The 139,457-nt window shown below is 44.5% G+C and overlaps 1 protein-coding gene across 1 annotated transcript; it reads right to left on the bottom strand.

The window, feature by feature from the left end:
• Positions 1–31,055: 31,055 nt before the first annotated feature.
• On the bottom strand, positions 31,056–120,476 carry RD3 (RD3 regulator of GUCY2D). Its single transcript, XM_082251509.1, has 3 exons — positions 120,099–120,476; positions 63,564–63,862; positions 31,056–31,740 (listed from the first exon to the last, which is right to left on the bottom strand). Exons 2-3 carry the CDS (start codon positions 63,857–63,859, stop codon positions 31,443–31,445), a joined length of 594 nt encoding a protein of 197 aa, XP_082107635.1. The 5' UTR covers positions 63,860–63,862; positions 120,099–120,476; the 3' UTR covers positions 31,056–31,442.
• Between the last annotated feature and the right edge of the window lie 18,981 nt (positions 120,477–139,457).

The raw sequence follows: 139,457 nt of genomic DNA, 5'->3' as shown, positions 1-139,457 counted from the left end.
TATACATACACTTTTAAAGTAAAAGTTCAGCCTAAAACTAACTCCAAATCTACTGGCAGCCACATTCTAAGACTAATCTACCTAACCCTGTAAAGCACATGTCATGTGCCCTCACACCTAGGGCCTCTTTTAAGCTGGAACGTGGCAGGGCACCACTACTTCTGTTAACCCTGGCTCTCGCCCTCCGCTCCTCACTCACCACTGTCACTTGTAAACAGATGAGCCTTCTGTGTTTTCAAGTACAGCTTTCCTCCCGGAGGCTCTCTCAGATCCCTTCCTGCCCTGCACTTATGGCGGGGACAAGAGAAATGCAAGTGCATTGTGGGATGGGGCATTACGTGGTAAGCTGCACGGTGATCCCCATCTGTGCCTGGGTGCTCAGCTGGTGACCAATGATTGCTTACTCTGCTGGAAGGTGCTAGAGCTGGGCAGGGTAGGGGGGAGATGAGGACTTTGGAGTAAGATGTGTGCAGGGTTTGTGGATGGGAGAGAGTGATGCGGGTCAGAGCTGAGCAAGGGGTGAAAGTGAAATATGGACAGCCTGTAAAAGTGATCTGAACCATGCATTCTGTACGTAGTGCACTCCTAAACCCTTCACTCTGTATGTAGTGCGCTCCTAAACCCTGCACTCTGTATGTAGTGCACTCATAAACCCTGCACTCTGTATGTAGTGCTCTCCTAAACCCTGCACTCTATATGTAGTGCACTCCTAAACCCTGCACTCTGTATGTAGTGCACTCCTAAGCCCTGCACTCTGTATGTAGGGCACTCCTAAACCCTGCACTCTGTATGTAGTGCGTTCCTAAACCCTGCACTCTGTATGTAGTGCGCTCCTTAACCCTGCACTCTGTATGTAGTGCGCGCCTAAACTCTGCAGTCTGTACACAATGCACCTCTGAACTCTGTGCGTAGTGCACTCCTGGTATTTATTGCCCCTTTAACACCCTCCAATGTGCAATTTGGCTACACCCATCATTTGATGCAGTTAGGTGGGGGGACGTGGTTGGATTCCTGCACCTATTCTATATTCTATAGTCTTACAGATACAACTAGCTTTTTGAGGCCAACCCTAATGCTGATGCAGCACGTGATGACATTTAGTCTGACACCCTTGCTGTAAAGCAAAAATCGCTATACTTGCCTTTTCTGCTGCTGATCTGGTTCGGTCTCCAGCGTCGGATGCTGTGTGGAAGAGACAGCCAACAATCGCTGGGAAGTGACGTCACTCTGCTGCCTCTTCTGCACACGCCTACACAGAGAAGCCGTCGCTGACTGCTCCATGTGGGACTGACCTGGATCGACTGCAGAAAAGTTAAGTATAGTGATTTTTGCTTTACAGGGTTAGATAGGTTAGTCTTAGAATGTGGCGGCCAGTAGATTTAGAGTTAGTTTTAGGCTGAACTTCTACTTTAACTGCTTCCTTTTCTCAATTTGCATTCTAGTCTGAATACCTTTTTTTGTTTTGTTTTTTTGTTTTTTTTCAAAGTGGAGATATCCAATTTAATATTTTTATACACATTGATGGGTATTATAAAGTAACCTGTTTAACGAACCCTGGTCTAATAAAAAAAAAAGTTTATGGTGAAGCTGTTTAGATGTGGCATTAAACCCAAAAGCAAACATTTTATTATATTGCAGCTTATTAATTCATAGATGTGATGGCTTGCATTCGTTTTTTTAGGCTTCTTTTCTTCTGTTTTCATCTGGTGATCCAGTCAGTAAGAACAGGTTCTCTTGAAAATGTATCAGAGTGCTTTGACAAATTATTTGTCACTGACAGGGGCGCTTACAGTGGTCAGCTTTTTATTCATGTAAAACTATTATCCCAAAAGAACAAAACTGTTAATGTAACTGCAGTGTGAGCTGGAGAGCTGGAGCTTGGCTTCCATTTGCTGGTATATCTAAACCTTCTAGTACATCCAAAGCCTGGTACACACTAATAGTTTTTTTTTCTCGTTCAACCCAGCAACGGAACAAAAAAAATGACCACTCAGGAGGAGCCTTTGTACTAACTATCGGAGGCTAGTACAGCGATCTCCCCTGCTGTGCTATTGTGTTCTGACAGGGGGACGGCCACCACCAGAACACTCCGGTCCTCACTCTCAGCCATTGGCAGGCTATTTTCGGTCATTCCTCTTTAACAGAAACTGGCCGGTTTCTATTGAACAGGCCGATGCCGTCTGTAGTGCATTTCAAAACCTTGGAGTCTGTAGTGCGCTCCTAAACCCTGCAGTCTGTATGTAGTGCGCTCCTAAACCCTGCAGTCTGTATGTAGTGCGCTCCTAAACCCTGCAGTCTGTATGTAGTGCGCTCCTAAACCCTGCAGTCTGTATGTAGTGCGCTCCTAAACCCTGCAGTCTGTATGTAGTGCGCTCCTAAACCCTGCAGTCTGTATGTAGTGCGCTCCTAAACCCTGCAGTCTGTATGCAGTGCGCTCCTAAACCCTGCAGTCTGTATGCAGTGCATTCCTAAACCGCTCTCAGCCATTGGCAGGCTATTTTCGGTCATTCCTCTACGACAGAAGCTGGCTTCGGCCAGACCGCTCCAGTACACACGGGCCGCATGTTGGCCGGTTTCTATTGAACAGGCCGATGCCGTCTGTAGTGCATTTCAAAACCTTGGAGTCTGTAGTGCGCTCCTAAACCCTGCAGTCTGTATGTAGTGCGCTCCTAAACCCTGCAGTCTGTATGTAGTGCGCTCCTAAACCCTGCAGTCTGTATGTAGTGCGCTCCTAAACCCTGCAGTCTGTATGCAGTGCGCTCCTAAACCCTGCAGTCTGTATGCAGTGCGCTCCTAAACCCTGCAGTCTGTATGCAGTGCGCTCCTAAACCCTGCAGTCTGTATGCAGTGCATTCCTAAACCGCTCTCAGCCATTGGCAGGCTATTTTCGGTCATTCCTCTTCGACAGAAGCTGGCTTCTGCCAGACCGGCTCCAGTACACACGGGCCGAATGTTGGCCGGTTTCTATTGAACAGGCCGATGCCGTCTGACACTTGGCCTGTGTATACTAGGCTTAACACTCCCCTCCTCCCAGATTACCAATGCTGCTGCCCGAAGGGGTCTCATTTCTCCTCCATCCACAGTGGGGGCACTCTAATACAGGAGGTGTGTTACTGGCCAGATCACCAGGAGAAGACCAAGGAGAGAAAAGCCAAAGAAAATAAATAAAACGAATGCAGCCACCACATCCAATAAATGGTAAGATGCAGTATATTACATTTTTTAATACTGCTTTAAATATGGAGGAGAAAAATTGACCAAAGTGGTCCTGTTTTAATTTATCAACATAAGGCTGACTGTTGATGCCATGGGGACAAAAGAAAACTGTAAAGTGTTTATTTTATTTTTTTTTTTACAAAAGGGTTAGTTGTTTTTTGACCTTTTTTATTTGGCGTATGTGGTCCGTTTAGGTGGAAATCTTAGTGGAGATCTTTCCATTTAGGACGTTGTACTGAAATAAAATAAGTGTTGGATTACAGATGCATTTCTATTTGACATTTTTTTAACTATCAGTCCCTGTCCTCGCAGCTAGTTTGTAAATGCTCAGTCAGTGGATTTAACCATGTGTATACCCATCTGCTTGTCTTTAGTGGGAACACCACTCAGAATTAATATTCCAGTTTGGAAGGCCATCAGCAAGTCATCGGCTGCTTTGTGTTTCTTGGAAAGCATGGTGGGGAGATCTTCCCCCAAGGAATCCGATCCGTCCCTGGTATGGCCATAGCTATCTGCCTTTAGCTTTAGACACCGGGTGTCTGTTGCCAGGCTGCAACTTGGAGCTTGGCTTCTTCTCTTCAATTCCTAAGCACCAGTGTCAGAGAAAAGGGAAGATGAGTATTTGCAGCTCAGGGAAAAGTATTGGCAAAGTACAGGTTATGCCGGCCATACACATGTCGAATTCCGAAGGATTTTTCCTTTGAAAATTGCACCATTGATTAATAGTTCAATTTCCGATCATTAGTGGGGCTGCAGCAACGGCTGTTTTTGTGCGGCCATCAAACTTGAGTTATTGGGCACGTTGGAATTTTTTTAAAAAATACAAACAAATTGCTAATCAATGATGGGAGAACTGTGCAAGATCAAAAAAGAAATGTGCATGAGCTGTGACCTGGAAAGAAAACAAGATTCCGGCCCGCAATGTTTCTTTCACATAACATGAGGTGACCTTAAAGGCTTGGATGATCGAATTTTGAAATCAATGGTGGCACCATCGGATTACAAAACTCACAAATTTTCGATTGCCAAATCGTTTAGCATTTGACCCATGTATGGCCGCATAAGGGATAACACCAATGGGTATTTTAGTGCTTACCAAATTCACCTCTTCCAATGAACCGTTTTGTTTTGTGGATAAACACAGAGCCAACTTGTGATTCTAAAACCCAGTACACATTACTACCTGCTGGGTTGAACAAAAAAGAAAAAACCTGTCCGCTCAGAGCCGCTGAACTAACTATTCAATGTTAGTACGGTGATCTCCCTGGCTGTGCTATTGTTTTCTGACAGGGGGAACTGCCGCCCCCCCACCACACCAGAACACTCCGGGAGGTAATCGGCAGAGCTTTTTCGGTTATGCCTCTTCGACAGAAGCTGGCTGCAGTAAACACTGGTCGAATGCCCTCTGGTTTCTATTAACCACTTAAGCCCCGGAAGATTTTACCCCCATTCCGACCAGGGGGTATTTTGCGATTCGGCACTGCGTGACTTTAACGGACAATTGCGCGGTCGTGCGACGCTGTACCTAAACAAATTTGGCGTCCTTTTTTTCCCACAAACAGAGATTTCTTTTGGTGGTATTTGATCACCTGTGCAATTTTTTGATCACGCGCTATAAACAAAAAAAGAGCGTCAATTTTGCAAAAATAACAATATTTTTCACATTTTTTTATATGAAATTCCCCCCCAAAAAAATGTAAAAATCAAAATTTTTTAACATTTTTGGCCAATTTGTTTTATGCTACCTATGTTTGGTAAAAAAAATCACAAAAAGCGTATTTTGATTGGTTTGCGCAAAAGTTATCGCGTTTACTAACAAAGGGAAAGATTTTTGTCATTTTTGTTGTTTTTTTTTTTAACGAGTAATGGCGGCGATCTGCGATTTTTTTTTTTGCGGTACTGCGACATTGCGGCGGACAGATCGGACCCTTGACTGACATTTTTGACACTTTTGGGGTTACCAGTGACATTTCTACAGTAATCAGTGCTATATATATGCACTGTTACTGTAAAAATACACTGGTAGTGAAGGGGTTAACTTTATTTGGGAGGGAGGGGCTGTGTGTGTCCCTAGGGGCGTGCTTTCTACTGTGATTGGCTGTGGCTTCAGCTGTAAGGACACTGATCAACGGATCTACATAGTAGATCCATGTGATCAGTGTCTTTGCAGCGAGGAGAATGACAGGCAGCTTGTTTACACAAGCTGCCTGACATTCTCCCTCTCCCCCGCCGATCGCTGAGTGGCCGGCGGACATCGGGTCCGCTGGTCACACGCGCGGGGGGGTCTGTGACCACGCGGGAGCGGGAGCGCGCGCTCGCTCCCTAGACCCTCACAAGCAAGCAACGTAGCCCTACGTTAGTTTGCCTGTGAGGGGCTGACCGCCGACGTAGATAGTCGTGCGGCGGTCGGCAAGTGGTTAAACAGGCCAATGCCGCCCGTCATGCATCCCGTGTGTACTAGGCTTAAGACACAATTTACCTCACCTGTTTATACAGAGGTGTGGGCCCCTCTCTAATATTGTGTTCAGGTGCACAAAGCCAGCTCCATAAAGACGTGTCTTGACAAGTTTGGTGTGGAGGAACTTTAACGGGCTGCACTTAGCCCAGATCTCAACTTTACAGAACACCCTTGGGTTGAGTTGCCAGTGCAGGTCTTTTCATTCTTTATCAATACCTGATCAAACCGAAGTGGAGGCTGGTATAGATGCAAAGTGGTGGGGGGGGGGTGGCAGTGGAGTGGAGGCTGTTATAGATGCAAAGTGGGGGACTCCATATTACTGCCAATATTTAGAATCCAGATGTCCAAAAAGCTCATATAGATGTGATGGTCAGGTGTCCACAGACTTTTCACTATGCAGTGTGCATGGGGTTAACACCAAGATCAGCACTGGTTGTGGGATTTAGACAGTTTTTCAAACCGCTTACAAAACCGAGCCCACATAATTCGGGATAATTCACAAAGTTTTATATTAGTTATTTTCAATGTGTTCAATATTTAATCTCTCAACAATTTCCTCATCAAAATATTCTGTACACAAACGTAAATACTGTATATTGTGCACTAGCCATTTTTTTTTTTTTTTTTTTTTTTTTAGAATAAAAAATAAAGTGCACCTTCGCATATGTATTCTTTAACCCTTTGGTGCCGGTGCCTTCCCCTTTAGGGGTTATGGCTGCTGAGAAGCAGGGTTTATGATCATGTGACCACCGTAATTGGCAGGGCGCACGCTCTCGGCACAGCTGTTTTTTTAACATTGCATGAAAATATGTGGCCACCCGACGCCAAGGCCTGCTCGCTGGGAGGCCACATATTTGCATGGTATTGGCACCAAGAGGTTAAAGGAGTTGTAAAGTCAGGGAGGTTTTTCTTATGCATTAAGATAAAATGCCTTCTGTGTGTAGCAGCCCCCAACACCCGCAATACTTACCTGTGCCCCCTCTCTGTCCAGCGATGTCCATGAGTCCCTCGGCCATCCTGGGACTCTCCCTCTTGATTGACTGAGATACAGCCGCAGCACCATTGGCTCCCGCAGCACCATTGGCTCCCCTGGCTGTCAATCAAAGTCAGTGAGCCAATCAGGAGAGGGGGCGGGGCCAGATGGCAGCTCCATGTCTGAATGGACACACGGAGCCGCAGCTCGGCTTGGATGCCCCCATAGCAAGCTGCTTGCTGTGGGGGCATTTGATAGGAGGGAGGCTGCAATCCAGTAAGGCTGGAGTGGGTAGGATATGCCACATGAGGAGGTGCTTTCTCTACATGAGAATTATAAGCTAAAAGTACATCATTTTCTGACTATTTTGTCACATTACATTGTGCTAATGACTCCCTTTTGGACAACCAAACTTTACACTTTAACATGGTTGTAAAGGTAAAGTTTTTTTATTTTGGTGCATTCTATGCAATAAGGTAAAAATAACCTTTTATGTGCAGCTTCCTCTGCAGTCCCCCCTAAATACTTGCCTGAGCCTGGTAATCGATCCAGTGTTGTGCACATCTGCAGCAGCTCTTCTCTCCTCTCCTCTCCCTGCTCTCATAGGCTTGGATCAGAGCAGCAGCTATTGGCTCCTGCTGCTGTCAGTCAAAACTTGTGAGTGGGGGCAGGGCTGAGCCAGGCTGTGTGTCTGAATAAGAGTGAATGTGCATGTGTGCCCCCATAAAAATCAGCTTCCTATGGGGCACTTGGCGAAGGGGAGGAGTGCCAGTGGGGTACCCGAGAAGAGAAGGATCGGGGCTGCTCTGTGCAAAGCAATTACACAGAGCAGGTAAGTAGGATATATATATTATTTTAAAGGGCAAAAAAAGGAAGCTTTACAAAACACTTTAGGCAAAGGTCTGATTTAAAGCCTAGGTAGAGTCACAGATATATATATATATATATATATATATATATATATATATATATATATATATATATATACAGGTCCCTCTCCAAAAATTAGCATATTGTGATAAAGTTCATTATTTTCTGTAATGTACTGATAAACATTAGACTTTCATATATTTTAGATTCATTACACACAACTGAAGTAGTGCAAGCCTTTTATTGTTTTAATATTGATGATTTTGGCATACAGCTCACGAAAAACCAAAATTCCTATCTCAAAAAATTAGCATATCATGAAAAGGTTCTCTAAACGAGCTATTAGCCTAATCATCTGAATCCACTAATTAACTCTAAACACCTGCAAAACATTCCTGAGGCTTTTAAAAACTCCCAGCCTGGTTCATTACTCAAAACCGCAATCATGGGTAAGACTGCCGACCTGACTGCTGTCCAGAAGGCCATCATTGACACCCTCAAGCAAGAGGGTAAGACACAGAAAGAAATTTTCTGAATGAATAGGCTGTTCCCAGAGTGCTGTATCAAGGCACCTCAGTGGGAAGTCTGTGGGAAGGAAAAAGTGTGGCAGAAAACGCTGCACAACGAGAAGAGGTGACCAGACCCTGAGGAAGATTGTGGAGAAGGACCGATTCCAGACCTTGGGGGACCTGCGGAAGCAGTGGACTGAGTCTGGAGTAGAAACATCTAGAGCCACGGTGTACAGGCGTGTGCAGGAAATGGGCTACAGGTGCCGCATTCCCCAGGTCAAGCCACTTTTGAACCAGAAACAGCGGCAGAAGCGCCTGACCTGGGCTACAGAGAAGCAGCACTGGACTGTTGCTCAGTGGTCCAAAGTACTTTTTTCGGATGAAAGCAAATTTTGCATGTCATTCGGAAATCAAGGTGCCAGAGTCTGGAGGAAGACTGGGGAGAGGGAAATGCCAAAATGCCAAGTGTCAAGTACCCACAGTCAGTGATGGTCTGGGGTGCCATGTCAGCTGCTGGTGTTGGTCCACTGTGTTTTATCAAGGGCAGGGTCAATGCAGCTAGCTATCAGGAGATTTTGGAGCACTTCATGCTTCCATCTGCTGAAAAGCCTTATGGAGATGAAGATTTAATTTTTCAGCACGACTTGGCACCTGCTCACAGTGCCAAAACCACTGGTAAATGGTTTACTGACCATGGTATTACTGTGCTCAATTGGCCTGCCAACTCTCCTGACCTGAACCCCATAGAGAATCTGTGGGATGTTGTGAAGAGAAAGTTGAGAGACGCAAGACCCAACACTCTGGATGAGATCAAGGCCGCTATCGAAGCATCCTGGGCTTCCATAACACCTCAGCAGTGCCACAGGCTGATTGCCTCCATGCCACACCGCATTGAAGCAGTCATTTCTGCAAAAGGATTCCCGACCAAGTATTGAGTGCATAACTGAACATAATTATTTGAAGTTTGACTTTTTTTGTATTAAAAACACTTTTTTTTTTATTGGTCGGATGAAATATGCTAATTTTTGAGATAAGAATTTTGGTTTTTCATGAGCTGTATGCCAAAATCATCAATATTAAAACAATAAAAGGCTTGCACTACTTCAGTTGTGTGTAATGAATCTAAAATATATGAAAGTCTAATGTTTATCAGTACATTACAGAAAATAATGAACTTTATCACAATATGCTAATTTTTTGAGAGGGACCTGTATGTATGTATGTATGTATGTATGTATGTGTGTGTGTGTGTGTGTGTGTATATATATATATATATATATATATATATATATATATATATATATATATATATATATATATATATATATATATATATATAATATAATGTGTATATTTAGATAGGCCTGTGATTTCTTGGTACACTGCGTGTGTAGAGAGTGTCTGAATGTGACTGCACAGTCCAATAGGCTTATGCCTCGTACACACGATCAGATAATCATACGAAAAAAAAAATCGCTTTTTAATTGATCGCATGATAATCTGATCGTTAGTACATAGCTTTCGACAGCCGATCACAACATTTCATCCAACAAAATCCGAGGGGACAAACATAAAATTGTTTGTCATACGATAGCCTAGTGAACAACAATCGTTTAATCAGTATAGTATGCGTCCGCTAAAAATTGATAGACAAAGATCACGCATGATCAGAAACACGAATATAACCTGGAAAAAGCCTGGCCGCCATTGTTTTGCACTATCCGATACGTAGCTACGCAACCAGGAAGCTTTTCCAGAATCGTACAGAAAAAAAAAAATCATACTTTTAGTACGCATTGTTGAATTCAATACTAGTATCATGCAACAAAATGCCAACGATAAGTCGTCCGATTATCTGATTGTATGTACGAGGCATTAGACCCAGAGCACTCCGTAATATAACAGACCTGGTCAGTCATGATGGGGTTTGGCTGTTACTCAGACAGCACAAAGCACTGGAGTTGAAGTGCTGGCAAAAAGCCTTTTTACTGAGAAAAAAATTATTATAAGAAATTTCGGAGCAGGAATCAGTTACAATTCCAAAACAGGCGGGGTTATAGGGCTGTCCAGAAATAAAGAGGTGTGCGGATCTAGTTAGGCTTTAACTATTGCAAGGATTTATTTGCCATTGGTTGTCATCTTTAAGGTCTTCTTTTATATTTACTGCTCCCTTCTTTTCTGTTCTTCTTAACCACTTTACCGCTGAGTACCATAGTACTACTGCGGCAAAGTGGCTCTTGTAGGTCTGACGATGTAGACCTACGTCGCCAGACTCCTCCCCTGTAGGCGGCGCTCGCGCGCCGCCGGAGGCGCGCTCCCGCTGTTTTCATTCACAGTGGGAGTCGGGCCAGGGGAGGAGTGGCGGCGATCGCCGCTGCTCTGCCCCGATCGTTGGGGAATCCAGTTTGGAGATCCGCCCGCCTGTGTAAACAGAGCGGGCGGATCTCCTCAGTCACAGGGAGTGACAGATCGGAATGTTCAGCATAGCTGGACATCCGATCTGTCCCTGTCTCACACAGTCACCTCCCCCCCCACACGTCAGTAAGCACCAGGCATACATTAACCCCTCCCTCTCCAATAAAATTAACCCCTTCCCTGCCAGTGTCATTTTTACAGTAACAGTGCATATTTATAGCACTGATTACTGCAGTAATGTCACTGGTACCCCCAAAAGTGTCAAAAATGTCAGTCAAGGGTCCGATCTGTCCGCCGCAATGTCGCAGTCCCGCAATAAAAATCGCAGATCGCCGCCATTACTCGTTAAAAAAAAAAAAACACCAAAAATGACATAAATCTTTCCCTTTGTTAGTAAACGCAATAACTTTTGCGCAAACCAATCAAAATATGCTTATTGCGATTTTTTTTTTTACCAAACATGGGTAGCAGAAAACAAATTGACCAAAAATTTAAAAAAAAAATTGGTTTTTGCATCTTTTGTGGGGAGAATTTCATATAAAAAAATGTTAAAAATATTGTTATTTTTTCAAAATAAACGCTTTTTTTTGTTTATAGCGCAAAAAGTAAAAATCGCACAGGTGATCAAATACCACCAAAAGAAAGCTCTGTGGGAAAAAAAGGACCTAAATTTCGTTGGGGTACGGCGTCGCATGACCGCGCAATTGTCAGTTAAAGTCGCACAGCGCCGAATCGCAAAAAGTGCCCCAGACGTAAGACAGCAAAATGCTCTAGTGGTAAAGTGGTTAAAGGACAAAACAAAGAACTGTTCAAATATTGCAATCAGAAACTGGCTAGGAGGAGCAAAACCTGTGCAGTAAATTTTGGAAACTGACTTTTTACTTACATTTTTAAATACCACAAAAAAAAACGTGAAAGGTTAATGCATAACATAAATTTGGTAAATCAACCCAATAAAATTGTCTAGTGAAATGAAAACCTATTTCTGATTGCAAAAATGAGCAGATAACGAATAGTAATGAAAGTAAGCCACAACTTTAGCTTTTGACACTCTGGGGTCAATTCACTAAAGATTAAGAGCAAAAGATCCATCGCACAGGCCTGCACTCTGAACTGAAATGTCCGCTCTTGGTGGAGATCTAATTATACAAAATGTTGGGGCAATTATTGGTTTAATTTTTTTTTCTTTTCTTTTTAAGTAGAACGCCGGGCTTAAACTATTTAACCACTTGCCGACCAAATATAGGGTGGCAGGTCGGCAGGTTCCCGCAAATTTCCGTACCTGTATGGCAGTTCACGAGAGCGTTCCCTGGGATGCGCGCACGCCTATTCTCCAGTGCATCCGCGATCGCTCCCTGTGGAGAGAGAACGGCGGTCTGCTGTTGTAAAGACAGTTGTTCTCTCAGCAATCAACATAGAGCTCCTGTGATCCTCCTATTTAGGAACACAGGTCTCTGTGTTGTTTCCATAAGCCCCCCCCCCCCCCCCCCACAGTTAGAAAACACTCCCCTAGGCTCACATTTAACCCTTTGATCGCCTCTCGATTAACCCCCTTCCCTGCCAGTGTCATTATTACAGTAACAGTGCATATTTTTTAGCACTGATTACTGTAGTAATGTCACTGGTCCCCCCAAAAGTGTCAAAAATGTCAGGCGTCCAATCTGTCCACCGCAATGTTGCTGTCCCGCTAAAAATCGCTGATCGCGCCGCCATTACTAGTAAAAATAAATAAATAAAAATGACATAAATCTTTCCCCTAGTTTGTAGACGTGATAACTATTGCACAAACCAATCAAAATATGTGTATTGGGATTTTTTTTTTTCCCAAAAATATGTAGCAGAATACAAATTGGCCTAAAATGATGAAAACATTTTTTTTTTTTTTTTTGGGAATGTTATGTAGCAGAAAGTGAAAAAAAAAAACAAAAAAAAAAAAAAAAAATATATATATATATATATATATATATATATATATATATATATATATATATATATATATATATATATATATATATATATATATATATATATATATATATAATCTTTTTTTGTTTTATAGCGCAAAAAAATAAAAATCGCAGAGCTGATCAAATACCACCAAAAAAAGCTCTGTTTGTGGGGAAAAAAAAGGACATCAGTTTTATTTTGGTACAGCGGTACAGGACCGCGCAATTGTCAGTTAAAGTAACGGAGTGCCGAATCACAAAAAATGGCCTGGTCTTTAAGGGGAAAATCTTCTGGTCCAGAAGTGGTTAATCCTAAAAGTGCTCCCTCCCCTTCTAATTCCTATACTAACTACCCTGTAAGGGAAAGCTACATGTACTTACCTATAATCCTAGTTCTCCAGTCTGGTCACATACTCGTCTCTTCTCTCTCAGGTAGCAGCGGCTTCAGGGGAGAGGAGGGAGGGCCAATAACAGATGGCCCATAGTAAGTCTATGGGTGATGTCACCTCCCAGGCATTCCAGCCATCGTTGGAGTTCTCTCTCTCCTCTGCTGTAGTCAGTGTTGGATGATGGGGGGGATCATAGAGAGCCCGGAGAATAGGTAAGTATATGTATCTTTTTTTTTTTTTTTTTTTCTGCAGGTTAGTATAGATCAGGGTCTTCAAACTATGGCCCTCCAGTTGTTCAGGAACTACAATTCCCATCATGCCTAGTCATGTCTGTGAATGTCAGAGTTTTACAATGCCTCATGGGATGTGTAGTTCTGCAACAGCTGGAGGGCTGTAGTTTGAGGATCTCTTGTATAGATGTTAGAAGGGGGGTGGGAGCAGTTTTAAATAAGTTCACTTTTGTAAAAAAAAAAAAAATGCACGTCTTTTTGCAGGTAGAAAAATGTGCATTTATTTTTCTTAATTTTTTTTACTAGGAGCCTGCTAAGCTTTGCACCCATGATCAGAAGATCTCAGGTGCAATGCAGGACTCCTGCAGACTGTCAGTGTAAGGCCCCTTTCACACTTATGTGATATGTCCTGCAACTTGGGACTGCAAAGTCACATGACAAGTCGTACTCCATGATTTCCAATGAGTACCGTTAATATCTGTACGACTTCAAAGTAGTCCCTGCACTGCTTTGGTCCGACTTTGATGCGTTTTGAGGTCCAAAGACCTCAAGATTACACAGGCATTGCTTCAAGTCCATGCAAAATCACGCGACTTTTAGGTCGCACACTTGTGAAAGGGGCCTAAGCTGTCTGTAGGGGCAAGCAGTTACATGATAAAGAAACTACCAGATCACTCAACAGCGCCCTGCTAGCTCATTGAGAACTACAAGCCGACAGCCGCAAGGCCCAAGGCTGTACTTGTAGTTCTCCCATTCACAGAGCTCTGTGAATGAATGACATGGCCAGGTGGGCGGAGCCCAGCACAGCTGCAGTTTTTATTAAATTGTGAATTAGATCCCCAACTCGCTGTCACTAGAAGCAGCAGGTCGGGGAGAGGCGGCAGCAGTGAGAACATGTCACATGTTCCACTATAAAAATGGGTGAAACGTAACATGTTCCCAAAGGTGAACGAATCCTTTATGATTGGATAGTTTTAGTCCGGAGTTCTACTTTTAACTGTGCCCAAAACCTCTCACAAAGTGCATTGATAAGGATGGTAAATCTAGCACTGTACTAGGTATGTCTGTATGTTGTATGGTTTCAGATCACCAAAATGTTTAACATATCAGAGAATTAGGTTGTGTGATCCTTTCCTGCTGTTCTTTGTGTGTCTCTTTCTGTGAGTTGATTGTGACACCATGTGTAAATATTTTATACTTTTCATTAAAAAAAAAAAAAATACTTTTTCTGAAGTCTAATAAATTTTCATTCTTACACTTTTGGGGTTTCAAGGAAATCCGTGTTGAAATAAAACCAGTTTTGGTTCCTCAGTGTATAGGTTTTACCCTATAATAACTAAAAACATGAAAACGCTATTACCAGCAATAAGAACCAGACAAATATCGGAGTCGTCCAAATAAATGCCTTTAAAAATGGAAATAAAAAAGTGTGAATACTGTATATATTTGTGTGTGTGTACACTTTTTAATCAGAGTATAGCATCAAGTCAAGTAAACTCCTGTGATATTGATCTGGTCAGTTAAGTAGTGGAGGGGGTTATTAATCAGTTTTAGCTGCTTTGGTGTTAATTAAATGAACAGGTGCACTAGATGGGCAACAATGAGACAACCCCCAAAACAGGAACGGTTTTACAGGTGGAGGCCACTGACATTTTTTTTCCTACTCCTCTTTTCGGACTGTTTTTTTACTAGTTTTGCATTTTGGCAAGGGTCAGAGTCACTACTGGTAGCACGAGGCGATACCTGGACCCTATAGAGGTTGCACAGGCAGTCCAACTCCTCCAGGATGGCACATCAATACATGCCATTGCTAGGTTTGCTGTGTCTCCCAGCACAGTCTCAAAAGCATTAAGGAGATTCCAGGAGACAGGCAGTTTCTCTAGGAGAGCTGCACAGAGCCATAGAAGGTCCTTAACCCATCAGCAGGACCGGTATCTGCTCCTTTGTGTAAGGAGGAACAGGATGAGCCCTGCCAGAGCCCTACAAAATGACCTCCAGCAGGCCACTGGTGTGAATGTCTCTGACCAAACAATCAGAAACAGACTTCATGAAGGTGGCCTGAGGGCCTGACATCCTCTAGGGTCCCTGTGCTCACTGCCCGGCACCATGGAGCTTGATTGGCATTTGCCATTGAACACCAGAATTGGCAGGTCCCCCACTGGCGCTCTGTGCTCTTCACAGATGAGAGCAGCTTCACCCTGAGCACGTGACAGACGTGAAAGGGTCTGGAGAAGCCATGGAGAACGTTATGCTGCCTGTAACATCATTCAGCATGACTAGTTTGGTGGTGAGTCAGGGATGGTCTGGGGAGGCATATCTATGGAGGGATGCACAGACTTCTACAGGCTAGACAATGACACCCTGACTGCAGGGCCGGACTGGCCTATCGGGATACCGGGATATTTCCCGGTGGGCCGCAGACCCTGGGGCCACTTTAATAGGGCCGCCCGCAGAGCGCCGCTTTAAGTATTGCCAGCCGCCCGCCCGCCCGCAGTGGCGCTTTAAGGATTGCATTGCCGCTTTAAGGATTGCATTGATTGGGGCTGCTCGCCGCTGATTGGCCGCTCGCGCTCGCCGCTGATTGGTCGCTGACGCTGTGCAGGCTGTGTGCACTGCCCCGGCCCCCTCTGCGCTCCCGCTGTGAGCGGCATGATGTCACGGCAGGGCGGCTGGCGGCGGTGCTGGCTCTGGGCTGGCTGCGTGGCTGGTGCATCATTTCAACTGGCGCCGACGACCCCTCCCCCTCCCAGTCTCCCACACTGCACAGACGACGAGACGTCACGCACGCCAGCAGCATGTGATCGCAGGTCAGCCTGAGGTCAGTGAGTGAGCAGTCCGGTCCCATGCGTGCTTTGTAAGTATCATCATGCTGCCAATGATTGGGGGCAATGCTGTGGCGCTCTGCAATGAATGGGGGCACGCTGGTCTCTCTGCATTGAAAGGGGGCACGCAATGCATAATTTTACTTTTCATGAACAAGAAATCAAAGTTGTGCTGGTTTGACGACGCAATGCTATGGGGCTGGTATGTAATTTTTTCCAGGGCTGGTTTTCATACCCAGTCCGGCCCTGCCTGACTGCCATTAGGTATTGGGATGAAATCTTTGGGCAAATTGTCAGACTCTACACCAGTGCAGTGGGTCCTCCATTCCTCCTCTTGCACGACAATGCCCAGCCTCATGTGGCGATAGTATGCAGCCAGTTCCTGGAGGTTTAAGGAATTGATACTGTTGAATGAGCCCCACGCTCTGGCAGCTGCAAGCCCGGAACTGAGATGGGGCTTGCTGGCGCGGGCACCAGCAGAGCTTTTTTTTTTGCAGCCGGCACTGCTCACTTCTTCCTGCCAGAGGCGGCTTTTTAATTAGGCAAATTAGGCGGTCACCTCGCGGCCACCTAATTTGCCTATGATTTATCGCGAACGTCGGCGCCTGCCGCTCCGCCTCACCTCGCAGGGACTCTGGCCCCAGGGGCAGACTGACCAATCGGTCAATAGGGGCTTTGTCATGGAGAGTCTGATGACAGCAGGGAGCAGGACAGCGAAGGTGCGGGCAGGATGACCGTACCCATCTCCAGGAGGCCATGGGGAAGGTGAGCAGCGAGGGCAACAAGAACCGATAGCCTTGGAGGGAGAACAGCTATGAAGACCTCCCAGGACCGGAGGACAGGCGGGAGGTGCAGGCAGGAAGCCGACTGCCTTAATGAATACTTCTGTTCAGTTTTTACAGAAGAAAAAGGAGAAGGACCTCCACTCGAAAGGATGACTAATGAATCATTTGATGCATGTGTCTTTACAGAGGAAGAGGTTCTAAGATTGCTGTCTAAAGTGAAGACAAATAAGTCACAGGGTCCTGATGAGATACACCCAAAATTATTAAAAGAGCTTAGGGGTGAGCTGGCAAAACCATTAACAGATTTATTTAACCAATCATTAGTAACAGGAGTCGTGCCGGAAGATTGGAAATTGGCAAATGTCGTGCCCATTCACAAGAAAGGTAGTAGGGAGGAATCGAGCAACTATAGACCAGTGAGTCTGACATCAATAGTAGGCAAATTAATGGAAACCCTATTAAAGGATAGGATTGTGGAACATCTTAAATCCCATGGATTGCAAGATGAAAAACAACATGGGTTTACTTCAGGGAGATCATGTCAAACAAATCTTATAGATTTTTTTGACTGGGTGACTAAAATAATAGACGGTGGAGGTGCAGTAGACATTGCATATCTAGATTTTAGTAAGGCTTTTGACACTGTCCCACATAGAAGACTTATCAATAAACTGCAGTCATTGAGCATGGACTCCCATATTGTTGAGTGGATTAGGCAGTGGCTGAGTGACAGACAACAGAGGGTTGTAGTCAATGGAGAACATTTAAAACAAGGTCATGTTACCAGTGGGGTACCTCAGGGATCTGTACTGGGACCAATTTTGTTTAATATCTTCATAAGTGATATTGCAAAAGGCCTCGATGGTAAGGTTTGTCTTTTTGCTGATGACACAAAGATATGTAACAGGGTTGATGTTCCTGGAGGGAAACGCCAAATGGAAAAGGATTTAGGAAAACTAGAAGAATGGTCAGAACTCTGGCAACTGAAATTTAATGTGGATAAGTGCAAGATAATGCACCTGGGGCGTAAAAACCCAAAGGCAGAATATAGAATATTTGACACAGTCCTGACCTCAGTATCTGAGGAAAGGGACTTAGGAGTAATTATTTCAGAAGACTTAAAGGTGGGAAGACAATGTAATAGAGCAGCACGAAATGCCAGCAGAATGCTTGGATGTATAGGGAGAGGTATAAGCAGTAGAAAGAGAGAAGTGCTTATGCCGCTGTACAGAACACTGGTGAGACCTCACTTGGAGTATTGTGCGCAGTACTGGAGGCCATATCTCCAGAAGGATATAGATACTCTAGAGAGAGTTCAGAGAAGAGCTACTAAACTAGTACATGGATTGCAGGAAAAAAATTACCAGGAAAGGTTAAAGGACCTTAACATGTATAGCTTGGAAGAAAGAAGAGACAGAGGGGATATGATAGAAACTTTTAAATACATAAAGGGAATCAACTCGGTAAAGGAGGAGAGCATATTTAAAAGAAGAAAAACTACCACAAGAGGACACTGTTTTAAATTAGAGGGGCAAAGGTTTAAAAGTAATATGAGGAAGTATTACTTTACTGAGAGAGTAGTGGATGCATGGAATAACCTTCCTGCAGAAGTGGTAGCTGCAAATACAGTGAAGGAGTTTAAGCATGCATGGGATAGGCATAAGGCTATCCTTCATACAAGATAGGGCCAGGGACTATTCATAGGATTCAGATATATTGGGCAGACTAGATGGGCCAAATGGTTCTTATCTGCCGACACATTCTATGTTTCTATGTTTCTAAGAACCAGAGAAGCTCCATAACCTCCTGTCCTCACCCAGCTACGAGAAAGGGTCCTGCCCAATGCTGGCATCCTGCTGGAATGGAAGGTAGTGTACAAAGCATCACACACACCTTCCCACTGACAGGGACATGGCTAGGGGTCTTTCTCACCCCCTCTATCTCATCTCCCACCCCCTCTATATCATCTCTCACCCCGTCTTTTTCTCACCCTCCCCTCTTTCTCACCCCTCCTCTATCTAACCCCCTCTCTCTCTCCCCCCCCCTCCCACCTCTCACCCTTTTCTTTCTTCCCCCTCCCCCTTGCTCTCACGCTCTCCCTACATTATACAGGTCCTTCTAAAAAAAATTAGCATATTGTGATAAATTTCATTATTTTCTGTAATGTACTGATAAACATTAGACTTTCATATATTTTAGATTCATTACACACAACTGAAGTAGTGCAAGCCTTTTATTGTTTTAATATTGATGATTTTGGCATACAGCTCATGAAAAACCAAAATTCCTATCTCAAAAAATTTGCATATTTCACCAGACCAATAAAAGAAAAGTGTTTTTAATACAAAAAAAGTCAACCTTCAAATAATTATGTTCAGTTATGCACTCAATACTTGGTCGGGAATCCTTTTGCAGAAATGACTGCTTCAATGCGGTGTGGCATGGAGGCGATCCGCCTGTGGCACTGCTGAGGTGTTATGGAGGCCCAGGATGCTTCGATAGCGGCCTTGAGCTCATCCAGAGTGTTGGGTCTTGCGTCTCTCAACTTTCTCTTCACAACATCCAACAGATTCTCTATGGGGTTCAGGTCAGGAGAGTTGGCAGGCCAATTGAGCACAGTAATACCATGGTCAGTAAACCATTTACCAGTGGTTTTGGCAATGTGAGCAGGTGCCAGGTCGTGCTGAAAAATGAAATCTTCATCTCTATAAATCTTTTCAGCAGATGGAAGCATGAAGTGCTCCAAAATCTCCTGATAGCTAGCTGCATTAACCCTGCCCTTGATAAAACACAGTGGACCAACACCAGCAGCTGACATGGCACCCCAGACCATCACTGACTGTGGGTACTTGACACTGGACTTCAGGCATTTTGGCATTTCCCTCTCCCCAGTCTTCCTCCAGACTCTGGCACCTTGATTTCCGAATGACATGCAAAATTTGCTTTCATCCGAAAAAAGTACTTTGGACCACTGAGCAACAGTCCAGTGCTGCTTCTCTGTAGCCCAGGTCAGGCGCTTCTGCCGCTGTTTTTGGTTCAAAAGTGGCTTGACCTGGAGAATGTGGCCCCTGTAGCCCATTTCCTGCACACGCCTGTACACCGTGGCTCTAGATGTTTCTACTCCAGACTCAGTCCACTGCTTCCGCAGGTCCCCCAAGGTCTGGAATCGGTCCTTCTCCACAATCTTCCTCAGGGTCCGGTCACCTCTTCTCGTTGTGCAGCGTTTTCTGCCACACTTTTTCCTTCCCACAGACTTCCCACTGAGGTGCCTTGATACAGCACTCTGGGAACAGCCTATTCGTTCAGAAATTTCTTTCTGTGTCTTACCCTCTTGCTTGAGGGTGTCAATGATGGCCTTCTGGACAGCAGTCAGGTCGGCAGTCTTACCCATGATTGCGGTTTTGAGTAATGAACCAGGCTGGGAGTTTTTAAAAGCCTCAGGAATCTTTTGCAGGTGTTTAGAGTTAATTCGTTGATTCAGATGATTAGGTTAATAGCTCGTTTAGAGAACCTTTTCATGATATGCTACTTTTTTGAGATAGGAATTTTGGTTTTTCATGAGCTGTATGCCAAAATCATCAATATTAAAACAATAAAAGGCTTGCCCTACTTCAGTTGTGTGTAATGAATCTAAAATATATGAAAGTCTAATGTTTATCAGTACATTACAGAAAATAATGAACTTTATCACAATATGCTAATATTTTGAGAAGGACCTGTATACTTCTCAAGTGTTCGATGTCTCAACAGTTGCTGGTTGCAATGCAGTCCCTGACTATTTAAAAGTTTTTCTTTAACCATTTGCCTACAGTGCCCTTTTACCCCCTTCCTGCCCAGGCCAATTTTCAGCTTTCATCGCTCTCACATTTTGAATGACAATTGCGCGGTCATGCTACACTGTACCCATAAGAAATTTTTATCATTTTTTTTCACACAAATAGAGCTTTTTTTTGGTGGTATTTAATCACCACTGGATTTTTTATTTAAAAAAAAAAGAAAAAAAAGACAGAAAATTTTGAAAAAAAAAAGTTTTTCTTATTTTCTGTGAGTAACTTTTGAAAATAAATAATTTTTCTCCACTGATGTGCACTGATGCTGCTGCACTGATGGGCACTGATGAGGTGGCACTAATATGTTGCACTGATAGGCGGCACTGATGGGTGGCACTGACGGACACTGATGGGCAGCACCATCAGTGCTCATAGTGCTGCCAGTCAGTGCCTTGATGAGCAGGCACTGACTGGCAGCACTATGGGCACTGATTGTGGGCATTGATGGCGGGCACTGATGGTGGGCAGTAATTGGCACATTATTTACATTTTGTTTAATCGGGGCACTGATGATCAGTGCCCTGATTACTTTTACTTGTCTCCCCTATGAGGAGGAGCCGCTGATCGGCTCTCCTCGCTTCACACTCTGACAGTGTGAGGCGAGGAGAGCCGAATAACGGCACTTCCTCATTTACATGTGACCAGCTGTGATTGGACACAGCCGATCACATGGGTAAAGAGTCATGTCATTGATTCTTTACCGAGATTGGGGTCGCGCCGTGTCCTAGCAACAAGGCACAGCCACGATCGCCGCTTCGCACGCACGAGAGGCTGATCTGGTGCGCCGTCATATGACGGTGTCCAAGAACAATAGCTGCACCGCTCCGCCGTCATTTGACGGCGGGCGGGTAGCAAGTGGTTAAGGTAGGCTCAGACAAAGCAATCAAATATATACAAGGAAGCCTGGGTTTTGTTTAACCACGCCCCTAATCCCCTCCCACTAGTGAGACTTTGGCCACACCCACATTTTACCGCATCATGCTAAGCGCGACATAGGTCATCCCTCGCCTCAAGTGTTCCTCATTCAGAAGTTTAAAAGTTGGGAGGTAAATCCCAACGTAAATCCAATAGAACACCTCTAGAACATTATGTTTCGGCCCAGCCAACGCCGCCAGGTTGCACCTCAGTCTGTTCTGGAGCTCAGTGATGCCCTGGTCCAGATCTGGGAGGAAATAACCCAGGACACCATCTGTCGTCTTATTAGGAGCATGCTCCAACGTTGTCAGGAATGCATACGAGCATGTGGGGGGTCATACAAAATACTGAGTGCAATTTTGAGTTGCTGCAATGAAATTTCAGCAAAATGGACTTGCCTGCTGCATCACTTTTTCACTCTGATTTTCGGGGTGTCTTTGAATTCTGCCCTCTGTAGGTTGATCATTTTTATTCCCATCAAACGATGTGGCATCCTTTCGATCCAAACACATTACCCAGTCCATATCAGTATTGATATCCAGCATGATATTATTTCCCATTGAGATCTGATGTGTTTTCAAAGCGTTCCTTTAATTTTTTTGCATGTGCATATACACACCTTAGGGCTCCACACAAAATATGTAGGCCAGAAATGAGTATAGTAGACATTTGAAAGACTTCCAAGGAAAAACAGAAAGGATAATATAAATGTTTGACCACTGACGGGTATAGTCAATAATAATAATGTTATAAACGATTATCTAATTTACCATGGCACGGGTGGGATTTATTAGGCAGCAAGTAAACATGTTGTCCCTGAAGTTAATTTGTTGAAAGCAGAAAAAATGGGCAAGCATAAGGATTTGAGGGGCTTTGATCAGGGCCAACTGGTAATGGCTAGACTACTGGGTCAGGGCAACTCCAAAACTGCAGCTATTGTGGGATATTCCCGGTCTGTAGTGGTTAGGACCAACCAAAAGTGGTCCAAGGAATGGAAAAAAGTGAACCGATAACAAGGTCATGGGTGGCCGAAGCTCATTGACGCATGTGGACAGCATTGGCTGAACCATGTCGTCCGATTCAATAGAAGAGCTACTGTAGCTCAAATCACTGAAAAATGTATTGCTGATTCCTAAAGAAATGTTCCAGAAGAACTGCCCCAAAAAACAAATTTTCTGCTTGTTGATTGGTTCCCTGCTTTAAAAGTCTACACTAAGCTACAGGTAAAGTTATAGGCTTCCCCCTTAATAGGAGGAGTTTTTATATTGTGTGGGATATCCCCCTGACTTTGAACTCCTTGTTCTAACACTGTCTACAGCTGCTGTGATAGTTGCCCTGCAATGAAAGTGGTACGTGCCCACATGTGAAGGATTGAAATCCTATGGTGGGGAGGTTTTTTTAACCACTTGCCCACACAGATTTACTGTGGCAGGGCGGCTCGACTGCGCATAATCATGTAGATCTACATTATTATGTGCACGCCGTCTCGTCGGTGCGCTCCCGCTGTGATTAGACATAGCAGGAGCCAGACCGCGGGAGGAGCAGGCTCGACCCGCCGCTGGCCTCCTGCGATCTTCTGGGAAACTGACAGGAGAGCCGCCTGCCTATGTAAACAAAGCAGGCGGCTATTCTGTCAGGCACAGTGAGATGGTGTGTTTCAGCTTAGCAAAAACACTGATCTCTGTGTGCCTTTCACAGAGTTCCCCCCCCCCCTCACAGTTGGCAAGCACTTTAGGCATAGATTTAACCCCTTGATCACCCCCAGTAATTAACCCCCTTCCCTGCCAGTGTCATTTATACAGTAACAGTGCATATAATTTATCACTCATTACTGTATTAATGTCACTGGTCCACAAAAAGTGTCAAAAACGTTAAGCCCCGTACACAGTCGAAATTCGGCCGGGAATTTTCGTCCGACGACCGATCTGCCGATTTTCGGCTTGTTAGTATGATGCTTCCGACAACCGACTCCGACTTTTCGGCCGAAAAAAATCTGGTGTGCAGGCTATAAAATTTTTGTCCTTCGTCAAAACACGTCCGATTTTCGTGCAGTTAGTACAGATTTCGATGGGGAAAAATATTATGAGCAAGACTGGGCATGCTCAGAGAAGAAAGAACACAAAGAAAGCAATCCAACACATGACATCACTTCTGAAGTAGAATTTTGTCGTGCGGGAAAATTTGTGTGCAGTCTAGGCACATTCCAACCAACAAAACACCACTCTGGACAAAAGATGGACGACCGGTCGGCGGAGATTCGTTGCGTGTGTACTAGGCTTTAATTAGGGGTCCGATCTGTGCGCCGCAATGTTGCAGAACCGCTAAAAATCGCTGATCGCCGCCATTACTAATAAAAACAAAAATAAATAAAAAGTCCAAAAATCTAATCTGTAGTTTGTAAACGCTATAACTTTTGCGCAAACCAATTAATATACACTTTTTGGGATTTTTTTTTACCAAATATGTAGCAGAATACAAATTGGCTTAAACTGATAAAAAAAAAAAATGATTTTTAACATTTTTTATTGGGAATGTTTTATAGCAGAAAGTAAAAAATGTGTTTTTTTTCAAAATTGTCACTCTTTTTTTTTTTATAGCGCAAATTAATCTAAAAACCGCAGAGGTGATCAGATACCACCCAAAGAAAGCTCTATTTGTGGGGGGGAAAGGGACATATATTATATTTGGGTACAGCATTGCACGACTGCGCAATTGTTAGTTAAAATAACGCAGTGCTGAATCGCAAAAAATGGCCTGGTCATTAAGAGTCCATTCACACTGCCGCGACTTGTGAGGCAACTTGTGTGCCCTCAAGTCGCCCCAAGTCGCTTGACATAACAAAAGCAATGTTAATCAATCAGTGCCGTCTTAATTGGCACTACTGAAGTCTCTCTGACTTCAGAAAAGGACCCTGTACTACTTTGAGGTGACTTGTATCCGCCTTGTCCCATAGACTTCAATGGGAGTCGCCTCCTTATCTTATTTGAAGCGACTTGTGATCCGACTTTCCATTAAAATGGTCCTGAACCAGGAAAAAATATCATTTTTCTTAGAATTTTTAGTAGCACAGGGATGGAGCTCCGCTCCACTTGAGCATTTTTGTTGCAGGCATTTATCGGGCATTTTTTGGGCGTCTTTGGAGGCAGGCATTTTTTTTTTCTGATTTAGTGTCTGGGGGGTCTAAAAAGTGTACATGTGAAGTCTCAGCTCTGTAGCATGTCCAGAACCAGAAAAAAAGATCATTTTTCTTATCATTTTTAGTAGCGCAGGGATGGGGCTCCGCTCCACCTGGGCGTTTTTGTTGCAGGCGTCTATTGGGCATTTTTTGGGCGTCTTTGGAAGCAGGCATGACATCTGAACTTCTTTATAGGGGTATCTATACACACACACACACACACACACACACACATTATATATATACACACATACAGGTGTGATAGGAGCAGAACCCTATCCCTGCAAATAATTTCAGGCATAGGGTTCCGCTACTTTCACACCTATATATGTGTATGTGTATAAATACATATATGTGTGTGTATATATACCCCTATACAGAAGTTCAGATGTTATGCCTGCCTCCAAAGACGCCCAAAAAATGCACACTAAACGCCTGCAACAAAAACGCCCAGGTGGAGCGGAGCCCCATCCCTGTGCTACTAAAATTCTAAGAAATAATTATCCTTTTTTCTGGTTCTGGACATGCTACAGAGTTGAAACTTCACAGGTACACTTTTTAGACGCCCCCAGACACTAAATCCAAAGAAATCTCATTTTTTTTTTTCAATAATTTTTTCAATAATTGGCACTCCATCAAAAACGAAAATTTTTAAGAACTTTTTTTTGTGTGATTGAGCATGACCCAGAACCATCATATTCTGATTGGCCAAATACAAAGTCGTACAAAGTCGTCTATCATACAAGTTTGTGCAAAGTCGCGCTGAAAGTCGCACTAACAAGTCTCCCCTTATGAGGCGACTTTCTGGTCGCGGCAGTGTGAATGGGGTCTAAGGGGGGTAAAACCTTTGCAGAGCTGAAGTAGTTAATAAGCAGGAAAGTCTGGATGTGCTATAATGAGCAAATTGCACCACCCGTAGCCCATTATATTCCTTGAGGAACAGAGTCATCCTAATTGTCACAAGCAGTGCTCAGAATCAGAAGCATTGGACCATTTAGGCTTCTCATAGAGGAACGGAATTTGCAAATAGGAAATGGTCAAGTGAAAAGACTTACATCAAAATACAGTAAAACCTTGGTTTGAGAGTAACTTGGTTTAAGAGCGCTTTGCAAGACAAGCTAAATTTTCAAATAAATTTTGACTTGATATACAAGCGATGTCTTGATATACAAGTAGCCTCAAGTCACAGCTGAGTATAAAAGAGAAGAGAGACGCTTCCACAAGGGGATTAGAAGCAAAATCCAGGGTATCAAAGAGAAGAGAGACGCCTCCAAGTGTAGCAATATGGTTAAATTTAATGAAGGTACAACATTTAGCAACTCACATGGTTGATGATTGGAACAGGCACATCTAAGTATGCAGGCATCAGGGGTAAAGCTGTCCACATAGGACCATCCTCCGCACCGTCATCTACTTCATCCTTTCCATGCTGCCCCTCGCTTTCAGATCGCTTTACTGCAGGGTGGTCTTCCCGGTCAGGATTACAGACTGGCAGCCGGCGGTGCAGAAGATAGTCTATGTGGACAGCTTTACCCCGGATGCCTGCATACTTAGATGTGCCTGTTTTATTCATCAACCATGTGAGTTGCTAAATGTTGTACCTTCATTAAATGTAACCATATTGCTACACTTAGAGGCGCCTCTCTTCTCTTTGATACCCTGGATTTTGCTTCTAATCCCCTATTTGTGGATGGACATTTTATGGTTATAATGCTATAATGCAATGCTATAATCTTTTTATATGGACTATAAACTGAAGGACTTATGAATAAATGGTTGTGGAACGATTCATCTGAGTTTCCATTATTTCTTATGGGGAAATTCGCTTTGATATAAGAGTGCTTTGGATTACAAGCATGTTTCCGGAACGAATTATGCTCGCAATCCAAGGTTTTACTGTATAACCTTTAGTCAAACTTTAAAACAATAACTCCAAACAGAACTCCAGTTATTAAAAAAGTCCCCCACCTCTCTGTTAAAAAAATAAATAAAAATTGCAGTGAATTGCCACTTCAGTGCCGTCTTCTTTGCCCTTCTGTAGCCAGCCACCTGCCTTCTTCTCGGTTGGATGACACCCAACATCATTCAAGGTGCTTCTTGTGAGCCTGGGGTGTCATGGACACCTCTCTCTCCAGTAGAATGCTCTAAATAGCTGCTCCCACATCATTACTTGAGCGCCATTCTTTAAAGAGAGGAACGCCCACCTCCACTGCTGAAAAGAACCTTTTTTGTATAGGTGGGGGGCAGTCCAGCAGAGTTGGAGGCTTTTGTAGGGTGGAGGCCCTAAACTTAGGCTTTGCGTTTTTTAAGATCACAGCAATATTTTCTGTACAATATGTTCACAGATTTATTTTGTTCAGTGTGAGAAACAAAATATACATTAATATATAAAAACATGACTGGAGATGTCCTATAGAACGTCCAGCAAAGTATAAAACAATTGGTAATCAGATAATAGGAGTACAATAGGCAGTGAGAAGACAAAATGTCTATGTGTGTATATATGTAAGGTTAACAAAGTTTCAAGAATAATCCATGCAAAACCCTTGGATTGAACAGTTTGATCTTATGCTGTGTTATTGTTACTCCTGGTGACCTCAGAGATCTGCCCCCATATGTGGGCCAGAAACTATACCTGCTGTTCTTAACACCTTTATGCCAGCTGTACATGGATCTATATCAACACTAAGGTGGGTCTTACTCATGTGCTGCCACATATAAGCATTACCATTTTGTGTTCAATCATGCATCGCCAACACTGAGACCGTGCTTTGACCAATAGCTCCCATTCACAGAGTGACAATCGGGAGCCGGTAGGACAGGATAATGATCTTGTGGTGATGGTGACACGGCACTCACAATGGTCGTGTGATCAGGAAGCCCATGAAACACTTCTCCTGGCTTCAGCTGTTAAAGGAAAATTAAACTTTCCACATCGTTTTCAACCAAGGAAGCCGCCATCTTGGCCACTGTTTGATCTTCAACTGCCATGGTGCTGCACATGTGATCAGTTATGACACCAGCCATTTGATGGATTGACAGTTTAATTGAGAGCATTAACAATGTGACAGTTATATTTCCGGCACATGCCGGAAATGTAACTGTTTTTTGAAACTGTTAAATTGATGGGTTTAGTTCTGATTTAAAGCGGAGCTCCACCCAAAAGGGGAAGCTCCGCTTGTTTGCCTCCTTCCCCCCCTCCCTCCACTGCCACATTTGGCACCTTTCGGGGGAAGGGGGGATTACGTACCTAGTTTTGATAGGAACCCACTCCCACTTCAGGCTGACTTTTCCGCGGCAAAGTCACCCGGAAGTTCAGCCCCCATCGATGGGCCATTGACAAATAAATAGCAACAGCAGGTAAGTGCCCTTATATTAAAAGCCTGCAGCTACAGTATTTGAAGCTACTGACTTTTAATTTTTTCCGAAGGCGCTTGGAGCTCCTCTTTAAAGTGGTTGTAAATTGACAAGGTTTTTTACTTTCATGCATTCTTTGCATGAAGGTAAAAAACGTTCTGTGTGTAGCAGCCCCCAATACTTACCTGAGCACTCGATCCAGCGATTTCTCTGGACTCGCACACTCCTGATTGGCGTTAGGCAGCAGCGAGAGCCATTGGCTCCCACTGCTCTCAATCACAACAAGGAGACAGAGGAGTGGGGCTGAGCCACATCTCCATGTATAAGGACGGGAGTGCACCTGCTTGGGTGCCCCCAGAGCAAGCTGCTTGCTTTGAGGGCACCTGGCAGGAGGAAGGAGTCAGAAGCGCTGGCGTGGGACCTGAGAAGAGGAGGATTGGGGCTGCTCTGTGCAAAACCACTACACAGAGCAGGTAAATATAACATATATTTTAAAGAAGAAAAAAAAGCAAGGCTTTACTATCACTTTAAGATCTCTGACAGCTGCCAGGAGGGGGTTAAATAGGATCTCATACAGGGCTATGCAGGAAACTGAATATTCAGACCTTACACCTTGTTCACACCATGTGCAGAGACGTCAGTTTTTCTGCACGTGTTCCGGAATGGAACAAAAAAAAAACTTCTCTATGTGGCCTGTTAACAACACTGGTTTGTTCACAACACTGTAGATTTTTTCTGCATAGGAATCTGCAACATGTTTGCAGTTTTCTGCATGGGAAAAAAAACTGACGTGTGAACAGAACACATAAACCCATACGTATGATGTGATTTTTGCTATCAACACTTCGTGTACTGATTTGTTATGGCGCTTTTCCACTGCATGGAACCGAACGGTTGGGCTCGCTTTTGTGCTTTTCCACTGCTGGTACCGCATGGTACGGTGTAGGAACGGTTTGGTACGGTACGGCGGCGCTTTTCCACTGCATGGAACCGAACGGTACGGCTCTCAAAAAGAGTACCACCTCGATTGTGGTTCCAAGAGGTACCATACCCGGTTCCATATCCCACAATCCTTTGCATGCAGTCACTACTAGCCACTGATTGGTCAGAGAATCCCACCCACCCTGTTGTTATCCCACCCACTTAACTTTAGTACTACTTTAGTGGAAAAGCAAACCATACCGTACCGAACCGTTCCAACACCGTACCATGCGGTACCAGCAGTGGAAAAGCAAACAGGGCCAAGCAGGGCCGAGTAGAGCTGAGCCGGTACTTGCAGTGGGAAAGTGCCATTATTCTTCTCATTGATCTGAGATACGCTCCAGCAACAACGTCACATCTTTGCTGATTGTTTTATAGTGTCTGTTGGATACCAGTTTGCCTTATTACTGATCCATGTATTTGGCTTACTTTCTCTGTACCCACAATATGGACTGTTTGATCTGTACCAAATGCTTAAAAAATAATAAATACATTGAAATCGAATAAGACACATTACTGACACGCATGAAAACTGATGTCAACGTGCATAAAGACTCACCGAAATGGTTTTCCCATCAGTTTTCATGCACCTAAGGTGTAAACAAGCCCTAAAAGTGGAAATAAACCCATCAATTTAACAGTTTCTCAAAACCATTAAATTCAAGACATCCCGTGAATGATAATTGTGAGTGGCTTTACTCTATTAACATAACTGTCAGGCAATAAAATGGTTGGTGTCATAACTGATCACATGTGCAGCACCATGGCAACTACAAATCAAACAGACTAATACAAAATCGGAAGGGAAATTTAGTCTACGAACGATCTGCCGATTTTTGGATTGTTAGTATAGTTAGTATAGTATAGTGTTAGTTAGTATAGTGCTTTCGACAGCCGATTACGAATTTTCGGATGGCAAAAACTGGATGTGCAGGCTATAAAATTTTTATTGTACGTCAACACAATGTCCTATTTTTATTTAATTAGTACAGTTTTCGTCCGAAAAAAATCGTAAGAGCAAAGAAAGCAAGAAAGAACGCATACAAAACAATTCAACCCATGACATCACTTCTGAAGTAGAATTCTGTCGTACGGGAAAATTCATAAGAAAATAGCCTCTTCACTTTCTACATGAGACTAGCATGCAACAAAAAACTAAGGACAGATTGTTCGATAATCTGATCGTGTGTACGAGGCTTAAGATGGCAGCTTTCATGGCTGTGAAGGATTGGAGGGTTTAGTTCCACTTCAATGTAAAGCCTCGTACACACGCGTCGAAATTCGGCAGGGAATTTTCGTCCGACGACTGATCTGCCAATTTTCGGCTTGTTAGTATGATGCTTTCGACAACCGACTCCGACTTTTTAGCCAAAAAAAAATCTGGTGTGCAGGCTATAAAATTTTTGTCCGCCGTCAAAACATGGCCGATTTTCGTGCAGTCAGTACAGATTTAGACAGGGAAAAACCTTATGAGCAAGTCTGGGCATGCTCAGAGAAGAAAGAACACAATGAAAGCAAACCAACACATGACATCACTTCTGAAGCAGAATTTTGTCGGGCGAGAAAATTCATGTGCAGTCTAGGCACATTCCAACCAACAAAACACCACTCTGGACAAAAGAAGGACGACCGGTCGGCCAATAATCGTTGCGTGTGTACGAGGCTTAACTGTCAAACAGGTATTTGGCCCTTTTTTATCTTCATTTACTGGGGAAGACTAGGCCCTGCAAGTTAGAGGTGAGAGGTCACCTGAAGCCTGATGTTTGCTGTTCTGCCAACAATCAGACCTCATACAAATAACATACTCCTAATGTGCATAGCAGTGTCACATAATAGAGCCCTGTAGGTAAAAACAATGTAAACAACTACGGGGCTTTGTAATTGATATTTATGTGTACGAGAAGAAAGCCTCTACCATCATCCTGATCATAGCCAGTTGATAGGACAGCAATTATCTAACCTCAGGGGGCCTCTCACTTCTATCTACAAGCTACAAGAGTCATCCTTAATATTCAATACTTTGAGTCAATGACCAGGGAAAACTATAACCGCTCCCGAGCTGGGTCTACCAGAAAGAACTGATGTCACTTGATGAGCATGGCAGCCAGGTACCTACCATCTTCCGAAAGAGAGGTCAGCCTATGTATTTCTCTTTGCACAGGTTTCTTTGCATGATGCTTCTCTAAGTAAACGTCACATACCCATTGGTGGAAGGAAGGAATATATCGACAATGCCCCTATGTATATGACACAGGAAGCTCAGCTATCAGCCAAGTGCAAGCCATCTCTGGCATTAAGAGAGTTGTGAAGACTTGGCCACACATCACACTTTGTCCATTTCCCCCAGAAAAAAATAGAACACCTTTTTTGGTTTCCACTTCCAAAGCTAAGAGGCTACACTATGACAGAACAAAGGAAAATTACTAATAGTTTTAAAAATAACACTTTAGTTCTTAAGAACATTATTTCTATTGTCTTCTTGTAACTCCTATCTCTCAGTAAGTGCTAAAAAGGCAAAAATTGTTCATTTTGGTTTTCACATTCTCTGCACACTGGTGTTCTGAAGGAGCTTTAGTCCTCTTTAGTAGTACGAAACTCAGGCATGCTCCACACGCGTCTGGTTGGCTCTAGCTCCCGTTCAACGTCCTCAGAAATGGTCTTAATGTCACTGGCGAAAGGATATATCCTGGCTCGAGACTTGAAGGTGGTGAGGGACAAGCTCATGGCTCGCTTGGTGTTCCATTGCCTGGCCAGTTTCTTTGCATCTTCCTCCTCTTTCATTTTCTCATTTGCTTCTTGTAAGACTGATCGGAAAAGACGAGGGACTTCCTGGACGTCGGGTTCATACTCTGCTATCAATTGACGAAACCTGAAAAAAAAGCACGAAGATCATGAATGGCTCAGCCCACTCAAAAGTCATATTATTATTATACAGGATTTATATAGCGCCAACAGTTTGCGCATTGCTTTACAATATGTGGGCAGACCGTACAGTTACAATACAATTCAATACAGGAGGAATCAGAGGGCCCTGCTCATTAGAGCTTACAATCTAGGAGCAAATACTTCACATATATGTATTCTATTGGTATGAATAACCTGCTGGGCTATAAAATTCCACCCAAAGCTGATATTTGATTAAATTCTCATGCCTCATGTAGTATCCGAATGCAAAATTATCTAGTTTAAAATTCATGCACTTTCCAGCACCAAGGGAGCCACCGGTAGAGTGTAGAGCCACCCTTCTATGTGAATGGCTGTAAGCGATGGCTTGTGCATCGGTGTCGACATGCGCATAAGACATGTTCGCCTTTGAGTAAATTTGCCATAAGCACATGTGCAGGTAAACCATGATGCGCTAGACATCAGTGCAGCAGGTGTTCAGCCATTGACTTGTATGAACAGCTGTATGTGACACCTGTGGCTCCCCAGGTGCGGGAAAGTGTCAGAGATTTTAAACGAAAGGACTTTGCATCCTCTATGTCCATGTTCAGGAGGCCCTACATGGGTGCTCATAAGTAGACTTCCTACTAGCTTTTGATATATCTTCCTTTAGATCCACATTGAAAACCCTCCCAATCCAACCAACACTAATCACTGGCAGGATCACCATGTATTTAAACCTTTACAGAAGTATGTTTTAAAGAGCCAAATAAGGTCATGTTTTTAGGCCAAAATGTATAGTACAAATATCCCCCAAATGACTCCTTTTTGGAAAGTAGACGGTCCAATGTTTTTTTCACAGTTTTTAAAAAAAAGGTACATTCTGTCACCAGTTCAGTACAGCGTCATCATATAACTGGTGTGATGGTGATCAGGAATACTGACTGGTGACAGTATGTAAGAAATTAAAAATTCTATTTTTTTTTCTGTTTTTACATACCGTGACCAGAGCAACACAATGTTACCATAGTAACACTGTAATACTCTGAGGAAGTGACCAGGATTTATTTATTTTTTTGTTTTTTTTACACTCTATGGCTGCTTATAACTGTGAATTTTACAGTTATAAGCAACCGTTTTTTTCTGAATTCAGACTATTCATTCAGTGTTTACTAATGTGACTAGCTGTGATTTGCCACAGCTAATCACATAGTACAGATGGACATCAATTGGCCCTGTCTGTACCATGTGAACACTGAGACCAATCACAAAGCTCATCACAATAGTACATCACGAAAGGCATAAATAAAAGCCTTTCATTGTATACAACTGTCATGCAATCTGCTGTGGCCACAGCGATCACGATACCGGCAAGGGAGCCGATACACTGATCTGTCACCTGCTGTGTCGGGTGGACATAGCAGGTGACAGATCGCGCCGAAGTGCAGGCCGTTGGTGAGGGAGGGTCATATGCAATCAGGTAACCTACCTGATATCATCCAAAGTATTTCTATTACTGGGCAGTTCTCGCCAGAAACAGGACTGCCAGTGTGACATGGCCCTAAGAATGTAAGCAGGTGTAGTGCAGCCTCCTCGCTGTAGGTGGTGTTGTTTGGCAGCGCAGCTACAGGAAGAGAATGGAGGATAAGAGGAACTTTGTCTGAAGCCTCTGTATGTGTCATCAGGGTAGCACCTATCTGATTGGGTGCTGCAACCCTAGATGACCCTAGCAGCCATCTTTAGTGCGGGCAGTGCTTATAATAAGCATTGGCTCACTGCATTTGGTGCTCATTGTGCAAGTGGTTAGATTAAGGGACAGAACCTTGCGTGTGAGGGACAGTGTGCCTATTGTAGGGAGAGGTTCCAGTGCAGGAGGGACAGAGTAGGGGCATCAAGCCTGGTCCAATCGGTGGGAACTTCTGCTGCTTCAGGTGCTATTACCGCCATGCCGCTCTACAGCCTCCTCCTTTATCAGATGCTACCAGGGACAGAAAGCCAGCCAGTGTGTCTTCTACAGGAGAGAGAGACTGTTGTATATGCCCTGCTATAATGGGTTTGGCTGCATTATTGAATCTTGTTGGCCAAGTTGTTACATTGCATACATACATTACATTACATACAAGCATAGCTCCCAACTGTCCCTGATTTTGAGGGACTGTCCCTGATTTGGAACAAAGTCCCTCTGTCCTCCTCATTTGTCCCTCAGTTTGGTCTGATGTACTGTATATAGTTGTATATAAAATGCACTTTTTATCTTTCAAAAAGATTTGCCAGTGCTAAACCTTTCATCCAATTACTAAATTGCTGCATTTGCAAATGTTCAAAGCCAGTATAAAGGAATAGTAGTGGTAAGAAAAAGCACTTGTGGGTTTAACTAATAATTGTTTTGTGTAATTCTCCTTTACCACTTGCCGACCAGCTGCGGCAGTTATACAGCGGCAGGTTCCCGCGAATCTCCATACCTGTACGGCGGTGCGCGCGAGCAATCCTGGGGGCACGCGCCCACTCACCAATGGGGAAGCCGATCCACAGGGTCGGCGATCGCGATTGCTGCTGGGCACCCACGATCGCTCCCCGTGAAGAGAGAATGGCGGTCTGCTGTTTTAAACACAGCAGACTGTTGTTCTCACAGGAATCAATACAGAGCCCCATGTGTTCCTCCTATTTAGGAAAACAGGTCTCTGTATTGATTTCACAAGCGCCCCCCCCCCCCCCCCAGTTAGAAAATACCCCCTAGCCTCACACTTAACCGTTTGATCGCCCCTGGGTAATCCCTTCCTTGCCAGTGTCATTATTACAGTAACAGTGCATATTTTTAGCACTGATTACTGTAGTAATGTCACTGGTCCCCCCAAAAGTGTAAAAAATGTCAGTTATGCCCCGTACACACGTGCAGATTATCTGAAGACTTTTGTCTGCAGACTTACCAAAACCATATAATATGAGGTCAAACCTAAACACTTTCAATTTGTATGCAATCCGGCAGGCCCTTGCACTACATAGAAAAGGTAAATCTGAAGACAAAAGTCTTCAGATAATCTGCACGTGTGTACGGGGCATTAGGCATCTGAGCTGTCCGCCGCAATGTCGCAGTCCCACTAAAAATCGCAGATCGCAGCCATTGCTAGTAAAAAATAAATAAATAAATAAAAATGACAGAAATCTTTCCCCTAGTTTGTAGACACAATAACTTTTGTGCAAACTAATCAAAATACGCTAATTGGGATTTCTTTTTACCAAAAATATGTAGCAGAATACAAATTGGCCTAAAATGATGAAAAAAATTGATTTTTACATTTTTTTTTTTTTGTGGGACTGTTATATAGCAGAAAGTGAAAATATTTTTTTTTGTTTTCAGAATTGTCGCTCTTTTTTTGTTTATAGTGCAAAAAATAAAAATCACATTAACATTTTATGTCTCTATTAGACTTCTACTTTATTGTGTCTCTCAAAGAAAAGGAGTGATTCATCCCACACTGGATTTTAATGAATCTTTTCATCCCTGTCTAAGCCTCATTAATAATGATGCCGTCTGCTACCTAATTGAAGTCAAAATAAACAGTAAAAGGTGAAGCGCACAAGCGTGGACTTTTGATTCTTTGTCACACAAATCACAAATTTAATCAAAGTACGTTATGTCTATTTTTTAATAAGCACCTGGACAGGCTGCAAAACAGGAGATCGGTCACATTGTCTCCAACTGTCCTTGATCAGAGCCTGTCCCATCTGTATCTCAGTATCTCACCCACACAATGGTCCCTCTTGTACACTGGAACTCCAGCTGGTTGGCTCCATACACACAATAAATAAATGTTTCATCAGCTAACATTTTTAAAGCGGTAATAAATCCAGAGCAAACATTTATTATATTGCAGCTTACCAATTCTTAGTTGTGATGACTGCATTTGTTTTCTTTTTAGGCTACAGTATCTTTCTTTTATTTTCATCTGGATCAGTGCCCCTCTACATCAGGTGTCACCATCACAGTGCCCCTTTACACCAGGTGTCCCCATCAGAATGCCACCTTAAATCAGGTGTTACCATCAGAGTGCCCCCTTACATCAGGTGTCCCCATCACATCAGGTGTGGCCTTTAGGGTGCTCCTTTACATCAGGCGTCCCCATCAAAGTGCCCCTTTACATCGGGTGTCCCCATCACAGTGCCCCTTTACATCAAGTGCCCCCATCACAGTGCCACCTTACATCAGGTGTGCCCATCAGAGTGCTCCTTTACATCAGGTGTCCCCATCAAAGTGCCCCTTTACATCGGGTGTCCACATCACAGTGCCCCTTTACATCAAGTGACCCCATCACAGTGCCCCTTTACATCAAGTGCCCCCATCACAGTGCCACCTTACATCAGGTGTGCCCATCAGAGTGCTCCTTTACATCAGGCGTCCCCATCAAAGTGCCCCTTTACATTCGGTGTCCCCATCACAGTGCCACCTTACATAAGGTGTTACCATCAGAGTGCCCCCTTACATCAGGTGTCCCCATCACATCAGGTGTGGCCTTTAGGGTGCTCCTTTACATCAGGCGTCCCCATCAAAGTGCCCCTTTACATCGGGTGTCCCCATCACAGTGCATCCTTTACATCAAGTGCCCCCATCACAGTGCCACCTTACATCAGGTGTGCCCATCAGAGTGCTCCTTTACATCAGGTGTCCCCATCAAAGTGCCCCTTTACATCGGGTGTCCCCATCACAGTGCCCCTTTACATCAAGTGACCCCATCACAGTGCCACCTTACATCAGGTGTGCCCATCAGAGTGCTCCTTTACATCAGGCGTCCCCATCAAAGTGCCCCTTTACATTCGGTGTCCCCATCACAGTGCCACCTTACATCAGGTGTTACCATCAGAGTACCCCCTTACATCAGGTGTCCCAATCACATCAGGTGTTCCCATCAGAGTACTCCCTTAACATAATATGTGCCTATCAGTGTGCCCCCTTAACAAAAAATGTGCCCCTTTAGCATGCCCCTTATTTTATGTTAAGGGGCTTTCTGATGGGCACATTGTGTTGCACGACACAGGGCTCTGAAGAAACGGCATGGGTGGTCGTTCCTTCAGAGCACATGCGCCAATGACGTCATCGGCGCAATATACAGTAAATATCTCCTAAACGGTGCAGGTTTAGGAGATATTTACAGTACCTATTGTACAAACACTGGAGGGGAGGTTACAACCACTTTAACCACTTGCCTTCTGCTCACGTTGAGCCTACTGCGGCAAAGTGGTTCGTTATCGTCTGGCGTCGTAGACCTACGTCGCCAGACACTCCCCTTTCTCACTCCCGCTGTATTCAGTCACAGCGGGAGTCGGGCCAGGGGAGGAGCAGCGCCGATCGCCGCTGCTCTTCCCCGATCGTCGGGGAATCGAGTGTGGAGATCCGCCTGCTTGTGTAAACACAAGCGGGCGGATCTCCTAAGTGACAGGCAGGGTCAGATTGCAGGGTTCAGCATAGTTGAACCCTCGATCTGTCCTTGTGTCACACAGTCACCTCCCCCCACACACGTTAGTAAGCACCAGGCATACATTAACCCCTCCCTCTCCAATAAAATTAACCCCTTCCCTGCCAGTGTCATTTTTACAGTAACAGTGCATATATATAGCACTGATTACTGCAGTAATGTCACTGGTACCCCCAAAAGTGTCAAAAATGTCAGTCAAGGGTCCGATCTGTCCGCCGCAATGTCACAGTCCCGCAAAAAAAATCGCAGATCGCCGCCATTACGCGTTAAAAAAAAAAAACACAAAAAATGACAGAAATCTTTCCCTTTGTTAGTAAACGCAATAACTTTTGCGCAAACCAATCAAAATACGCTTATTGTGATTTTTTTTACCAAACATAGGTAGCATAAAACAAAATTAAAAAAAATGTGATTTTTACATTTTTTTGGGGGGGAATTTCATATAAAAAAAATGTTAAAAATATTGTTATTTTTTCAAAATAAACGCTCTTTTTTTGTTTATAGCGCAAAAAGTAAAAATTGCACAGGTGATCAAATACCACCAAAAGAAAGCTCTGTTTGTGGGAAAAAAAGGACGTAAATTTTGTTTGGGTACGGCATCGCATGACCGCGCAATTGACAGTTAAATTCGCACAGCGCCGAATCGCAAAAAGTGGCCCAGACGTAAGACAGCAAAATCCTCTAGTGGTAAAGTGGTTAAGTGGTTAAAAAAAAAAAACTATCAAGCTCCCAATAAAAAGACGTAGACATAGTGTTCTGTCTGTACCCCCCCCCCCCCCAACACAGTGTTCTCTGCCGCCTTCACCCCCCCCCCCCCCCCATAGCAGTGTTCTCTCCCCCTTTCTCTACAGTAGTGCCCCCCCCCCCCAAAGTTTTGTGCCTACACTGCCTATTTGGTAATCCAGCACTGAGCTCCAGGCAAACAGCTAAATACACAGATAAAATATATGAGAACTGCTCTACCTGCCAAAGAATTTAGGTCTACTTCCTTTTTCTCTAAGCTCTGGGGCAAATTCCCTTGCAAGATGAACAGCCTATTTGCCAGTGGTGGCCAGGGCGTTGGGGGCGCAGGGGCGCCGCCCCCCCCTATCCATGCGTCCGGCCCCCTAATTTACATGCGGGGCGCCGGACGCATGGAGTTCAATGGGGCTTTTTTTTTTCTTTTTAATCACCTGATTAGAGCCAGAGGCTCTAATAGGCTTCAGCAAAGGGTGGACCCGGGGCGCAGAGCAGTGCGTCCCGAGCCCAACCATTGTGTGACGATAGCGAATGAAAATTCGCTATTGTTACACGGATCCTCCTCCTGGCCAATCAGGAAGCGGGTCCTCCCGCTTCCTGATTGGCCGAAAGGCAAACTCCATGCCATTGGCCGAGGAGGAGGCGGGAGGACTGAGGACTCGAGGAGACGCCGGGGGACTGAGGAGAAGCCACCGCTGCCTGAGGTAAGTGCACTGGTCTCGCGGGGGGCACGCTTACACTGGTCACTCTGCATTGAAAGGGGGCACGATGATCTCTCTGCAGTGAAAGGGGGCACGCTGGTCTCTGCATTGAATGAGAGCACGCTGGCATCTCTGCATTGAAAGGGGGCACGCTGGTATCTCTGCATTGAAAGGGGGCACGCTGGCATCTCTGCATTGAAAGGGGGCACGCTGGCATCTCTGCATTGAAAGGGGGCACGCTGGTCTCTCTGTATTGAAAGGGGGCTCTCTGGTATCTCTGCATTGAAAGGGGGCACGCTGGCATCTCTGCATTGAAAGGGGGCACGCTGGTATCTCTGCATTGAAAGGGGGCAGGCTGGCATCTCTGCATTTAAGGGGGCATGATGATCTCTGCATTGAAGGGGGCACGCTGGTCACTGCATTGAAAGGGGGCACGCTGATCTCTGTGCATTGAAAGGGGGCACGCTGGTCTCTGTGCATTGAAAAGGGGCACGCTGGTCTCTGTGCATTGAAAGGGGGCACGCTGGTCTCTGTGCATTGAAAGGGGGCACGGTGATCTCTGTGCATTGAAAGGGGGCACGCTGGTCTCTGTGCATTAAAGGGGGCACGCTGATCTATGTGCATTGAAAGGGGGCACGCTGGTCTCTGTGCATTGAAAGGGGGCATGCTGGTATCTCTGCATTGAAAGAGGGCACGCTGGTATATCTGCATTTAAAGGGGGCAGGCTGGCATCTCTGCATTGAAAGGGGGCACGATGATCTCTGCATTGAAGGGGAAACGCTGGTATCTCTGCATTGAAAGGGGGCACGATGATCTCTGCATTGAAGGGGGCATGCTGGTTTCTCTGCATTGAAAGGGGGCACGCTGGCATCTCTGCATCCTGTATCCCCACACCAGAGCGTGTATCCCCACACCAGAGCCTGTATCCCCACACCAGAGCGTATTCTTGCTTTTCGGCCACTCACTCCACTATGTCCAGGATAGACTCCATTTGGATCTCCCAGGCCCTCCTGCCCAAACTCCGCACTGCCCGTTTTGGACCGCGACTACTTTTGGACCACGCTCCATACATGGTTGAATTATCTCCCTTTTGTTGGAGATACAACAACTTTAAGCTTAGTCTATTGCAGTTCATAAATAGGACACTAGATGTCGCTAATGCTTAGTGATATGCTATGCATTCTCTATGATGTGTTGTCATTTCCTGTACACTGCACTGTACTTGTTGGTTATCTCTTCCTGTTCTGTTGTTCTTATTACCATGAGAAAGTGACATCTTTGATATCTGTGGTTATGTTCTAATAAAGAAGCCAGCTCCTGTTTACTCCACAATGTCTGATCTGAATGGACTCCGCTGCACCAAGTGATCACACTCTGCAACAGGTTATGGGCCCAGGATCCGGATAAAGATCGACATAAGGAAGGTTTCCAGTGACATCTCCTATAGACAAGTAAGACTGTTCATATATAAAGGAGGAAAAAATGTCTGGAAACTCAGAACTTAAACTCTCAGTGGCCAAGCTGAACAATGACAATTATCAGCTATGGAAGTTTAAAGTGGAAATGCTATTATCTAGAGATGACTTGTGGGAGGTTACCACTACAGAGAGGCCACAGGACAATAATCAGGACTGGGACAAGAAAAACAGACAGGCACAGGCCTTCATAAGCTTACTAGTGGAGGATGATCAGCTCATACATATACGCCATGAGGACACATCGAAAGGCATGTGGGACATTCTAAAAAGACTGCATGAAAGATCCAGTTTAAACAGCAAGCTGTTTCTACTGCGGAAACTTTACAAAATGAAACTTAGCAGAGAACAGGACATGCAGGAGCACATAAACGCAATGCTGGAAGTGATTGCACAACTCAGATCAATCGGGGAGAATATAACAGACAGCCACGGAGCAGCCATGTTGTTATGCAGTTTGCCCGATACATATACTGCACTGATCAATGCACTGGAGACACGGCCTGAGACAGATCTGACGCTAGCATTTGTAAAAACCAGGCTCATAGATGAGTATCAGAGAAGAAAGGAATTAGTGCACGACTCCACAGAAACCGACACCAGAACCGCTCTTAAAGCTACAGACACAAGGTTACACAGGAAAGAGACCAGAGTGTGTTTCAGATGCCACAAACAGGGACACATAAAGAAAGACTGTACTAGATGGAAAGCAGAGCAAAGAAGACAGCGTCCCTCTTATGCTAAACAAAAGGTCAAAGCCATAATCAATGATCCATGGGAAGGAAACTGGAATGCCACATTTAAAGCGACAGGCAACAATAAATGTCAAGGCTGGTGCATCGATTCGGGGGCAACCAGTCACATGACAAGTGATAGAAGTTTTTTCACAGAACTTGATCTGAACAACAAAGAAACTATTTATCTTGCAGATGGAAGCAAAATACATGCAGAAGGATATGGGCATGGAACCCTTGTATGCCCTGATGATGCGGGACACAACCTAGCCATACCAGTGAAAGATGTGCTTTATGTTCCTAATCTAGAAGGAGGACTCTTATCTGTGAAGCGTCTGACAGCCAGAGGACTCACTGTAAAATTCCAAGGTGACAAGTGTTCAATCCTAAACGGCAACCAGACAGTAGCAAGTGCCAAGCTGGATGATCATCTGTATCACCTTGACACAGTGAAGGAAAAGGTGAGACTATGTGCACACAAGCACAATGACTGTATACATATATGGCACAGACGTCTAGGTCACAGACACCCAGAATGCATACGGGAACTACAGAGGAGGAATCTGACAAGGGATCTAACAATATCCCCTTGTCCAGTTACTGTTAAATGTGAATGTTGCATTAAATCCAAAGCTACAAGAGCAACACTTCCCAAAGTCAGTCAGAAGAGAGCTTCAAGACCACTTGACTTAATTCACAGTGACGTGTGTGGTCCCCTAAACCCACCTACACCTGGAGGCAAAAGGTACATAGTGACTTTCATAGACGACTATTCAAGATACACAGTCGCCTACCTAATACAACACAAGAGTGAAGTTTTTGACAAATTACAAGACTATATAATAAAGACCAGTAACAAGTTTCAGAGGAAACCTCTCATACTTCGGAGTGACAATGGAGGTGAATTCACAGGATATAAGATACAAGAGTACTTAAAACAGAATGGAATAGAACATCAAAAGACAGTCCCATATACACCAGAACAAAATGGAGTAGCTGAAAGAAAGAACAGAACTCTGACTGAAATGATCAGATGTATGCTGACAGACTCTGGACTACCACAAAAATACTGGGGTGAAGCAGCTATGACAGCTACATATTTGCAGAACAGACTTCTTTCCAGAACAATAGAGAAAACTCCATATGAACTATGGCACAATGAGAAGCCAAATATAAAACACCTAAGAGTTTTTGGATGCAAAGCATTTATCTACATACCGGAAGAAAACGCACCAAACTCCAAAACAGAGCATTTGAAGGTATCTTCGTTGGATACAGTGACAATGTCAAAGGTTACAGAATCCTTAATCCCAAAACAGACAAGGTTACCATTAGCAACAGCATAACTTTTGTTGAAGATTTACGAGACAATGTAATGACAACAGTAGAAGCAAGAATAGAAGAGAAAACTGACATTGACCAGCCTATCTCTGTAACTTCTGAACAAACAGTTGAAGTGAGTGCAGACTCTACCAGTACTGAAGAGCAGACACAAGAAGGCTCAGACACAAAACCGAGACGTTCAACAAGAGAAAATAAAGGTAAACCACCTGTACGTCTCTCATACAAAGCAAGTACTGCCAGTATCAACGAACCTGCAACCTGGGAAGAAATATCTCAGCTTTCAGAACAAGAAGCAAGTAAATGGATAAAGGCTGCTGATGAAGAGATAAAATCCATGCATGACACCAAAACATGGACACTTACAGAACTACCACCCGGAAGGAAAGCCATAGGCTGTAAATGGACTTTTAAAGTGAAATACACAGCAGATGGCACAATTGAGCGATACAAAGCAAGACTAGTAGCCAAGGGCTATTCTCAAAAATACGGAGAGGACTACGAGGAGACATTTGCACCAGTAGTCAAGCACACTACAATAAGGACTTTACTGACAGTAGCCGTCACAAAGAAAATGCAAGTGAAACATTTTGATGTGAAAACCGCGTTTCTACATGGGGAGCTAACAGAAGAAATTTACATGGAACAGCCGCCAGGGTTCAAAGATGAACAAAGGCCAGACCTAGTATGCAAACTCCACAGGAGTATATATGGTCTAAAGCAAGCAGCCAGAGCATGGAATATAAAAATAAATGAAGTGCTTACACATCAAAACTTTCTGAGGAGTAAAGCAGACCCCTGCTTATACACAAAGAAATTGGGAGAAAGATGGGTCTATATGCTTATTTATGTGGATGATATCCTGATTTGCTTTGAGCAAGAAGGGGATGAAGCAGAAATCCTAGAAAAACTAAATCAGAACTTCAACACCAAAGATCTTGGCAACATAAAGAATTACCTCGGCATCCAGATCGAGAGAGAGGAAGATGGCAGCTTTCTTCTGAACCAAAGACACAAAATACAAGAAATAATTGAAACATTTGGAATGGAAGACGCCAAACCAGTAAAGTCTCCTATGGAAACCAACTACCTAAAGGAGATGAATTGCCAAGATAACCCATTACCTACTAATACTCAATACAGGAAGGCAATAGGGAAATTGCTGTATCTTACCACTGCTACAAGGCCGGACATTGCAGCAACTGTTGGAATCCTATGCAGAAAGGTTTCAATGCCAAGTCAAAAGGACTGGAATGCTGTAAAGCGAATCATTCGCTATCTTAAAGGGACTTCGCACTACAAGCTAAAGTTACCAGCAAGTGATGAAAGCACCTTGACAGGATATGTGGATGCTGACTGGGCAGGAGACACCAGCGACAGGAAATCTACCAGTGGCTACTTATTTTTTCTGTCAGGAGGTGCCATCAGTTGGACTAGTAAAAAGCAACTCTCTGTTTCACTGTCATTTACTGAAGCAGAATACGTTGCTGCAGCGCAGGCAAGCCAAGAAGTCATATGGCTGAGACAGCTATTAACAGACTTGGGTCAACCACAGTTGGGACCAACAGAAATCTATGAGGACAATCAAGGATGCCTCGCACTTGCGCGCATGGAAGGAGTTGATTCAAGAACCAAGCACATTGATGTGAAGTTCCACTTTCTTAGGGATCTTCAAGAGCAAGGTCTTCTTGAGTTACTTTATTGCCCAACCGAGGATATGACAACAGATATCCTTACAAAGCCTCTGACCGCTGAAAGACACTCAAGGCTTACAAAGAAGATGGGTTTAATAGACTAAGCCTTAGCTGTTGAGAAGGGGTGTTGGAGATACAACAACTTTAAGCTTAGTCTATTGCAGTTCATAAATAGGACACTAGATGTCGCTAATGCTTAGTGATATGCTATGCATTCTCTATGATGTGTTGTAATTTCCTGTACACTGCACTGTACTTGTTGGGTATCTCTTTCTGTTCTGTTGTTCTTATTACCATGAGAAACTGACATCTTTGATATCTGTGTTATGTTCTAATAAAGAAGCCAGCTCCTGTTTACTCCACAATGTCTGATCTGAATGGACTCCGCTGCACCCAGTGATCACACTCTGCAACACCTTTACTGACCCCCCACAGAGAAACTGGCGTCTGAACCCCTTTTGGCTTAAGACTGTTCCCGACATTGACTCGCTGACAGCTGAATTGGACTTCTTTTTTTAGCACTAACATCGATACTGCGCCCCCCCCCCCCCCTGGCTGTGTGGGAAACCTTCAAGGGACATGCTCGACTGCTCCTGTCCTCGCGCATAGCTAGACATAAGAAAGCATCAAAGGTCAATGTGCAGCATGCTGAACAGCAGCTAGCTGACTTGGAGGCCAGATACACCCACTCTCCATCGTCTGACTTACTTGCTCAACTTCGACTACAAACTAGGGCCCTGGACCAACTGTGCCAGGAACAGGCAAATCGCAAGCTGTTTTTCAGCAGACAAAGGGTGTTTGAGCACGGGGAGCGGGTGAGTAAACTGTTAGCATATTTGGCCCACATGGATACTAGACTGCCTGTGGTGATTACGCTTCACCCCTCAGTGTTGGGAGACTCATCGAATCCTTCGGCTGTGGCTGAGTTGTTCGCCTTGTACTTTAGTGAGGTTTACTCCTCTAAGGTTGCTTATGATCCCTCTGATCTCACCAGGCTGCTGGATACCCTAGAGTTTCCCATGCTGACCCCTGCTCAGGTCGAGGCACTTGAGGCCCCAATAACGGCTGATGAGATAGTTACTGCTGTCTCATGCTTTGCCAGGGCCAAGGCTCCTGGCTCTCACGGCCTACCAATCAAGTTCTATTCACATTTTTCTGAGGTTCTGGTTCCTCGTCTGCTCGCGGTGTAAGAAGCGGCCTTTGAGACAGGCTCCTTGCCCGCCTCGATGCGTGAGGCGCTGATTATTCTACTTCCCAAACCCGGCAAGGATTCTCAATATCCGGAATCCTACAGGACTATTTCTTTGCTACAAAGTGACATCAAAATTCTTGCTAAGGTACTTGCCTTAATGGCTCAATGTGGTGATCCTCTCCCTCATACACCCTGACCAGACAGGCTTCATGCCAGCCAAAAACACAGCCTTCAGCACTAGGCGTTTATTTATGAACCTCCAGGCCACTCATGACTATACGGGCACAAGGGTCGTAGTGACTTTAGACGCTGCGAAAGCTTTCGACTCGGTCGAGTGGCAGTACCTTTGGCAATGCCTCTGCAAAATTGGCTTCGGCCCGCAGTTTATTAAATGGCTCACCATCTTGTACAGCCAACCTCGTGCCCGAGTGGTAGCCAATGGTTGGACGTCTAGGTCCTTCCCTCTCTCCCGTGGTACGCGGCAGGGTTGTCCCATATCCCCATTATTATACGCTTTGGCAGTTGAACCCCTCGCGATGGCTATACGTTCAGACCCCAGTATTCATGGCTTCCGTCGCGGGGATCTTGAGGAACGTATCGGACTGTATGCTGACAACATGCTACTCTACCTGGCAGATCCGGGGCCCTCATTACAGCGTACCTTCCAGGTAATACAGGTAATACAGCAATTTGGTAAATTTTCGGGTCTATCGGTTAACTGGGACAAATCCCTTATCCTTTCTCTTTACAGTTTCCCCCCGGGGGCGGTCCAAGCGGCGCTTCCCTTGTCCCGGGTGGCTGAATTTAAACACTTGGGAGTTTGGGTGACCAGATCCCTCACCGACTACATTCCGTTAAATATTGAACCTCTCTTTGCCATGGTCAAGGCCAAAACACAGGTCTGGGCTCGATTACCGCTGGGTGTCATGGGCAGGGTGGGCCTGGTTAAGTTGATCCTTCTCCCTAAGATCTTATACATGCTATGGCACTCCCCCACTTACATTCCATACAAGTATTTCATGACCCTTGATAGACTGCTGAAGACGTTTATCTGGGGCTCTTCTAGACACAAGTTGTCCTGGAAGCACACTCAAAAACCCACTAAACGGGGGGTATGGCTGTCCCGGACCTGGCGAGATACTATCTTGCGGCTCAACTATCCCACTTTTTTCATTTGGACAAACAGGACTCGGGCAGGTATATGGCGTTGGTTTGTTGTGGTGAAGATCTGAAGCTGTGATCTGCTTGGCGGCTCCGTGTCGTCGGACTCCCGTGGTAGTCTTCTGTTTCACCACAGACGGATCTGGGACCTAGCGATCTCGAAAACCGGGGATGTTGTGTCCATTCCATGACTCCGCTGTGGTATAATCGCCATTTACCGGAACTTCTTCACAGGGGTGAACAGATTCACAGGAGTGTATACTTACTTTCACACGTTATATCAGCTGGTGCAATCAAGCCGTTTCCCTTGCTTCAGGAGGAATTCAGCTCCCGGCCTCTATGCGCTTTTACTATTTACAGAGGACACATGCTTTGCAGGCGCAGTTCGTTCATAAGCTCCCTGCTCTACCCTCAGTTGAGATACTTGATGTGATTAGGGGTCAGGATCACCTAAAATTAATCTCTCTTTTATATGAAGTGTTGGGTGCCAAGCAGGTGACTGATATGGTGTTCAGGGGTCCTGGGTGAGGGATGTTGGGGAGCTGGAGGAGGAGGATTGGGGTGACGCCTTGGAGGCCTGTACACTTGTCTCCCCGAAGTTATCGGATAGGCTCACGCAAATATATATAACCCACAGATCGTACCTCACCCCCGTGCGGCTGGCTAGATTTGATTCCTCCCGCTCCTCGGCATGCTCTAGGTGCTCGCACTCCCCGGGTACCTTTGGCCACATGATCTGGCATTGTCCGGATGTGCAGGGATTCTGGAAACAGGTTGTCTAGTTCCTCCACGTCCGCATGGGCTGCCCGGTCACCTTGGATGCCAAGATATGTATCCTCTGGATATTCCCTGATGATGACACGGACAAAGACACGCTACAATTCTTACGAGAAACTCTGTTCACTGCTTGGAAATTGATAGCCCTAAAGTGGATGCAGCCAGCATCACCTACTGTATCTTCCTGGATAGCAGCCGTTAATGTTACCCTCCCTTACAAAAGTCCTTTACGCTAATAGAGGTTGTCCAAGAAGGTATAATAAGATCTGGGACAGATGGCTTGAGGCCCCGCTACCTGTACCACCTAGTTGTGGGTGTATGCCCTGTTAGTGCCGGTCCCATACCGCTTCCATGGTGCTTTGCCCGCACCCACAGCTCGCATCTGGCCTGCTCTTACCTGGCTTTGGATTGATACTGGATTATTGCGATGCAGGCCCGACTTGCTGTTGTTACTCACTTCTCTCTAAGTATCATGACAATCCCTCCTAGTTCCTCGGTCATCCCGTGGGACGGGGGGATTACTTCCTCGATGCCTATTCATCTCATGTTATTTGTTGAACCCAGTATTTCAGTGATGTTTTCTGTGACGGTGACTGTACCTGTTTATTTTCTCCTTTGGGTCCTTTCACACGGCCGCTCCGTGTGTCCGCAAATCATCCAATCCGTTTGCGGATGATTTGCGGACATAATGTAAGTGAATGGCACTGCGGGTGTCAGCGGAATACCATCCGCTGACACCCGATTTTCCTCCATTCAGTTCTGTTCCATTTTTACAAATGGAACAGAACCCATTTTTTCTTCCGTGTAAAACACGGAAAGGAAGGAAAATCGGATGTCAGCGGTGTTATCCGCTGACACCCGCAGTGCCATAGACATACATTATGTCCGCATATCATCCGCAAACGGATGGGATGATATGCGGGCACACGGAGCGGATGACAGAAATGTCATCCGCTCCGTGGAAGAAAAAAAAAAAAAGTCCCGCAGCGGACCTTTCACACGGAGCGGCCGTGTGAAAGGAGCCTTTGTGATGTACTTAACTCAATAAACGTTTGTTTGGTTTAAAAAAAAAAAAAAAAAATTGCAAAAAAAGAAAAGTGACCTGAAACCATGAAAATTGCCATTATTTACAGAAAGTTCTCTTTTTTAACCTATATATATCAACAGGAAATTCATGGTTCCCATCTCACTTTATCATAAATCTTTAAGACATCATCCCGCAGACTGGTGTTCAGTACACAGAAAAATTAAAGTATTTGTTCTGAGGATGATGGAAGATTAAATTATGTGTTCATGATGAGTCTGACCAGTTCTCGGTTGCCATGACAATGTTAGCAATTTACAAATCACAGTTGTAGCCTGATGATTTGCAAAAAAAGATCTTTAATGGAAGATTGTTTTCTGGTCCTAAATATAGCTCTGTAACACTGAGAATTGATTTGATAGGATGATCGCTTTTAACTGGCCCACAAGGCCTATCATTTGAATTATTTGTTATAAAAAGTTGTAATGAAAGGAGACATTTCCAAAAGCTGGTCTATGTGTGCGTAAGCTGAAAGAGAGGTTGCAAAGGCTTACAGTAATTTGAACCCTGGGGCACCTGATTCCTTAATATACCTCTTTTTAGTGTTTAGTTTTAATTTCCTTTACAGTATTTTTAAACCAACTTGTAAATGTTGCCTTGGCAGTGCTCCCTATTGCCCTACATACATTTTCTAATATCTTTTACATTTTTTTTACCTGTTTTTAATGTTTTTTCTATGCAATCACATGACCACAACGGTACAAGTCCTTCTTGTGTGGCTGGTGGGAGTGGATTTTTCATAGCTCAGAGCAGTGGTCTCCAAACTGCAGCCCTTTGCTTATGTTTATCCGGTCCTTGGAGCACTATTCCTCCCATTGACATGAGGAACTGTTCCTCCTACCCACACCAACAATGGGGCACTATTCCTTCCACTGACATCAACAGTGCAGACAAAATTCCTTCCTCCGATATAAAAGATGGAACACTATTCCTCCCACTGACACCCAATAATGTGGCACTGTTCCTCCCACTGACACCAACTATGGGACACTATTCCTTCCATTGATACCAACAATGGGACACTATTCCTTCCATTGATACCAACTATGGGACACTATTCCTACCATTGATACCAACTATGGGACACTATTCCTTCCATTGATACCAACTATGGGACACTATTCCTTCCATTGATACCAACTATGGGACACTATTCCTTCCATTGATACCAACTATGGGACACTATTCCTTCCACTGACACCAAGAATGGGGCACTCTTCCTCCCACTGACACCAACTATGGGACACTATTCCTTCTATTGATACCAATAATGGGGCACTATTCCTACAACTGACACTAACAATAGAGAACTATTCCTAGCACTGACACCAACTATGGGGCACTGTTTCTTCCATTGACACTAACTATGGGGCACTATTCCTCCCACTGACACCAACAATGTGGCAAAATTCCTTCCTCCAATATAAATGATAGAACACTATTCCTCCCACTGATACCAATGATGGGGCACTGTTCCTCCCACTAACACCAACTATGGGACACTGTTCTTTCCATTGATACCAACTATGGGACACTATTCCTACCAGTGACATCAAGAATGGGGCACTGTTCCTCCCATTGATAGCAACTGTGGGACACTATTCCTTCTATTGATACCGACTTTGGGACACTATTACTACCATAGATATCAATGATGGTGTACTATTCCTCCACTGATATGAACAATAGGGCACTATTCCTACCAATGACACCAACAATGGGGCACTATTTCATCCATTGACAATAACTATGGGGCACTATTCTTCCCACTGACACCAACAATGTGGCAAAATTCCCCTCATGGATATAAGTGATAGAACACTATTCATCCCACTGATACCAATGATGGGATGCTATTCTTCCCACTGACACCAATGATGGGGCACATTTCATTCCACTGATACCAATGATGGAGCACTATTCCTCCCAATGATGCCAACTAAAGAAGTGCTATTCTTCCCACTGACAACAACGATGGAGAACACTTCCTCTGACTAATACCAATGATGGGGCACTATTCCTCCCACTGACACCAACAATAGACAGTGTTGCCAACCCCCCGGAGGGAAATTTACTGGCAGAATGTCCAAAATTTACGGACGGCACAAATTTTTTACTGGCACTGCAAAAATGTACATAAACAGGCTGTTTTCAGTGCTAAACTGTGCAAATATCAATACTTAAACTATAAACATGTAGATAGTGCTATTAGCAATGTGTTTAGGTTAAACAAAAGTCAAAAACCATATTTCTCCATTTACATGAAGATCAGATTATTATAACCCAGCCAGCACAGCGTTCCCCCATATATCAGAGTGTGCAGGATTTCCCTTACAGTGTAACTCTGACATAAAGAGGAATGCTGCAGATCTTGATTTAAGGGGGAACTCTGATTTAAGAGGGGGCTCTGGTGACCAGAAACCGCCTTATATCAGAGTCCACTGCATTCCCCTTTACATCAGAGTTCCCTTTTACATCAGAGTCCGCAGAGTTCCCCCTTTGCACTGTAAGGGGAGAATCCTGCAGACTCTGATTTAGAGAGGAATATCAGGAACTCTGATGGGGGGGGGGGACTCTGGTGACCAGAGACCACCTTCCACAGATTAATTACACTAAGGTAAGGGGGGGATTCCCTGCTATAAGGGGGAAACCTTTATATCAGTTCCCCCTTACATTATTGTATTCACCCAGCCCTTGCATCAGTGACCCCCCCTTAGCCTGGCCTGGCAGTGCTGTCACTTACCTGAGGGTGGTCAGAGGCTGCGGAAATGATACGGGAGGTGGTCAGATGCTGTGGACATCATACAGGAGGTGGTTAGAGGCTGCGAACATGATACCGGAGGAGGTCAGAGACTGCGAACGTTCTACAGGAGATGGTCAGAGGCTGCGCGGACATGGTACAGGAGGTATTTAGAGGCTGCAGACACCCCCCATTCCCCCCCCAACAGTAGTGTCCTAATCTGCCCCCCTTCACCCTCCACATCAGTGTCCACCTCTGCCACCTTTTACATCACCCTCCCACAGCAGAGTCCTCCTCTGCCCACCTTCATATACCCTCTACAGCACTGTCCTTCTGTGCCCCCTTCAGCCCCCATAGTACTGTCCTTCTGTGTCCCCTTCAGCCCCCATAGTACTGTCCTGTGTCCCCTTCAGCCCCCATAGTACTGTCCTTCTGTGCCCCCTTCAGACCAAATAGTACTGTCCTTCTGTGCCCCCTTCAGCCCCCATAGTACTGTCCTTCTGTGCCCCCTTCAGACCAAATAGTACTGTCCTTCTGTGTCCCCTTCAGACCCCATAGTACTGTCCTTCTGTGCCCCCTTCAGCCCCCATAGTACTGTCCTTCTGTGCCCCCTTCAGCCCCCATAGTACTGTCCTTCTGTGCCCCCTTCAGCCCCCATAGTACTGTCCTTCTGTGCCCCCTTCAGACCAAATAGTACTGTCCTTCTGTGTCCCCTTCAGACCCCATAGTACTGTCCTTCTGTGCCCCCTTCAGCCCCCATAGTACTGTCCTTCTGTGTCCCCTTCAGCCCCCATAGTACTGTCCTTCTGTGTCCCCTTCAGCCCCCATAGTACTGTCCTTCTGTGCCCCCTTCAGCCCCCATAGTACTGTCCTTCTGTGCCCCCTTCAGCCCCCATAGTACTGTCCTTCTGTGTCCCCTTCAGCCCCCATAGTACTGTCCTTCTGTGTCCCCTTCAGCCCCCATAGTACTGTCCTTCTGTGTCCCCTTCAGCCCCCATAGTACTGCCCTTCTGTGACCCCTTCAGCCCCCATAGTACTGTCCTTCTGTGCCCCCTTCAGCCCCCATAGTACTGTCCTTCTGTGCCCCCTTCAGCCCCCATAGTACTGTCCTTCTGTGCCCCCTTCAGCCCCCATAGTACTGTCCTTCTGTGCCCCCTTCAGCCCCCATAGTACTGTCCTTCTGTGTCCCCTTCAGCCCCCATAGTACTGTCCTTCTGTGTCCCCTTCAGCCCCCATAGTACTGTCCTTCTGTGTCCCCTTCAGCCCCCATAGTACTGCCCTTCTGTGACCCCTTCAGCCCCCATAGTACTGTCCTTCTGTGCCCCCTTCAGCCCCCATAGTACTGTCCTTCTGTGCCCCCTTCAGCCCCCATAGTACTGTCCTTCTGTGCCCCCTTCAGCCCCCATAGTACTGTCCTTCTGTGCCCCCTTCAGCCCCCATAGTACTGTCCTTCTGTGTCCCCTTCAGCCCCCATAGTACTGTCCTTCTGTGCCCCCTTCAGCCCCCATAGTACTGTCCTTCTGTGTCCCCTTCAGCCCCCATAGTACTGTCCTTCTGTGTCCCCTTCAGCCCCCATAGTACTGTCCTTCTGTGCCCCCTTCAGCCCCCATAGTACTGTCCTTCTGTGCCCCCTTCAGCCCCCATAGTACTGTCCTTCTGTGTCCCCTTCAGCCCCCATAGTACTGTCCTTCTGTGTCCCCTTCAGCCCCCATAGTACTGTCCTTCTGTGTCCCCTTCAGCCCCCATAGTACTGCCCTTCTGTGACCCCTTCAGCCCCCATAGTACTGTCCTTCTGTGCCCCCTTCAGCCCCCATAGTACTGTCCTTCTGTGCCCCCTTCAGCCCCCATAGTACTGTCCTTCTGTGTCCCCTTCAGCCCCCATAGTACTGTCCTTCTGTGTCCCCTTCAGCCCCCATAGTACTGTCCTTCTGTGTCCCCTTCAGCCCCCATAGTACTGTCCTTCTGTGTCCCCTTCAGCCCCCATAGTACTGTCCTTCTGTGTCCCCTTCAGCCCCCATAGTACTGTCCTTCTGTGTCCCCTTCAGCCCCCATAGTACTGTCCTTCTGTGACCCCTTCAGCCCCCATAGTACTGTCCTTCTGTGCCCCCTTCAGACCCCATAGTACTGTCCTTCTGTGTCCCCTTCAGACCCCATAGTACTGTCCTTCTGTGCCCCCTTCAGACCCCATAGTACTGTCCTTCTGTGTCCCCTTCAGACCCCATAGTACTGTCCTTCTGTGCCCCCTTCAGACCCCATAGTACTGTCCTTCTGTGTCCCCTTCAGAATCAGCCCCCACAGCACTGTCATTCCCTGTCCCCTTCAGCCCCCACAGGCACTGTCATTCCCTGTCCCCTTCAGCCCCCACAGGCACTGTCATTCCCTGTCCCCTTCAGCCCCCACAGGCACTGTAATTCCCTGTCCCCTTTAGTCCTCACAGGCACTGTAATTCCCTGTCCCCTTTAGTCCCCACAGGCACTGTAATTCCCTGTCCCCTTTAGTCCCCACAGGCACTTTCATTCCCTGTCCCCTTTAGTCCCCACAGGCACTGTCATTCCCAATCTCCCTGTTCCCTTTAGTCCCCACAGGCACTGTCATTCCCAATTTCCCTGTCCCCTTTAGTCCCCACAGGCACTGTCATTCCCAATTTCCCTGTCCCCTTTAGTCCCCACAGGCACTGTCATTCCCAATTTCCCTGTCCCCTTTAGTCCCCACAGGCACTGTCATTCCCAATTTCCCTGTCCCCTTTAGTCCCCATAGGCACTGTCATTCCCTGTCCCCTTTAGTCCCCACAGGCACTGTCATTCCCTGTCCCCTTTAGTCCCCACAGGCACTGTCATTCCTCCCTGTCCCCTTTAGTCCCCACAGGCACTGTCATTCCCAATTTCCCTGTCCCCTTTAGTCCCCACAGGCACTGTCATTCCTCCCTGTCCCCTTTAGTCCCCACAGGCACTGTCCTTCTCTGGCTCTGCCGGGTCTGCCCCCTTCTCACAAGTTCCATGAGTGTCCTTGGCTCCTGAGTCCTGACTGTGTGCTCCTCTTCTCTAGCCACAGCTACTCTCACCGTGGATCCGATAGGCTCAGGCTGGGGGAGGTAGCGGCCGCGGCGGCAGTGGCGGGAACATTCTGGGCGGGCCATGGGCAGGGCACAGGCAGAGGCGGTCAGGCGGGGGAGGAGGAGATGATGACGAGACTCACTGACTGTTAGAGTGTCCGGCGATGGGACCGAGGCGCACGCCGCGCATGCGCAGTCAGATTGTCTCGCCGAAGCCATTGTTTTAACGGGCACTTTTCTCCTGCTACGGGCATTTACGGACAGGAGAAAAGTGCCCCGAATTTACGGACTGTCCGTGAAAAAACGGACGGTTGGCAACACTGCCGCGGCGGCAGTGGCGGGAACATTCTGGGCGGGCCATGGGCAGGGCACAGGCAGAGGCGGTCAGGCGGGGGAGGAGGAGATGATGACGAGACTCACTGACTGTTAGAGTGTCCGGCGATGGGACCGAGGCGCACGCCGCGCATGCGCAGTCAGATTGTCTCGCCGAAGCCATTGTTTTAACGGGCACTTTTCTCCTGCTACGGGCATTTACGGACAGGAGAAAAGTGCCCCGAATTTACGGACTGTCCGTGAAAAAACGGACGGTTGGCAACACTGACAATAGAGCACTATTCCTCCTCCTACTGACCACAGGTTCTAATTTCATTTTTTTTTTTTTTTTACCCACTAAGCCTGAGGCATTGTTTATTTCCAATGAAGCTGAGGAGTTTTCGACTCCCACTGGCTACAGTTTGGCCACCAAAGTCTGAATGACAGTAAACTGGCCCTTTGTTTAGAAAGTTTGGAGACACCTGGCTTAAAGCAGTGGATGCTGGTGGGTGAAGTCACGGCTCTACGGAATTCAGGAGCGTTGTCAGCTGGCCCTCAGAGGTGGGGGACTTGAGTCACATGACGTGACTTAAGTCAGACTTAAGTCACCAGTTTGAGGACTTGAGACTTGCTTGACTAAAATTAATAAAAGACTTGACTTGACTTTGACTTGGTATTCATGACTTGAGACTTGACTTTGACTTGAGGCATATGACTCGAAATGACTTTACTTTTTTAAGTTATTAAATATTTGCATTTTCTCAAGATGTGTTAAAGCAAAATTAATGTGCCTGTAATGTTTCTGACACCACAGTCACTTAAAACACCTCAGTGTGTTCTGATTTTTAGGACACTGGCTGTTTAACAATGGAAATACTTAACATGTTTTTAGTGACTGCGGTGTTGAAACATGACCGGACGAAGGATTTTGAGCTGTTTGAGAATTCAAAGTGTTTCTTTAATATGCCAAGAAAAAAGCACTAAGCAGTTTTATTAATGTTGAAAATAAATCAAAACCTTTCCTGACCACTGACTTTTATCTGATTTAAAGGTGAAAATTGGGGTAGATCAGTATTTTGACTTGATTTGTGACTTGACCAAAATAAATGACTTGACTTGACTTGACTTGCTTGACTTCGAGCAGGGACTCGACTTGACTTGCTTGCTTTTCGCCACAGTAACTTGGGACTTGCTTGAGACTTGAAGGTTAAGACTTGTGACTTGCACATGTGTGACTTACTCCCATGTCTGCTGGCCCTCAAAATTTACATAAACAAGCCAGAACTTTGGGGCCACGTGACTGCATAGAAAACTTGAAAAATGTATTTACATTTATTAGGATATACAGTATCTCACAAAAGTGAGTACACCCCTCACATTTTTGTAGATATTTTATTATATATTTTCATGTGACAACACTGAAGAAATGGCACTTTGCTACAATGTAAAGTAGTGAGTGTACAGCTTGTATAACAGTGTAAATTTGCTGTCCCCTCAAAATAACTCAACACATAGCCATTAATTAATTAATTAATTAATTAAAGTGAGTACACCCCTTTGTGAAAATGTCCAAATTGGGTCCAAAGTGACAATATTTTGTGTGGCCACCATTATTTTCTAGCCCTGCCTTAACCCTCTTGGGCATGGAGTTCACCAGAGCTTCACAGGTTGCCACTGGAGTCCTCTTCCACTCCTCAAAGACGGCATCACAGAGCTGGTGGATGTTAGAGACCTTGCGCTCCTCCACCTTCCGTTTGAGGATGCCCCACAGATCCTCAATAGGGTTTAGGTCTGGAGACATGCTTGGCCAGTCCATAACCTTCGCCCTCAGCTTCTTTAGCAAGGCAGTGGTCGTCTTGGAGGTGTGTTTGGGGTTGTTATCATGGTAGAATACTGCCCTGCGGCCCAGTCTCCGAAGGGAGGGGATCATGCTCTCCTTCCAGGAAGGAGGTACAGCATGTAATACGGGTAACACGTTTCACACCATACTTGGTGCCTAATCATAGCTATGCTTAACCACTTCTCGCAAAATCACGTACCTGCACATAATTTTGCTGAAGTGGTTGTACTGGGGGTGATGCCTGCAGCTTTGTAATAACAACCAATGCTGCTAACCGATGACCGCCTGGGTCTCCTGTCCCACCGGGAGACCCGAGTCACCAGCAGGCACATCCACCCTATGGCCCGAGCATAGCTGGATTCGACATTACTTCTGGTTTACTTGGCAGCCAACCTCACCGATTTAAAAATGACAATATTCAAAAATGACGATCTTGGCATTTTGAATATTTTTAAGTGCAGAGGAGGGGTTCAGGGTCTTTTAGACCCCAGATCCCTCCATAAAGAGTTCATGTCACTGCCTATTACTGTCCTAAGAGATGTTTACATTCCTTGTGACAGCAATAAAAGGGATCAGAATTTTCTTTTTCAAAGGGACAGTGGAAAAAAAAAGAAAATAAATAAAATTAATAAGAAAAAACAATTTTTTTTAAAGCTCCCCATCCCTTCGTGCTCGTGCGCCAGAAAACGCATACGTAAGTCGCACCAGCAAATGTAAACAGTGTTCAAATCACACATGTGAGGTATCGCTGCGATCTTTAGAGCCAGAGTAATAATTCTAGCATAAGACCTCCTCTGTAACTCTAAACAGGTAACCGTTAAAAATGTTTAAAGTGTCGCCTATGGAGATTTTTATGTACCGTAGTTTGTCGCCATTCCACAAGCATGTACAATTTTAAAGTGTGACATGTTAGGTATCTATTTACTCGGGGTAACATCATCTTTCACATTCTATGAAAAACTTGGGCTAACTTTACTGTTTAGAATTTTTTTTTATTTCATTGAAGTGTATTTTTTGCCAAAAAATTGCGCTTGAAAGACCGCTACGCAAATACAGTGTGGCATAAAATATTGCAATGACCGCCATTTTATTGTCTAGGGTCTCTGCTAAAAAATATATTTAATGTTTGGGGGTTATGGGATCCAGCATCAGCTATTTGTAAAGGGGGTACCTAGGTTGAGGACCCTGAAGCGACAGAGGGGGTGCATAGTCAGTGGACCCCGAAGAGCTAAAGTGTAAAGGGGGCACCTGTAGTTTGGGCCCTGAATTGTACAGAGTACAAGTTGAGAGTTGCAGCCATACAGGAATTCACACTAAGCCAGTGCAAGGCTGGGGGGGGGGGGGGGGAGTAGTCAGTGGCTTTGCAGTGCAGCAGTGTCAGTAGTTCAATACTCCACAGTCCTGGGTCTTCTGGACTTAAAGTCAAAGATTCAGCACTTCTTTCAAGTTACAGTGTGTTCTAAGCATCAGTGAACGTTGGCTAGCGTCGGCTGGTGTCAAGGCAGTGTTAACAGACATTTTTCTGGATAAAGTCCCAAGTTGTACTTAGTTGAGCCTAAAGGAGTATCCCACTCATTCCCTTCTCCCATCCCCCTTAACTAAAATAAAACAAGAAAACAAAGATGCCGGAGTTGTTAAGGTCTCAGTTCTCACACCCAGGGTCATAGCTCACATGGGCTGGATAGGTAACCGGTAACAATGGCAGACCCACATCAGGCCCAATCAGGGCCGGACTGGCCATAGGGCAGACCGGGCATTTTCCCGGTGGGCCGCGGCCCCGTGAGTCATCACGATCAAGGTAGAAGTAAGTTCCCTCACTGCGGCCGCCGGCCGTTGCCAGCTACACCGGCTCTGCGGCCAATCAGCCTTCTGCTCAGGGGGGGTGTGAGTCACACCCCCCTGAGCAGAAGGCTGATTGGCCGCGGAGACGGAAGTCAAGTAGTCTAAGAGTCAACACCAGTGTACTTCCCGCCGGCCGCCGGTGTCCTGCCCGGCGCGGCCAGCATCGGACGGTCACGGCATCTCTCTCAAGCAGCTGCAGCTCCTTCAGTTAAGTTTGACTCCCGGCTGCTCGCGGGGGGGGGGGGGGCGGGCTCCTTCAGTGAAGTCCCGCTCGGGCTGCTCGCTGGGGGGCGGGCTTCTTCAGTGAAGTCCCGCTCGGGCTGCTCGCGGGGGGCGGGCTCCTTCAGTGAAGTCCCGCTCGGGCTGCTCGCGGGGGGGCGGGCTCCTTCAGTGAAGTCCCGCTCGGGCTGCTCGCGGGGGGGCGGGCTCCTTCAGTGAAGTCCCGCTCCGGCGGCTCGCGGGGGGGGCCGCGGGGAGAGAAGAGAAGGTAAGTGCCTGTCTGCAGACAGTGCTGCTGTGCACTGTGTACTGTGATTACACCGGCCGTGTGTGTATGACTGCTCAATAGGAGGGGGATGGATGGGGCGGCTGCAGCCTGCATATAGAGGATTTTTGATGTTTACCTATTCCTCCTGCTGCTGGATGGATGCCTGATTCTCCTCTCTGCAGTCATTCTGCAGCTGCAGGAGAAATATGGAAATATCAATTTCCCTATATGCAGCTGTGACTGTCCCATCCCCCTCCTATACAACTTCTTTTACTTCCCCCCCCCCCAGTGATCTTAGCCACCCTCCCCCAGTGATCTTAGCCACCCTCCCCCAGTGATCTTACCCCTCCCCCAGTGATCTTACCCCCCCCCAGTGATCTTACCCCCTAGTGCTCTTGACCCCCGCCTCCCCCAGTGCTCCTTAGCCCCCCCATGTTCTTCAAGTCCCCAGCCCACATTGCTTTTCATCTCCCCCTATGCTCTCTGGCTCCCCCAGTTCTCTCCACCCCACTGTGCTTCATGGCTCCCCCCTAAGTGATTTCCAGTCCCCCCCCCCATGCTCTCCATCCCCCTGGTTTTCCCTGCCCACCCCCCCGTGCTATCCACACCCTGAGCCTTCCAACCCCCCTGCAATGCTCTCCAGTCCCCCCCCCCTGCCCTTCAGCTCCTCCAGTGCTATCTGCTTTCCCTGTGCTCTCCGGCCCCCCTAGTGTCCTTCTATCATGTCTGCAGTCTCTGACCATCTCCTGTATCATGTCTGCAGTCTCTGACCATCTCCTGTATCATGTCCTCAGTCTCTGACCATCTCCTGTATCATGTCCTCAGTCTCTGACCATCTCCTGTATCATGTCTGCAGTCTCTGACCATCTCCTGTATCATGTCTGCAGTCTCTGACCATCTACTGTATCATGTCTGCAGTCACTGACCATCTCCTGTGCTATGTCTGCAGACTCTGACCATCTCCTGTATCATTTCCTCAGTCTCTGACCATCTGCTGTATCATGTCCTCAGTCTCTGACCATCTGCTGTATCATGTCCTCAGTCTCTGACTATCTTCTGTATCATGTCTGTAGCCTCTGACTATCTTCTGTATCATGTCCTCAGTCTCTGACCATCTACTGTATCATGTCCTCAGTCTCTGACCATCTCCTGTATCATGTCCGCAGTCTCTGACCATCTCCTGTATCATGTCTGCAGTCTCTGACCATCTCCTGTATCATGTCCTCAGTCTCTGACCATCTCCTGTATCATGTCTGCAGTCTCTGACCATCTCCTGTATCATGTCCGCAGTCTCTGACCATCTCCTGTATCATGTCCGCAGTCTCTGACCATCTCCTGTATCATGTCCTCAGTCTCTGACCATCTACTGTATCATGTCCTCAGTCTCTGACCATCTGCTGTATCATGTCCTCAGTCTCTGACCATCTCTTGTATCATGTCCTCAGTCTCTGACCATCTCCTGTATCACGTCCTCAGTCTCTGACCATCTCTTGTATCATGTCCTCAGTCTCTGACCATCTCTTGTATCATGTCCTCAGTCTCTGACCATCTCTTGTATCATGTCCTCAGTCTCTGACCATCTCGTGTATCATGTTTGCAGTCTCTGACCATCTCCTGTACTATGTCCAGCGGGAACACTCTGCAGCCACACCGCACAGCACAGCACACCCAAGGTAAGTGGAGGACTGGAGAGAGGAGTGACTTCTACTTAGGGATTTCTTTTGCAGATAGGCTGGGCTGGCACTGGCAGCAACAATTTTATTCAAAGAAATCAGGATTTCTTCTGCAAATAGGCTGGCACTGGCAGCAACAATTTAATTCAAATCAGGATTTATTTAGCAAATAGGCTGGCCTGGCACTGGCAGCCAGGCATAGTACTAGTCTAGTACTATGCCTGCCAGTGCCAGGTCAGCCTATTTGCAGAAGAAATCCTGATTTGAATTGGTCATGTCATGTGTCTGAGATTGTTTTTTGTTAATTTTCTGATCTGATGCCACTGCCAGCCTATTTGCAGAAGAAAATCTTATTTTTCCTAATTTTTTGATCATGTGTCTGATGACATTGGTTTTGGTAATTGTCTGACTCTGATGCCAGCCTATTTGCAGAAGAAATCCTGATTTGAATAAAATATTTGCTGCCAGTGCCAGCCTACCAGGTGATCTGAGGTGTGATAGTGCAGGAATTGGGGTGATCTGAGGTGTGAAGGTGCAGGAATTGGGGGTGATCTGAGGAGTGAAGGTGCAGGAATTGGGGTGGTCTGAGGAGTGAAGGTGCAGGAATTGGGGTGATCTGATTTGTGAAGGTGCAAATCTCACTTGATTTCTTACTATTATTTAAGTGGTTTACAGCAGTTACTTTATATGAAGTTGAGTTGTTTTTTATGTATCTGGCACTCCTAATTTCTTTGAAAACATTTTTCGGCACACTGTGCCCAAAAAGGTTGTCTACCCCTTGATTAGAGTAACCCTCATCTTGTGCTGCTTCACACTATTTTTAGGACTCAACCATCAAAACAGGATTTAAAGTAAGACAAAAAAAACAGCATCATATGGCAGCTCTGATCTAAATTGGACCCAGTCTGTCAGATTAATCTAAAAAAGGTACCGTAATCGAATCCACACATCCTGAAACATTAAATCCTGTCATCAAGCATCCCGACGAACGCCCCGCCCCAGCCACGCCCCGTCATGCCCCCCTCGCGGGCTGCTCAGTCCAAAATGCCCGGGCCTATTTTTTGTCCCAGTCCGGGCCTGGGCCCAATGCCTGGAAAACCTGCTACAAGAGAATCTACATAACTAAGTATGTAATGTGTTATTGATAAGAGTTCAAACAGTATTTAAATACAACCATTTTAAAGCTTATTCTTCAAGTCAAGAAAAAGTATTAAGCATCATGTGGTCAGATTTTCGAAAGAGCGTGTGTTTGACAATGTAGTCTGATTAGGGGGGAAAATACAGGTTTATCATTTACGCATTTCATTCAACCTGGCAGATTCATAATTTATGAAACTCAAGATAGGTTTGCAGTAAGATAAATTTAAAATATACGAATGGCTTAACATGATAGAAATGTATTCAATCGTTCTGCCTTGATGTTACAAGACAGAATATTTTTTGGCTCTGAATTCCAAATGACGCGGTGTCAGCCCTGCCTACTTAATATCTAAGGGATTATGGAGAACACAGTTCTCTCTTCATCTCCAAAACCACTCCTTGTGTTTTACATAGTATATTTAGTGGACCAAAAGGGAGCAAATAAGAAAAGATCATTGCCAAGGTTTATATACACTTTTAAGTATAACTTAAGGTAATTCTTTTTTGTGGATATAGTGGGGAGGGAGAAGAGCCACTGTTGGGTTTTTATTGCTGTCTCTGTTAAAGAGATTCACTCTCTCGAACTGTCCTCATCACTAATGTCACCAAGACTGAAAATAAAGCCTGCTACACACTATCAGTTTTTGTCCATTCAACTCAGCGGGCTGAACGCAAAAAACGTAGGAGCTCGGGAGGAGCTTTCTGTCTTAACTTTCCAATGTTAGTACAGCGATCTCCCCGCTGAGCTATTGTGCTCTGATGGGAGACTGCCCCCACCCCAGAACCCACCGGTCAGCACTCGTAGCCATTGGCTGAGAGTGCTGATCGGATGCCAATCGGCAGATGTTTTTTTGGAATGCCCCTTCGACAGAAGCTGGTTGTTCTGGCCGGCTTCTGTTGGACAGGCTGCCGTACACCAAGGCCAAATGTCAGCCTGTTTCTGTTGAACCGGCCAGCCGATATTTTGCCTGCGTGTACCAGCCTTAAAGCGGAGTTCCGCCTCCCCCTCTAAAAATTAAAAGTTAGCAGCTACACATACTGTTGCTGCTGAATTTTAATATTAGGACACTTACCTGTCCTGGAGTCCAGCGATGTCGGCACCGCCGCTGATGTTTCCATCGACTATTGGGTGCTGCTGCCACCATTGCCAGGAAGGGAACCTGGCAGTGAAGCTTTGTGGCTTCATGGCCGGGTCCTTACTGCGCATGCGCGAAGCGCGCTGCGCATTTCTATTTGGGGGAAGGAGGAGGGGGCCGAACTTCCAGGACGGATGGCCGCGGTGCCGTGTCCCGGAAGTGGGAAACCTGTCAAAAAAAGGTACCCATTCCCCCCTAAAAGGTTCCAAATGTGGCACCGGAGGGGGGGGGGAAGCACTTTTGGGTGGAACTCCGCTTTAAGGGTAAAATTCAAAATTTTGAGTTGCCACTAGGACAGGAATAGAGGGGGAAGTTTCCAGTTTCTTTGCCAATTGTGTAGGAAAAGATATCGCTCACATGAGAAAGATATCCTCTCAATAACCACTGAGTCTACAGGACAGGAGCTGAAGAAGAATCTCCCTAATAAAACACAGCTGTCAAAAAAAAAAAAAATCAACAGCAGTTTAACCCTTCACTACTTTGTTAAAAATGAAAAAAGAACATTTTGGCTTTGGATACACTTTATCAAACCGAACACCACCAAAAATGTCACTATGACCATGTTAGACAATGTCATGTAACCAGGAAACTACTCTAGCTAACAACTTGTCAAAACAAGACTTATAACCTGACGGACTAGGAAGTATGGACTATGGTCCATCTCGGGAGCAAGTGAGGATGGTATGGGACCATATCATGGAGAACGAATGTAGCCACCCTCTAACAGGAAGTTGGATCACAGAAGCTAAAACAAATGAATTTTGAGGCGGTGTGAGTAACAGAGGGTACACTTTTAATTTAAAAATACCTACTTGAATAGATTTTTTTTCTTTGCAAACCGGAGTGTAGTGCCACTTAAAGTCTAAATCGCAGTGTCAGCCTTCTAATAACTACAAGTTCTGTTTAAGAACATGCTCCAAAAAGTATTGGAAATTACTTTTAGCTGGGAAAACCTCATCTGTGTGCCCCTCTAATTTTAGGCATACTTTAAAACTAAGAGCTTGACCTCCTTGACTCAGGGGCCCAGTGTCAAGGCCAAACCATCTGCCACACAACTTTCCAATGAAAGGCTCTCAGTGGCAAAATCAGGGTGCCCTCAATGGATATTGGCACTATAGGCGGGCTACGTTTAACAATAAAAAATCAGGAGGGGTTGAGAGCCCATTTTCTTCAGATTGTAAACTTTAAAAATCACAAGCATAAAAAGAAGACTTTTTACCTGAGGATAACTGGCCCGCAGTATGATGGGTGGATCTTGTTGCAGGAATCCTCCAACTGGAGCCTCTCTCCGGGGCTGATGTCAAAGTTATGCTTTGGGTAACTAACCAGCCAGCTGTAGTCCACCCCAGTCTTGATCTTCCGATACTCATTCTCCTTCTCACGATGCTGTTTCTCGGCCTGCTTCATCTGCCAGCTGAGTTCCATCATAAGTGTATCCACCACCATGTCGGAGGGGCTCCTCTGAGATAGTCTTAAATTGGAGTCATTCCACCTGAACCAAGACGTCAGTGCCATTGCCTAAAGCAAACAAAAGCACCATAATGTAAAAAAAAAAAAAAAATCACAGTTGACATTATCAACTATCATCTGTCATGTGGTTTTATGAGTGATGTCATCTGCTAACCTTAGAAGATCAGCAGAATCAGTCAGTTTAAAAACGCCTTCAGACAATTCTTTGCAGCTTTTTCTCTTCTCCATGCTCCGTGGGGCACACAGAGACACACAACAGAAAGGTTGAGTCAATTTTTCACCATTTGAACTGGTTGCCAGTATGATTTCTATATTGTCAGCACCTGTTAATTGATACAGGTGAGTTTAATTACAAATTACAGGAGCATCGTAAACATGGAATGCAGTTATTTCTTACAATTTTGAGAAGGTGCCAATAATTTTGTCCAGTCCGTTTTTGGAGCTTTGCGTGGAATGTGTCAGATTTGGCTTTTTGATTCTCCCCTTTATTATGTCATACCAATACAATTAAAAGAAATAAACATGAAAATGCCTAAACATTTGTAATTGCCTCAATTTTCTGGGCGAAGTGGTGCATTACCTGACAGAAATGCAGGGTTACACTATAGTTTGTAGGTGCTATAACTTTCATGCAAACCAATCAATATACGCTTATTGGGATTTTTTTAATCAAAAACTTAGTGGAATACTTTTTGGCCAAAATTTATGAAGAAATTAGATTTTTTTTTTTATTGCATATGTTTTACAGCAGAAAGTAAAAATATTTTTTTTTCCAACATTTTTGGTCTTTTTTTCGTGTATATCGCAAAAAAGAAAAAAAAATCCAGTGGTAATCAAATACCACCAAAAAAAGGCTCTATTTGTGTGAAATAAATTATATAAATTTTGTTTGGGTACAACGTTGCATGACCACGCAATTACCGATTAAAACAGCACAGTGCTAAATAGCAAAAAATTGCCTGGTCATGAAGGGGGTAAAATCTCCTGAAGCTGAAGTGGGTAAAGTACAGGTTTTGTGCTACTTTAAATAGTTTGTTTGAGCCAAGTTGAACTCGTTTGGGCCTCTCCACATCACCCAATCAGAGAAAGCCTTGTATAATTAAATAATATATAATCTTAGCCTCTTCACGCCGACCGTACGCAAATATGTAGCCCCATTGTACTGGGCTTTTTTTCCGTGGGGCCGCATATTTGCGTATCTTTCTTTGTGCTGGGAGCACACCGCATGGCGTGCTTCCAGCACAGAGACCGGGGTCTTACAGAGAGCCCCGGGCCCTTACTAACGGTCGTGACTCGGATCAGCCGATTCAGGGCCACCTGATCGCTGTGATAGCCTCTGGTTGGCTATCACAATAATCAGTCTCTGTGAAGCCTGCCCCCAGTTTTTTTTTCTCTGTGAATGGAGGAGAGAGATGCATTGTATCTCTCTCTCTCCTTGCAGGAAAAAAAAAAGTGTGTAAAAAAAATAAAATAAATAATAATAAAAAAATTAAAAAATACCTAGATAAAGGTTTGATCTAGGCCAGTGATAGAGTTAGTGTTTAGTTCAAGTTGGGGGTCAAAAGTCAAGGTCAGTATTTTTTTTTTAGAGGATTTTTTTTCTTTGGGATTAGCGCCAATTAGTGTCAGTGTGTATTAGGTAGGGGGAAAAAAAAAAGCAAAATGTGCACTATTGTTTTTGGGCTGTATTACATGTACAAACAACAGCTAACATACACATATGTGGAAAAAAAATAATAATAAAAAAAAAAAAAAATTACCTATATCAAAGTTTTATCTATGCCAGTGCCAGTGCCAGGGTTAGTGTTTAGGTCAAGGTCAGGGTCAAAGGACAAGGTCAGGATCAGTATTTTTTTTTTGTTTTTTACAGGATTTTTTTTTTTTTTCAATGCCAATTAGTGTCAGTGTGTATTAGGTAGGGGAAAAAAAAGCAAAATGCGCTCTATTGTTTTTGGGCTGTATTACAGGTACAAACAACAGCTAACATACACATATGTGAGAAAAAAAAAAAGTGTGGAAAAAAAATAATAAAAAAATGTAAAAAAAAAAAATTACCTATATCAAAGTTTTATCTATGCCAGTGCCAGGGTTAGTGTTTAGGTCAAGGTCAGGGCCAAAGGACAAGGTCAGGATCAGTATTTTTTTTTATGTTTTTTACAGGATTTTTTTTTTTTTTTTTTTCAATGTCAATTAGTGTCAGTGTGTATTAGGTAGGATAAAAAAGAGCAAAATAGGCACTATTATTTTTGGGCTTTACTACAGGTACAAACAACAACTAACATACACATATGTGGATCGTCAGGAGCATAGGAATTTATTTTGGGTTGTTCTTTGGTGGAAGGTTATGGTAGTAGCAAGAAATATACAGCTAAATTAATTTTTTTTCTTTTTTTGGTCCAGTTTTTCTTATAAAATATAATAAAAAAAAAAACAGGAGATATCCATTACCATTTACCACCAAAAGAAAGCCCAATTCTGAAAAAAAAAAAAAAAACAGGTTATAATTCACCTGGATGCACAAATTATTTGTGATGATGTGAATGTACAGTTTTCCTAACACATGTTAAAGTTTCAAAATGATGCTTAGGCATTTAGATATGTTTTACTGTAAGGTGCGAAGGGGTTAAACATAATCTTGTAGTTAGGAGTCTGAGGACATGGTGCACTTAGTTGGTGAATGTCTGAATGCCGCGTGTTTGGCTGGTATAGTATACAGACGTATTAGAGGTCTATTAAACTGCGTGAACCTGAAGCTGTGAACCACTAAACAATCTAATACAGAGAGATTCTTTAAGCTTCTTTGTGGGTTAGCATACCCCGTCTGGAGAGTCTCTCCGCTCCTGGCAATTACAGTTAATCCTGGATTTCTATATATATCTCAGCTCCTCACAAGTGCTAGAGCTCTGATTTGATGAACTATTTTGTTCCCAGTCAAAGACTATCATCCATCCACACACGTGGCACCACCTACACATGACACAGAACTGAGAATTTGGGTGTTAATGACTGGGGTGATGAACTGATAGCAGACTGGATTTTATTTAACTGGTAAAAGAGTGTATTTAAATGAACATTTACTTACCCAGCGTTCCTAAATCTACTGGAAATGTTGCAGGTTTTGGAATCCAAACCTGGCCATAGATGGATGGAAATTCAAGCGGTTCAGCAGGGACTGCCCGAATTTTGATACATCTACAGGCAGGCTGGTTGTACAGACGTTGATCAGCCTTTGTACAGTCTGTCTGGGTTTTTTGATCAATCAGTGTTGCCAACTCAGGGCTGGGACAAGGGGTGGGCAGGAGAGGCAGCTGCCCCTGGCACAGTGAAGCAAGGGGCAAAGAATGGATACAGGGCGGCGCAGCCCTATACACTTGAGCAAGTCACATTGGGAGGCAGTACCACCTGCAGAATGCAACATGACCAGGGCTGGAGAAAAGGGTGGGCAGGGGGGCAGCTGCCCCTGATGCAGTGAAGCAAGGGGGCAAAGAATGGATGCAGGGTTGCGCAGCCCCATACACTTGAACAAATCACATTGGGAGGCAGTACCACCTGCAGAATGCAACATGACCAGGGCTGGAGAAAAGGGTGGGCAGGGGGGCAGCTGCCCCTGATGCAGTGAAGCAAGGGGGCAAAGAATGGATGCAGGGTTGTGCAGCCCCATACACTTGAACAAGTCACATTAGGAGGCAGTACCACCTGCAGAATGTAACATGACCAGGGCTGGGACAAGGGGTCGGTAGGAGGGGCAGCTGCTCCTGGCGCAGTGAAGCAAGGGTGCATAGAATGGATGCAGGGTGCCACGGGCCCATACACTTGAACACGTCACATTGGGAGGCAGTACCACCTGAAGAATGTGACATGACCAGGGCTGGGACAAGGTGTCGGTAGGAGGGGCATCTGCCCCTGGTGCAGTGAAGCAAGGGGGTAAAGAATGGATGCAGGGTGGTACAGCCATTCTATGGCATGTATTACAGTGGGGGAGGGGGTGCAGTTCTGGATCCTTGCTCTGAGCGCTGAACCACTCTGTCCCAGTACTGGCAACACTGATCATTGTATTCTGACAGATAGAACTCTCCCTGGCATCAGAATACAATGGGGTTGATTTACTAAAGGAAATAGACTGTGCACCTGGAAAAGAGCAGTTGCTCCAAAGCTTAGTAAATGAGCAGAAGCTCTACTAACTTTCATCATCCAATCATGTTCAAGCAAAACTACTGTTTTTTGTTTTTTTTTCCCTTGCATGTGATTAGGTATTCTTTTCAAAGTGCAGCTTTCCTCATGTTCTGGAGCAACTGCACTTTGCAAAGTGCACAGTCTATTTGCCTTTGGTAAATCAACACCAATAGCTCCATAAGAGGGATTCCCTCATCAACACCGAGTGTATTGATGAGGTTATCAAATCATTTTTTTTGTTCAACCTACTGGCTGAACGAGAAACAAAAAAAAAAAAAAAGCATCATCTGTGGCCTGCCTAAAACAGCATCAGGAATATCAAAAGGTGCAGCTGAATTTTAGACATTGACAAATTTTATTAATGTGTGGCAGAGAGTAATGAAAGAAAAAGTAGTGTAAATTTTCAGTGAGTACGTATTCTGAGTAATTATTGTGTTTACCTTAAGGCTCCATTCACACCTGAGTGTAGCGATTTACTAGGGTTTTTCGGGCATTTTTTAAAAGTATTTTTGCAGCTTTTTACAAGCATTTTTAAAGCTCCATTCACACCTGAGCGTAGCGATTTACTGGCACTTTTTGGGCATTTTTTTGCAGCATTTTACAAGCTTTTTTTATAGCGTTTTAGAAGTGTATTGCAAGCATTTTACAGCTTCAGGAATTTTTGTTTAGCCAATAGAAAGCACTAGAGGGGGGAGAAGGAGGGGAATTTAGGGGTGGAGAGCTGCTATTTTAGCTGAAAACGCTTGTAAAACGCTCTTAAAACACACAAGTCAGGCATTCAATTAAATTCTTTGAGGCCAAAAACGCTTGTAATCTGCCAAAAAGAAGCTCTTGTACTTTTCTGAACAACAAGCATTTTGCTTCAAGCGACAGGACGCTCAGATATGAACAAGGGCCATTGAAATGAATGGGATTTCGCTTGTTGAGCTTTTTTAGAGCTACAAGCTTCAAGAAGAAAATCGCTCAGGTGTGAACGGGGCCTAATGGTGAAGTTTAACCTGCTTATATTTTGCCTTTGCTGATTTCTCACTCTCCCCCTTGTTAACATGCTGATAAAATGTTCAAATAAAAATGTAGAATTTTCTTTATATACCTTGTTTTAGATTCAGTAATGTCATCACTGGGTCCCTTTCCTTCTCTATGCAATATAGACAGATCATGGCTGGTGGGAGGGGGTCGGCAGGGTGCTGTACATAGCTACCGAACACATCACAGCACCCTGCCTCAGTACTCCTCTCAAGAGCCCCCAGGACCATACTGTATATGCAACTATTCAAATCCTTTGATGGATGCATGTCTGGAGGAGCGAGACTTCCAAGGCAGGTTTATTTGCATGCAGGCTCCCCTAGGGAGTGCCCACATGTAATGCCGAACCTCCAAGGTCAAAAGGATTGAGACTCAATAAATGAAAAGGGTCGGGGACAAACAAGTTTAATATTGTTTATATGAGTTTTAATCTTCCTATATAGTAAAATGCAGAGAGGTCCCTTATGTCTCCAGTTCAGAGCAATGTGCCATTATATAAAAAAACAAAAGTTGAAAAGGATTAAAAGAGGTGCATGGAAGCCAGCCAGCCACCAGTCTAATGTACTCACCCTCCAGTCTGCCACCAACCAAGTAGACCTGTCTCATGATATAAATAAAGGGGTTTAATTGATACGCATTTGCAAACGCATGTGTAAGCTGCAGAGCCACGACACGGCACCCTGTTTTACCTGCAGTCCTAACACTTTTAATTTGAGTGTCTCCACACTGGGAGCACATGGCTGCTAATGGATTGATAGGAGGCAGGTGGGAGGGAGCAGCCCAAACTTCCCCTAACCCACCCCCATCCATGACTGGTCTAGTATCTCAAAACTCTAATAGCAATGTTATTGCGATGGTACAAACTGAAAACGACCAGCTGAGAAGCATACACCTCCAACCCCTTGGTGGATGCAGTGTAAAACACAGATTGGGACTTTATATGAGGCATTGGCCTGTAAAGCACAGCGCCTCCATCCCTAATTTCATAAAATATTTGGGACTTTACATGAGACAAGCAGGTCATGCTATTGGTCTCCATCCCTTTATATGAAAAAATTGGGGTCAAATCAGACTGCATCCACCAAAAAACGCACGAAAATCGCATGGTGGGACTTTAAATGAAGCACCAGCCTGTAGGCAAGGCGCCTCCATCCCTGGTTAAATAAACAATGTAGGCTATGTGGGACTTTAAGTGAGACACCAGCAGGTAATGCCCAGCGTCTCCATCCCTGTATCAGAAAAAACAAAAGTTGAAAAGGATTAAAAGAGGTGCATGGAAGCCAGCCAGCACCCAGTCTGATGTACTCAACTTCCAGTCTGCCACCAACCAAGTAGACCTGTCTCACGAAATAAATCTCTCACCTAAAGTCCCACATAGCCTACATTGTTTATGTGCCATTATATGACTTTTCTGATAGTAGCGTTCCATGAGTGTCATGATCGGATAGTTGTTCAGTCCCCCCAATGTGACATAATTAACAGCGCCTCAATGATTAGGTCCACTAGGGGGGGCGAAACGCATCTGAGGGTCCTCTCCTGCAGGAGGAGATCAGAGCTGAAGCCATCTTATGCTACCTGGTTCAGTTTTGATCACCGAGTTGGCGTTCTGAGTGGGATCGGTTGCCTTTTTTTTTTGTGGCACATTGTAGCCTGGTAAGCTGTTTAATACGATCTGCACCAGTTCAATACATGTCATGTCATGTAGGCGATAGGAACATTAAAGCAGTACTTTTTTATGTTTGCCTACATTAGACAGAGGAATGTTTGACTTCCATCTAAGACAAAGACAGTAGGCCCATTTCATAAACCTGTCTTTCCGTGGTCTTGATAAGCCTTATTTCCTTCAAAACTCTCAGATCGTAATTACCGAACAAACATAACAGGCTTTAGGTATACAGCTCTGTGAGTAGTTGTATTTTACTACTGCTAGTGCTATTAAGTCACTGTCCGTGTTATTTTGTTTTCAATGATTTTTATTGAAAATTTTACAAAATGCACATAGAAATCAGTGCAGAATAACAACAAGCAGTGGTACATCAGTATCAAACAACAGCCAACACGGCCCTAGGAGGCAAACACAATAACAAAGTAAAGGTCTATAGCCTAAGTAACAGAAAATCAGTAAACATAAGGTACCATAAGAGGCCGTTCCAATGGATAGATAGGTACTGCTAACCCAGATATTTGGCACCTTTCCATGCAAGCCCCAGGGCTAGTTGCAAAATATTGACCCTACAGACTTCTGCCCTAGACTGAAGCCGAGAATAGAAGTAACAAAGATGCTGCGTGATGTTACCACTGAAAACCTCATGTAAGCAGTGGTAAGAAACAGTATAGAGAGAGAAATGGAAAAGAAAGCCTAGAGAGGAAAGGAAGAAAAGATAAGAGAAGAAGGAAGAAGTGGAATTGGACCCAACCCGCACCCCGCCCCCAGACCCACCCGAATCCCTCAGGCACCCCCCGTGAGGTAGTTAATCCACGATTCCCACACCTTGTCAAACCTGCGCATTCTATCCTCCAATTGAGCCGATAAGCGCTCGTTCGCCATGATCCAGTTCAGTTTGTGCCTAAGCTGCCTGTCCGTGTTATTTTAACATCTCATTTATTAAAATCAAAGCAAATTTAAATTCACAAAGATTACTACACAGGCTATCACCCAGGCTTGAAAACAACGAAGCCAGCAGCAACTTTTTTGGCTCTGAGGAAGGGGGTTCGGGCTCGCCCCTGAAACGCGTCAACCTAACCACAGCAGCCTCATGCGGCACACTGCATACCATTCAGCATTGTGCGGTTCCTTGGCTACCTTGGAGATCTTATGTGTATTATATTGATGTGTGTTTATTCACACCTACTTTGTGAGTATAATGTATACTTTTTAATATTTTAATAAATATTTTTAGTGGTAATGCACAAGGTCGGTGCGCCCCTTTTCTTTTTCGTTGTTTCCCAGTTGGTTCCGGATACCCTTGATCCTAAAGGGGCAGCAAGACCACAAGCTTTGTCCACTCAAGTCTGAAGTATCCCTCTTCCCTCCGTCATATTTTCACTTGATCGCAGGAGAATTGTTCTACTACTTATCACCCAGGCTTCACATGAAACAACTTCTACAGAGCAGACATAGCTTGGTGCACCTCCATGATTCACTCCATGGCTATCCAAACCTGTTCCATGCTCAAGGGTCCAGACCTATCTGAAATCACTTCCCCAAACTAAGGAGTTTAGGTCATTCAAGTCCATGGAAAAAAACTCAAACCCCAGGACCAGACAGTGGCCTCTCAACCAGCCTAGCTGGAGCTCTTCACCTCCCAAACCAGGGGCGAAATATCCCACATACTGAAAGTCAACACTTTGGGCATTAACATAGTGTTCCACACCCACGCCCTAGACATGAATAACTTCCAGTGTGCCAAAGTCAGACTAGTCTTTACCACCACTGGTCTGCTCTTCACATTTTGCAAGTTCTTGCATCAGGAATGTCTGGACAAGAAGTGTTTAACATGTTTCTGTTTACCGAGAGCAAATCTAATATAAAACACAGTGGTCATATTCCTTAACAAGGTCAACACCTTGCTGCATTTCCTTTAATCACAGTAGAAACAAAAGGAAACTCTTGATGCTGCTTTTATTTACAGTCAACAGTAGGAGAGCTTTAGCAGTTACACTTGTCATAGTAAAAAATACATTTCCTGGCCTCAAAATACGTGTCCTCTTCTAAAATCCCTTCTCCCAGGGGGGAGTCCATTGCTTACACCCAAAGGGGAAAGCACTCACCATCATGTTGCCTACGTAGTGGCTTAAATATTCCTCACTCAACCAGAGACCTTCTTCCTAATACAAGATCTTTTCTACTCTGCATACCACCCAACCTCCCTATCCTCCCCACTGTCAGCAACAGTGCAACATAGTTCCTGCCACTGACACCGGCAATGGGACAATAGTCCTCTTACCGAATGACAAGTCTTCTTACTGACCCCAACTATGGTACACTTTTCTCCCATTGATACCAATGATGTGGCACTATTTCTCTGTTTGATACCAACAATAGGGCACTATACCTCCCACTGACACCAACAATGCGGCACTATTCCTCCCACTAAAAACAAATGATGGGGCACTATTCCTTCCACTGACACAAACAGTGAGGCATAATTCCTTCCACTGATACCAAAGATGGAGCACTATTCCTCCCAGTGACATCAATGATGAGGCATTATACGTCCCACTGACACCAATGATGGGGCACTATTCCTTCCACTAATACCAATGATGGGGCACTATTCCTTCCACTAATACCAATGATGGGGCACTATTCCTTCCACTAATACCAATGATGGGGCACTATTCCTTCCACTAATACCAATGATGGGGCACTATTCCTTCCACTAATACCAATGATGGGGCACTATTCGTCCCACTGACACCAATGATGGGGCACTATTCCTTCCACTAATACCAATGATGGGGCGCTATTCCTCCCACTGACACCAACAATGGAACAATATTCCTCTCAGTGATAGGGCAGGATTACTCCCCCTAAAACCAATCACCGTGCATTGTTTAATCCCAATGACACCAGGACATTTTCTTCTCCCACTGGCCACAGTTTGGCCCCCCTAAGGCTTGAAGGATAGTAAATTGGCCCTTTGTTTAGAAAGTTTGGAGACCCCTGCTCTAGGGCCTTAAATACTTCCCAGGAAACCAGAATTATGGGCATATCCGGCTCCCTAGCAACATGCTCAGGGAGCCTTCAGTAAAAGAGACTACAACTCACTACACACAGGTTCAGGGTGGTGATAACTGAGAGCTTCAATAGCGGTCTATGCAGGAAAATATGAAAAGGAGCCTTTTGAGATGGCGATAAAATAATACTTCAGGAGATAAAATAAGATTAAAGTTCACTTAACATGAAGAAATAAAGATGACATTTATGTTTGTGAATTGAACATTTTTAGGAGAAAATTGTCATGGCATTAAATAGGTACTGGTGTAAAAAATCATTCTTCTTGGTGAACTGATCCTATTGCATAGTTAATGGTTAAGCACAAGATGTGTGTGTGAAACGTGTCTACGTGACCCTATGTTGGTGTCTTTGGTGTCATCACTTTGTCAGCACTTTGGAAATTGAAGGCAATTGGAATTCCTGGATGTGCGGCCGTTTCTTTTCTTACAAGATCCTTTTGCATATGCTTTCTTCAAAAACACACACTTCTAGGAACTAACAAAACAGCTAACCAGCTTTATCTTTTCTCCCCATTCCTTACACTGCCCTCTGACCTACAAAATATCCTTTGAAACATGCAATCAACTCCAAAGTAGATTTAGTTCCAACCGTCATCATCTGTAATTAAGGAAAACCCAGATGCTTAGTTTAGTTCAGGATTTGCTTAGTTTACCGGACACTAACCATGTTCCATGATACAGAAAATCTGTTATTTAGAACACTTATCTAGACCAAACAAGACATCCTGTACTAATGCCTTGACCTGGGCATACTACCATATAATACCTATCCCCTTAAGGAGATTCAAAATCCAGATGGGTGAACCTTAAAGCGGAGTTCCACCCTAAAATAAAACTTACCTCCATCTTCATGCCCGGGGTCACCTGAAAAACAAATGGATAATCTCAATTCTTTTTTTTTTTTACTTACCTGGTTTAGAAGAAAATATACTCACCTTACTTCCTCTTCCTCCCCTCGGCGGCCACGGCGATTCATCACTTCCTGGCTTTGCAATGATTCCTGGGAGCTGAACGTCATCGCTCCCAGGAATCAATGCGCCTGCACCGGCCCCGACGTCAGTTCTGGTGCAGGCGCCGTCATACCTTGCTAAACAGCTTCTGGGCATGCCCAGAAGCTGTGCTGGGATGACACTGCGGCACCGGAAGTGACGGCGGGGCCAGTGCAGTGCATCGTGGGACCGAAGAAGACGGAAGAGGACGCAGAAGAGGATCGTGCTGGCTTCAAGCTGCCCACACCTGAGATGGCAGCGCTGGACAATACTTTTTCAAGGTAAGTATTTCTTCTAAAAGGTAAGTGCAACCCGGGACAGATCAGAGGCTAGCCATTGTGGAATCTACTAGCCCTGACTGTCCCGGGGGTATTTTTATTAAAAAAAGTATTCCCAGGGTGGAACTCCGCTTTAAGCACCACATGTTCAACCTAACTGAGCATGTCTGAAAAATCAGACATTGACAAGAATAGAGAAACCCTCCAGCGAGAGCCATGTATTAACCAAAAATAAACTAGACCCCCCTACGTAAGGTCACACAGTGCTAGTGATCTATATTCCAATCATATGTAAATAACTTGTGAACATACAATTAAAAAAAAAAGGGAAAAAAGGTTCATAAAAAGCGTTCAAATAAGTCTATGTGATAGGTCTTTTTTTCTAACGGACCCGTTATCTTCCCTGCCAAACTTTCTCCAGTCCTTTAATGTCTATGGGACCTTTTCCTATTTTCAAATTACCCTGTCAAAGTCCTCCACTCTTAACATCTCGGTGGATCGGGCCACAATCTGTTCATTGCGTCCTTCTTTTTCAGTCTGATGGGCGACTGATTTGCTACCCTCCTCTTTCCTACTTCCCTCCCCTTCTCCACCCAGTACACCTGGCCCAATTGTGGGGCATGTCACCATGCGGTTATTTGACCTTATGCTTCGCCTACCTTTTAGATTTCCTTTTATATCCCCTCTCTGCTTTACTATATTTGGTTGCACCTCCAAAGCTCATGAGTGTGTGTCAGAGGTTCCTCCTGAGGCTATCCTATTTGCCTTATAAGTTCCATTAGATAAATAATGATCAACTTGAAGTCTGCAGTGCTTTATATCTTTATATCTTTGCTCTCATTATGTTGTACCCGATTTAACCGTGAGATTTTCAGTGTCATTTTATGATTTCTTTGAACTTACGTGCATCTGTGTGATACACCTTTTCCAAAAAAAAGGAATTACAAAAAGAAAATAAGGGCTCATTCACATGGGTTCTCTGGCCCATACATTCATATGTGAATGAGTGGGTTGTATGTGCGGCTGGAGCTGCCCATTACTCTATGAGGACACAAAGGTATACCGATACAGCCGCATTTCCTAATTTGACAGTTATGCAGGTGCGGGTGAGTGACCCCAAATACATAATGTCTGTGATTGGGGCCATAAGTGTGCTAAACAAACAAAAAATGACTGATAATTTTGAAAAAAAAAAAAACAGTTTTCATAGTTTGTTAAAAATTTTTTGCAAACGGGTAATTTGTCTCCTTCAGGCGCTGATGAGACTGCACTGATGGGCACTGATAAGGTGGCACTGATGAAGCGGCACTGGTGAGCATTGATGAGACTGTACTGATAGGTGGCACTGATAGACTTGCTTATCACATAGCGCACCACCCATGCCCCCTAGGGGGTGCACAGGCAGCACATGCATGGTAGGACACACCTGGACGCCCTCCTGGCAATTTAGGCCTGTGCTCTAGCCGTTTTTTGGCTATAGCACGGGCAGGAATAGGTTAAAAAACTTAAAAACTGTGCAAAAAATGCAGGTAAAAGCAGGTAAATGCATATCCACTGTTTTTACCTGGCAGCACAGAGTGTAGCCTGCCTGCCCCCATCTTGTGTGCATATGCAGCCGGCAGCAGGAGAGAGAGGAGAGAGACAGCAAAACAGCCAACATAAGTCACAAATTATTCTTCTATAAGTAGCAGACCTTCTAGTATGTGGTATTCAAGAAAAAAAATGTCTTTCTTTCCTAAGAAGGATGGTCTCTCCAGGCCTCTGCAAACACTGGGGTTGATTTACTATAGTTAAATAAATTGTTCACTTTGCAAAGTGCAGTTGCCCTCTGCAAGTGCAGTTGCTCTAGTCTAGAGCTTAGTAAATAAGGTAAGACTTCACTTTGCAAAGACTAGCCAATCACATGCAAGGAAAAAAAACAAAAAAATAAAATTTTTGCTTGCACTTGATTGGATGATGGAAGTCAGCAGAGTTTCTGCTCATTTACTAAGCTCTGGAGCAACTGCATAGGCAGAGTGCAACTGCAATTTGCAAAGTGCACAGTCTTTTTCCCTTTAGTAGATCAATCCCACTGTGTACAGATATTCAAAAGATTTGGAGAGGTATGTCAAAATGTGGACAGGTTCTTCAAAATCTTTTGAATTACCCTCTCAAAATGGAAATAAAGATCTTAAATATCTCTTAAGCCATTTTGGAGTATCTTGGCTTGTGGTGGAAGTTGTGGGTGGTAGTGGGGGGGCCTCCAGGTCAACTTTTGCATCGGGGCCCACAACCTTCAAGCTACGCCTCTGTGTGGGGATCTTCAAAAAAGTAAGTTTACAAATTTCAAGATCGTTTTAATTAATGAGAGAAGGCTAGAAATAATTAAACACAATGTGGAAATTAAAGGGATTGTAAAATCTCAAGGTTTTTCACCTTGGTGCATTCTATGCACCAAGGTGAAAAACCTTCTTTGCTGCAGCTGCCCCCAGACCCCCCCCTTTTTTCTTACCTGGGCCAATCTGATCCAGCGATGAGCACGAGCCCAGCAGCTCCAGCCGCTGTCTCTCTCCTCATTGCACAGATTGATGGCAGCAGGAGCCATTGGCTCCTGCTGCTGTCAATCAAATCCAGTGACAGGGGAGCAGGGGGCGGGGCTGAGTCCCACTGTTTGTGTCAATGGACTCAGCAGTGGGACTCGGGAGCACCCACACAAGTGCCCCCAGGGAAAGCAGCTTTCTGTGGGGTCACCCGATGATGATGAAGAGCCAGGAGCGCCGGCGGGGCACTCCAGAAGAGGAGGAACGGGGCTGCTCTGTGCAAAACCACTGTATAAGTATAAAATGTTTGTTATTTTTCTTAGAAAAAAAAACTCTTTACAACTCCTTTAATATTTGATTTTAGATTTTGACCACAGATACACTTTAACAGCTACATTCAACTTTAGAAAAAATAAAAAATAATTGCACATATTTTTGCAGGAAAAGAAATGTGCAATTAATATTTTTTTTCCACAGGAGCCTGTAAAGCTAATGTAACATGGTGACTATAGCCTTTAACTGTTTTCCCAAGAGGGAGTTGGACTTTAAGCAGAAAGCCCGCTGTAGATTATTGTGGCTTCCCTTTTTACGATAATAACAGCACGTCTTTGGTGGAAAAGGGGGTGGGGCCTGTATGTGAATATGTCGTCATTCATATGTGTAGGGCTGCATCTTTTCTACACACAATCTGCCTCCAGAGATTGTAAAGAGCAGTACTACGTGTGGACTCTTCTCATCATCAAGATAATTTAAATGTGTCTATATAGGAGATATGATAAAGCATTTATTAGAATAAAAAAACTGTATACCTATGCAGTAGACTGTGCTTTCCTAATAAAATCATTTGCAAAGTAACATTAGATTTGATAAATCTCTTGGGCATATGGGAGGTGGTGAGACGGCTTATAGAAGAAGCTTTAAGCCTATTTTATCAGAGGCCTCAGCTGCTGGGTAAGTTGGAGTCCCCAATGGTGAGTGTACAGCATCACATAGGTGATTATTAGCACTGTCTACTGGGAACAGTAAAATGGAGAGAAACATGAGAGATTAACAAACAACAGTTCACTAAAAATAAATAGAGAAACTTCCACAAAGACTATCTTCTTCCAATACAACATGTTTTCCAGTGTCTGCTATACCTAGCGTCTTTAACTCCTTGTCTACCAAGGTACGTTTATAAATGCTGAAGGGGATTTTTTTTTTGAGTCTGTAAAGGGATAATTCCTTCCAGGGCCCTTAAGATGCTCTCCCTTCTCGTTGGTGATGCCCATGGTGGTTCCCGTGCTCTCCCATTCCTCCAGGGAGCCTGGGGCCGCAATATATGGCAGTAAATTTGAGAGGAAGAGGTGACTTGGGAACATCCATTTCCCCATCCTCCCTGGTAATAATGAACCACATGAAAGGAGATTGGCTACAGACGCTAATCGAATTAAGATGGTAAAACATTCCCTATCGACTTCTGTCGAGCAGTGTTAATTTCGTCGACTAAAACCGACTAAAGCGTTATTGTCGAGTAAATTAGCACAATTTTAGTCGACTAAAATATGACTAAAACTAAAACTAAAACAATTTAGATGACTAAAATACGACTAAAACTAAAATGGCATTTTAGTCTTAAGACTAAAATACGACTAAAACTAAAATGGCATTTTAGTCAAAAGACTATAACTAAAACTAAATCGAAATTTGTTGCCAAAATTAACACTGGTGCATGCGCAAAGCTTAATACTATAAATAATAACATATTAGATTTTTCACTCCAGGACCAGCAGTAGTATATAATGAGTTTGGAAATTGTAGAGAAATGCTTAAATAATGCATTACAAATTACAATTGAACTACACCTATTTGATTATAGATGACGAAAATGAGTTTTAGTCGACTAAAATGTAGGACGTTTTAGTCGACTAAAATGTACTGGAGTTTTAGTCGACTAAATACGACTAAAACGAAAACACTTGCAGAAGACTAAAATGGGACTAAAACTAAAATGCCATTTTAGTCCTAAGACTAAGACTAAAACTAAATTGAAATTTGCTGCCAAAACTAACACTGCTGTTGAGCAGGAACAGCCAGCTAAATTCCAATCTATCTATGTCCAGCTCAAAACCCATGCTCTGGGTGGGCTTGAATCACCCCTTTAAATTATTTAGTTACTAGTTATAACTCCTTGTCTACCAAGGTAAGTTTATAAACGCTGTGGTAGTGAAGGGGATAAAAGGTAGTATTTTCTTAGAGTCTGCAAAGGGATCATTTCTTCCAGGGCTCTAAAGATGCTCTCCCTCCTTGTTGGTGATGCCCATGGTGGTTCCCGTGCTCTCCCATTCCTCCAGGGAGCCTGGGGCTGCAGTAAATGGCAGTAACTTTAAGAGGAAGAGGTGACTTGGGGACATCCATTTCCCCATCTTCCCTGGTAATAATGAACCACAAGAAAGGAGATTGGCTATAGCCGCTAATCAAATTAAGATGGTAAAATATTATCTATCGACTTCTGTCGAGAAGGAACAGCAAGCTAAATTTCGATCTATTTATGTCCAGCTCAAAACCCAGGCTCTGGGTGGGCTTGAGTGACCCCTAAAATTATTTCGCGACACCACAACCCAAGAAATGTTTTCCTCCTTATTTCTGTGTCTTCAAACATCCCAAATAGCCTCCAGTTCTTCAGCTTTAAAGGTAATTTTGCATCTCTAGCTCCACCATCTTCCCTTCACATTCACATTTGTTTCTATCAGTTTTTTCCCCTTTGTTGTAATCAAATATTTTGTTTGTATTCATGCCTCTGACATTCTATGGATATGTACTGCCCAGTGAGACTCATTGTGCCAAATTGCCATTGTGAGTTAGAGATCTAAAAGGTCTTCTTTATTTTGAGAATGTTTTCCTGCCTGCAAATTAATAATTGAGATTTACACTTTTGTGACATTCACTAAGGTTGTGAATGATAGTGGGCCTCCAGACCTGCTTTGTGGTCTTTTGAATTTCTCTGTAAGCCTCTAAAAACAGTTGTGCACTGTCCGTAATACTTTTTTTTTGACATCCAGATTTTTAGGACAAGCTTTCAGAATGTACCCTCTTCTTCAAGGGCCAAGCAATGCAGTAAACCCCCGCTCCATCGCGGTTCAGTTTTTGCGGTCCCGGTATATTGCGTTTTTTTTTTGTAATGTTATTTTACTATATAAATCATTAAAAATGAAATATTTTTGTGTTTTCCATAGCTCTTGCTATGTCTCTCAGTATCTTGTATGTTTTTAAATGAGTTTCTATTGCCGACCGCCACAAGTACATATACTGCGGCGGTCAGCCCCTCACAGGCAAAGTGACGTACCGGTATGTCACTAGCCTTTGAGGCTCTGGGGAGCAAGCGAGCGCCGCTGGAGGCGCGCTCCCGCGCGTTCACGGACCCGCCCGCGCGTGTGAGCGGTGGACCCGATGTCCGCCGCTCACTCACGATCGTCCCTGACAGCGGGAGAAAGGCAGGCGGCTGATGTAAACAAGCCGCCTGTCATTCTCCCCTGTGTAGGAACAGTGATCATACGGTTCTACTATGTAGGACCGTTGATCACTGTTCCTACACCTCAAGCCACAGCCAATCACAGTTAGAATCACGCCCCTAGGGACACACACCACCCCTCCCTCTCAAAAAAAGATAACCCCTTCACTACCAGTGTCATTTTACAGTAACAGTGCATATGTATAGCACTGATTACTGTAGTAATGTCACTGGTAACCCCAAAAGTGTCAAAAATGTCAGTCAAGGGTCCGATCTGTCCGCCCCAATGTCATAGTCCCGCAAAAAAATTCGCAGATCGCCGCCATTACGTGTTAAAAAAAAATGACAAAAATCTTTCCCTTTGTTAGTAAACACGATAACTTTTGCGCAAACCAATCAAAATACGCTTTTTGCGATTTTTTTTACCAAACATATGTAGCATAAAACAAGTTGGCTGAAAATGTTAAAAATTTGATTATTACATTTTTGGGGGGGGGGGGGGGGGAATTTCATATGAGTTTCTTGATGAACCAATCAAGGACAAATACTGCTGTGCGAGATGTGAGCAACTTGTTGCTCTGGAAGCCCACATCGTGGATCTAGAGAACACAGTGGCAAGACTGCCTCGCATCTACGACCTGGAAAGGAGCTTGGACATTACCCATCAGGCGCTGGCAGGGGCCAGCATAGAGGAGGGAGGAATGGAGGAGACGCAAGCAGCAGAGGCACGCAGCTGGGTGACTGTTAGGAATGTTAGTGGGAGGAGAGTCAGGGAGGCCAGTCCTGAGTTGGTACACCCTAACATATTTGCCGAGTTGCAGGTTGAGGGGGATATCAACTCAGGGGTGGCAGAGCTGGAGCATGCGCCCTCCCCCAGCTGCCAGGGGAGGGACGGCTCCAGGAAGAAGGGGGGCAGTAACTCAGGAAAGGTTAGAAAGGTTGTGGTAGTTGGGGACTCAATTATCGAGAGGACAGAGAGTGCAATCTGTAAAAAAGATCTTGTGAACCGAACAGTATGTTGTTTACCGGGCGCCCGCGTTCGGCACATCGCAGATCTGGCAGACAGATTATTGTGCGGGGCTGGGGATGACCCAGCGGTCATGGTGCATGTGGGCACTAATGACAAAGTTAAAGGTAGGTGGAGGATCCTAAAGAACGATTTCAGGGACTTAGGTAATAGATTGAGGAAAAGGACCTCCAAGGTGGTTTTCTCTGAAATACTGCCTGTACCTCGAGCCACACAGGAGAGGCAGAAGGAGATTAGGGAACTTAACAAGTGGCTGAGGAATTGGTGTAGGAAGGAGGGGTTTGGGTTCCTGGAGAACTGGGCTGACTTCTCAGTCGGCTACCGGCTCTTTAGTAAGGATGGGCTGCACCTTAATGGGGGCGGTACAGCTCTTTTGGGGTGAAAGATGGCCACCAAGTTGGAGGAGCTTTTAAACTAGGTGACGGGGGGGGAGGGCTCAGAAGTAGAGTCAGTTAGGAGGGAGCAAAGGACTGAAGGCAGTTGTAGGGTCAGCAGCGACAGTAGGTCCACAACGTCAATCGGTAGGTCTGTGCGGGAGAACCGCAGACCAAACAGGAATCAACATAACCACCAATCACGTTTATCTTCCGTAAAACTAAGAGGGGTATATGCTAATGCCAGGAGCCTAGCTAATAAAATGGTTGAGTTGGAAATGTTAGTACATGAGGAGGACATAGACCTTGTGGGAATAACAGAGACTTGGTTCGACCCCTCACATGACTGGCTGGCAAATATCCAAGGGTATTCAGTGTACCGGAAGGACAGGATAGGAAAAAGAGGGGGAGGGGTATGTCTCTACGTCAAGAATAATGTAAAGGTGATAGAGAGGAGTGACATTACGGAAGGGATGAGTATAGAGTTAGAATCCGTATGGGTAGAACTCCATAGGGAAGGAGAAAAGGGGAAAGTAATTGTGGGGGTTTGCTATAGGCCACCTAAACAAGGGGAGGAGGTAGAGCAGGAATTTTTAGCACTTTTGGGTAAAGTGGCAAAGCTAGGATCAGTCATCATATTGGGGGACTTCAATTATCCCGACATTGTCTGGGAAGAGGGGACTACACACTCACAGAAGGCCCGGCTATTCACGGAAACCTTACAGGATAATTACATGTCACAGTTGGTGGACTCTCCTACTAGAGAAAACGCAATCCTGGATCTATTGATCACTAATGACCCAGACCTAATCTCGGAGGTAGGGGTCCAGGACAACCTGGGCTCTAGCGATCACAGGATTATCACATTTAGCGTAAATAACAATATAGCAAGGCAAGTGGGGAACATAAGAACCCTTAACTTCAGAAGGGCAGACTTTCCAAAATTGTACTCGTTGATGGAAAGGGTAAACTGGGACCGAACCCTGGGATCCCTGACCACAGAGGAAAAATGGGAATGCTTTAGGAATATATTAAGCAAAGGCATCTTGCAGTGTATTCCTATGGGAAATACATTTAGAAGAGACAAAGCCAAACCTGGTTGGCTAAACGCATTAAAAATCTTATTAGGGGAAAAAAATTGGCCTTCAGGAAATATAAATCAGAAGGCACAGTATTGGCTTTCGACCAATACAAGGAGGCAAATAAGAAGTGTAAACACGAAATCAAGATGGCTAAAATAGACTTTGAGAGACAAATAGCGGAGGATAGTAAAAAAAACCCAAAGAAATTCTTTAAGTATATCAACAGCAAAAAAACTAGGGCAGAGCATATTGCACACATAATTAACGATGATGGGAGGATGGTTACAGAGGACACTGAAAAAGCAACAGTGCTGAATGCTTTTTTCTCGTCAGTCTTTACACAGGAAACGGAGGGGTACACTGACCATGACTGTATGGTTAGTAGTAATACACAGGACTTGCCACTATGGCTAACAGAGGGTGAAATCAGGGAAAGGCTGGATAAACTTAACACAAACAAATCACCAGGCCCGGATGGCGTACATCCGAGAGTACTCAAGGAACTCAGTAAGGTTATATCCAGACCACTGTTCCTGATCTTTGCGGACAGTATTAGGACAGGAGATGTACCAGGGGAGTGGAGGAAAGCTAACGGGATTCCGATATTCAAAAAGGGTCAGAGGCATATCCCGGGAAATTATAGGCCTGTCAGTCTGACATCAGTAGTATGTAAACTTCTGGAGGGGATGATAAGGGACTATATAGTAGAGTTTGCTAAGGACAACAGCATCATTAGTAGTAACCAGCACGGGTTTACAAATGGGCGTTCTTGTCAAACCAATCTCTTAACATTCTACGAGGAGGTGAGGTGAGCTGTGAGCTAGATAGGGGCAGACCAGTGGATGTGGTGTACTTGGATTTCGCTAAGGCGTTCGATACAGTTCCCCATAAGCGCTTAATTTATAAAATAAGGTCTGCAGGTATCGACAGCAGGGTTTGCTCTTGGATACGGAACTGGCTAAAAGGGCGTGTCCAAAGGGTGGTAATAAACAGCGCATACTCAGACTGGTCTGAGGAAGTAAGCAGGGTCCCTCAAGGCTCAGTCCTAGGACCAACCTTGTTCAATTTATTCATAAACAGCATTGAGGACGGGATCTGTAGTTCAATATCAGTTTTTGCAGATGACACAAAATTAGGCAGGGCAATAACAGCACAGCATGAAGCAGATATCCTACAGAATGACCTGGACAAAATAACGGAGTGGGCAACGACTTGGCAAATGAGGTTTAACGTGGAGAAGTGTAAGGTTTTGCACTTGGGGACTAGCAACATAAAAGCACAATACACGTTAGGAGGGGAACCCCTGGGAGAATCAAAAATGGAGAAGGATCTGGGAGTATTGGTGGATGATAGACTAGGCAACAGCATGCAATGTCAAGCGGCAGCTGCCAAAGCCAGCAGAATATTAGCATGCATAAAGAAAGGGATGTATTCCAGAGATAAGACTATAATCCTTCCACTGTATAAAACTCTGGTCCGACCGCATCTGGAGTATGCTGTCCAGTTCTGGTCACCAGTCCTCAGAAGGGATGTGTTGGAGCTGGAGAGGGTCCAGAGAAGGGCAACTAAACTAATTAGGGGATTGGAGGACCTTGATTATGAGGAGCGTCTGCAATCGCTTGATTTATTCTCCCTGGAGAAGAGACGCCTGAGGGGGGACATGATAGCAATTTTTAAATATCTCAATGGGGATCTAGGCTCGGGGGCATACAATGCGATTAGAGGAGAAGCGTTTTAACCTCAGGCAACGTGGGGGGTTCTTTACTGTTAGGGCTACAAGATTGTGGAATTCTCTACCACAAGAGGTGGTTTCTGCAGGTAATATGGTGGCTTTCAAAAGACTTCTAGACGTACATCTCAAGGATCAGAACATTCAGGGGTATGCAAGATGATTACAGCCACACACACCTACACAGGTTGAACTGGATGGACTATTGTCTTTATTCAACCTCACCTACTATGTAACTATGTAACTATATAAAAAAATGTGAAAAATATTGTTATTTTTGCAAAATTGACGCTCTTTTTTTGTTTATAGCGCATGATCAAAAAAATCACACAGGTGATCAAATACCACCAGAAGAAAGCTCTGTTTGTGGGAAAAAAAGGACGCCAAATTCGTTTAGGTACAGCGTCGCAAGACCGCGCAATTGTCCGTTAAAGTCACGCAGTGCCGAATCGCAAAATAACCCCTGGTCAGGAGGGGGGTAAAATCTTCCGGGGCTTAAGTGGTTAAAATGCTTTTACACATACAGTGACAGTAAAAAAAACATGCCTACAATGCATTTTAATAGGGTTTTTCTATTTCGCGAATTTTCACTTTTCGCGGCTGGGTCCGGAACGTAACCCCCGCAATGGAGGGGGGTTTACTGTACTCTCCTCTAGCTTTCTGCCTGTCCATTGAGCATTAAATTGGTGCTATCCTCATTAAGGGTTGCCCTTCAACATTTGACCCGACCCATTAGTCTCTTTTACAGCTTTGTTACATATACTCGTGGAACTCTGTTATATCCCTAAATTATGCTGAATATTTCCTTATTATTATGACTTACTAATATATAAGAATGCATTCTCAGCATGGTTACCCTTAGATGACTTCATACTATGGGAATATAATTTCGAAACTGACCAAATCCCTTCAGGAATGGGCGCTACATTCCTTAAAAGAGAATACTACTTTTCCAAGGGTTACAATTAGTCACTACAATCTATTAGTCCTGTATATAGCACACCCAAAATTGGAATAATGTAGTCTCACACCAGACCTTAGACAGGCATGTGTTTGGTTTGATCATCATCTTGCCAAACCGTAAAAACTGAGTCCTTGGCAAAAGGCGTCTATAGCTAAATATCTTGCTACATTTCCCAATATTATTACATTTTTTATCTTTATTTGTCATTTCTTATTTAAACGTTATATACAGTTTTATTTTACCTGCAAGTGTTCGTGTGATCTCTCTTTGCAAATCTCTAAAAAAAAAACATTAAAAAAAAAAAAACCTCATATCACGTGACCACGATAAAAAGACTGAAAAGTTTCATCACATGCCTGTAAACTCTCTAAAAGGATTAAAATAGAGGAACGGTTCTAAAAGCTCAGAAGCACACAAGCCTTATCCGCTATAATCTATACTTTATTATAAAAAAAAAAAATCACCATGCAGATAAGGGTTTCATAGAGTCTAATTTTAGTTTCCCTCTGAACACATCTCAATTTAAAAAATATTACTACATTTTTTACCTTTATCTGTTATTTCTTATTTAAACGTTATATACAGTTTTATTTTACCTGCAAGTGTTCGTGTGATCTCTCTTTGCAAATCTCTAAAAAAAAAACAAAAAAAAAACAAAAAAACTCATATCACATGACCATGATAAAAAGACTGAAAAGTTTCATCACATGCCCGTAAAACTCTCTTTACTAAAAGGATTAAAATAGAAGAATGCTTCTAAAAGCTCAGCAGCACACAAGCCTTATCCGCTATAATCTATACTTTATTATAAAAAAAAATCACCATACCAGATAAGGTTTTCATAGAGTCTAATTTTAGTTTCCCTATGAACACATCTCAATTTAAAAATAAATAGGAGTGAGAATTAGGTGCCGAAGCAGCTGATATTCTCTTTCAACCCTCTCTATTTCCATTATTGTCATTCTCTAAGGCTTATTCCAAGTTATGCAAAATTGCTAACGGCCTCATGCTCGTCATCATTGTTACATTATTCCTGAGAGTGTTTTCACGCATTCTGCTTTGAAGCCTACTGTACATTCTACTCATGTACTTCTTTTTGCAGCCTTTCCTGAGAAGTACTATGGAATGTTTATCTTTAAAAGGGAACTACACTGCTTCTGAGCACCACAAACCAAAAATTCTGTTTAATTCATTTTTAATATTCAAAGCAAACTCGCTCATCCATCCATATCTCCATGCTTCATTTTGCTGAGAAATCACATTTTAAAACAACCCCCCTAGCATTTCTGGCCATCTTGAGTAAGGGCAAAAGATTTATCTAGCATATACTTCCTGGAATCCATCTGCCCTTAGCTCAGGCATGCAGGCAGGAGGGTGTGCTTAGTTGGGAAAACTCCTCCTCCCCTCCTGAAGACTTCTAGGATGTATGACATCATTTGCCTAGGCCTGGAAACCAGGAAGTAACTGAATAAATAAAAAAAAAAAGTTTAAAACAAGTAAATATGTTCTACTTTACTATCTATTTACTAATGCTAGCAGCATAAGGATTAAAAGTAGTCAGTTTTTACTTAGCGAATTAAGTTCTGTTTTAAAGTGGTTTTAAAGCTTTTTTTTTTTGTATTAAAATAACAAACATATCTATACTTACCTGCTCTGTGCAATGCTTTTGCATAGAGCAGCCCCGATCCTCCTCTTCTTGGTTCTCCTGCCGGCGCTCCAGACCCCTCCTCTTCATTGGGTTCCTCGCTCCAGAGCCCCGCTGCTGTGTCTATTGACACAGACAGCAGGACTCATCCTTGCCCCCCCCCCCCACCCCGCGCGTCACAGACAGGATCTGCTATTAATCACTCCAATGAGGAGAGAGAGAGTGGCGATCGAGCTGCAGCACAGAAGTTTTTTCACCCTAATGCATAGTGTGGATTAAGGTGAAAAACCTTAAGGCCCCTTTCACATATGCAGATTGTTCAGATCTGCCTGTCAGTTTTTCAGGCGGATCTGAACGGATGCCCCATGCATCCCTATGGGGCAGCGGATGTCAGCGGAGACATGTCCACTGACATCCGATCCTGTCCGTCAAACCCTATTTTCCATCCGTCTGGCAGATGGGATTGGATGAGAACGGATAGGCGACCTGTTCTCACCTGATTCCCCCATAGAGGACAGCGGGGATCTGACAGCTCTGTCTCCGCACACAGAGCAGAGACAGAGCTGTCATCCGCCTGCTCAGCGGGGATCGGTGGATCGATCCCCGCTGAGAAAAACGGAGTCCGCCGACGGAGCGGACAGTGTGAAAGGTGCCTAAGGCTTTAGAACCACTTTAGGCAAGGACAGACCTATAGCTAGAGGAGACCTTGTGATTATTAAGAGACCCATAGGTGACTAGTTTCACAGTGGATTAAGCAGTTGGAATTAGTATTGGGTTAAATATGTGGATACAATCTGCATGTACAGTACTTTTAGTGTGGGAACCTTAATAGCAGCCTTTCTCAACATTTTCTAATAAGGGGGAAAACATAATTTATAACAGCATTTAGGTCTCAGAGAAGTTTTGCTAATAATTACTGAATCTGTAGCTCACCATACGTTAGCATGAATAGTAAGTTGAGACATAGAAATACAAGCCCGATTCCAAAAAAGTTGGGACACTGTACAAATTGTGAATAAAAACAGAACGCAATGATGTGGGGGTTTCAAATTTCAATATTTTATTCAGAATACAACATAGATGACATGTCCAATGTTTAAACTGAGAAAATGTATAATTTTAAGGGAAAAATAAGTTGATTTTAAATTTCATGGCATCAACACATCTCAAAAAAGTTGGGACAAGGCCATGTTTACCACTGTGTGGCCTCCCCTCTTCTTTTTATAACAGTCTGCAAACGTCTGGGGACTGAGGAGACAAGTTGCTCAAGTTTAGGAATAGGAATATTGTCCCATTCTTGTCTAATACAGACTTCTAGTTGCTCAACTGTCTTAGGTCTTCTTTGTCGCATCTTCCTCTTTATGATGCGCCAAATTGTTCTATGGGTGAAAGATCTGGACTGCAGGCTGGCCATTTCAGTACCCAGATCCTTCTTCTACGCAGCCATGATGTTGTAATTGATGCAGTATGTGGTCTGGCATTGTCATGTTGGAAAATGCAAGGTCTTCCCTGAAAGAGACGACGTCTGGATGGGAGCATATGTTGTTCTAGAACTTGGATATACCTTTCAGCATTGATGGGGCCTTTCCAGATGTGTAAGCTGCCCATGCCACACGCACTCATGCAACCCCATACCATCAGAGACGCAGGCTTCTGAACTGAGCGCTGAGAACAACTTGGGTTGTCCTTGTCCTCTTTAGTCCGGATGACATGGGGTCCCAGTTTTCCAAAAAGAACTTCAAATTTTGATTCGTCTGACCACAGAACAGTTTCCACTTTGTCACAGTCCATTTTAAATGAGCCTGTGCTTCTGGATCATGTTTAGATATGGCTTCTTTTTTGGTCTATCGAGTTTTAGATGGCAGCGGCGAATGGCACGGTGGATTGTGTTCACCGACAATGTTTTCTGGAAGTATTCCTGAGCCCATGTTGTGATTTCCATTACAGTAGCATTCCTGTATGTGATGCAGTGCCGTCTAAGGGCCTGAAGATCACGGGCATCCAGTATGGTTTTCCGGCCTTGACCCTTACGCACAGATTTTGTTCCAGATTCTCTGAATCTTTGGATGATATTATGCACTGTAGATGATGATAACTCCATACGCTTTCAATTTTTTCTCTGAGAAACTCCTTTCTGATATTGCTCCACTATTTTTCGCCGCAGAGCATTGGGGGAATTGGTGATCCTCTGCCCATATTGACTTCTGAGAGACGCTGCCACTCTGAGAGGCTCTTTTTTTACCCAATCATGTTGCCAATTGACCTAATAAGTTGCAAATTGGTCCTCCAGCTGTTCCTTATATGTACATTTAACTTTTCCGGCCTCTTATTGCTACCTGTCCCAACTTTTTTGGAATGTGTAGCTCTCATGAAATCCAAAATGAGCCAATATTTGGCATGACATTTCAATATGTCTCACTTTCAACATTTGATATGTTATTAATATTATATTGTGAATAAAATATAAGTTTATGAGATTTGTAAATTAGTCCATTCCTTTTTTACTCACAATTTGTACAGTGTCCCAACTTTTTTGAGTTTGTATATAAAAGAATAGGAAATGTTGCATTCTTAGAGTATATGACACTTAGGGCTTCTCCACACAACAAAATAATTTCTGTAATATGTTAAAATGAAACAAATGATGATAATAATGCCCAGAAAAAGGGTAAAACATTGTCATGTTCCTTCCTATTGGTGCCTAATTGAGAATCTGCCCCTTACATTGGCGGTCATTGAAATGGTTTCTTACATTGGCGGTCAGTGAAGAAGAGCATTTTTAGATTGGTGGTCTCTGAGAGAAGGATCCCATTACATTGGTGGTCACTAGAAAAGGTCCCCATTAGTGGTGGTCAGTGAGAGAAGGTTCATTACATTGGTGCTCCTTATAGAGGTGGTCAGGGAAATAAAGACCCCCCCCCCCCCCCCCCAGATATCGAAAAAACATTTTGGTGTTAGTGATTACTAATCGGAGGCTTTAAAAATTGCTGATTCCTCAAAGAACCCCGAGCAAATTTCTGGTCAAACCCCATGGTTCCACAGACCGATTGAGAAAAGCTGCTCTACAAGATATGAAAGAAAGTAGTGTTTTGTGTCACTACAGGGCACGTTATGATTTTGCTATGGTGCTCCATCATATATAATTAAGACCTCGTTCTCAACCACGTCTCTCTAATTTTGTCAAGAAACAAATTACATTTCATGCAATTGTCATTACATGAAAACATACAATGAAATTCCCATTTGCCTTGAAAAGTACATCGGTGACGTCAGTTGGGAGGGGAGGAGGAGGGAAAGAGGAGAGGAGGAGAGAGGTGGCGGGTCATGTGAGCGGCGAGTGGCACTCTATACTTGTAAAGAATGGCTTATTTTTTTATAAAAAACAGACACAGGGGCACACAGGATTATTAAACAGACTGTAGACAGGATATTAAACTTTGAATGAAGCTACAGAAGCAGGAGAGGAGGGGGGGGGTGGGCACTGACACAAGAGCAGACAGGCAGGGAGGGAGGGGGGGGAGAGAGGACAGAGGAGGACAGGAGAGCTGCGGATGATGGGAGGCATGTGAACTGACCACGGTGTAAGGGCTCAGCAGCCATGGTATACCGTGGTCAGTTTACAGGGGGGAGGACATAGCCAGGCAGGATCAGCCAGGTATTTTAGGTGATAGAAGGGGCCAAATTACACAGCAAAGCACTGTGCTGTATAACATGCTTTAAGGGAATATACTCAAAATAAGTATAATGACTAAGCCCCTCCCCTTTGTGACATTGTTGAAAAGGGGCGGAGCATGGGTGACCTTAAAATGATCCCCCCCCCCTGAAAAAAGTTCTGCGGACGCCCATGCTCCTAGGTAGAGTACAGTTTGAGCTCTGTCTGCTTACCAGAGGAAGACTAAGAGGGAAGACACTGGAGACCCTGGGACTGCAGTATCGTGAGTACAGGGACTCATGTCAAGGGGCCTGACCTGAGGGGGGCCACCCCTGCTTGTAGGACAGTCAGTGGACGGGTGTCAGTGGAGGAAGAGAGAGATGATACTAGGGAGAGTATCCTGAAGTCAACTAGTTGTTAACCAATTCATCTTAAGGATAAGAGACTTAATCTACATTCATCCTAAATGGCAGGATGAATCAACAGCCTGGCTGTTCCACACCTATAGAGAAGCAACGAAGATAGAAATCCTCAATCATTGTGAATAGTTAAAGTCGGAGTATACCACTATTTATTTCTCCTATCCCCATTTTACAATAAACATCAAAAACAACCAAAAACACCTGGATTGATAATTGGAGTGTAAGCCAAAGGAAATTAAGGACCTGTCTTTACTTACGGCTGGGTGCTGGTAACCAGCGAGGAACCTACAGAGTGACTATCAGGCATTCCCTACGGGGGCAGTGCTACACATGGATGCCAAGATATTTAAAGAAAGAAACCCTCTCCATAGACTCTCTGTTATTTAAAGTGACTCAGTTGGGTGTCATCTATTCCTCCTAAAATCCTCAAATTATTTTGTCTTCCTTATATTAAGCTCCTAATTGTTTGAGGCAGATCACTGTACAACATTCTTAACCTCCTATTAGTTCACACATGCATGGTAATAATGTTTGCCAGACAGAGCTGATGGTTTTATCCCGTGGCACGCGAACAGCTAGACATTTGTCTCCGACCTAAAGAATTTCTAGGGGTTTTGCCAAATGCACTTGTGTCTTTCTAAACATTTAGTAATTGTCCCTTTATACAGTCAGGGCATTCTGCTGCCACATTAGGGGCCCATTGTCCTGGGATCTGGTTAAGCCTGTTTCTCTTAACTGTTCACTATACCTGTCTGCTGGCTTCCAATATGTCTCACTACCTTGACTAGACATAAAGAGTGTGCCTGTTGGGGTTAGTAGGTCTTCCCATACAACAGAAAGATTTGGAGGTCATTGTGACACCGCTAACGACAGCCTCAGCTGTCAGTAGGCACTCAGCTAGTGGGCGTCCATACAGGAACCATACTGGACCTGAGATTATGTAAAGATTTGCAGTTCTCCATCATTGTCCATATACGTATTCTCTGCAGAGTCATTTTGCTCTCATAAGGAGTTCTTGCAGTATGTGAGCAGTGAGTTGACACTTTCCTCCTTTTTCCTCCATGTGCCCACATGTAGCTATCTGTTACACAATGCGGTGTTGGAGGACAGATCCCAAAAGGAGTGCTAGTTCTTGGGGTGTCACATTGACATACAGGAGTGCAGAACTCACCGGGGAGCCCCACTGCACACAAGTACACAGCTATAAGTACCTGTCAGCAGTGGGCTGTTAACTGATTTTTTTTTTTGGTAGATTTGTATTTGTACGTCACATTTAGAAACTTATCAAGACAAAAAAAACATAAGTTGCCATAGCTGACTTGTTTTTGAAGATGAGGCTGCCATTCTCATCTTGACTTTAATAATTGTTAAATTGATGACCTTGAACAAGCATGAGCACCTTGGGTGTCAGTGACTAAGTAACAAAGCAAAAAGAAGGATCAAAGCTCTAAAGTTTTTAACGTGTTTGACCTAAAGGGTAACTCCACTTTTGTGGGGAAAATAAAATCTAAAATAATATTAATATTATTGTGTATACAATTGGGTCTAAATTCATATTGTAATTGCTTGTTATTAAAATGTCCTTTCCTTTTCAATGTGCAGCGCTGTCATTTTCTGTAAAATGCAATGCAATATGGCAGCCTGGAGGCATACTGGTCACAAATGGAATACAGAACGCCCCCTGAAAATGTAATTTCCTGCTTGTGTGATTGGCTTACTGATTTTCCCAGAAGTCTGCACTAAGATGCATGTCAGTGTTTAGGCATCCCCATGCAACAAAAATGTAATTTGTTTGGTGAGATACTCCCAAAGGGAAATCACATCTAAAGGGATGTGATCCTGCAATTTCCTCATTAGATCCCTACAGGTGCAGCAGCTTATTAATATTTATAAAACCAGTCCCATACAGATTCACTCATGGACACACACAACCAAACAGCTACTTCTTCAGAATAGGAATCTGCAACAACGTTTGGTAAAATCCTTGCAATGTTCATTGATCACACAGAAGGGAAATGCTTTTTCTCAACAAAAGCAAAGTTACCCTTTAAACTAGATGTCAGGGCAAAAAAAAAATATATATATATACATACATACATATACATACACACACACACATATATATATATATGAAATAGTGCTCTAGAGAATGCTATTCGAACCATCTCCTCTGGGATAATCTCCTCCAGAACCCCCAGGATACAATGAATTGGGTCTAAAGGGATGGCCGTCTGGTACACCTGATTAAGTGTCCCAAGTACCGCACTCCAATACCTATGGAGCTTCGGGCAGAGCCAGAGTAGATGAATGAGATCTCCCTGGTGTTACCCGCATCTTACACACATTGGGTCTGACCGCCCCCACCCATCCTATGCAGTCTAAGCGGAGTGTAGTGCACTCGAAGGACAATGTAGAGCTGCGAGACCTTTTGGGCAACGTTAAGAGAACAAGTAGTAATAGAGAACAGGATTTCCTCTCATTGGTCTCCCATGAGTGGGCCAACATCCACTTCCCATAGGGATCTTGCCCTGGTGGGGTGAGACTTCAGATGATGTGTTAGTAGCATTTGGTAACAGTGTGAGATTATCCCTTTGGTTTCAGCACTTGTCTGCAACAGATGGAAAATGGGGGTGCCGCAAAGAACCCAACCACCCGCGTCCCTCTTTGCGCACACAGCGTGCCGAAGCTGGAGGTAGGAGTAGTACATGGTGGAGGGCAAAATAAATCTGTGTTGCAACTAAGGTAAGGCTAGCAGTTTGCCATCTCAGAATATATGTGACAATAAAGTTACACCAAAGGTTCGCCACCTGGGGCCCTGCTGTTATTTTGCCAGTTCGACATAAGAGGAGTTCACAAACTGTAATTTTAATTTTTTTTCAAAAAAGTACAAACATATCACTAACAAATTGTATATTTATTTTTAAGATTTAATACCATGGGGTGCAACGTGGGTGGGGTTTGTTAAAAAATAAAAAAACAAGCTGTTATAACTAAAAAACTATAACAGCACAAAAAATTGTTTTAGCCGCACAACCAGCACAAGCGCGCCACTAACCAGCCAACCCAGTTTCATGTTTTTTGGCTATTGTAAGGGGGCTGGGTGACTTTAGGTGACCTTTATTCAATTGTTTCTAACTCAAAAACAAAAGAAGATGGAACTGATATTTAAATGATACAAACAGCACAAATATGGCACTAACCAACCAGCCCCAGTTTCATGTCTTTTGGCTGTTATGGGGGGCTGGGTAATATTTTAAAATTAAAAGCAGCATAAAATGTAAATTTTTATGGCACGAAACATTAAAAACTTAGCACTAAAGAAACACACATGTATTTTAAATTTGTGCTGATTGTAGGGGGCGAGCTTCTCCGAGCTCAGGGATGAAGCAGGGGATGGCGCAGAGGGGGTAGCTAGAGGTGGGGGAAATAGCATCACGTGAAGCGCACCAAACCAAAAGTTGGGTGTGGCCCCATTGTGCTAACAGTGATGGTGAGGGGTTGGGTTATAGGGGTAAGGTCTAATTACACCTGATTCTATTTTGCTTTGGGCCAAGAATACAGGCTCAGGTGTGCACTACAGGCCATCGTCACAAGCATGGGCAAGGTGGCAAAAACATTCTTGCCTCCTGCAGCAAAGTCTGCACAAGCCGAGAAGAGAAGAGGGGGACTGGGCAGACTGCATAATATACCATCAATAACTATGAACCCTGAGGCTCTGAGGAAGAGGCTAGGCCTCGAAACGCGTTAGCCTTCAAGAATCTAAGGGACTACTCATCCTCGGATACCTTTACTGAGGACTGCATCCTTTTGTGACATGCTTTTATCAAGAACTCGTTTGTAAATATTTTTAATCCTATTTTTTAAATAAACCATCTAAATGATAATGCACTAGGCCGGTGCGCCCTTGTGTTTGTTTGTTGTTGCAATGGACCCTGCAGCCACCTGGGCTGAGGACACTATTATTAAAGCTGGAAAAAAAAATTGGGGACATTTTCTTGTAACAGGGGACGTAATCAGGGACATTTTTTTCCTAGGGGCAGCCCACTAAATGTGGGCAACGTTCCCAGAGACTGGGGACGTCTGATCACCCTACCACAGGGGTGTCCAAACTATGACCCTCCAGCTGTTCAGGAACTACAATTCCCATGAGGCATTGTAAATCTCTGACATTTACAGACGTAACTAGGCTTGCTGGGAATTGTAGTTCCTGAACAGCTGGAGGGCCATAGTTTGGACATAGCTGCCCATTATAAACTGTCGTTCAGAAAAAAAAAAAAAAAAGTAATTTAAGAGGTGGCAGGATCTTCTCCTGACCACCGGACACTGGCTGTGTCGCCGCATTCTGAAAAGCGATCCACCACAGATCAATTTTCAGCACATTGGCTAATGTGATTGTAGGTTAAAAGTATAACTAAAGGCAAAACTTAGTTTTGGAAAGAGTGGAGATGGATTAGAAATGTATTAGATTTTTATAACTCTCTGTTCCCCCATTAGGGAGATTCACCCTCTCTATTGGTCTTGTTTACCATTATCATTGATAGTGAAAAAAAATCCTACATTTTGGGTTGACCCCAGAAAAGTAATAGAGGGGAAATCTTCCAATGGGGACACTAGGGTGTGAAGGAGTGTGGTGACAGACCAACATGGAGCAGCATTACCTTTCTATAGGGGACACTACTTCTGGTGACCTGGAGGACCCCAAGGAATTCCCATCATTTAAAGGGATTTTCTCTCACTTCCTGTTCTGACTATGGGACAGGAAGTAAAGGTAAATATCCCCAGTGGGACACAGATGGCAGGGAAAAAAAAATCTCCCACCCACCTCCCTTTCCCTCTAGTTCTACTTTAATGCTATGTATAAAATGTAAGGAAGAAGATGGGGCTTTCTCGGTGCTAGACTACCCCACTCGGTACGACACCATTAACAAGAATGTTTAAAACATTAATTTTAGTTAGAACTTATAATAAATAGGAAAATAAATGAAGAACTTTTGGATGAAAATAAGAAATTATACGAATATACTTTATAAATACATCTATTATTATTTTTCTTTTCTTTGTAGTAATCTGACATTGTGAACCCTCTTCGCCCAATACTCCTGAGGAACCTTTAAAGGCGAAATGCGTCAGTTTAGTCTTGCCCTCTGATATGCGCAAGGGCAACATGGACATATATATGGATATAGTGTGTCTGTGAGAGGTTAAGCTTGGGTTTTGAGGAAAGGGTCATTTTACTATGTATATCTTTGTATTGCTGTTTAATGACAAATGAATCAATCATATGTTGGATTGAATTATAATTATAATTTTTGATACAAATAAAATTAATGTTTTAAACATTCTTGCTAATGTCCTACTAAGTGGGGTAGTCTTGCACCGGGAAAGCCCCATCTTTTTATTTACATTTTTTATACATACCTTTACTGTGGTGATGGTGCCTGACATGATTGGTTAGGATGAGTATATTTCTACTTCGCATATGTCATTTTTAAATTTTTGCCCAGAGTTCTACTTTAATGTTTGCTATGTCCCAATATTGATTCATTCAAAGATTAAAACAGAAAGGCTGAAAGGCTTCATTCACACATGTACAACGTGCATGTGCCATTTATTCACGTTTGGACGCAACTGGCGCTGCGTGCAGGCAGCCTATGTTAGTGAATTGACAAACAGCGGCTGCATAGACTCAGGCTGACAGGGGTACAGGGATGGGTGTGCAGTCCCAAATGAAGACTGTGTGCATTCGGGGTCGCATACCCACCCCTGCACGCCTGTTAGGCTGAGTTCACACATATGCGGCTGCGGTTTGCAGTCCAGAGTCCGGTGCGCTTCTGCTCACCGGTTCAGGTGTAATGCAGGTGCAAACTTTTACCTGAATTTACACCTGAATTGGACCCAATAAACGCACAGGAGCCTTTTCAAAATGACACCGCAGTCGCCCTGCACATGTGTGAACCGGATCCATTGAAAGCCAGTCACATTACCATGTTATGCGAATTGGATGCGGTTAAAAAGCATTCAATTCGCATATGTGTGAACTCAGCTTCAAACTCAGCTGCATGACGGTGTCCATACAGCAGCTGTGTGTCCATTTACTAATGTAGTCGGCTCCAAACATGTAAACAAATGGCTCAGTCACACTGTATAGGCCAGAGCACCCGTATGAATGAAGGCCTAGATGTCAAGATGTCCTCTCTTCTATTGAACTATTAGAAGCAGCTTTTAATTATAACAAAACTTGTGTACTCGGTGTACATAAAATATCTAAAACAGAGAGGTGAAAATCAACCCCCCTATAAATTACATAAAGTGAAAGTAAAAAAAATAAAAATGTTATATGAACAGTATATAAAATTATAATATTGTTTGGCAAAAAAATCCTTTTTTAATGGTAATAATAGTGACCGTCCACTAAAATATAGTGCCAATAATCTGTGACTCTCTCCAATCACTGTGACAACAACCAATCAATGTTCTCTTCTGCCTTAAAGGGTAACTCCACTTTCTGAAAAAAACGGAATCCGTCCGACGGACGGATAGTGTGAAAGGGGCCTTAAGAAAAGGATTTTTTTTGCCAAACAATATTATAATTTTATGTACTGTTCATATAACATTAAAAATAATATTGTGATCTGCGAGCTACTATGGGTGAATTGAAGTTATTCTGCTAACACCAATCATTCCCCTTAAGGTGTGTGTGTGGGTGATATAAAATGTAAAAAAAAAAAGTGCTGCGCAAATGTAAACTATCATTTTTTTGTAAACTCAAAAAAGGGTGTAGAAAACAGGTGTGCTTGAGTATACCAATTTAGTGGATAATTAAATTCAGTGCTGTGCTCAGGTATAATGTGGATGCTGACTCCACTGTGTATGATCACATTGATTAAATTTAGCCTTATATCAATAAAAATTGCTATGCAATTGCATAATAATCAAAATGCTGTACAAATAACCAATATAAGGGCCCACCTTGTGCATACAGAAAATATATATATATATAAAAAGTGTCCTTTTTCCGCATTAATGACTCCCAAACGATACAGTGTGTAATTCAACAAATAGTATCCAAATGCAACAAATAATGACACAATGAAAATAGTCCTTCAAAAATAAACAGAGTGTTGAATCAATTGTGTCTGTGATAGAATTTAGTATGACCGTGGTTATGTGTTGTAAAGGGACAATTCCCAATCAACAGTGCTCAAATATCCCACCAAGTAGGATCCAATGTGCCACCTCCACTCTCGTGACCCTCCTTCATGTGGGTATCTCACCTTGGGGTGTGTGACCTGGCGGCCAAGCAATGTCAAATAGAGCTTGAGATAATCCTCATATGTGCTAGACGCCTCTCTCCTTCACCTTGTGAGCTCCCAGTGGGTCAGTGTCACTCTTGGGTGACTCACATATATGGAAAGAAGCGTGACATAGTGCAAGTATTGTTTTTAAAACCTCTATTTATTAAAACATATAAAATGCACTTGCCTCTTTCACACGGATCGGACCGGATTTCGATCCGGTCCGGCACTTTTTTTTTTACGGACACGGATGACACTTGTGTCATCCGGTCCGTATGTCCGCATAATATCATCCCATCCGTTTGCGGATGTCATCCGCTGACATCCGCAATCCCATGTATGTCTATGGGATTGCGGATGTCAGCGGATGACACCGCTGACATCCGACTTTGCGTCCTTTCCGTTTTTTAAACGGAAGAAAAATAGGGTTCTGTTCCGTTCCAAAAAACAGAACAGAACTGAAAGGACGCAAATCGACTGTCAGCGGATGGTCATCCGCTGACATCCGCAATCCCATTGACATGCATTATGTCGGTATATCACCCACATACGGATGGGGTGATATACGGACATACAGAGCGGCCGTGTGGGTCCTTTCACACTGGCGTTCCATGTGTCCGTTTTTCCTCCCATCTGTTTGCGGATGAAAAACAGACATAATGTATGGGATTGCAGACGTTAGCGGATGACCATCCGCTGACACCCGTTTTGCGTCCATTCCGTTCAGGTCCGTTTTTTGGAACGGAACAGAACCCTATTTTTCTTCCATTTAAAAAACGTAATGGGCGCAAAAACGGATGTCAGCGGTGTCATCCGCTAACGTCCGCAATCCCAAAGACATCCGTTTTTCATCCGCAAATGGATGGATGAAAAACGGACCCTACAAAAGTGCATCTGTGTCCGTTTAAAAAAAAAATAAAAAAAAAGTGACTGAACGGATAAAAAAACAGATCTGAAAGGACGCAAATCGGATGTCAGCGGATGGTCATCCGCTAACGTCTGCAATCCCATACATTATGTCTGTAGTCATCATAGGGCGGGTATGGCGCCGTCCGTCTGACGCGGTCCGTCTGACGCCCCCCCGGCCCATGGATCACCAGCCGCCACTGTCTTTTAGGTACACCAAGTAGGCAAGTTTTGTTATAACAGAGCCTTACTTTATGAGATAATTTATTGTTTAAAGTGTGGTTCACATTTAAAGGGGAAGCAGTTATTTTGTAGGCTTTTTCACTTATACTGGGTTGGCGCCTTCAATAGATATAGAATATAGTAGCTTTTAGTTATGTCCTCTTGGGTAGGTGTTGGGGAATTTTAGTTTACTTCTAATCAACGAACATGAACCAGAGAGGCGTCTTTGTCATTGACAATGAGTCCCTATCCTGAATCCCATCCTTGTTTCCTCTAAGTCGTATTTATGAAAAAACAATGTGTTGAACACAATACAACAAGCAGATTAAACCATCTATATCTGTCACAGATTGACCTATTTCCAAGAGCAATACAAACAAAACGTTGATTATCTTCCGCTCTTGCTGTCAAAGTACACAAAGTTCTAGGAGATCTCATAAAAATACACTTCTGACTTTTTTAGATGGAAATTTACCAACTATAGGTATACACTGGCAGAGATATTCACTCAGTAGTGGAAAGCATTGAACAGCCTATACACCAGGCCTTTGCCGAGAACGAAAATGTGTACTGGAAAAAATGTTTCTCAATACGATAGAAGGCGTCTTCAAGGACATCAATGGACTGCTGTATTTTGGCCTAGGCCGACAAGGCCCAGGCCTAGGGTGGCATTTTGTAGGGGGGCAGCAAAAAATCTGCCCCCCCCCCCCACCTGAGACTCTATTGGCTACTGGTTGCTAGAGCCGCCTCTCTCACCCCCCTCTCTCTCTCACTCACCCCCCTCTCTCTCTCTCACCCCTCTATCTCTCTCACCCCTCTCTCACCACCTCTCTCTCTCTCTCTCACCCCTTCCCTCTCTCTCTCTCACCCCTCCCCTCTCTCTCTCACCACCCCCCTCTCCCACCCCCCCCTCTCTCTCTCTCCCACCCCTCTCTCTCAACCCCCCCTCTCTTTCTCTCTCTCTAACCCCCTCTTTCTCACCCCCCCCACTCTCTCATCCCCTCTCTCTCTCATCTCCCTCACCCACCCCTCTCTCCCCCCCCCCCTCGTGAGATCTCAGGGGTTTATGCTGGGACTTGTAGGCCTTCAAGTTTGGAAGGAGTCACGTCCATTAAAAGGGAAGGAGTAGGGCAATTTTACATAGGAGGGGGGGCGCCCAATTTTAGTCGTGCCTAGGGCAGCACAAAACCAAAATACGCCACTGCCTCAATGGACTTTGGCTGCTTCTGGATTGTTATACAGAATCTGATTTTAGCAGAAGGTGTTTGCAAATATTTTGGGTCGTCCCCCGGATATTGAGATCTATAATGATTTGGCATGAGATACATGAAGTTCTAAATAATATCTTGTTTTAAGGAGTTTTAGGGCCAGTTCCCATCGCATGCAGTCCAGTGCGTTTTTTTTTTTTTTGCATGAAATGTAGGTTATATGGTTTCCAATGGCATAGTTCACACCAGTGCTTGCAGCTCCAGTGAGTTCCAGTTCCAGAAAAAAAAAAGAATACACTGCATTTTGCCTGCACTAAACTTTGCTGGAATGCAGTAAAATGCATTAAAAGCACACTGGAATGCATATAAAATGCGGTAAAAATGCACAGGGCCCCAGTACAGTGAAAAAAAAACGAAAAAAAAAAAAAAAAAGCATTTGCAATGCATCTAGAAATGCATCAAAAACGGGCATGCAGAAACACGTCCAGTAAAGATCTGGAATGCATTTTTGTGGTGTGAGGCAGCCCTCAAGAAAGCGGTAATGTTAGGGAGATGCTTCCATTAAGGTTAGAATATCTAGGATCTCTAGGCAAACAGCTAAATCCCTTTTTGAAATGAAGATAATCATCTTATCTACCAAAGATCTATAATCTGTCCAGCCACATTTGTGATTCATACACCTCTGCCAAACAGAATGTAAAGAGAAAGGGGTTTCATAACCCCTTTTTCTAGATGGGATGGCGGCAGGCCTTTTTGAAAATAAATAGGTATCCTTTTAGTCATTTCAGATAGGTTACTAGGCAGATTTAGTTGGGCTAGCCAGTGTATGGTCAGAATAAGCCCCAATCACTGTGGGGCTTATTCTGTAGCTAGGAAGAATAACACTTAAACTGGTATTTTCTTGTTTTCTCCCGCCTTTGAGCCTGCCCAGGGTCTATTTAAAGGGGGGCTCTGCTCCTGAAGCACACACTTACCTCAGGAAGAACGTCGTGTCAAGCTGAAAGTTTTGTTCCAGTTCTGCTGTCCTGATGAGTCTCATCCGCCAGCTGCTCGAGAGGGCCGGAAAGGAGGGTTCCGAAGATTGGATCCGGCGTTGCTTGGCCATGTCTTCTGCTTCATCTTCTTCGGCGGAGCCTCCGCCGGCTGCCGTTCGTCTCCCAGCTTCGGTGTCTTCTGGAGAATCCCTCGGTGAAGCGGATGTCGTCGCCGGGTCAAGTGGTGGAGCGGATGTCGTCACCGGGTCAAGTCTCCGAGAAAATGACGTCTTCGGGTCAAGCGGGCGCACGGAAGCCGTCACCGGGTCGGGAAGCGGACCGGATGTCGTCGCCGCCGAGGGTCGGAGGTCAATTTCAGCACCGGAGCCGGCGGAAGAAGATCGTCCTTCGGTCGGGAGCAGGCGCGGCGCGCCGAAGACTCGCGGAGAAGATGCCGTCCCGGCGAAGAGGAAGAGGGCGCCCCGCCGCCGCTACTCACCGCCCGCTGCCAGGAAAGAAGCATCCATCGTCGAGAAGGAGACGCCGGTTGTCCGCGGAGGGCCGCCCATCGCCCGAAGGGAGCCGTCCATCGAACGGAGGGAGTCGTCCGTCGCCCGGAGGGAGTCGTCCGTCGCCCGGAGGGAGCCGCCCATCGCTCGGAGGGGGCCGCCCGTCTCCCGGAGTGAGCCGCTCGTCGCCAGGAGGGATGGACGATCCAGCTCGGCATCGTACCCCGCCGGTGGGCTGGTCGAGGCCCCGGCCCCGTCGCAGATCCCGGTTCCGGAGCAGCAGCGTAGTGTTCGTCTCCCCGTTCCGGGGCCAGGTGAGGCGGCTAACTTTTTTCCTCCTCAGGTGCCCCCACATACTTTGGCTGGCCAACACGTCCTGGATCGGGACCGACCGTCCACCATGTTGGACCAGCGGGCTGAGTGGGGGGATGCACAAGGGGGGATGGGAGTGCCTCATTTGGCCACGGCTACTGCTTTGTCCGCAGTATTGAATGATTTCCTCAGAGAATTTAAGCAGGTCATATCTGCTGCCCCCAGAATTCAACAGATTACTAGTGGCCCGGTGCCCGCAGGGGGGGGGGAGTTGGCTGTATCTAGTGCGTCTGCTGACGCTCGGGTGCAGACCTCTTCCCCTCTGGACGTGTGGGCGCCATCTAGTGGCCTTTTAGGAATTAGCGCGGTAACTAATCCGCCATCTAGTTTGGCCTCTCCTGTAGCTGATCCTCCTGCTTCTGTCACCCTGGCTAGGACTCAAAATCTCCCTGAGGTATGCCTCAGGGAGGCGTTGACTTGTGAAATGTCCCCTCTGGGTTTTCACCTATCCGAATCTGTGAAGGAGAAAATCTGGAGTGGTTTGTATGTTGATATGCTTTCCTTGCTGCCTTCAGTTAAGGAATTTGTATCCAAGGGTGACAAGAAGGATGAGGAGGAGAGGAGGCGCCCAGTGACAAAGAATTTTTATAACTGGCTGCAGGCGTTTTTCATATATGCGGCTGTGCTTTGTGAGAAACATCCTTCCAAGTGTGTTGGTCTTTTCCAGCACTTGGATATTGTGTTGGAGGCCTATAAAAATTTTGGTGGGACGGCATGGTTCTCCTATGATGTCGCCTTCCGCCAGAAGCTGGCTGTGCAGCAGCATTTGAAATGGGGCGTCAAGGATATCAGCCTTTGGCTGGATCTCTTGTTACCTCAGAAGCCATCCTTTGGTAGGCAGCCGTCTACTATTGCCCAGCAGCCTACTCCTTCCCATTCCTTTCGCAAAGGGGTCTGTTTCAGTTATAACGACTCCCAATGCAAATGGCCTGGGAATTGTAGATATAGACACGAATGCGCATTTTGTGCGGGCTCCCACCCAGTCGCAAAATGCTTTAAAAAGATGCAGAGTTCCCAACCGGCAGGGGTTTTTTCAAAAGGCAACAACCCCGGTGAAGCTGTGCGCAATGCTTCCGTGGCTTCTGCAATACCCCGACAAGGTGAAAGCCACGTTAGTACTTGAGGGTTTTGCTTGTGGTTTCTTTTTGCCCATTTTTAAAGGCGCAGGTTGCACTCTGGTAAACAATTTAAAATCTGTTAATTATCTTGAGGATGTGGTCGCTGAGAAGATTTGTAAGGAGTTGCAGGCAGGTCGGTTTGCTGGTCCTTTTGAATCTCCTCCTTTTCCCAGTTTTCGCATTTCTCCTCTTGGCATTGTTCAGAAGCGGGAGCCTAATTCTTATCGTCTCATCCATCATTTGTCATTCCCACCGGGGGAGTCTTTGAATGATGAGATCAGCGAAGAAGACGCTTCTGTGCAATATTCTTCCTTTGAGGATGCCTTGGTGGTTTTGCGGGGTCTGGGAAGGGGGGCATTGCTGGCAAAGACGGATATTAAATCCGCTTTTCGCTTGCTGCCAGTCCACCCTGCTTCCTTCAACTCCTTGGGGTTTTTCTTTTGGAATCAATTTTTCTTTGATAGGTGTCTTCCCATGGGTTGTTCACTCTCTTGTTTTTACTTTGAGTGTTTTTCCACTTTTCTAGAATGGGTTGTGTCCAGTACGTCGGGCTCTTCTTGTCTCGTCCATTATTTGGACGATTTTTTGTTCATGGGTAAAGCGGGGTCCTCTGATTGCTTGCATTTGCTTGAGACATTTTTTGACATTTGTGAGCAGTTTGGGATCCCCTTGGCGCATGAAAAGACGGAGTGGCCGTCTACTGAGGTTCAATTTTTAGGTATACACATAGACTCGGTTTTAATGGAATTTAGGTTGCCCCAAGAAAAGGTGGAAAAACTGACATCTTGTTTGTTAGCAACGATTCGCAAGAAGAAGGTTACTTTACAGGAGATGCAGTCCCTGTTGGGGCTACTGGCTTTTGCTTCTCGGATCATCCCTCTGGGTAAGTTGTTTGCCAGGAAGCTCTATGCTGCTATCTCGGGTCTTAAATCACCTACTGCGCACGTCCGATTATCCTCAGATGTCAAGGAGGATATGCTGGTTTGGGTGCAGTTTTTGATTTATTTTAATGGCAGGGCGGTGTGGCAAGATGAGTTTGTCACCGATCAGGATTTCTGTCTCGCCACGGACTCAGCGGGCTCGGTGGGTTTTGCCGCCGTTTGGCGGACTCATTGGTGTGCTGACTCTTGGCCTGAGAGATGGAAGCAATTGGGTTACACTCGCAACAGCGTGCTGTTGGAACTTTTCCCAATTGTTGTGGCCCTGGAGGTTTGGGGTTCACATTTTCGAAATAAGCGCATTTTGTTTCGCACTGATAATAAAGGGGTGTTGTTTGCCATTAACTGCTTGTCTTCTAAATCTCCTCCTGTTGTGAATCTGTTGCGGTACCTTGTATCCCGTTGTTTGAAACTGAACATATGGATAAAGGCCGCCTATGTGCCTGGTAAGGATAACGATTTGGCAGATTCTTTGTCTCGTCTGCAGATGGAGAGATTTTTTCGACTATTTCCAGACGCGGATCAAGTGGGTTGTCATTACCCGGCACGGCTGTGGGGCATTGTATAGATCTGGTTGCGCTTAATATCACCAATTCTCTGGCCCCAGCTACCCTAGTCGGATATCAATCGGCTTGGGATCTGTGGTTGGCGCATCTCTGTTCTATGGGTGTATCTCCTGAACAATTTTCTGAACGTTTAGTTTTGTCCTTTTTGAATTTTTTGTTTTCTAGGGAATATTCATGGTCTCATGTCAATAAGCTTCTCGCTGGCGTTTCCTTTTTCGCAAAACTGCAAAATCATCCGCCCTGCTCTGCCTTTTTTGCTGTTCGACAGGCTTTAAAAGGCTATCGGAAGGCAAACTGGCGCCCTGATAGCAGGGAGGCGATCACTCCCCATATTTTGGAGCAACTTTGTTTGGCAACCGAGCGCGTTTGTTTTTCGCCTTACGAGTCTGCACTTTTTAAAGCGGCGTTTTCGGTCATGTTTTTTGGCGCTTTGCGGATTTCTGAGCTCATACACTTGTTGTTATCCGACGTCGACCTTCGCGAGGCGGATGTCGGTATTTTATTGCGTTTTTCTAAAACAGATCAATTAGGTGTGGGAAAATGGATTAATTTACACCAATATCGTCATTCTACACTGTGCCCTGTTTTGTTGCTGCGCAGTTTTTTGGCAGTGCGGTCGTCTGCTGTAGGACCCTTTTTTGTTCATCGGTCGGGTAAAGCTTTGACAAAATTCCAATTTAATGCCGTTCTGCGCAAATGCTTGTTATCTGCTGGCCTGGAGCATTTACACCTGTCTTCACATTCCTTTAGGATTGGGGCGGCCACTGAAGCCGCCAGGTTGGGGGTTAAAGCTCAGGCTTTGAAAGCAATTGGTAGATGGAAGTCGAATGCTTATGTATCATATATTCGTCCTAACAATTGTTGTTGATTTTTAGGTTCTGTCTGCCTCTCTGTATGGATCGTTGGCCACTCCTTTGTTCATTGGGCCCGTGCGAGAGCCAGGAGACGAGTTTACTCGGAGAACATTGGTTTGGATCCACGCTTCTATCATGTCCAATGGTTCAGTAAGAGGGGCATGTGTTGGGCTGAACTGTTACCCGAGCTTAGCAGGCTTCTTAAGGTCCTTTCCCCCCCTGATGTAATGGTCATTCATCTGTGGGGAAATGACATTGGAAAGTTTAGGTCACTAGATCTAGTTTTTAGGATAAGGGATGATTTAGTTTATTTACATTCTGCATACCCTGGTATGCGGATTGTATTTTCTGAGGTTGTCCCTCGGCTTGTCTGGTTCAAACATCAGCACCTTAAACCGTTGGAGAAGGTGCGGAGGAGGATCAACAAAGCCTTAGCTAGGTGGTTAGGCTCTGCAGGCATTCTATCTTTCCGGCATTTTGAGCTGGAAGGTGGTATCGCCGGGCTTTACAGGTCTGATGACATTCACCTCTCCGATATCGGACTCGATATCCTCAACAACAATTTGAGTACGTGTGTTGAGAAGGCCGCGCTGTGGGGGTTGTGACAGGAGGGCTTTAGCCTCCTGTCTGGTGGATAATTTGCTTTTTGATATGATAATTTGTTGGTAACCTGGATCTCAGTGATCGGGTTAAAGTTATTGAGTTTATGTTTAACAAAAATTTTAATACAAGTATTAAAACGGCCGCGGCCTTTATTTTTCCAAATGGTGTTGTCAGTCTCTTTTATTTTAGTTTAAGTTATTTAAATGTATAGAATAAGGTCCTGCCTGCTATCCCATGTAAAGAGAAAGGGGTTTCATAACCCCTTTTTCTAGATGGGATGGCGGCAGGCCTTTTTGAAAATAAATAGGTATCCTTTTAGTCATTTCAGATAGGTTACTAGGCAGATTTAGTTGGGCTAGCCAGTGTATGGTCAGAATAAGCCCCAATCACTGTGGGGCTTATTCTGTAGCTAGGAAGAATAACACTTAAACTGGTATTTTCTTGTTTTCTCCCGCCTTTGAGCCTGCCCAGGGTCTATTTAAAGGGGGGCTCTGCTCCTGAAGCACACACTTACCTCAGGAAGAACGTTGTGTCAAGCTGAAAGTTTTGTTCCCCTCCCTCCCCTCCCCTTGGCTGTCGCGGCCAGTTTATACTTGTTGGGTCATCTTTGTGTGGTGCAAAGAGGGACTTTTTCTTTGGTGTTTTATCCCCTGTTATTGGGATGAGTATGTGTGGATAATTTGCTTTTTGATATGATAATTTGTTGGTAACCTGGATCTCAGTGATCGGGTTAAAGTTATTGAGTTTATGTTTAACAAAAATTTTAATACAAGTATTAAAACGGCCGCGGCCTTTATTTTTCCAAATGGTGTTGTCAGTCTCTTTTATTTTAGTTTAAGTTATTTAAATGTATAGAATAAGGTCCTGCCTGCTATCCCATAGCCAGGGGTGACACCACTTTCTCTGTAAACATTCACACACACAGGCAGATTGGCCCGTACAGCATAAAAAAATGGTGTTTTGGGGCACAAGAGAGGTACAGGTGCAACATACAGCCTGCTGCTAACAGCCTGTCAAAATCAATGACCAGCTGAAATACGTGACGGCAGGAATTTCTTGTTGGAAACGTGTCCCTGAAGGCACAGGGCTCTAAGTGCCAGTAAGGCTTGTTTGCTTTCACATAATCTTACATAATCTTGCTGAGGGAAATATCAAAAGCAGTACAAGGGGGGTTGTAGGAAACATAAATGTGGAAGCATTGATATGTAAGGGGCCAGTAACAGCAGCCAGTGATCTCTAGCAGTCTCGTGTAATGTGTATCAAGGCTATGACTGCCTTCTGAAACATGTCCCTAGGCTCCAACAACAATTGTATGTTTGGTTATGTCTGATCTCTGACCATTTCCTGTAGCATGTCTGCAGTCTTTGACCACCTCTTCTAGTATGTCTGCAGTCTCTGACCATTTCCTGTAGCATGTATGCAGTCTCTGATGATCTCTTGTAGTAGGTCTGCAGTTTCTGACCATTTCCTGTTACATGTCTGCAGTCTCTGATCATCTCTTGTAGTAGGTCTGCAGTTTCTGACCATTTCCTGTTACATGTCTGCAGTCTCTGATCATCTCTTGTAGTAGGTCTGCAGTTTCTGACCATTTCCTGTAACATGTCTGCAGTCTCTGATCATCTCTTGTAGTAGGTCTGCAGTCTCTGACCATTTCCTGTAGCATATATGCAGTCTCTGACTATCCTCTGTAGCATGGCTGCAGTCTGTGATAATCTATGGTAGTATGGCTGCAGTCTCTGACCATTTCCTGTAGCATGCCTGCAGTCTTTGATCCTCTCTTGTAGTATGTTTGCAGTCTCTGACTATTCTCTGTAGATACATTAAATGTATATGACCTATAAAATCAATGTAACTAGTGTACCATTACCAAGCTCTTTGTTTTAACCCCCTCAATACCAGCATATTTCTTCATTCCCAAAGAAATTGTGGCAAAAATGAGATCATCTTGGGGTGTCTAATTTGTAAAATGGAGTCAATTTGGGGGTATTCATTCTGTTGATATGTTTTATAACAGAAAATACGGGAAAGTAATATTTTTTCAATAAATTGTGTCATAATACCTTTAGGTAAATTCCTGTAGGATATTATTATAACATAGTGTGTGGGCGGGGTCTACTGCACCCGAACAAGTGGAGCAACATTTGGCCTGAAGGCATGCTCACCAATGCCTGGGACCAGGCAGAGGCTGCAGTCATGTGAAAAATCAAATATTAAGGCAGTTCCAGACTTAGGTCCCTTTCACATGATCGGAGAAATCGGGTCCACCTGTCTGTTTTTCACATTCGCTCACAATGCATTGGCCATCCGTCCAGCGGATTGGATCCGATCTCCCCATAGAGGAGAGCGGGGCTCTGACAGGTCCATCTCTGCACAGTGGAGGAGAGACAGACCTGTCATCCGCCTGCTCAGTGGGGATCAACTGAACAATCCCCACTGAGCGAGTGGAGTCAGTCAAAACGGATCCGCTTCGTGTGAAAGGGGCCTTAGGGTTGAGCCATGTGTGTGCAGCGCTATTATACAGAGTCCCTCTGTGAGATAGAATGGGATTGGTGCAGCGCTAACACAATTGAATCCACAGTCCATACAAATGTTCAAATGGATCAAATACAAAAGTGCAGTAAACAAAAGTTCATCAGAGAGTGCTCCAATAAAGAAGGGAAACTGACCACCACTTCAAACTTGGAAAAAGCCCCGAGTGCAGGAACCGCCACCAAGATAATAAATGGCCTCTTACCAAATTGCAATGACCCCCATTACAAGGATCAAAGACAGCCTGTGTGATCAAATCAGTGCCCAGATCGACATGTATCGATTCCCAGTGTTCCCTCAGCAGCTCCGACCGGAACAAGTGAACATAAGGAAAAGAGGGACAACTCCAATAGTGAAGTACGTTCACAGGTTTATTCAGCAAAAGCAGAGTGGCAACTCACGTTTGCATGAAGAAATCACAGCATGTCTCGGAGCTATACTCTCAGAACCTTTGTTTCCAACCAATAAAATGGCCGCCGTGTCTCCTTGCTGGCCTCAGCACGACGAACCGCAGGCTCCTCCTCCATTGGAGCACTCTCTGATGAACTTTTGTTTACTGCACTTTTGTATTTGATCCATTTGAACATTTGTATGGACTGTGGATTCAATTGTGTTAGCGCTGCACCAATCCCATTCTATATTGCTATTTAGATCTGGTATTTCTGATTCTAGATCAGGTGCTGGCTGCTTTCATTTGGTCTGTTGACTTTTTATTCATGTATGTTTTTATCTTTACATTTTAGCGCAGCAATATCCCCATTTTTATATCCCTCTGTGAGATGTTTTGTCCCGTACTACACTTGTAATTGAGATAATTGCATTAGGAGGGACTTGCTGAGCCTGTGCCCACTCCACCACTCTACCTCACTCCCAGTACCAGCATCAAGTCCTGCTGTGCACATAACGCAGACCTCGTGCGTGCATTTGGAACAACTTTACTGGAAACTTGGCATTACAGTTGCAGCAGAGTAAAATGTCCTTTCCCTAACTAAACCGAATTGTGGTTGCCCCAGCATACCTGCACAGGTAGAGTTCTTAGAACTATGGGCAAAACTTTTTTTTTCATTTTGGATAGAGTAAGGGAGGGTTATAACCCCTGTCAGATTTGTTTTCACCATCTGTGTCCCATTGCGGAGATTTTGCTTCACTTCCTGTCCCTTAGCCAAACAGGAAGTGCGAGAAAATCCCTGCAAACTAAGGAAATTTCTTGGGGACCCCCAGTTCACCAGAACTAGTGTCCCCATTAGAAGATTTTCCCCTCATTATGTTTCAAAATTTGGGATTTTCTTTTACTTTCTCTTTCAATGAGAATAGTAAACAGGACAAATAGAGAGGGTAAATCTCCCTAATGGGGAAACAGGCAGAAATAAAAACCTGACAGGTGTTGTAATCCATCTCCACTCTATCCAAAACTAAAAATGTGAAGCGCAACAAACCAAAAGTTGGGTGTGGCCCCATTGTGCTAACAGTGATGGTGAGGGGTTGGGTTATAGGGGTAAGGTCTAATTATACCTGATCCTATTTTTCTTTGGGTCAAGAATGCAGGCTCAGGTGTGCACTACAGGCCATCGTCACAAACATGGGCAAGGTGGCAAAAACATTCTTGCCTTCTGCAACAAAGTCTGCACAAGCTGAGAAGGGGGGGGGGGGGGCCTGGGCACACTATTATTAGAGCTGAAAAAAAAATTGGGGACACCCCCCCCCCCCCATTCTCAGCTTGTGCAGACTTTGTTGCAGAAGGCAAGGATGTTTTTTGCCACCTTGCCCATGCATTTTTCCAGTCTCTGGGAATATTGCCCCCCCAAAAAAATGTCCCTGATTACTGTGATTGGCTCAACCCCTCCTAACACATAATAAGGGACATTTTTTTTTTTTGGGGCAATATTCCCAGAGACTGGGGACGTCTGGTCACCCTACCATTATAACTGAAGTAAATCAAGAGGTGGCAGGATCGCATCCTGACCACTGGACAGTGGCTGCGTCACCGCATTCTGAAAAGCGACCCACCACAGATCAGTTATCAGCACATTGGCTAATGTGACTGTAACGAAAGTATAACTGAAGGCAAAACTTTTTTTTTTTTTTTTGGAAAGAGTGGAGATGGATTGGAAATTTATTAGGTTTTTATTGCTGTCTTTGCCCCCATTAGGGAGATTCACCCTCTCTATTGGTCTTGTTTACCATTATCATTGAAAGTGAAAAAAAATCCCACATTTTGGGTTGACCCCAGAAAAGGAATAGAGGGGAAATTTTCCAATGGGGACACTAGGGTGTGAAGGAGTGTGGAGGCAGACCAACATGGAGCAGCATTACCTTTCTATAGGGACACTACTTCTGGTGACCTGGGGGACCCCAAGGAATTCCCATAATTTAAAGGGATTTTCTCTCACTTCCTGTTTTGGCTATGGGACAGGAAGTAAAGGTAAATCTCCCCAGTGGTACACAGATGGCAAAAAAACAAAAAACTAAATCTGACAGGGGTTATACCCGCTGCTGTTAGTCAAAGTCAGGCAGCCGATGAGGAGAGAAAGGGGGTGGTATGGGACAGCGGCTCCGTGTCAGAATTGACACACGGAGCTGTGACTTGGCTCGGGTGTCCCCCATACCAAGCTGCTTGCTGTGGGGGCACTCGACAGGAGGGGGGCGGGGCCATGAGCAGCGAAGAGGGACCCGAGAAGAGGAGGATCCGGGCTGCTCTGTGCAAAACCAACTGCACAAAGGAGGAAAGTATAACAAATGTGTTATTTTTAACTAAAAAAAAAGACTTTAGTATCACTTTAATCTTAAACTGTGTAAAGTTTTTTTTTTTACTGTTAGAGAAGTAGGGATGTGGAACTCCCTTCCACAAGCGGTGGTTTCAGTGGGAAGCATTGCTAGTTTAAAAAAAACTTTTACATGGGCATCTTATTGAACACAATATACAGGGATATGGGCAGTGATAGAGTCATAAATACACACCCACAGAGGTGAAACTGAATGGACGGCATCTTTATTATTTACTATAAAACCCTGTATGCCTAATTCAGTCTGACACTGACTTTCACTATATTGTCCATTTAACAACAAGAGACTCCATCTTGTTTGCAATTTTGAAATGTGTTCTGTAACCAGGGCTGGCCCTACCATGGCTCCCGCTGGATCCATTGGACCCAGGCAGCATTTAGAGAGGGGGGGGCAATTTGACTCCCAAGATTTTTTTGTTTTGTGTGTCATTAGTTTGGGGTGCGTTACGGGCGGCATGAGGAGTATGAGGAGGCGGAGCGTCTCCTCCGGGGAACATCCCTCAGGTGATCGTGGTGTGCGCAATGACGTCAGACATCAGCTCACTTCATCTCACGCAGGGCAGGCTGGATCTACTCGGGCGGTGGCAGACACATGAATGACAGGAGGACTGAGGACAGACAGCGGGTGTTTGGTGGACCAGTCTGGTGGTGAGTTATGGAAGAAGATAACAGTATATATAATATTTTCTCAATTTTATATTTGTTTAAAAAAATGGATGTGCGGGCATTTTGGCAGGCGTAACTTTTTTTTTGGGGGGGGGGGGGGGGCAGTATTTCATTCTTGGACCCAGGCAGCACAATGTCTTGGGCCAGCCCTGTCTGTAACCTTCACTTTACACACAGACACAACTTCTGTTAGATTCTCTCTCTATCTTTTCCTCCCCCTCCCTGGTAAGGCTTTGTTCACACCTGAGCGATCTGCAGCAACAGCTTTTTTCTGGCACCCTCCGCTCCGAAAACGCTCAGCATGAAGCTCACGTACCAAATCTTGGCACAGATCGGTCACAATTTTTGTCGCGATTGTACTGCAATTTGTCGCCCGACAATCGCGGCAAAACCGCCCCCCGTTTGGGTTGCCATTAAGAAATAATGGCTTGGTAAAAGCGTTCCGCGTTTTGCCGCGATTCTGGAATTACAGGCGAATCCGACCACAATCCGAATCACTCAGGTGTGAACGGAGCTCAAGGTTTTAGTTTTGCAACTGTTATGACATTATTTCTACTTGCTAGTTACCAATATATTTCTAATTGTTAGTTTTTAAAAACATCTCCCACCCTCCCCCCCCCTCCCCTTTTTTTTGTCTTCTGTATAAAACAAAAAATAATAATAGATTTTATCAGAACGGATACTTTAACCACTTCTGGACTGCCCCCTGCAGTTTTACGTCAGCACTTTGTCGTTAACCACTTACCGCAAAGTGATGTAGGGCTACATCGGCTGACTTTGCGGGGTTATACTGGGGTGATGCCTCTAGCTAGAGACATCACCCTGGTACAGTTTTTTAGAGCCGGCGGTCGGCTTTCCGGCGGTAATGACCGATGTGGCTCGGTCGTTACCCCCGCGAGCGCGCGAGCGGGAGGGGACACCCCCCCCCCCGGGAGGGGACGCCCCCTCCCCTCCCGCCACCTTTCGCGGCATTGCCCCGGTCTCCCGTCCCACCAGGAGACCCCCGAGCACCCAGCTGGCATGTTTTGAATACAAGGAAGTGTAGTGGAGGGGTCTTTTAGACCCTCGATGCCTCCATAAAGAGTACCTGTCACTGCTTATTGCTGTCACAAGGGATGTTTACTTTGCTTGTGACAGCAATATAAGTGATCAGATTTTTTTTTTTTTTTAAAAACCTGTGATAAAGTTATAAAAAATAATAAAATAAATAGGAAAAATAAAAAACATTTTTAGCCCCCCGTCGCCGTGAGCTCGCGCACGAAAGAAAATGCATATGGAAGTCGAGCCGCAAATGAAATCGCTGTTCAAACCACACATGTGAGGTATCGCCGCGATCGCCAGAGCGTGAGCAATAATTAAAAAAAAAAGCTACACTCTAAACTGGTAACCGTTAAAATTTTTTAAAGCGTCGCCTATTGAGATTTCTATTGACTGTAGTTTGTCGCCATCCCACGGGTGTGCGCAATTTTAAACCGTAACATGCTGGGTATCTATTTACTCAGCGTGACATCATCTTTCACAATATACAAAAAAATGGGCTAACTTTGCTGTTTCGTTTTTTTTAAATGCAGTGAAATGTGATTTTTCGTAATTTTCCCCAAAAAATTGTGTTTTAAAGACCGCTGCGCAAATACTGCGTGACAAAAAATATTGCAATGACCGCAAGACTCAAGCTAAAAAAATATATATAATGTTTGGGGGTTCTAAGTAGTTTTCTAGGAAAAAATACTGATTTTAACTTGTAAACAAAAAGTGTCCGAAATAGGGCTGGGGCTTAAGCAGTGGCGGCCCGTGCATAGGGGGCGCCAGGGCGCCGCCCCCCTACCCCTAAAAAAAAGAAAAAAAAATGACAAAGCGAACAAATAAAGTTTTACAAAAAAAAAAATTGGGTTCGCCGGCCTCTGTAATGGAAGTGGTGGCTGGGGGGGGTAGGGTTACGTCCCAGAAGAGGCGCCGATCGGCAGCCTTCTGGGGGCGTAACCGTAACCGGAGCGCAAGTCTTTGCGATTGGACACCCCCACTTTCTGATATCCTGGCTGTGATTGGTCCAGTCTCCAGCCTGGACCAATCATCATCCAGGACATCTGATCCCTGACGTCACAATGGGGGCGGTGCCGGTGCGTGAGTCAGTCACTCACCGTCACCGCCGCTCGGAGGACGAGGGAGAAGCCGCTCACCTTCCCGCCGCCGTCGCCGCCGCAGCCGCCGCAGAGAGGACGGACTGGATCGAGGAGGGAAGAACCCGCCGCTGCCGCCGCCAGGTAAGCTCATTAAATTGAAGGGAGCACGCACGCTGGTCTCTGCATTGATTGGGGTACAATGCTGTGGTCATTTTGCATTTATTGGGGTACAATGCTGTGGGCACTCTGCATTTATTGGGGTACAATGCTGTGGGCACTCTGCATTTATTGGGGTACAATTCTGTGGCACTCTGCATTTATTGGGGTACAATGCTGTGGGCACTTTGCAATCATTGGGGGACAATGCTGTGGCGCTCTGCAATCATTGGGGTACAATGCTGTGGGCACTCTGCAATCATTGGGGTACAATGCTGTGGGCACTCTGCATTTATTGGGGTACAATGCTGTGGGCACTCTGCATTTATTGGGGTACAATGCTGTGGGCACTCTGCAATCATTGGGGTACAATGCTGTGGGCACTCTGCATTTATTGGGGTACAATGCTGTGGGCACTCTGCATTTATTGGGGTACAATGCTGTGGCACTCTGCAATCATTGGGGTACAATGCTGTGGGCACTCTGCAATCATTGGGGTACAATGCTGTGGCACTCTGCAATCATTGGGGTACAATGCTGGGGGCACTCTGCAATCATTGGGGTACAATTCTGTGGCACTCTGCAATCATTGGGGTACAATTCTGTGGCACTCTGCAATCATTGGGGTACAATGCTGTGGGCACTCTGCAATCATTGGGGTACAATGCTGTGGCACTCTGCAATCATTGGGGGACAATGCTGTGGGCACTCTGCAATCATTGGGGGACAATGCTTTGGGCACTCTGCAATCATTGGGGGACAATGCTGTGGCGCTCTGCAGTGATTGGGGACAATGCTGTGGCGCTCTGCATTGAAAGGGGCATGCACGCTGAACTCTGCATTGTGGGGGCATAGCACAGTGTTCATTGCATTGAAGGGGGCACAGCACAGTGTTTATTGCATTGAAGGGGGCACAGCACAGTGTTCATTGCATTGAAGGGGGCACAGCACAGTGTTCATTGCATTGAAGGGGGCACAGCACAGTGTTTATTGCATTGAAGGGGGCACAGCACAGTGTTCATTGCATTGAAGGGGGCACAGCACAGTGTTTATTGCATTGAAGGGGGCACAGCACAGTGTTTATTGCATTGAAGGGGGCACAGCACAGTGTTCATGGGGGCACAGCACAGTGTTTATTGCATTGAAGGGGGCACAGCACAGTGTTTATTGCATTGAAGGGGGCACAGCACAGTGTTCATTGCATTGAAGGGGGCACAGCACAGTGTTCATTGCATTGAAGGGGGCACAGCACAGTGTTTATTGCCTTGAAGGGGGCACAGCACAGTGTTCATTGCATTGAAGGGGGCACAGCTTCAAAGTCACGCAATTTTTTTACTGCGTTTTTTGGCGCGAAGCAATACCTATTACATTTTTCTTTTTGCGCCCCCCCCCCCCCCCAAAAAAAAAATTTTGAGCACCAGTGGTTAAATAGGGTTTTATGGCAGCTATACCCTGGTATTTTCTTACAGGGCGGGCGGTCCTCTTTCACATAAAAGTGGTCCCAGTGGCAGATTCGCCACGGGATCACTTTTATGGGCGGTGGGAGAGGTGAGGTGCCCTCCCACCGCTTCCCGGACGTTTTCCCCACTTACCGGAGCCGTCAGTAGCAGGGAAAATAACCCGGTCTGTTGTAGTCCCAGGCAGGAAGTCGAGTGAGGGCAAGCTGCCTCCTACTCAACTCTATGGTCTTGGAGGACCGGAGCAACGTCATACGTCGCTGCCTCCCAACGGCCTTAAAGGGCCCATTTTTTTTCATGCTGAAACAAAAAAGACATTTTCTTTTATTGCTTTTAGGTGTAGATGTGAGATCTGAGGTCTTTTTGACCCCAGATCTCACTCTAAAGAAGCCCTCTCGCTCCCCGCTGAGAGAGAACGACGGTCTGCTCTTGTAAACACAGCAGACCATTGTTCTCCCTGGAATGATCCTAGGGCATCTGTGTTCCTCCTATATAGGATCACAGGTCTCTGTGTTGATTCCACAAGTCCCTCCCCCCATACAGTTAGAAAACACTCCCCTAGGCATACACTTAACCCTTTGATCACCCCTGGGTTAACCCCTTCCCTGCCAGTGTCATTATTACAGTAAAAGGGCATATTTTTAGCACTGATTACTCTAGTAATGTCACTGGTCCCCCCAAAAGTGTCAAAAATGTCAGTTAGGGGTCCGATCTGTCCGCCACAATCTTGCAGTCCCGCCAAAAATCGCAAATCGTCGCCATTACTAGGAAAAAAATAAATAAATAAATACAAATTACATAAATCTTTCCCCTAGTTTGTAGACGCGACAACTTTTGTGCAAACCAATCAGCTTATTGGGATTTTCTTTTTACCAAAATTATGTAGCAGAATACAAATTGGCCTAAGATGATAAAAAAAATTAGATTTTTAAATATTTTTTTATTGGGAATGTTATTTAGCAGAATGTGAAAAAATATTGTTGTTTTTTTTTAAGAATCGTCATTTTTTATTGTTTATAGCGCAAAAAATAAAAATCGCAGAGGTGATCAAAAGAAAGCTCTATTTGTGGGAAAAAAAGGACATAAATTTTATTTGGGTACAATGTTGCATGACCGCGCAATTGTCCGTTAAATAACGCAGTGCCGAATCGCAAAAAAAGGTCTGGTCATTAAGGGGGTAAAACCTTTCGGTCCAGAAGTGGTTAATCTGCCCAACAACAAATTGGCCAAATACAAAGAAAAAAAGAATCCGAAATGCACCAAAAAATTCTTGTTCGAAAACACGGAAAGCTCAGCAAAAAGCATTGCTGAAACGCTCAAAGCAACATGCATTGGAGTGAATGGAGCTTTAGGTATAATTTAAGATCAATGGCATGGATTGTCACAGGTAACACTGCCTCTGCTGCAGGAGATGGGGGCTATCAAAAAGTTTCTAAGGGGCCCCATGATTAGTAGTTATACCCCTGGTTGTCTTCCTTCTGAAAATGCTAGATTCCTGGCTGTTAAGTTGTCCTTTTGCTATTAATACTCCCTTGGTCACTGAACAGAAGCAAGCATACAAGATATCCAAGGGAGGTGGAAGCCTATCAATTTTTTTATGTGGGGCCCTATGTTTGGTAGTTACAGCCCTTGTTGTCTTCCTTCTCTTCTAAAAATGCTAATTTACTGGCTGTTAAGTAGACCTTTTGTTTTTAATACTCTCTCTCTTTAATACTTAATCAGGAGAAAGCATGCTAGTTATTCAGGTGAAGCCTATCAAAATGTTTCTGTGGAGCCCCATGATTAGTAATTACACCCCTGGTTGTCCTTCTTCTGAATATGCTAGTTTCCTGGCTGGTAAATTGACCTTTCGACTTGAATACTCTAACCACTGATCAGGAACCAGCAAGCAAATTAGTTGGGTGGGGGGGGGGGGGTTGTTAGCCCATCAACATTTTTCTATGGGGCCCCAATGAATGCTAGTTTCCTGGCTGTAAAGTTAACCTTTTCTACTTGAATAATCTGAGTTACTGATCAGGAACCAGCAATCAAGTTAGCCAGGCAGGTGGAGGGTTTAGCCCATCAAAATTTGTATATGGGGCACCACGATTAGTAGTTATGCCCCTGGTTGTCCTTCTGAAAATGCCAGATTCCTGGCTGTTAAATCGACCTTTTCTGCTTGAATAATCTGAGTCACTGATCAGGAACCAGCAATCGAGATAGCCAGGTGGGGAGTGGAGGGTTTAGCCCATCAAAACTTTTCTATGGGGCCCCACGATTAGTAGTTATGCCCCTGGTTGTCCTTCTGAAAATGCCAGATTTCTGGCTGTTAAATTGACCTTTTCTGCTTGAATAATCGGAGTCACTGATCAAGAACCAGCAATCAAGTTAGCCGGGTAGGGGAGGCTGGAGTATTTAGCCCATCAAAAAAATGTTTTATGGGGCCCCATAAATAGTTGTTATGCCTGGTTGTCTTCCTTCTGAAAATGCTAGTTACTTGGCTGTTAAATTGACCTTTTCTGCTTGAATAATCTGAGTCAATCAAGTTAACCGGGCGGGGGGTGGAGGGTGTAGCCCATCGAAATTTTTCTACGGGGCCCCATGATTAGTAGTTATGCCCCTGTTTGTCTTCCTTCTGAAAATGCTAGTTAGCTGGCTGTTAAGTTGACCTTTTGGTTTTCATACTCTTTAATCCACTGATCAGAAGCAAGTATGCAAGAAAGTCAGATAAAAGTCAGATGGCCATCTGGGCATCCTTGGTCTGGGGTGGCAAGCAGGTCAGCACCACCGCTGATCAGGTTTCTCTTATGGCAGATTTTATGGCCATCTTACGACACATAAACGAAATTTTAAAGTAAACATTTTCAACAATACTGAACCAATCGGCTTAATAATAAATATTAAGAATATGCTACTTACTTGTGACACAACAATCAGATCAGTGATGACGGGGAGGAACTAAAAAGATGATGTAGTGTTTTGGTTTCGTCTTCTGCTTCCAAAATGGATATTGATCTCTGAGTTGACACCGTGGCTGGCCCGGAACGACCTCCCCCGGTGCAGCGCTGGCAGCGCTCTCAGTTCCTGAGGCTCATGATGTTGCAAGAGATGAAGTGAGATCCAAGAAGAAGAAAGAAGAAAGCAGCATCTCTGCACTGTAATAAGGTGTTGTGGAGTTAAAGTCACACTCAGCAGGCAGAGAGCAGGGGACCCTGGTGGCTGCAGACAGTCTCCTATGGGCTGAGCTGTCACAGGAGCATTGGGAGAGCTTTCAGTGGTGACAACCAGATAATACAGAGTGAGTCAGTTGGAGGAGCAGTTGTGTGTAATGCAGATTAGCGGTAGGCAGGGAGCAGGCTGCGTGGGGCAGGTCAGATGCAGAGACAGACACTGAGCTGTCACTCTAATAATGGACTATCAGTGATGTCACATTACATCTGCAGGATGCTGCTGAGTTCCTATAGTGGGAGATCAAAGAGCGTCCAGTGTATTTTTAGTGACACCGTATTTGAACCTATTTCTGACACTTGTTGTTTACAAGTTAAAATCAGTATTTGTTGCTAGGAAATTACTTAGAACCCCCAAACATTTTACATATATATCACCAGTTCAGGAGTGTGCGCAATTTTAATCCATAACATGTTAGGTATTTATTTACGTAACATCATCTTTCACATTATACAAAAAATTGGGCTAACTTTATACTGTTTAGTTTTTTTTTACGATTCAGTGTTGTATTTTTTCCCAAACAATTGCGTTTGAAAGAACACTGTGCAAATACTGTGTGACATAAAATATATATATATATATATATATGTTAGCAAAGGCTCTGGAGAATAAAATAGTGGTTGTTGGAATATTTTATGTCACACAGTATTTGCACAGCGCTCTTTCAAACGCAATATTTTGGGAAAAAATACAACACTGAAAAAAAACTAAACAGTAAAGTTAGCCCAATTTTTTGTATAATGTGAAAGATGATGTCACGTAAATAGATACCTGACATGTTACAATTTAAAATTGAGCACACTCCTGGAATGGCGACAAATTACTATACTTAAAAATTTCCATAGGTGACGCTTTAAATTTTTTTAACAGTTACCAGTTTAGACCCAGTTCACACATACGCGATGAGGGAACCCCACAAATCCACCGAGGGTTCCCACATCGCATTCAACTCGCAGGCAGTTCACACTGCCATATGAGAATCGTTGGGGGTGTCAATACATAGTTAACGACACCCCCCAGAGCAGTTTGCATATTGCAGTGTGAACTGTCAGTTCGGAAATTAATTGGATCGCATGGGTGGGAACAGCCATGCGATCCGATTCTGGTGCGAACCCAAAAAAGGGTCCTGTGCGAGTTGTGTCCGAATCTGATGCAAATTCAGCCATGCAATCTGTGAGCAGTGCGCTGCAAATCACATGCAATGTCTGTCATCGCATATATGTGAACTGGCACTTAGAGTTACAGAGGAGGTCCTGTGCTAGAATTATTGCTCTCGCTCTAATGATTGGGGCAATACCTCACATGTGTGATTTTAACACCGATTACATTTGCGGGCGCGACTTACGTATGCGTTTTCTTTGATGCATGAGCTCACGGGGACGGGGGCGCTTTAACCACTTTACTACCAGTCACGTAACCTCTACGTCGGCTGACTTTGAGTGGTTATACCGGGATGATGCCTCTAGCTAGAGGCATCATCCCGGTACCGTTGTTTGAAGCCGACGGTCGGCTTTCCGTCGGTAACGATCAATGCGGCTCGGGAGCCGCTCGATCGTTACCCGGGGGGGCGGGAGGGGACGTCCCCCCCCTCCCGCCGCCTTCCGCGGCTTTGCTCGGGGCTACCGTCCCACCGGGAGCCCCGAGCACCCAGCCGGCACGTCCGCCGGCTGGATGGAGTCCCGATGAATGCCGGAAACGGCATCGATCGGGTCTCCGATGACGTAACCCGGAGGCGGCGTCCATGACGTCACTTCCGGGTTACTGTGCTGCAAAAGGCGGCAGATTTGAAAAACGGCTGTATGCAAAAATGCCGTTTTCGGCGTTTTGCATACAGGGAAGTGTAGTGGAGGGGTCTAGGGTCTTTTAGACCCTCGATCCCTCCATAAAGTGTACCTGTCACGACATATTGCTGTCACCAGGGATGTTTACATTGCTTGTGACAGCAATAAAAGTGATCAGATTTTTTTTTTTTTTAAAAACCTGTAATAAAGTTTAAAAAAAAAGAAAAAATAAATAGGAAAAAAAAAAAAAAAAAAATTTAGCCGTCCCCGTCACCGTTAGCTCGCGCACAAAAAAAAACGTATACGCAAGTCGAGCCGCAAATGAAATCGCTGTTCAAACCACACATGTGAGGTATCGCCGCGATCGCCAGAGCGTGGGCAATAATTAAAAAAAAAGAGCTACACTCTAACTCTAAACTGGTAACCGTTAAATAAATTTAAAGCGTCGCAGATTGAGATCTCTATTGACCGTAGTTTGTCGCCATCCCACGGGGGGGCGCAATTTTAAACCGTAACATGTTTGGTATCTATTTACTCGGCGTGACATCATCTTTCACAATATACAAAAAAAATGGGCTAACTTTACTGTTTAGTATTTTTTAAATGCAGTGAAATGTGATTTTTCAAATTTTTTCCAAAAAAATGGCGTTTTAAAGACCGCTGCGCAAATACCGCGTGACAAAAAATTTTGCAATGACCGACATTTTATTCTCCAGAGTCTTTGCTAAAAAAATATATATAATGTTTGGGGGTTCTAAGTAGTTTTCTAGGAAAAAATACTGGTTTTAACTTGTGAACAAAAAGTGTCCGAAATAGGGCTGGGGCTAAAGTGGTTAAAAAAAAAAAATGTTTCCTATTTAATTTATTTTATTTTTTATTTTTTTCACTGTTCCTTTAAAAAAAAAAAAAAAATATGATCACTTTTTTGCTGTCACAAGCAATGTAAACATCACTTGTGACAGTAATAGGCAGTGACAGGAACTCTGGAGGGGTCTAGGGTAAAACAAATACACTATATTGTCAAAAGTATTGGGACGCCTGCCTTCACACACACATGAACTTTAATGGCATCCCAGTCTTAAATCTCGTACACACGATCAGATTATCGGATGAATTTTCTTTCGTTTTTTGTTGCATGCTAGTCTCATGGAAAGTGAAGAGGTTATTTTCATACGAAAATTCTCGTACGACAGAATTCAACTTCAGAAGTGATGTCATGTGTTGAATTGTTTTGTATGTGTTCTTCAGTTTCCAATCATGCCTAGTCTTGCTCTTACAATTTTTTTCGGACGAAAACTGTACTAACTAAAATCGGACGTTTTGTTGACATACGATAAAAATTTTTTAGCCTGCACATCCAGTTTTTTGTCGTCTGAAAATTCGCAATCAGATGTCGAAAGCACTATACTAACAATCCGAAAATCGGCAGATCATTAGTCGGACGAAATTTTACTTCCGATTTTCATATCGTGTGTACGGGCCTTAAGTCCGTAGGGTTCAATATTGAGTTGGCCCACCCTTTGCAAATAAAACAGCTTCAACTCTTCTGGGAAGGCTGTCCACAAGGTTTAGGAGAGTGTCTATGGGAATGTTTGACCATTCTTCCAGAAGCACATTTGTGAGGTCGGGCACTGATGTGGGACGAGAAGGCCTGGCTTGCAGTTTGCGCTCTAATTCATCCCAAAGGTGTTCCATCAGGTTGAGATCAGGACTATGTGCAGGCCAGTCAAGTTCCTTCACCCCAAACTCGCTCATCCATGTCTTTATGGACCTTGCTTTGTGCAATGGTCCAAATCATTTGGTGGAGGGTGGATTATGGTGTGGGGTTGTTCTTCAGGGGTTGGGCTTGGCCCCTTAGTTCCAGTGAAGGGAACTCTTAAACTGTCAGCATACCAAGACATTTTGGACAATTTCATGCTCCAGACTTTGTAGGAACAGTTTGGGGATGGCTCCTTCCTGTTCCAACATGACTTCACACCAGTGCACAAAGCAAGTCTCCACTAAGATACAAGTCAGATTTTGAGCATCCCCTGCAACAAAAATTCAATTTTTGGTGAGATACTATCAAAGGGAAATCACGTCTAAAGGGATGCAGACCCTGTCACTCTCCTCATTGGAGCCCTGCAGGTGCAGCAGCTGATTGATAATTATAAAACCACTCCTATACAGCACATAGACACAGACAAACAAACAGGGATTTCTTCATAATAACAAAAGGTAGGAATCTGCAACAAAGTTCATTAAAATCCTTGCAATGTACAGAGATCACTCAGGGGGAATGCTTTTTTCTCAACTAAAGTGGAGTTATTCTTTAAAGCTCAACTCCATAAATGAGGAAAAAAAGGGTGGGCCAACCCCCCGGACTGCGTTATGTGTTTAGAGGAGGCAAAATAAGAAGAAATACTTACCGTATTCTACACTACAACAAGTCCCTCTAGCGGTGCAACCGGTATCCCCACAGCCTCGCTCTCGAGATGGTGTCAAAGTATCTCATGTAGCCTTTTGTGCATTGAGCTTTGCACATTGTGACGTGTTTGTTGCATGTTCTTTCGCACAGAAAAACATGTCTGTTTATTTCTGGTACCGCAAGTGTGATGTGTTTTTAACGTATTCTTGTATGTTTAATGTGTAACTCCATTTTTGTTGAGAAAAAAACATTCCCCTCCGGGTGATCTCTGTACATTGCAAGGATTTTAACAAACTTTGTTGCAGATTCCAACCTTTTGTTATTCTAAAGAAATTGTTTGTTCCTCTGTGCTAAGTGGGTCAAATGGGAGTGGTTTTATAATTATCTATCAGCTGTGGCAGCTGCAGGGCTCTAATGAGGAAAGCTGCTGGCCCTGCATCCCTTTAGGCCCTTTTCACACTTGAAAGTCATGTGATTTTACTGTGATTTTGTTTCCGCGATTTTACCGCGATATTGACGCGATTTTGATGCAATTTTGACTGAGTTGGTAGCAATGCCTATGTCTTTGGATCTCAAAACGCATTACAAACAGGTCAAAGTAGTGCAGGACTGTTTTGAAGTTGCTGCAACTTTAAGCTGCGCATATATGAATGGGTATAATTGGAAAAATGCCGAACGACATGTTGTGCAACTCAGATGTCCAAAGTTGCATGACAAGTTGCACAAGTGTGAAAGGGGCCTTAGACGTGTTCCTATTGGGAGTATCTCACCAAAAATGACATTTTTGTTGCAGGGAATGCCAGAAATCTGACTTGTATCTTAGTGCAGACTTCTGAGAAAATTGGTGAGCCAATCACACAAACAGGAAATGATGTTTCTGTGGTCAGTATATATTCTGTGTACAGAACAGCTCCAGGTAGCCATATTGCATTGCAATTTCAGAAAATACAACAGCTGCAGATTGAAAAGGAAAGGTCATTTTTAATAAAATTTAATTATTATTATTTCAGGTACTTATATAGCGCTGTCAATTTACGCAGCGCTTTACATATACATTACACATTCACATCTGTCCCTACCCTCAAGGAGCTTACAATCTAAGGTCCCTAACTCACATTCATACATACATAGTAGGGCCAATTTTATACAGGATCCAATTAACATACCAGCATGTCTTTGGAGTGTGGGAGGAAACCCACGAAGGCACAGTGAGAACATGCAAACTCCAGGCAGGTAGTGTCGTGGCTGGGATTCGAACCAGCAACCCTCTTGCTGCTAGGTGAAAGTGCTAACCACTACACCACTGTGGCGCCCCAATAACAATATGACTTGTGTCACAGTTGTATACGCTATATTGTTTTTCTTTATTTGCTATTTTTTTTCCCCCACGAAAGTGGAGTTACCCTTTAAGAAACATGTGAAAAAAACATGTCACCTTTGTGGTACCATAAATATACAGACGTGTGTTTGCACTTACCTCTGTGGGTGATACAGTCTTATCTGGGGAAATCCGCATCCAATTCGAATTTATGTGAACCCGACCTTTATCAGAATATGTATACTGAGCTGATCACAGCAAACTAGATCACATAACCATCTTATGGCCCATACACACGATGGGAAAATCAGACGACAGATATCCATTTTTCTTTGCATGCTAGTTGCATATCAAAAATGAAGAGATTACTAGAGTTACGAAAATTCTCGTACGACAGATTCAAAAATCATAAGTGATGTAATGTGTTGTAGGTTATTTGCATTGTATTTTTCGAATGACAACTGTACTGATTAACCACTTCAGCCCCAGAAGGTTTACCCCCCATTCATGACCAGGCCATTTTTGTGCGATACGGCACTGCGTTACTTTAACTGACAATTGCGCGGTCATGCGACACTGAACCCAAACAAAATTGATGCCCCTTTTTTTTCCACAAATAGAGCTTTTTTTTGGTGGTATTTGATCACCTCTGCGGTTTTTGTTTTTTGCAATATAAACAAAAAAAAGACAGACAACTTTGAAAAAAAAAAAAAATAATAATTTTTACTTTTTGCTATAAACACATCCAGTAAAAAATCTAATTTCTTCATCAATTTAGGCCAATGTGTATTTTGCTACATGTTTTTGGTAAAGAAAAATGTATTGCGTCTACAAACTATGGGATACCTTTATGGAATTTTTTTTTCCATTTTTTTTTTTTTTACTAGTAATGGCGGCGATCCGCGTTTTCTCAGGACTAAAACATTGCGGCGGACAAATCTGACACAAAATGACACTTTTTGGAGACCAGTGACACCAATACAGTGATCAGTGCAAAAAAAAATAAATTAATGAAAAGTTTTTATTTATTACATTTTTTTAAACGAGTAATGGCGGCAATCAGCGACTTATAGCGGGACTGCGATATTGAGGCGGACAAATAAGACACCTAACTGACACTATTGGACACTAATAAAGTGATCAGTGCTAAAAAAAATATGCGCTATCACTATACTAATGACACTGGCAGGGAAGGGGTTAACATCAGGGGCGATCAAAGGGTTTAATGTGTTCCCTGGGAGTGCTTTCTAACCGTGTGGGGGAGGTGCTTTGACTGAGGGAAGACAGAGATCCATATTCCTGTTTAGCAGAAACACAAGATCTCCATCTTCCCCTCTCACAGAATGGCGTTCTGCCTTGTTTACATAGTCAGAGTGCCGTTCTGCCTCTCTCACATATGATCGTGGGGTGCTGGCGAACATCGGGCTAACCGGACCCACTGATTGGCTCCCGCTGTGTCCAATCACAGCAGAAGCGGGTTGCTGGTGGCGCGCACATGCACCCAAGCCCCAGTGCACGAAATAACGTACTGGTAGGTAATCTCACACAGGAGGGCCAACCTGCCGCAGTATATCTGCTTGGGGCGGTAAAGAACTGGTTAAACGAAAATCGTATGATTTGTTATCATAGGAGAAAAATTTTCGTGCTCGTCAGATCGGATAATATCGAATAAACTGTTGTGATCGACTCTCGAAAGCTGTGTACGAACGATCAGATTATCATACGATCGCTTCGAAAGCTGTATTTTTTGTCCGATTTTTGGATCGTGTGTACGGGCCATTGACATCTACATTCACATCTAGGGGTTGCTATTTTTACAGGCGTTTTACATTACAGGCGTTTTACAGGTGTTTTTTCAGGTCTTTTACAGGCGTTTTTGCAGCGTTTTTTTGTGCAGGCATTTTTAGGTTGACAAGTGACCAATGAAAAAAAATAAAAACGCCTGTAATCTGCCAAAAAAAAGAAGCTCATGTACTTTTTTGAGTGACGGGCGTTTTGCTTAAGGCGACAGAACGCTTAGATGTGAACAGGGGCCATTGAAATAAATGGGATTTGTCTTGTTTGGCGTTTTTAGAGCTAAGGATTTGTCCCGGTTCACACTGGGGCAACTTGTCAGGCCACTTAGCCGCCTGACAAGTCGCGCTCCATTCAGTGCAATGGAACCGTTCTAATTGGAGTAACTCAAGTCACTCCGACTTAGAAAAAGGTTCCTGCCCTACTTTGGGGGTGACTTGCATTGACTTCTATTAGAGAAGTCGTTTGCAAGCCCCGCTGAAGTCGCGCTGCATGGGGCAGCTTCAGAGTTGGGCAACTTTGAAGCCGCCCCAGTGTGAACCCAGCCTTAGAGCAGAAAATCGCCCAGAAACACCTAGATGTGAATTGAGCCTAAAGCTGGATACACACTATACAACTTTTGTTGTTAGATTTCCTTTAGATTTACCTTCAACTATGTAGTGCAAGGACCTGCCTGATTGCATACAAATTTATAGTGTTTAGGTTTGACCTCATATTATATGGTTTTAGTAAATCTAAAGGAAAAAATCTAAAATTGTATAGTGTGTATCCAGCTTAACTGATTGAAAAACCCCAAAGGCCCCTTTCACATAGGGAGTCCGTCATGCGGACTCCGTTTTTCTCAGCTGGGATCGATGCGCCGATCCCCGCTGAGCAGGAGGATGACAGCTCTGTCTCCACACTGTGTGCGGAGACAGAGCTGTCAGGTCCCCATGCATCTCTATGGTGGAATCGGATGAGAACGGACCATCTGTCTGTTCTCATCTGATCCGATCCGCCAGACCAATGGAAAATAGGGTTTCCATCCGTCCAGTTTTGACGGATCGGATCGGATGTCAGTGGACATGTCTCTGCTGACATCCGATGCCCCATAGAGATGCATGGGGCATCTGTTCAGATCCTGCCCGCTAGTGTGAAAGGGGCCTAAGAGTCGGCTCACACTATGGCGACACGACTTCGGGGGCGACTAGTGAAGTCGCCGTGCACCGCGACTTCGGCGCGACTTGCACGGACTTCACATAATGGAAGTCAATGCAAGTCGCTCCGACTTCGGTCAAGAGTAGTGCAGGAACCTTTTTCTAAGTCGGAGCGAAATGAGTCGCTCTTATTAGAACGGTTCCCATAGCACAGAATGGAGCACGAAGCCTGACAAGTCACAGTAGTGTAAATCGGCAGTAAAAGCCTATATATTGATTATCAGTAAATGATCCAGCTGTGGCAGGACTCCATTCATGCCTGGGCTCTATGCTGCGGGAGCTCCCAGTACACCCTCTGCACTGGGAGGGCTGGAAGGACTGGGATAATGGCTTTAGCATCTCCCTAAAGTATAACCTATGAGACCCGGCACTCCAGTTTATCATTGCCCGCTACCATGGAGACCAATCTAAGCCTATTTATCCACTATGAGTATTATCTACAGAGAGACAGCATGTTTAACACCAAAAAAAAACAAAAAACCCTCAGATCAGATTAACTGCGCAGGAGGCGCTTAATGAGACGGCTTAACCCCTTCATGTTCAGCCATGATGTGAGCTCTGTTTCTGGTGACCCCCCCCCCCCCCTCATCTTTAGCTGTGAAATGCAAGTCGAATTTCATTAAAAAGTCTTACTAAAACCATATAATGTGCCGATCGCCGTTCCAGCATCCTCACTATAGTTTTACCAAAACGGTCTTCCTCCAAATCAAAGTGCAATCAAATCATAGGCAGCTCTTCACTAATTCCTCCACCAGCAATAAATCCATAAAGCAGGTCAGCCAGGGACTCTAATGCTGGCAAACTATAGGAAAAATGGAAAAATCGTTCAAAATACATTTAGAAAAACGAACACTCGGTCGTGAGAACAGACGATCGTGCCATCATGTAATGACCGATAAATCATTCAATGGACATAAATGAATCCGTTTTTTGTTTGTTTTTTCACATATACCTAGTGCAAACAGTTTGGACGAGATACACAATAATCTTTCAATTTATTGTTCATTTGGCAGAAAATTTCCAAACTTGTCCTTCGTTTTTTTCGGCTCAAAGACATCACAACCGACTACTGATTTGTGCCCATGAACTGGCCGAAAAACAAACAAAGGCCCCTTTCACACGAACGATCCGATCAGATCCGCCTGTCAGTTATTTTGGCGGACCTGATCCTCCATGCATCCCTATGGGGCAGTGGATGTCATTTAACCGCTGCCATCCGCATCTGATCTGAACGGATGGAAAACCCTATTTTCCATACTTCCAGCGGATCGGATCGGATCGGATAAGAGCGGACAGGCGTTCTCGTCCGATTCCCCCATAGAGAGCAGCGGGGCTCTGACATCTCACACAGTGCAGAGACGGAGCTGTCATCCGCCTGCTCAGTGGGGATCGGCGGATCGATCCCCGCTGAGCAGAGAACGGACCGCACCGCACCGGACAGCGGATCGTGTGAAAGGATCCAAACTGTTCAAATGACTGAATTTCGGCCAGCATTAGCCCCTGCTCACACCGGAGCGACTTGTCATGCGATTTTACAGGTCAAAGTCGCTCCCTATTGTCAGCAATGGCATCAGTGTGACGCCCACTTTGTTGAGCCGCATTGATGTGAAAAAGTAGTTCCTGCACTGCTTTTGGTGATTTCAGGTGCAACTTGCACAGACATCTGTACATGAAGCCGCACAGATGTCTTCCAAGTCGCACTGACATGTGGCTTTGAAATGGTGTGATTTTAGAGATGCATTAAATGTGTATGAGGGCTATACTTGGCGTGGAAGGGGGGAGGGGGGGTAAAAACAGGTGGCTGAAACACATTTTTCCATCCCCTGAGCTGCAAAGGCAGCTGTACGGATGTATATACATGCTATGGTTGCAATGCTTTGCATCATGGTAAAATCGATCCCTCCAGTTGCATTCCATGGACCCGTGGGGTTTAACAGGCAGTGAGGAGAAAACATATTGCCTCCTCACTGCCTGTCAAACACCAAGACCTTTGAACTATTGAACAAATATGGATCACTCTTTAGAGGGCAATGCTTGTGGAGGCTTGGGCTCCTCCTGTTTTGATCAGCAGGGGATCGGTCTGCTTGTGGGGGGAGCCTAAATGCCCTGCACATGGGGGTTCCTTTTCTGATGTACGGGCTCACCAATGCATGGGACCGGGTGGGGCCACATTCATGTGACAGTCAACATTAAGGTGGTACTCCGGTGTAGAGATGAGCCGTACAGCTGTGTAACATACAGAGCTCCACTGTGAAATATCACATCCCATGTCACTGCACACCTTGACTTACAAATGTAGCATTTAGGAGGGACACCATTGAGCCTATGTCCTGCTCTACCAGTTTAACATATATCTGCCCCCTCACTCCCAGTGACAGAATGGGGTCCCGCTGTGCACTAAGCGCAGACCTCATGCACGCACTTATAAACTCATAAACTTCCCGTACAGATACATGAGGTCTCCGTACTGCTGGTTTGGTCGTGATTGCTTTTGGGGAACTGGCCACTAGGGAGGGAGCCAGAGCACCGACCCCCACTCCCGGAGGACCTATCATCTACTCTATGCTGTCCAGCTGCTATTATACCATCACCAGTTTGTGGTTACCAGTAGCACCTACACTCCTTCACCAATTCTTCTGTTGAGTATACCCTTACTGGTGGCCTTCCTCTTCTAGCACAAACCAAAGAAGTTGGACCGCACTGGGAAAAATATGAAATCAAAGATGTCTTTTATTCCTCATAAACAAATCCATACAGAGAGTGCATAGAGAGACATGCCAGGTTGACGCGTTTCACGATATAGATAATCGCTTACTCATAACCACACAATGGAATATCGGTGATGGACTAGCATTTATAGGCAGAGTGTCAGCTGACAACACTGCGTTGTAATTGAACACACATGATTTAAATCAATACAAAGAAGTCTGCAAATTCGAGTCAAACACCTTTAAAACATATATTAAAAATATATATTTAATTTAAATATTTTAATATATGGTTTAAAGGTGTTTGACTCGCATTTGCAGACTTCTTTGTATTGATTTGATTCATGTGTGTTCAATTACAACGCAGTGTTGTCAGCTGACACTCTGCCTATAAATGCTAGTCCATCACCGATGTATGGATTCGTTTATGACGAATAAAAGACATCTTTGATTTCATATTTTTCCGAGTGCGGTCCAACTTCTTTGGTTTGTGCTAGTTCTGGATGGTGGATCTGACCAGCACCGGTCTACTTAGCCTAACCTGAGCGGCTTCCCTCTCCCATTCCTATGGCCTTCCTCTTCTACCCAGTGTGTGCTTTACAGGCCTTGTTCTTCTAATACGCTATGTACCTTCATACACCCCTTTAAATAACCTCAGACCAGGCTTAGAACAGTAATATGCTTCAGACCCCTTTCACACTGAGGCGCTAAAAAAAGCACCTGAAAAACTCACGAAAATGAATTTCTATTAATATCAATGAATGCTTTCAAACTGGGGCGGTGAATAAACTCCTGCAAGCAGCATCTTTGAGCATGTTTGGAGCGCTACAAAAAAGCACCCCTCTCCATTGAAATGAATGAGAAGCACCTCAAAAGCACTTCAAAAGCACCTCAAAATGGTTCTTTTGATTCACGTGACCTTCAAAAAAGTGCAGTTTTATGGGTAGTTTTCAAGTGCCTCAGTGTGAAAGCAGCCTTACTGAAGCTCTCGTAGCAATACAGACTCATAGTACAAGAATCGCAGTCTCATAGATACCGAACACGGTTTCTTCCAATCTATCCAATCTTGAGCTGCTCAAACATACCTTTGCAGATAAAAGTCCATAATTGACAGATTTTAAGTATTACCTTGGGGAGATGCAAACTTGAATACTGCAATCACTGAGCAGCAAATGATATCAAATGTATTTTGTTTAATACTTGTTTAATCTTTTCATTAACTTAAAGCGGAGTTCCACCCTTTTGCTTCTCCCCCCCCCCTCCGGTGCCACATTTGGCACCTGTTTTTGACAGGTACCCTGCCCCACTTCTGGGATACGGCAGTGCCGTCCCTCGGAGGTTTTCCTTCCCCTGCCGCAGAGCCAATAGGAATGCGCAGCGCGCTTTGCACATGCGCAGTAGGGGTCCCACCTGTGAAGCCGCAAGGCTTCACTGCGGGGATTCCCTTACCGACGATGGCGGCGGCAGCACCCAACAGCTGATGGAAACATCAGCTGCGGTGCTGACATCGCTGGACTCCAGGACAGGTAAGTGTCCTAATAATAAAAGTCAGCAGCTACAGTATGTGTAGCTGCTGACTTTTAATTTTTGGAGGTGGTGGAGGGGAAGGCGGAACTCTGCTTTAATCTCTTATCCTGTCCATGATGGGAACTATGCCCATGCCATGTCCCCTTTATTAAAGAGTTCTCTCCTATTTACATGTTTAAGGGGATATTTTGGATGTTTACTTGCATGAAATACATGACGAGGACCTCCACTCCCAATTATTTCCATAACTGGAACCAGAAAGGCCAGATAGCACCATCCTCTCTCTTGCATAGGGATCCATGGGTAACATACCTTACCACAACAGATAAACAAACTATTACCTAATGTGAAAGGGCGCAAACCCAGCACCTTTTTTTACCTGGTCAGAATAACTAGATAAAGTAAGTATTGACAAAACCCTACCAGTTTAATTATGTAGTGGGTGTGTTTCATTGATTTCGGATCAAATTGTTGCATTTAAGTCTTTGCTAGAAATATTAAACATAAAAGATAGGTTCGGGCTTAAAGATATGTTGATCTGTGACTTCTGACACATTTCCTCTCTCCTATTTGACTCATTTCCTAGTCTAAAACACCAGCTTTGGGGGTAAATTTGAGTGATTACAGGAAAGGAAATTGATTAATTTCCCTGGACTCCTGATATGTCTTGTATACTTACTGCGGGGCTGCCATTCAAAAAAGAAGTGGTGTTTACCGGCGCAGCTATTTAAGGAATCCTCATTGTACTAGGGTGTACTTTACTGCAAACCCAACATTTATCATGACCTGACTTTAGTGCATAGCTATATTTGAATCGTAATAACAACATCTTATCAGTAAGACATGTGCTATCTAATGATGTTAAGTCTCTTGCTGGTCGATAGTGAGTCCCGTTGTGCTGCTCAATTCTTGGACCGAAAAGTATGTCCTGTGGATGATAGTAACAGGAACTAATCACCCATACCGGCAAGAAAACTGTCAGTGAGAGAAAGCCTATGAATTGGAAGAACCTCCAAGATGTCTGGGGACTGAGATTTGACATCTTGCCCTGTGTCTTCTGATTCACCTGTTTCAGAGACTTGTGCACCTGCTTTACTCTCTTGTTTGTCTACTTCAGGGATTTCTACACCTACTTCACCCTCTTTGTCTGTGCCTTGTATCCTAGGATCCTCTGAGACCTTTTTCACCCTTGAAGCATGAATCCAGCCTTGAGAATCAGCCGTTAGGATTGCAGTTCTTGTTACAGCAGTCATTGTTACAGCAGTCACCACAGTTGGCTTCCCATACGGTGGATCTGTAACCTTGTGCTTGTGGAGTGCCTTACCCAGTAATCGGTCACCTGGTTTAAACAGATTTGTCAGTTCCTGTGAAGGAATAGGAAAAGAGAGAGACAAATCACTGTAGATGCCATTCAAAAGCCACATAAGTTTCACAACATATTCTTCCTAAATCAGCTCCAAATCACCTGGCATTAATTCCATTGGACCTCTTCTCCAAGGTGTGGGAAAGGGTCTTCCCATCAAAATTTCAAAAGGAGACATTTTAGTAGTTTTGTTAGGAGTCATCCTTATTTCTGCCAGTACTGCTGGCAAGTATGCCTCCCACCTAATATAAGTGCCTCCTGTAGCTTTTCGCAATTTTTCTTTAATTATACGGTTCATTCTTTCCACCACCCGAACTCTGAGGATGATATAGAATATGAAACTTAAAATTAATCACCATTAATTTAGCAATATGTTGCAAAATTTTAGAAGTGAATGCAGGACCTTTGTCCGAATCAATGGTTAATGGGCAACCCCACCTTGGGATTATTTCTTTACACATAATTTTGGCTACTGTAAGTGCGTCCTCTTTATGAATTTCAAAAGCTTCTGGCCACTTAATAAATGTATCTACTATAACTAGCAGATACTTTGTTCTATTCCTACTACCTTTAGGTATGTGTGTGAAATCAATCTGCAATTCTTGAAATGGACCTTGGGGTGGTGGCAAATGATCATGTTTCCCATGTTGAGCAACCTGTGTATTTTTCCTAATACATGTTATGCACCTACTCAACTGGTCCTGGACTGTGTTTTTAAAATTGTTAATGCAAAAAAATGTCTTTAATTGTTGTATTGTCAACTGTTGTCCTCTGTGTCCTATACCATGGAACTGCACTATGATAGGTTGCACTATGTTGAGGTATTCCCGATGATCCCCTCCTTTGTCATAAGACCATTTTGGTCTAAGGACAAACCTTTCTTTTTCCAGTATTCTACATCTTCCTCAGTGGCTGTATAATGTACAGTAGTTCCTTCAACAACTGGTGTTTTGGAATTGTGGGTGGCTCTAGAAGGACAAAGGTAGGATTTTTTGGGGCAAGGGAACCTGCATGGGCAACAAAAGCAACTTCTTTGGCGATTTTGTCAGCCAAAACATTACCTAGGACAACAGGATCATTAGAATTAGTTTGTGCCTTACATTTTATCACCGCAAAAGTACAGGGTTTGTGTATGGCCTCTAGCAAATCATTCACCAATGAAGCATGTAAAATTCCCTTACCATCAGCTGCTACAAGCCCTCTTCTTTGTCAGATTTTGGCAAAATCATGTACCACACCGAAAGCATATTTAGAATCTGTGTAAATGTTTACATATTTTCCCTCAAATAACTGACATGCACGGGTTAAAGCAATCAACTCTGTGGCTTGTGCTGAACAATGGTGAATGGCTTTGGCTTCCCACACAATATCTGGGAGTTGTACTAAATGTGTTGCCATTTGGTCTAGTACACGAGCCATCTACTAAAATGTCTATACTACCTGGTGTGGGATCTTGCATCATGTCTGCTCTGGGTGTGGTATCCTCATGAATTACCTGTACACAGTCATGTTCTTCTGGTGGGGAATCTACTTCACCCTTAACACCTAGCATTCCAATAAGAATGGCTATGGGCCCTGAAATTGGAGAAGCATATTTAATAGACAAGTTACTGGTCGAAGTCAAAATAACATCATAACCAGATGCTCGTTGGGCCGTCATGTGTCAAACTTCTTAATACATGTAGTACGCGATGATTAGTATGTAAAATAGTTTCATGTCCCTGTGTTACTGACATAGACGTTTCCACCCCCATCGCGCAAACAGCAAGTGCTCATAGATAGAGATGTCCCGAACTATTCGCCGGCTAACATTGCTTGTTCGCGTTCGCTGCGGCGGGCGAACATATGCGATGTTCGGTCCGCCCCCTATACGTCATCATTGAGCAAACTTCGACCCTGTACCTCACAGTCAGCAGACACATTCCAGCCAATCAGCATACCCTCCCTCCCAGACCCTCCCACCTCCTATAAAAAAGCAAGGACAGCATCCATCTTAGATTCATTCAGAAGCTGCAGTGTTAGTTAGAGCAGGGAGAGTGCTGCTGCTGCTGAATTAATATCTAGGCCAGTGTTCTGTGTCCACTCCAGTCCTCAAAGACTCATCTGCTGTAAGGACAGGATCCTGACAGCACCTCAAAAAGCCTTTTTAGGGCTGGTACATCAGTCTGCTTTTTTATATATATATATATATATATATATATATATATATATATATATATTGCAGTTGCCTGCCCATGTGTGAGAGGCCACAGGCCCACAGACTGTACTGTGCGCACACCATTTATATAGGGTGGCACAGTACCTTGCACACATAGTATCACTAATATTCTGAAGCTGCAGTGTTAGAGCAGGGAGAGTGCTGCTGCTGCTGAATTAATAGCTAGGCCAGTGTTCTGTGTCCACTCCAGTCCTCAAAGTCTCATCTGCTGTAAGGACAGCGTCCTGACAGCATCCCAAAAAGCCCTTTTTAGGGCTGGTACATGAGTCTGCTTTTTTTTTTTAATATATATACAGTATATATATATATTGCAGTTGTCTGCCCGTGTGTGAGAGGCCACAGGCCCACAGACTGTACTGTGTGCACACCACTCATATCGGGTGGCACAGTACATTGCACGGCGCACGTGCAGTGCCCCAAATTGGAAGAAAGAGGACCGACCAACCATCTTTTTTCCATCTCCCGGTTCCTAAAATCTATTCCATACACCGGCCCCTGATAGGGGACATAACAGGGATTAAACTGATAAGAATAGTACTACTTAACACACCACTCATATAAGGTGGCACAGTACATTGCACGGCGCACACGCTGTGCCCCAAATTGGAAGTAAGAGGACCGACCAACCATCTTTTTCCATCTCCCGGTTCCTAAAAATCTATTCCATACACCGGCCCCTGATAGGGGACAAAACAGAGATTAAACTAGGTAAGAACAGATTTTTAAATTTAAAAAAAAGAGGACAGCCTCTGCGGAGCTGGGTATTTTTTGGCCGCGTTACTGAACGCTCATGCATAATGGCTTTAGGCTCATGCGTCCTTTTGCGGAGGTGACAAACCTGGTCAGTCAAACCCAAGGCAACATCATCGACCTCATCCCATATGCGTTTTTTCTGGAGCGTGCCCTGCGAAGAGTGCTGAATCAGGCCATAGATGAGCATGAAGAGGAAGAGTTGTGGTCACCCATCACCACCAGAAGCAGCCTTGTCGTCGTTGATTGCTGGACCTGCGGCAACGCAGAGAGAGGAGTCTGAAGAAGAGGAGTCAGAGGAGGAAGGTGGCTTTGAGGAGGTAGAAGACCAACCACAGCAGGCGTCCCAGGGGGCTTGTTGTCACCTTTCGGGGACCCTTGGTGTTGTACATGGCTGGGTGGAGGAAGAGACCTTCAATGACGTCAGTGAGGACAAGGAACGGGATATGACTAGCTTGGTATCCAACCTTGTGCAAATGGGGAGTTTGCGGTTGTGCAAATGGACTGTTTGCGGTGTGTTAAACGGGGAGTTTGGTCTGTCAGAGTTTGGTCTGTCACTGTGAAGCGGCGTAACCCTTACACTACCTGATCGATACAACATCATACCTGATCGTATACACACACTGGATGTTTTAAAGCACGTTATTCCAAACAATTTAGGAATGTTAGGTGATTTATGACCTTTATGGATTAAAACCCGACTCTGCGTCAACTACGTAATTTTTCATCGGAGTTTTGCCATGGATTCCCCTCCGGCATGCCACAGTCCAGGTGTTAGTCCCCTTGAAACAACTTTTCCATCACTATTGTGGCTAGAAAGAGTCCCTAGGGGTTTTAAAATTCACATGCCTATTGAAGTCTATGGCGGTTCGCCCGTTCGCGAACATTTGCAGAAATCGCGACATCTCTACTCATAGACACATCGGCATGCCTTGTACCGGTAGAGGAACTACTCTGGAAAAATAGGCTACAGGTCTCATAGCCCCCCGTGTTCCTTGGCGACCACCACTGCCATGGTTGTACAATTTACATATGAAAAGGTGACGTATAACAAGGTAAGCCCAGCGCAGGAGAGGAAACAAAGAGGACTTCAAGGTTTTAAAGGCATCTATCAGCTCTTGGGTCCACTCAGTTTGGTCAGGTGCTTCGACCTTAGTTGCTGCTCTAAGTTTGTGATCATAGTAAGAACAGTCAGGTATCCATTGCCTGCAGTAGTTTATCATACCAAGAAAGGATAGCATGTGTTTCTTAGTAGCTAGGCGGGGCAGACCCAGAATGGCTTGGATCCTAGACTGACTCACTTTGCGTGTGCCTTTTGTTAACGTTAAACCCAGATACTGAACAGATTTCTGGCAATATTGCATTTTGTGTTTTGCCACCTTCTGTGTCCTTCATTACCCAGGTATTCTAACATGGATCTACTATCGTGACTACATGCCTCTCTGCTTGGCCTGCACAAAAGAATATCATCCACATACTGGAGCAACACAGAACCATGGGGTGGTGACCAACCCTGTAAGGATGCACGAAGGGCCATAGAGTACCCTGCAGGTGAGTCTATGCAACCTTGAGGCATTCTCCGCCAGGTAAGCTGGCGTCCATCAAATGTGAAACTCAGTAGTAGTTGTGTCTCCTCGTCCACTGGGACGGAAAAAAAAGCGTTTGACAAGTCCAACACAGTGTAATACTGAGTGGTACAGGGAATAGAGGTGATCAGTGGCAGACTGACAGTACATCTGGGACAATTGGTGCAACTAGGACTATCAAGTTATTAATAGTTCTAGGATCTGGGAAATTCTTGATAATGTCCATGCAATATCGCATGTCCATCGGTTTAACCATAACATAATTTCCAACAATGATATAAGGTGCTATTAAATCTGCAGATGGGAAGCGGCATGAAATGGGGGAAGAGGTACTGGGTCCAGTGATGGGGGTGAAGGCACTGGGCCTAATTGGTTTTGGAGCTGATTTTGGCATTTTACCAA

This window comes from Pelophylax lessonae (assembly GCF_965119305.1).
Source record: "Pelophylax lessonae genome assembly, chromosome: 3".
Taxonomy (NCBI): Eukaryota; Metazoa; Chordata; class Amphibia; order Anura; family Ranidae; genus Pelophylax; species Pelophylax lessonae.
Note: the sequence above shows the minus strand (reverse complement) of the source record. Positions and strands in the feature narration are given on the sequence as shown.

Coding starts and splice junctions, on each gene's coding strand:
- RD3 (XM_082251509.1), bottom strand. CDS start 63,859: ATGGCACTGACGTCTTGGTTCAGGTGGAATGACTCCAATTTAAGACTA. Junction 31,741..63,563: donor TGCGGGCCAGTTATCCTCAG/GTAAAAAGTCTT, acceptor CTTTTTTTTCAG/GTTTCGTCAATTGATAGCAG.